General features: G+C 43.1%; 1 protein-coding gene across 1 annotated transcript; it reads left to right on the top strand.

Moving 5' to 3' along the window:
* The first annotated feature begins 3,359 nt into the window (after positions 1–3,359).
* Positions 3,360–106,240, top strand: LOC139311778 (alpha-2-macroglobulin-like). The gene is made up of 36 exons (XM_070936286.1): positions 3,360–3,471; positions 10,683–10,869; positions 12,173–12,368; positions 14,892–14,944; positions 16,064–16,084; positions 31,897–32,065; positions 33,775–33,859; positions 41,979–42,096; positions 43,344–43,458; positions 45,349–45,458; positions 46,547–46,708; positions 47,492–47,707; positions 48,203–48,263; positions 50,388–50,533; positions 54,176–54,325; positions 55,120–55,284; positions 56,280–56,370; positions 59,389–59,551; positions 62,421–62,649; positions 63,952–64,078; positions 66,606–66,727; positions 67,897–67,948; positions 69,432–69,515; positions 70,827–71,003; positions 72,736–72,820; positions 81,133–81,289; positions 84,084–84,158; positions 88,157–88,322; positions 97,670–97,899; positions 98,084–98,296; positions 99,424–99,551; positions 99,848–99,938; positions 100,453–100,521; positions 102,891–102,993; positions 103,292–103,333; positions 105,950–106,240. The coding sequence occupies exons 1-36, from the start codon at positions 3,377–3,379 to the stop codon at positions 105,970–105,972; spliced, it is 4,476 nt and encodes a 1,491-aa protein (XP_070792387.1). The 5' UTR covers positions 3,360–3,376; the 3' UTR covers positions 105,973–106,240.
* The last annotated feature ends 2,369 nt before the right edge of the window (positions 106,241–108,609 follow it).

The raw sequence follows: 108,609 nt of genomic DNA, 5'->3' as shown, positions 1-108,609 counted from the left end.
TTTGCACAGCCTTTCCTGTGCCAGTTGCACCCTTTCTTGCTTCGCAATTTCCTGCACTCAGTCACTCAAGCCCTAGTCATCTCTCATTTGGACTACTGCAATGCACTCTACATGGGGCTTGAAGAGTATTTGGAAGGTAGAGTTGGCCTAGAATGTGGCTGCATGGACAATTCTGGGAGCCCTAGGGTGGCCTATGTAACATCTCTTACAGAAGCTGCTTTGGCTGCTAGTTTGCTTCCTAGTGCAATTCAAGGTGTTGGTTATTACTTATAAAGCTCTTTATGGCATGTGGATGGAGGTTATCTGAGGAACTGTCTCATCCCAATACTATTGGCTCACCTTATTCACATTGACAGAAGGAGAATGCTATGGACCATGTGGGCCAAGGAATTTCAGCTGATGGGGCCCAGGAAACCACAGTCCATAGACCACAGCCATCAGGGTGCTGGAGCTACCAAAAGAGCTAATGCCCTTTTAGGTTGCGTCCATAGAAATACAGTATCAACAAGTGATACTATATTAGATTACAGGAAGTGATCATTCTGTTCTCTCTGAACTTGTCAGACTGTACCTGCAACCCTATGTCTGGATCTGGTTGTCACAATAGAAAAAAGGTGTGGAGGAACTGGAAAGAGTTTAGAAAAGATGGGTGAAGATGATGTTGAGGGGGATGTTTGGAGGCTGAATCCTATGAAGAGCAGTTAAAGGAACAGGATTCCAACAGTGGAGGTTTTTAAGAAGAGATTGGACAATCATATGTCTGAAATGGTTAGGGTTGCCTGGCTGGACTAGAAGAACTTCAAGGTCCCTTCCAACTGCTGGAAGAAAAATCTGGTCTGATTCCAAGCCAGGAGAAAAGAAGAAAGACGCTGAAAATAAAATGGAGGCAGGTCTCATTTTGGAAAGGAGGTCTATAACTAACTAACTAACTAACTAACTAACTAACTAACTAACTAAATAAATAAATAAATAAATAAATAAATAACTTTATTGTCATTGTACATGTATACACAGTATACCCAAACTTAACACCCAAAGACCAGGTCCAACACACATAACAATCCTCAAACACACTCCCACCCACCGCAATTCTCCACCCCTAAACCACCCAAACATCCACACAACAGACCAAGTAATACTGTCCAACAGCTCACTGACGGTGGCCCTTTAGTTCATTGTTGAGTGCAATTATAGCTCTGGGATAAAAACTATTCAGAAAACGTGTGGTCCGACTTTTAATTGTTCTGTATCTTCTGCCAGAAGGCAACAGTCCAAAAAGATTGTAAGCAGGATGGGAAGAGTCTCGGAGAAAGTTATGCAACTTTCCCAAACAGCGAGATTTGAAGATGTCGTCCAGGGCTGGTATCTGGAGTCTGATGATATTCTGGGCAGTTTTAATGATTCTCTGTAGAGCTTTTTTGTCCGCTACAGAGCTGCTCCCATACCATGCAAGAATGCCATATGTCAGGACACTCTCAATGGTGCTGTGATAGTAGGATAGAAGTAGATGCTGAGATAGATTTAGTAGCTTGCCAAATTGTGTTGTTTATTTGGATTTTCTTTGCTTATGAATAGATTGGCCCAGTCTTTCTGAATCGGTACAAAATCTCCATTCCAAAAGACCAGCCACTTCAAGCTTCTGCTTGAGGCTGTTTTCCTATGGCAAGAAGATTGGGGCTGCTTTTTGCAGATTTTCCTCCATCTCTTCTTTGATGGAAATATTCTATCCTGCTTCTTTTTAATATTCAGAATAAAGAATATTTTAATCTGGGGAGGTCCTGTTTCCTACACAAGTCTGTTATTTTGTTATTCTGACATGCTTAACCCAAAGAAGAGCTGGTGTGAGGAGAAATATGGTAGCAACTTCCAGTCTTTGAAGGGTTGGGTTTATCCTCCCCAAGTTGCTGAGAGCAGCACAGAGAACCACTCCTTTCTCTGTGGGACCTCCAGATGCTTGCTACCATGTTTCCTTTACTTTTCTTCTAATCTTCCCTCTTGCACGCTAAGCATGCCCAGGCCCTTTCACTATTCCTCATATTTTTCCTCTCATGGGCTTGTTTAATGAACATGTTTATTGTTTTAAACTGGTTTTGTAAAATATTTTAATTGTAAGTTCTATATGCTTCCCAAAATCACTTTGTGTGAGATGGATGGCCATATAAATTTGATGAACAAACACATAAATAAATAAAGGCTTGATTTCCAGACTCTTCACCATCTTGATGATCCTCTTGAGCTTCCTCCAATTTTCCAGCTTCCCTTTTCAACTATGGCACTCAGAATCTTCGTAGTAAAATGGATTTTTTAAAAGCATTGTTGGAAGAAAAATCCAGTAATGGAGGCTGATTGGAAAGAAGGACTCTGTTTATTGATGAGCAGAACCAACCACAGCATGTTCTGGGACAGCTGACAAATTGGTTGAATGAGTGGTTGGATCTTTATAGGTTTCTATGACTTTGACGTTTGAGCTATTCTTGAGATTATGCAATGAAGGGGCTTTTGTGTCTCTTGCTATTTCAATGGTGGTGGGTTAATTCTATTATGTCCTAAATGTCATGTCCTGTTCTTGTTTGTGGGATGTAAATTTTAATCCCAGCCTGGGAGAGGTGTGGCTGAAGATCTTTTGTTTGTGAATAGACTGGCCTGGATTTCTTAATGGGCACAAAATACCCATCTCTACAGATTTTAGGCATCTGCTGGAGGCTGTTTTACTATGCAGGAAATTGGGGCTGCTTTCTGCCTTTAAGAGCATGTTTCTCCATTTTTCCTTTGGGGAAATATAATATTCTGCCTCTTAATATTCCCCAAAGTATTTCATTCTCTGGGGTGGGCGGGGTTTCCCACAGCACCCAAGGAAATACTGGGGACTTTTTGGCATGGTGCACTAATGCTAATTAAGCACACAAGACATGTAAATCTTTTTGAAATCTTTACTTTGCAAAAGTACTCTGCAGAAAAAGGGCAGTTGTGATTAAAGTTTCCAAAGCAAGCACAGAGATCAGTTCTAAGGCTGTGGGTTTCAAAGGGTTACAGTCGGAAAATCATGACGTCAGCTAGTCAGGTGGGCACAGTAGGTGGGCAGTGTTGCTGCTAGACAAATATGAGCTGGTTGGAAGGTAACTTACTCAGCCAATTTCTCTAACTTTCTCTGATAAGGCAGAGCAGCTGCTGGAAAAGAATTTGGCAATTTAGTTATCTCAATTTAATTCTTTTTTCCTCAGCAACCGGAAAGATCAAGTAATGCAAACAGAATTGGCTGTTGCAATCTGTTCCAACCCATTTCTTATCTTCTCTGTTTGCAGATAGTCAGTATAAGTAGCAGTGGGAGGAATGCTCAGAGGCCTTTGCTTTGCACACCACCAGCCATCCAACCACCATGGGGAAGGGATGGATCTGGAGGGTACCCAGCCTCTCCCTGCTGCTGCTATTGACTCTTCTTCCTTCGACTTCCTTGGCCGATAACCCTGAACCGTAAGATGCTTCTTGTCTTCCTTCTTTCTTCACTGAATCTCCACTTGTGGCTTTGTCCTTTCTTTTTCTTCTTTGCAGGTTTGCAAGTAGGGAATTGACACAATCAACACTGGAGTCATTGTATAACCGCTGCCCCAGCATGGCAACAGCTCATTTTGTACAGCACAGAGGATTAGAGAAATTAATTGGAGATCCATCCACAAACTCTGGGGCCAGAGGGAGCAGGCTAGAGTTCTCATGAGCTGCCCAAAAGACATTTAAGTTGCTCTTTGTAGGCCATCAAAAACTAGTTAGAGGGACCAGTGGTTTTTTTCATTAGGTGAAACAAACATTCTTAATGGGTTTGCTATGGCTATGCAATGCTCAGCATTCAAAGGCAAAAAGCTGGGAGTGATTGGGTATTAATGCAAGTCTTATCTGCAACTCTTATCTGTCTCTTTGGTGGATTCTGTTGATGCAGATAGTATATTTCAAAGCCTGTTTGGGCATTTCAATCCCAAATGCTTCACAGCTGCCTTACCTGATAGGAATTTATTCCAGAGCCCAATGCAAGGAGGGAAATTCAGATTATGAACCATCACTATCTCGTATTTCAGAAAATGTTGCTGGTGCCTATTTTTGAGACATAGCCAATCAAGTGCACAAACAGCTCCATAAAGATGATTTAATTAGGGCTCAGAAATAATACTTTCCTGGGTTTCCAAAATTTATTGAACTACCGCTAATCAGGTAGGCTGGGTTCATAGAACCTGGGAAGAACCAAAATAACAAATTAAGGCGACAACATACTTTGGTTATCCTAATGCAGGTCCAAAATCCTGTTTAGTTACAGTTTACAAAGAGTTAATGATTCAAAAGAGGCTTGATGGCCTTTTGCCCAGAGCCGAAAGCAGAATGTAGTTTTTTAAAAAAAGATTTCAGGGGTGGTGGTGGTTGTTCATGAAAAACATCTGGACCTACAGTATGTGACTAGCGAGTTTGGCTCTCTGGATTATACAGGCACTTTAAATTAGGTTTTTATAGAATTGTGGGGGATCATAATTTATATGAAAGTTTTTTTTCCTCCCTAGCAACTATCCTTTCTACTTATGTGCATCCAATAAACTTGGTCTTTTTTCCAATTATTCGTTTAGATGTTGGTGTTCATGCTTATTCGGCTTTGCTCTGGATCACTTCTGGAAGCAAAGAATTGAAGCATAATATTGCAAAGGCTCTATGGCTTTTTCATTTATTGATCACACAGCCTGTGATTTCTGGCATTCATTTTATTTTCAAATAAAAATCAATTCTGGCAAAAATCAATTATACCTTCGTCTTGGGAGAGATAAATCTACAGGTCATTTTTTTAAAAAAAAAAAAATCCACAAATGATGACTGATTGTAATAGAGTAATATCTCACTTTAATCCTGTTCTCGATGCAACAGACATCTACTTCTTCTGGTTTCCATGGATATCATTTATATTGATTGATGTAATGTATAAAATTGTATCAATGTGCAAAACAGCAACATAGGTTACATTAGTATATTTATTTATTTATTTGTTTGTTTATTAATTTATTTATTGGGACTATTTATAGTCACTCATCTTATATCAAATTCTGAGTGGCTCCCATTCAACAATACGATGAGGTGGTTTAGTTTTGTAATAGCCCCCTCTAATTCAGTGTTAGCATTGCTCTAATTGGCTGGGGAATTCTGGGAGTTGAATTTCACACGTATGAAGTCCACACACAGGTTGGGAAACACAGCTGTAATCCAATAGATGTTCCTGCAAAATGGAGATTTCCCTCCTCTCAATTGGTGTAATAAAATGAGGTCTCATTCTGTGGGCAGTTATGCATTCCCCTGTCTCACTCATCATGCATACATTACATCTTCCCATTGAGATCACGGAGGAATTAACAAGATAGCTGGGATTTCACAACCTCTATTTGGTTACTGTTTTCTGGATTTGCTCAATATGCCCAAAAACCAACAAGAATGGGTTTGAACTTTGACAGCAGTCTAAGTCACAAAGGCACCTAACCAATATTAAACCTATGTTTAGCAGGTTGTGTGAGCTCACTGACCTAGTTAAAGAAGTTAAGCAGCTGTCCAGCCAATTTAGGTCAGCCTACTTGATTATGGAATTTAGGACCCTATGAAGTCATTTGCCTAGTTCAGTTAATCAACTGATTTTCCTTAGCAAAATGTATACTTTCAGAAGTGCTTTCATTTCCTAGAAGCTGAAGCTAAACAATAAATCTGTGCCCAGAGTATTTTATCTGCTAATTCTTTGGGTTGATAGAAACTGGCAAGTTTCTGCTAGGAATAAGCAGTTTGGTTCCATTGATTTCCATTCCAAATTTTTTTTGCACTGCCAATTTACAAAGCAGCATAGTTATACAGTTTTCTTGCAAAAATCAATTTACAAGTCCGTGGCAAAAATTTAATCAAAGATCCAATCCAACGGTCTATGGAGATTTTCAGTAATCCAGATCATGGTTATCCCAAAGGTGCTTTTTTCAAGAGGCTACTGTACTTTCGGGTTTTTCTTTGAAGACATTTCATTTCTCATCCAAGAAGCTTCTTCAGCTCTGACTGGATGGTGGGAAATGGAAAGATTTATATTCCTTGCAGACAGCTGATCATTTGCATTCTTTTAGAAAACCGTTGAGGCCACTTGGAGGTTTTTCTGTGTCCTCAGGGTCATCCGAGTAGTTCAAGAGATTGACAGCCATTTATCCAGAATGGTATAGGGTCTCCTATAGGGGGTTTGACTAGAAGACCTCCAAGGTCCCTTCCAACTCTATTATTCTATTTAAGCAGGGATTCCAGCTTCTGCTTCAGGACAGTAAGCTTCCATGATATTTAATTCTCCTGCCCAGTTCCTTTAGTCTTCATGCTATGTTCTCATGGTAGAGCCCATTCCATCCCATGGTATTTCAATCACAACATTAGTCGTTTAACTGGAGATACATTCTCCTGGCTAGTTGTTTCAAACTAAGCAAGGTGAGTGCCTACTTTGACAAGAAACAAAGAATTATTCCATTTAGATAAGAGAACAGAAATAACTTTTAGAATCGAAGGGAAGTCATTTTGAGACAGGTATTGTGCACCGACTGGCAAAATATTCATATTCCATCTGGCCTGACATCGTGAGAGGATGTCTGGGAGGAACATCCCCTAGATTTATCGGAATGGCATGGGACTCCTCCCACTGTCGTGAGAGGACAGTGGAGTCGTTACCCACGTTTTTTTGTTGCTGCCTTTTGTCCTCAGGACCCTTAGACTTATGGAACCCTGGCCAGACGCCATTTTCACCCTTTCCCATTCTGTGGATGTATTCAACCATTGAGCTTCTTGCGCTGCGAGACTCCCCCCTCTCGCAGGTCTGGCCCTCCACATTATCGAGGGCCTACCTCAATGACGGGCTTTGGAACCCAGAGAGGTGGCATGCCGCGAAGAGGGGGTTGAGGGGTTTTTTAAGTAAATTGGGTAAATTTTTAAGGGGTCCCGGGGGGGGGGAGGGAAAAATTGGAACTAGGGTTGTGGGTTTGGGGGAAGACCCACCAAGGGGAGGGTCAGGCCTGGCCACTATGCGCGGCGGAGGGGATGGGGGATCCGGAGGTGATGGGGGGGTCGAGCTTGTCCAGATTGTGTTTCTATCATCGGTACTGTGAGTGGGAGGGGTAGATATGGCGGGAGCAGGGGGCCATATCATGTTAAGGGAGCGCGTACCCGCTGTCTCCGAGCGGTAGCGTGCTCCGGCCCCCAAGGCTCCACTCGTTCTCCAGGTTGTACAGACCCTCAGAGCCCGGGCCTTCGACTGATGTTGTGCAACGCCAGGTCCGTAATACATAAAGCCCCCCTCATTTGTGATCTGGTTCAGGAGGGGGGAGCGGACCTGGCGGGTATTACGGAGACCTGGTTGGGCCCGGAGGGAGGGGCCCCTCTGGTAGAAATGTGCCCACCAGGCTTCCTGGCATTCCATCAGCCGAGGTCACAGGGGAGGGGCGGGGGAGTAGCGGTTATTATTAGAGAAGGCCTTAGGCCGAGGGAGGCCACTGTTCCTCAGACGGCCGATTGTGAGACCCTCCTTGTGAAGTGGGGTCATGGGGTTCAGAGGGGTTTGCTGATCACGTACCTGGCTCCCTGCCACATGGCAGCAGCCCTGCCCGAGCTACTCAACGTTATCGCCGCGGTGGCGGTTGATACCCCCAGACTAATGGTCATGGGGGATTTCAACCTGCCGTCTGTGGGTGAGATGTCTGAGGTGGCTCGGGAGTTCATGGCTTCCATGACGGCTATGGATCTGACCCAACTAATTCATGGCCCTACACACATGGGGGGAAACACACTGGACCTGATTTTTGTCTCTGGACAGTGGCTGAGTGATCTCGAGATAGGGGACATAGTCATCGAGCCCTTGTCATGGTCAGATCACTCTCTCCTTCGCCTTGACCTTCGAACCGCTGCACCCCGCCGCAGGGAGGCGGAACCGATGAGATGGTACCGCCCCAGGCGCCTGATGGAACCTGATAGGTTCCAGACGGAGCGTGGGCCAATTCCTGAGGTTCTGGCTCATGCCTCGACTGGAGACCTAGTGGCCGCCTGGGATAGGGCGGCCGCTGGAGCTCTGGATCGAGTCGTGCCTTTGCGGCCTCTGACCCGGCGTCGATCTCACCTGGCTCCTTGGTTCACTGAGGAGCTGAGGGAGATGAAGCGCCGGAAAAGACGCCTAGAGAGTAGTTGGAGGGCCAGTCGTACTGAATCTGACCGGACACTGGTAAGATCTCATATTAAGAATTACCTAGTGGCAATAAAAGCAGCAAAATGTACTTATCTTGCTGCTCTTATTGCGTCATCAGATAACCGCCTGGCCGCCCTGTTTAGGGTGACCCGCTCCCTGCTCCACCAGGAAGCGAGGGAGGACCCCTTGGAGGGAAGAGCCGAGGATTTTGTTCAGTATCTGTATGACAAAATCACTCAGATTCGGGAAGATCTGGACTCTGACTGGGTAGATCCAGCGGGGATGACGGGGGCAGGTCCTGAGAATGTTATCTGGGATGAGTTTGATTCTGTGACCCCTGAGGACGTGGACAGGATTCTGGGTAGACTGAATGCGACCACATGTTTGTTGGGCCCGTGCCCCTCCTGGTTAGTGCTGGCTTCCCGGGAGGTGACGCGAGGCTGGCTCCAGGGGATTATAAATGCTTCATTGGGTGAGGGTGTCTTTCCCGCCGCCTTGAAAGAGGCGGTGGTGAGACCTCTCCTCAAGAAGCCTTCCCTGGACCCGGCAACATTGGCTAACTATCGTCCAGTCTCCAACCTTCGCTTTGTGGCGAAGGTTGTTGAGAGTGTGGTTGCACGACAGCTTCCCCAGTACCTGGATGAATCGACATATCTAGATCCGTTCCAGTCGGGTTTCAGGCCTGGGTACAGCACGGAAACGGCATTGGTCGCGTTGGTGGATGATCTCTGGAGGGCTAGGGACAGAGGTTGTTCCTCTGTCCTGGTCCTATTAGATCTCTCAGCGGCTTTTGATACCATCGACCATGGTATCATGCTGCACCGGTTGGAAGGGTTGGGGGTGGGAGGCACCGTATTACGATGGTTCTCCTCCTTTCTCTCCGACCGGTCGCAGTCTGTGTTGACAGGGGGGCAGAGGTCGACCCCGAGGCCCCTTATATGTGGGGTGCCACAAGGATCGGTCCTCTCGCCCCTTCTGTTCAACATTTATGTGAAGCCGCTGGGCGAGATCATCCGTGGTTTCGGGGTGGAGTACCATCAGTACGCTGATGACACCCAGCTGTACATCTCCACCCCAGACCACCCCAACGATGCCCTTGAAGTGATGTCCCGGTGCCTGGAGGCCGTACGGATCTGGATGGGGAGAAACAGGCTCAGGCTCAACCCATCCAAGACCGAGTGGCTGTGGTTTCCGACGTCCCGATATAGTCAGCTGGTGCCATCGCTGACTATTGGGGGCGAAGCATTGGCCCCCACGGAGAGGGTTCGCAACTTGGGTGTCCTCCTGGATTCACGGCTGTCTTTAGAAGAGCACTTGACGGCCGTGACCGGGAGGATTTTTCATCAGGTCCGCCTGATTCGCCAGTTGCGTCCCTTTCTGGATCGGGACTCGTTACGCACGGTCACTCATGCCCTCGTCACCTCCCGTCTGGACTATTGTAACGCTCTCTACATGGGGCTCCCCTTGAGGAGCACTTGGAGGCTCCAACTGGCGCAGAGTGCGGCCGCGCGGGTGATGATGGGAGCAACGTGGCGCTCCCATGTAACGCCTCTCCTGCGCGAGCTGCACTGGCTCCCGGTGGTCTTCCGAGTGCGCTTCAAGGTCTTGGTTATCACCTTCAAAGCGCTCCATGGCTTAGGACCTGGCTATTTACGGGACCGCCTGCTGCCACCAATAGCCTCCCACCGACCAGTACGCTCCCATAGAGAGGGGCTCCTCCGGGTGCCGTCGGCCAAACAATGTCGACTGGCGGCCCCCAGGGGGAGAGCCTTCTCTGTGGGGGCACCTACGATCTGGAACGAGCTCCCCCCGGAGATACGGAGTATTCCGGATCTGCGTACCTTCCGTCGCGCGCTTAAGACGTTTTTATTCCATCAAGCTGGCCTGACCTAAACTTTTTTCCTCTTTTAAATGGAATTTTAAATTTGGTTTTAATTTATTGGGGTTTTAAAATGTTTCAGCCAAATTTATTTAATTAGTTTTATCTCTATTTTAAATTTTGTATCTACATGTTTTATTTTATGGCTGTTCACCGCCCTGAGTCCTTTGGGAGTAGGGCGGTATACAAATCTAATAAAATGAAAAAAAAAATGAAAATATCTTCTGCTCTATCATTTAAACAAGTTTAGCTGGTTTGGGGCAAAACAGCCCACCAAATCTATTTGCCCAGGTGCAATAGTATTGAGAGAAGGAACAGTGATTTTTCTTGCAAACTGCCGACACCTCTCAAGAGACAGAAAATGTTAATGTACATAGCCATTAAAAGCCTTCCTTCCTTCCTTCCTTCCCTCCTTCCTTCCTTCCTTCCTTCCTTCCTTCCTTCCTTCCTTCCTCCTAGCAACAAAATTGATAATTAATCCATCAAGAAAATTATTTTAGATGCATGGGTGGTAACTTTCTGTAGTGAAACCTGCCCCAGTTACAGGGCATCCATGTCACTCACTTGATAAATCCTTTTCACTTTCCCGCTTTCCAGGCAATACTTGATCCTGGTCCCCTCTGTGATCCACACAAAAACCTCTGAGAATGTTTGTATCCAGATGATCCATTTAAATGAGACCGTGACTTTGAGTATCACCATAGAATTTGAGGACAAGAACATAAGCTTGACTGAAGTGGACATGGTGGCTGGGGAGGACATCTTCCGATGTGTTTCCTTCCAGGTAGGAGCTCCTTACTTGTATGTGTCATATAAAAATGATGTATGTATTCTACTTTTCTTCCCAAAGTGGCTAAATAGGAGCCAGCAGTTTGATATGGTTGCAAAACCAAACACATTCAATCTTAGGGTGCAACTACATTTCAGAATCATTTCAGAAATGCTATTTGGTCAATGCCAAACCAAATTTGGAAAAAATACAAAGTATAATTAAGTAGATGTGAGAAAATACTAGCACAACAAAAATAAAGCAACAGATTAAAAAAGTCAGATTATCTGCACAAGATGTACTGATTGTGCAAGGCTAAATCTAAGTTATTACAATCTATTGTAGAGAATATTCGTAGCTCGGGTTGTAGTTTGCTGCTTAGATCCTGGACATTTCATTTCTGAACTAGATAACATCTTCAGCAGGGTTTTTGGGGAAGTGTCTTGTTCATTTATATAGGTCCCGGATGGTTAGTTGGTCTTGTGACTGGTTGAATCATAAGACTGATTCTGGTCTTGTGACTTCTGAGTGGCACAAAATCCAACTAGTGAGGAGATGGTCAGTTCTGTCATCAATTTGGATGGTCTGTTTTTTTATTGGTCCGTATCCTGGTTCTAAGTCAATGTGTTTGTTGATGGACCCGTTGGTGGAATGCCAGGCTTCGATAAACTCGTGTGCCTGACAGGTTTTGGCATGGCCGATGACTTCAGCTTTGTCCCAGTCAAATCAGAGTTGTTTGTTGACTGTGTGACCGGCAATTAGGGACTTCCGGTCATGCCATTTGACATTACAATCTATGAAATAAAATATATGTCACCTAAAATGAGATCGCTATCATGTATTAAACCTGAAAAGATAAATAAAGTAAAAGAGGTCATTTCTGTGATCAGCTGTACCTAATTTTCCCCTTACAGTACATGTTAACAGTTCATAACAACTTGTTAGCACAGTGGTTAGAATGCAGTATTGCAAGCTAATTCTGCTGATTACCAACTGCCAGTAGAGTCTCACCAGCTTAAGGTTGGTTTACCATCCTTCCGAGGTTGGTAAATTGAGGACCCAGATTGTTGGGGGCAACATGCTGATTCTGTAAACTGCTTAGGGAGGGCTTTAAAAGCACTGTGAGGTGGTACATAAGTCGAAGTGCTGTTGCTATTGCTATTCATATAAAAAAGGGCAGGGCTTCAATGGCATTGTTGTAGCCTCCATCTTGACTTTTTTGCCCTCCATGATTATTGACAAGGGTCCAGGAAGTGAAGCAAGAGGTTCTAGATCCCTGTGAAAAATCCTCATGCTGCTACTTTTGTTTCTTTTCCAGCTTCCCAAGTTGAATCGTTCCTCAAGCCATTTGCCAAGGTTTTTCCACTATTCAGGCCGTCCCAATGTTCTTCTCAGGGTGGTACTAAAGGGACAAACGTTGAACGTGATGCAACAAGAACGGGTCACAATCAGAAACCCAAGTGACCTACTTTTTGTTCAGACAGACAAGCCCATCTACAAGGCAGGACAGGAAGGTAAGTGAGGTCCTTCCAGTGGAGAAATTGTAGAGATAGAGGTATGATCACAACTGGGATCAGAATTTCCATTGCTAAGCAAGTTAAGTGAGTCGTGCTTGATTTTACTTTTTTTTTTTTTTTGCCATGGTTCTTAAGTTAATCACTGCAGCTAGAGGTAATTATCGAGTTACGAATGTAGTAGAGCCTGCCAATTATATTCATAACCTGAGAATTCATTTGATTGAATTATGTTAAATGAATGTGATCATTCCCTGCTTTTCCCAATGCAGCCGCTAATCGAATGCGCTGGTTGTTAAATGCACAGGAGGTATCTCAGGGTGGGGAAGACCATGCAGGACCTGGTGCTGGAGTAGGCCACCCAAGGCTTCCTCTAATCCACTGAGATTACCTTACGCTCCCCTGGGCCCCCCACAATACTTTCCTGCCCCATCCTACCCCACCAGGTCTCCACAAACTGAGCCTGCTTTGCCAAAGTCCCGGATTCCACTTACTCCTCCCCACCCATTTCTCATGGCTTTACTGAAATAGGCAGGGGGCATGTTGCAGCATCTCTGCAGTTGGTCATAAGGGTGAATGACTGTGGTGCTACAACATGCATGACTTCGGAATCAGGAGTTTGGCTTTCCTCCTCCTTGACTTTGCTTGCTGGAAGCTAGCTGGGAAGGTCACAAATGTCTATATGCAATCCTGGGATGCTGCAACCATCATAAACAACTTGACGGTTGTCAGGTGCTGAAATTGCAATCATGTGACCATGGGGATGCTGTGATGCTTGTGTGAGGAATGGTTGCAAGACACTTTTTTCAGCACTGTTGCAATTTGGAATGGTTGTTAAAAGTTATACGTCAAGGACTACCTGTAGTCCCTTGCCAAGATAGCGTCTCTTCCAAACCACTGGAAATTTCTTATTTCTGTGATAAATCTTTTACAGATGAGCTTTCTCTTCCTAAGGCAGGTTGTTCTGTGGTATTTTACATGTGCTAGAGGCAGTTTGGTGCAGTGAGGTTAAGGCACCAGGCTAGAGCCTTGGGGGGAACCATGAATTTTAGTCCTGCCTTATGGATGGCCTCGGGACAGTCATTCTTTCTCAGCCCTGGGAAGCAGGCATTGGCAAATCCTTTCTGAAATCTTGGCAAAAAACTGCAGGGACTAATTTAGGCAGGCTTCAGAAGAAAATGCTGAGTCAGCATAACAGAGGTGGTAGGGACCGTGGAGGTCTTCTACTCCAAACCCTGCTCAAGCAGGAAACCCTAAACCAGGGATGTCAAACTGGCGGGCTGCGGGCCAGATCCATCATGCGCAGGCCACCCCCACCAAAGCTCCACGAAGGGGGAAAATGTCGCGAAACATCACGTGAAGGCAACGTGATGCGGCAAGTTTGACACCCGTGCCCTAATTAAACCATTTCAGTCAAATGGTTGTTCAATTAGACATCCAGAGTCAAAGGCACACACATTCACACACACAGGGTCTAACAGGTGGCTACATTTGGTCAACTTGATCAAAGTGGCCTTGGCCCCCAGTTACTTGGAGAACTGCCTCTCTGAACAAATCCGTCTGTGAGAGATGGTTTAAAAAGGAATGACAGAGAAGGTACTCATAAAGAATCACTAAGAGCATGGAAACAGGCTTTTTCTACGGATTCCCCTCATGTAGGAATTACTTCCCACTGGAGGACCAGATCACTTTCAATTAATTTTTGGTCACATGTTGAAGATTATTTATTTATTTTATTCCATTTTAGGGGGATCTGTGCAGATTTTTAAAATCTGAATGCTTTGATAGATTGTCACACCAAGTTTCACAAAGGAACACCGGATAGACATTCTGCAATGAATGAGTTGTTGGAATTCACTGTTGGAAATTCTATGCAACAACTACAGTAGTATTCAGTCAGTAGATGGCAGTATTTGCAAGTTTGGATCTCTATGCTTTCTGGTTCTGAGTAGAGTTTCCTGTTTCCTGTCACAGAATATAGTTGAGCAGTAAAGCACATGGTGACTGTACTCTTTATTTGCTGTGTGGTGCTTTATATATACAGAATTTCTAATATGAGTCAATAAATCAAATAAGCCCTTCCCTTGATGTCAATTACCCTGCAGATTCCATTCTGGCTTGATCTTGTACCCATTAGAGGTCAGAATAGATGACTTCTCCCTTCACTCCAAATCTATGAATGGGTGATAGAAATTCCTGGGAGGAATCTGGGGCTACTATCCTTATAAAGCCCAAGCTGGGTTCCAGATCAGTGGTGGGTTGCCCCCGGTTCGCACTGGTTCTATAGAATCAGTAGTAAAACCAGCGGGAGGCTTTGCCCACTGACCCCGACCTCACCAAAATGCTTCTGCACATGTGCAGAAGCTTCTGCGCTTGTGCAGAAGAGCGCGTGCGTGCATGTGCAAGTAAAGCAAGCATGCGCGTGTGGCCCCGTTGCGAACTGGTAGTAAAGGTAAGTAGAACCCACCCCTGATCCAGATGTATGTGGCCACAAAGCCAATACTGTCCTTCTTCCTTTCACAGTGAAGATTCGCATTGTCTGTCTGCATGAAGACTTCCGTCCCGCAAATAAGAAGGTAGACTGTGACCGAGTACAATGGCTACTCATTCCCTTCCCTGGAAGGCTGAAGCCTTCTCTGAGGTTTCACCTTGGCATAATTTTAAAAAAATCTTTTCTATGTTCATGTAATTCCTGCAGTAATAGTTAAAAATGTCAAGATGGCTATGCCCATGAGCATATCCTGGTTTACAACTATATCATAAATTTGCATCTCATCATACACACACATAAGCACAATGATCTTCCATATCTAAGAAAGCCAAAATGGGCATCAAAATGACATCTGTTGCAAAGATGCAAGTAATACATGTAATACAAACTGAGTCCTTCAGTTTGTAACTGTGTTCCCTCTTCCATTAATTACTTGTTAGCTTTGTACACTACCTTTTGTCCAGGAACTCAAGGTGGCTCTCTCTCCTCCCATTTTCCCCTCAATGACAATCCTGTAACGATAGTAGAATACCAGAGTTGGAAGGGACCTTGGAGGTCTTCTAGTCCAACCCCCTGTTGTAACAGGAAACCCTATATCATTTTAAACAAATGGCTGTCCATCTCTTCTTAACAATCTCCAGTGATGGAGCATCCACAACTTCTGAAGGCAAGCCGTTCCAACTGACTGTTCTCGCTGTCAGTAAATTTCTCAGTTCTAGGTTGCTTCTCTCTTTGATTAGTTTCCATCCATTACTTGTTGTTCTGCCTTCAGGTGCTTTGGAGAAGAGGTTGACAGTTGACGACTTCTTCTTAGTGGCAGCCCCTTAGATATTGGAACACTGCTGCCATGTTACCCCTGGTCTAAACTAGTTTAATGAAAAGAAGTTTCATTAAACTAGACATACCCAATCCTGCAACTGTTCTTCATTTGTTTGATTCTCCAGTTCCCTAACCATCTTCGGATAGTTGGGATGAGACAGGAACTGACCCAAAATCTCCCAGAACTTTCTATGTCTGAGGAGGATCAGGATTTGACTTCCCTGTTCCTACTGCAGCATATTCCCCACTGCCCCACAAACAGAAGAGATTACCTATAATATCATACATTCACATTTCCTCTTTGTGTGTACATGTGTATAAGATTATAATTCATTGTCTTGTAGTTTCTGATTTCTCTCTCTCTCTTGTTTTTTATTTCTGTCAGATTCCTTTAATTTACATTGAGGTAAGTATTCTTTTTCTCTTACCACAATAAAAAGATGTTGCTACACCCCAGGGGTGAAATCTAAAATTTACTACTACTGGTTCTGTGGGCGTGGCTTGGGGGGGATAATGTGACTGAGTGGGCGTGGCCAACATTTTTTTTTTTTAACTTTTAAAAGCATTTCTTTTTTGGGTTTGATTTATATGCCGCCCTTCTCCGGAGACTCAGGGCGGCTTACACTGCGTTAAGCAAGAGCCTTCATACATTTGTATATTTATACAAAGTCAGCTTATTGCCCCCACAGTCTGGGTCCTCATTTTACCTACCTTAGAAAGGATGGAAGGCTGAGTCAACCTTGAGCCTGGTGAGATTTGAACTTGCAGTAATTGCAGGCAGCTGATGTTAATAACAGTGCTTTAGTCTGCTGCGCCACTAGGGCTCTTAAGAGGTTGCAGAAAAAAATGCTTTTAGAAGCCTCTCACGATCAGGCAACTCAGCTGGGATCGCCAGAGGCTTTTAAAGGCATTTTTTGGGCATGATAGAATTATAATTAGTGTACCTATTAGTTGGAAGAAATTAATATATCTAGAGCTAGTTGGACTGTGCCCTGTGTACTCTATACTTTCTTTTAAGAAATTCTGGAAAATGAGTAAATTGCCAAAAATTGGAAGAAGAGGTGATTGCACACGAAGCGCATGCACAAAGAGAACTGGTAGTAAAGCTGGTTAGAACCCACCACTGGCTGGATTGCTGGGCAGGCTAGCAAGCCTGCGTTCGAGACCCAAGAGCTGCCATGGGGCAGGGTTGAGCTCGTCCTTCACTCCAGCTCCTGCTAGGGACATAAAAGGAGATCCCAACTGGGTGTCTCCAGGGCAATGGTGCTATCACCGGCTAATCCTTTCAATCTGGAAGTGCCTCAGTGTTTCTGACTCTGTGCAAAAAAATTAGAAATAGATCTTCCCGGAATATACAGTAATTCTGTCATGCTCATCATCCTGGAATCCCATTCCTTCAAAGTGTTCTACAATACTTTCTGGAGGTTAGTCATAATGCGAAAATGATCCCTTGAAGTCACCATTACGATGGGCTTAATGTTCAATTTGGGAATTCTCCTGCACTAGGCCTATCATTAGAAATGTATCTGCTGGCTATGATGTTATGTGAATAGGGATAACGGATGGTATTTTGTCATATCTTCCGGGACATCTAAGTATTTTGGCTGGCCTTGATTTTTTTCCCCCATCATGTTATCGTATCAGAGCATGAACTCTAAGTCATTGGGACTTAAACATTGACCGTAAATCAATGGAACAAAACTTGCATTATCCTATGGAAATGAAGAAAGTTGAGGAGGGCAATGGATAACCAGGGATGGACTTTTATCTGGAAGGGCTGTGAACTCAGCTCAGTTCCAAGAAGTTTTGTTTTTGTTTTTAAGACATTGAATTTATATTTTTATGATTTAAATAAACGTTTAATTTTTAGTTGATTGTACAAGTATATTTTTAGGGATGCTTCAGAATTTGATTTTCTTCTCCAGAATGAGTAGTTCTTATGTGATACAATCTACTCAAATTGTAGGCACCATTGTTCCCTTAGATCAGTGGTGGTGAACCTTTTACTTACCAAGTGCCGAACAGGAACACGCTTTGCGTGTGTTTGTGTGCCATTGCGTGCCTGCGCATGCTTGTGTGCCATCCGTGGTAATGCGCGGCTCCTCTCCACGTGCTGCGTGCGCAACTGCACCATCTGTGCATGCGCACAACTTTTGCACATGCAATGCACACATACAAATGCTGTGTGAACATGCGCCCACAATCTCACGCACATGTGCAAACACACGTGAATGCACAGGAGAGCTCAGAAGATCAGCTGGGTCCCCTGAATGGCGCGCATGCACACCAGAGGCCTGAACACTAGCTGGGCTGCATGCGCATGTGCAGTTTCAGGGGAGCTTGGCGACAGCTCACGTGCCCAGAAAAATGGTTCTGCGTGCCACTTCTGGCACGCGTGCCATAGGTTCAACAGCACGGCCTTAGGTTATTTAGAACAAATAGATTTTTTATATGATGTACTACAGGGGCGGAAGTGGGGAGAAAAAGGTTTTAAATATTAACCACCATTGCAATTTTTTTAACCAAGAGATATAGTCTGAAGTACTTTGGGGGGAATAGGATTTCCAAATCCACCCACATCAGTTAATGATTGAGTGATAGGGTTTCAAAAGAAAGAATTCAAATTTGAATTAGGTTCTGGGAACTTGGCAACCCCAGTTCATTGCTTTTGGTTCCAACTGGTTAGAAAAGAGAAGAGCAAGGAGATTTGTTTCTTTCATCCTCTGGTCCTCAATAGTTTCAATCAGAATACAGCTGGAAGCAACCTTCCATTAGTCGTTCCATTAGTTAATTGTTCTAACTGTTAGGAAGTTTCTCCTTAATTCTAGGTTGCTTCTCTCCTTGATTAGTTTCCATCCATTGCTTCATCTTGCCTTCTGGTGCTTTGGAAAATAAGTGGACCCCCTCCTCTTTATGGCAACCTCTCTGTTGCAATATTTTCAGGATCAGACTCAATAATGATAATAAGAGTTAGAGGTTTAAATATATTTCTCTTTAATTATAACAGGCATTCTATATTCACTGAATATTCACAGATAGAAGCGAGGAAAATGGTGAAGGTGGCTCCTTATATATACAAGGGGTGGAGCCAAGAATGGGAGTGGTGAATTATGAATACATTAGGAACCAAAGAATAAGTTAACCCCCGATGTCCCATATATACATTATTTACACATTAGGGAATAAGGCATTTACATCTCACAAATCCCCCTCTAAATGCCGGTTCGCTATACAACACCAATTACATTCAGATTCAGGACAATATAAGACATATAATTTTGATGTTAAATATTTGTGCTGTTTAGAAGGTAAAGGCTTCGTCAATATGTCAGCTAATTGTTCAGAGGTATCACAATGCACCGCTTTGATAAATCCATCTTGAGACAATTGTCTCACATGCTTAAATTTTATATCTATATGCCTGGACCTTTGTCCAATGGCATCGGATCTGGATATTTCAATGGCTGCTTTATTATCTTCATGCATAACAAAAGGCAAAGCAGGTTTTTTCCAAACATCTGAAATCAAATCATTAAACCATACAAGGTTATTTGCAGCTTTGGACAAACAAACATATTCCGCTTCTGTGGTCGAAGTGGCTACCAGTTCTTGTTTACCAGTGTACCAGTAAACTGGACAGTCATTTAATAGAAAAATATAACCAGAAGTGCTCTTTCTGCATGATATATCTCCAGCCCAATCCGCATCTGCGTAACATGTAAGTTTTGGTTCTTTACCATTACTAGGTTCTAATACTAAGCAAAAGTCTAATGTACTTTTCAGATATCTTAGAATTCTTTTGACTGCTTCCCAATGATACATTGTTGGTTTGCTAACATATCTTGACAATAAGTTGAGTGGTAATGCAATATCTGGCCTGGTCCAATTAGATATATAAAGAAGTGAACCTATGACTGATCTATAAAATGTATTATCCTTGAATTCAGGGGAAGATTCATCAGTGTTTCTAAGGAAATCAGTTTGCATAGGAGTGTCACAGGGTTTGGCATTGTTTAAATTGCATTTGTTCAGAAGTTCAATGATTTTATCTTTCTGAGTAAGTTTGAATCCCCTTCTAGTTTTGTTAATTTGTACACCAAGGTATTTGTTTACTTTACCTAGAGATTTCAACGAGAAATGTTCGTTTAGCTTATTTACAAAGGTTTCTCTTCTCTCCTTGTGTCTTCCTATATATAAAATATCATCTACATAAATTAATACAAATTCAATATGATCATCACTCTTTTTTACAAAGAAACAGTTATCAGCAGTGGTAGCGTTGAAATCCATGGTCTTAAGTACTTTTACCAAGCAATCGTACCATCTTTTGCCAGATTGCTTTAATCCGTATAGACTCTTGTTCAATAGCCAAATTTCATTCTTATTAGTGTATTGACTGTGTGGTGCTCTTACATATATTTCCTTATCTAGTTTTGCGTGTAAATACTCAGTCTGTATGTCATATTGAAATACATCAAGATTGAGTGCAGATGCCACTACTAGAGCTGTTTTAACACTCTCTGTTCTCACTGTGGGGGAGTATGTGTCAGTGTAGTCCTCCGGATATTTTTGTGCATAACCTTGTGCAACCAATCTAGCTTTGTATAGAGTATTGCCTCCTTCTAGATTCTTAATTTTATAAATCCACCTGGTACCTATAATCGTTTTATCTTTAGGTGCAATCGCAGGTGTAAACACATTTAATCCTTGCAAACTTTCCATCTCTTTTTTCATAGCTAGTTCCCATTTTTCCTTTTCTTCACGAGGGAGTTTTAATACTTCCTCATATGTATTAGGTGTCATTTGTTCACCATCCATATGCATTATGTAATCTCTGTATTTATTTGGTACTTGATTTCTATTGTTTCTAATAGCTCTTTCGGGTTTGCTATGGTTATCATGCAAATATCTTGCTTCCTTTTTTGTTAATGTGTCTGTCTTTATTTTGTGCCGACTATTTGTCCAAGTTTTGGTTTTGTTTTTATTTTTGTTGATATTTTGATTTTCTATTGTCCCTTCCTCACAAGATTTTGTATCTTTGCATTTATTTGGAAATATTTCATTAAGATGTAATTTAGACCAATTGGCCTGTTCATGGAACACAGCTGTTCTGGAGACTATAAATTTGTTATTATTATCAATGAATCTGTACCCTTTGGTGCCAGTTTCATATCCCATAAATCTTAATCTTCTGGATACGTTTTCTCCCTTTCTTCTCAACTGCTTAGGTATGTGTACGTCTGCAGTGACTCCAAATATGTGCATGTGTGCTAATTTGGGTTTCCTATTATACATCACCTCATATGGTGTTTTATTCACAATACTGGACCAGGTTCTATTTTGAGTGTAATTTGAATAATGTAAGGCCTCTGACCAAAATTGTTTGCCTAAACCAGCATCCTCTAATGTGCACCTAATCATGGTTTGTAGTGTGGAATTCTTTCTCTCTGCAATCCCGTTTTGGAACGCAGAAAATGGACTAGACGTGAAATGTAGCATTCCTCTATCCTTTAACCATTGGGAGAATTCTTTAGACATGAATTCACATCCCCTATCTGTCATAATTTGTTTTATTCTGATATTATGTTGTGTTTCTATGCGTTTGTAGAATTCCTTAAATTTCTGAAAGGTTTCATCCTTGTGTTTTAATGTGTAAACAAAACCATAGCGACTGTAATCGTCTACTATTGTTAGGAAGTAACGTTTTCTATAAGTGATTGATGGAGTTAATGGACCAACTAGGTCCATATGTATTAAGTCAAAAATTTTGTTAGTTGATCTGTTGGATTTTTTTGGTCTGGGGCTAGTTTTTAGTTTAGTGGATTTACATACTGAGCATTCCAAATAATTTTCACAATTTTTTATTTTGACACCTTCTGCGTGTTCAGTCATTTTTTGTACTACGGGAAAACTTGCATGTCCTAACTTCCTATGCAAGATGTGAGCACACTCATCATGAATTGGTTTACCTATTCTTGGTTTCTTCTCATTGTGTGTATTTGCGTGATCATGAGATATTTTACATTCATCATTGTCACTGTTACTAACATTTTCATCATCTGCCTCAATACAATCTTCCATATTTGAATCAATGTTATGTAACCATCTTTCTTTTGTTATTAGATAGGGTAGGCCTCCTTTAATCATCACAGTGCCTACATTTGTTTTGTCCTTCTCTAAAGTTGCTTTCCCCTTTGAGAAAACTATATTGATGTCAGAATCTCTGCTTAGTTTTATGGCACTTAGTATGTTATGAGGTATTTCTGGAATTAACAATACCCCCTCTATTTTTCCTAGGCCAGGCAAGGTCACATTTCCTCTGCCTAATACTTGAACCTTTTCTTGATTAGCTACCTTTATTACAAATTTATCTTCTGTAAATGAAGACAATATATTTTTGTTATTAGTGGTGTGGTTGGTTGCCCCAGAATCAATAAGCCAATTATTGTTCTCATTTTGTTGTGTTTTAGTGCTGTCTTGTTTATTTAGTCCATTCAGTGAACCAGATTTTCTCTCTTTTGAATTTTCTCTACCCCCTCTACTATCTCTGTAATTTGGTGGGCTTCTATATTTATGTCTATCTGTGGAAGACTGTCTATAATTGTATTTGCTCCTATACTCTGACCTATGTCTCTCCTTTGAGATTTTGGGACAGTCTCTTCTATTGTGTTCCCTGGATCCACAATTATGGCATTTAAAAGCTTCATTGTATTTTTCCTGGAAAGCTACCTTCCTAAAAGATTTGTGTTCTGTGTGATTGCTGGAACGATTTTTTCTTGAATTGTCTTCTGCTATCAATTTGTTAGATAGACTTTCTATGGATAAATATCCTAGATTGATGGTGTCTAAGTGTGACATAAAACTATCCCATGATGAATCAAGTGAATTGATAATAACACTTTTCATTGTTTGATCTGAAATCACTTCCCCCCTCAAATGCAGCTCAGCTCTTATTTTGTTTAGAGATATCAAATGTTCACTTATGGAAACCCCTGGTTTTACTCTGGAAGAAAAGAAATCCTTAGACATTCTTGTAGTGGTAGCTACACTATCGCTGTGAAACAGATTAAACATGCATTGAATTATTTCTGAAACAGTTAGGTTTGGTTTGATGCTATGATACATTGCAGGAGACACGCTAGATATTATTAAGAAAAATGCTCTATGATGTAAACAATCTATTTTTAAAGTCCAAGGTCTTCTTGGAGGACTAGTGATAAAGAATAGTAAATTTTCTTTCATAAAGACAACCTGGAGCTGTTGATACCATTCTTGCAAATTAATGCCATCAACTCTAAGTTTTGGGAAGTCACTGGGTAAGTTTCCCACATTATTTTGTCCATTACTTACAACCTGAGGTAGTCCGTGGTCTCGCAAGTGCAGGAAATTGCAAAACGGCATGGGGATGCTCGCAACGAGTCTGCGCGGTTCTCTGGCCAGTTCAAGTCTTTCCGGACCGTCTACGTAGTTTCGCACATGCGCGTTGCTCATTTCTTCTTTGGCGTCGTCGTGGAAGGTTCTCTCCATTGCAGCTCGCTCACTCCGCTCCTCTTCAGACGAGTCGGTTTCTGGCTCGGTTTTAGGAGTTTTGATGGCGGCGACTGCTCTTTTCTTTCTTTTGTGTGCGTTGGTACTTGATCCGGTCTGCGGTGTAGGGCGGAATCGACATGGCTCTCTGGGCTCGGGCGTCGTCGCTCTCGAAGTCAGGATGGGAGCGTGCAGGTCTTGAGGTATCGGCTTGTTCTCTAGCTTCTTCGTTGTCGCTTTGGAAATTTTTAATTTTGGCCCAAATGCAGCAAAAAGCGTCTTCATTGCTGACTTTACTTGGGATTTCGTTAAGTCGTCTTCGCTTTCTGATTCTGGTTCTTCTGAAGAGTTTGAATCTTCCTTTTCGCTTTCGTTGTCTGATAACGTTTTTCGCGCCAGAAATTTTGAACTGAGCATTTTGATTGGCTCTGCTTCGCTCACTTTGGAGGCTTGTTGGAACCAAGATGGCTGCCATTCAAAATTTCGCGCAGGATCACATCTTTTCTTTTTCATAACGACTTTCTCTGTAGTCATATCACTCACAGTTTTTTGGTCTTTGGGTTTCTCTTTAGCAATGTTTTTCTCTCTCGCTGCTCCGCTGTTTTTCAGCATTTCTTGGAGATTCGCGATGAGGCTTTCATCATTCTTCTGGCTTTTTAATAGTTTTAATATCTCTGACCTGAGTTCGTTATTTTCTATTTCGATTTCCTCCTGGTCATTATTTTCATTTATTAGTTCTTCTTCTTCAGTGGTGTATTCTTCGGATTCTCTCGAAATCGCGTTTGTGGATTCGTTGATTATTTCTTGTTCAGTTTCTATTTCTTTGCTGTAGGCCCTGGTGTTGGGCCTATCTTTCTTAGACATCTTTAAGTATTTATTGAGTCAATTAACCATCCTCTGCTACCAGCTTGTTGCAATATTTTCAGGATCAGACTCAATAATGATAATAAGAGTTAGAGGTTTAAATATATTTCTCTTTAATTATAACAGGCATTCTATATTCACTGAATATTCACAGATAGAAGCGAGGAAAATGGTGAAGGTGGCTCCTTATATATACAAGGGGTGGAGCCAAGAATGGGAGTGGTGAATTATGAATACATTAGGAACCAAAGAATAAGTTAACCCCCGATGTCCCATATATACATTATTTACACATTAGGGAATAAGGCATTTACATCTCACACTCTCAAAATACTGGAATAAATATTTTTATTATTTAAATGTTTCCACAAATTAAGAGTAGAACTGAATTAAATCTGCCAGTGACTCTTGGTGTTCACCTGGACTCATTGCCCAGGTAACGTTCTTAGTGATCATACTTAAGTAAATTGCCATGGTCAGATTTTTTTTAAAAAAATTCCTTGTCCATTTTAAGCTCAATGATTGGACCAGAAACTAATCTGGTACAACCCTGGACGGGTCCAGGTAGTTTTCTTGGCGGCTGTATGCACATGATTTCCTGGGATCTTTTTTCAGACATTTTAATCTAATTTATAGCCCTAAAATTCCCTAGGCATTTTTTATCAAGATAATAGCCATCTCCAACTCGGCTAACAATACAAAAGTGGTTTGACATTCCTTTGCTCTAGGTGCTTTTTTGACTTTTTAATCCAGTGGGATTTCCTGGGGGTCTCCCATTCAAGTATTTCTTCTTGAATGGATTGGGTGGCTATGTAAATTTGATAAGTACTGTATGTACGTACATAACCAATCGACCAACCAACCAACTAGTCCTAATATTCCATAGCTCAGTATTTCTCAATCTTAACAATGTTAAGATATGTGAACTTCAACTCCCAGAGGTGGCTGGCTGGGGGAATTCTGGGAGTTGAAGTCCATAAATCTTAAAGTTGCTAAACACAGTCTTGCCTTACCTCTTGTCTGTGTGATGACTGCCCCGCTCATCTATACTTCTGAAGACTGCAAAACCTATTATTGCCTCTTCCCTAACTGGTCTTAAGCTGTTTCTTTTCCCCTAGAAGCCTCAAAGGCCTAATAAGTTTCCTTTTACAACTGTAATACTCTGTTTTTTCTATCTCTGTTGTGAAATGAAGAGAGAATGTCATTGACCAGGTAAAGTTCTCTGATAAGAATGGTTGCAAATAGACTTGAAAACTGGGGAAAGTGCCAAGAGGGCTTCCAGAGGGAAAAGATGCTCTCTGTTTCCCTGGTAGAGAAGTGCAGATAACAAAAGTGTCAGATGTAAATGCCTTATTCTCTAATGTGTAAATAATGTATATATGGAACATCAGGGGTTAACTTATTACTTGAGCTTTAATGTATTCATATTTTACCACTCCCATTCCTGGCTCCGCCCCTTGTATATAAAAAGGAGCCATCCTCCCCATTTTCCTTGCTTCTATCTTGAATATTCAGCGAATATAGAATGCCTATTATGATTAAAGAGAATTATATTTAAACCTATAACTTCTATTATCTTTATTGAGTCTGATCCTGAAAATATTGCAACAAGCTGGTAGCAGAGGATGGTTAATTGACTCAATAAGTAATTAAAAATGTTCAAGAAAGATAGGCCCAACACCAGGGCCTACAGCAAAGAAATAGAAACTGATCAAGAGATGATCAACGAATCCACTAATGCAATTTCGAGAGAATCCGAAGAATACACCACTGAAGAAGAAGAACTGATGAGTGAAAATAACGACCAGGAAGAAATCGAGATAGAAAATAACGAACTCAGGTCAGAAATATTAAAAATACTAAAAAGCCAAAAGAATGATGAAAGCCTCATCGCGGACCTCCAGGAGATGCTGAGGAACAGCGGAGCAGCGAGAGAGAAAAACGTCATTAAAGAAAAACCCAAAGATCAAAAAACTGTGAGTGAAATGACTACTGAGAAAATAGTTGTAAAAAAGAAAAGATGTGACCCCGCGCGAAATTTTGAACGGCAGCCATCTTGGTTTCAACGAACTTCAAAAGAGAGTGAAGCAGAGCCAATCAAAACGCTCAGTTCAAAATTTCTGGCGCGAAAAACACTATCAGACGAAGAAAGTGAAAAAGAAGTCTCAAACTCTTCAGATGAACCAAAATCAGAAAGTGAAGACGATTTAACAAAGTCTCAAGTAAAGTCAGCAATGAAAACGCTTTTTGCTGCTTTTGGGCCAAGATTGAAAATCTCCAAGACATCGACGAAGAAGCAAGAAATCAAACCGACAACTCAAGACCTGCACGCTCACATCCTGACTTCGAAAACGACGACACCCGAGCCCAGAGAGCCATGCCGATTCCGCCCTACACCGCAGACAGAATCGAGTGCCAGCACACACAAGAGAAAGAGAAGAACCGCCGCCATCACCAAAGCCCCAAAAACCGAGCCAGAGACCGACTCATCTGAAGAGGAGCGGATCGAGAGAGCTGAAATGGAGAGAACCTTCCACAACGGCGCCAAAGAAGAAATGAGCAACGCGCATGTGCAAAACTACGTAGACGGCCCCGAAAGACTTGAACTGGCCAGAGAACCGCGCAGACTCGTTACAAGCATCCCAATGCCGTTCTGTAATTTCCTGCACTTGAGAGACCACGGACTGCCTCAGGTTGTAAGTAATGGACAAAATAATGTGGGGAACTTACCCAGTGACTTCCCAAAACTTAGAGTTGATGGCATTAATTTACAAGAGTGGTACCAACAGCTTCAGGTTATTTTTATGAAAGAAAATTTACTATTCTTTATAACTAGTCCTCCAAGAAGACCTTGGACTTTAAAAATAGACTGTTTACATCATAGAGCATTTTTCATAATAATTTCTAGCGTGTCTCCTGCAATGTATCATAGCATCAAACCAAACCTAACTGTATCAGAAATAATTCAATGCATGTTTAATCTATTTCACAGCGATAGCGTAGCCACAACCACAAGAATGTCTAAGGATTTCTTTTCTTCTAGAGTGAAACCAGGGGTTTCTATAAGTGAACATTTGATAAATCTAAACAAAATAAGAGCTGAGCTGCAATTGAGGGGGGAAGTGATTTCAGATCAAACTATGAAAAGTGTTATTATCAATTCACTTGATCCATCATGGGATAGCTTTATGTCACACTTAGATACCATTAATTTGGGATATTTATCAATAGAAAGTCTATCTAACAAATTGATAGCAGAAGACAATTCAAGAAAAAATCGTTCCAGTAACCAAACAGAACACAAATCTTTTAGGAAAGTAGTCTTTCAAGATAAATATAATGAAGCCTTTAGATGCCACAATTGTGGATCCAGGGAACACAGTAGAAGAGACTGTCCCAAAGTCCCAAGGGAGAGACATAGGCCAGAATATAGGAGCAAATACAATTACAGACAATCTTCCACAGATAGACACAAATATAGAAGTCCACCAAACTACAGAGAAAGTAGAGGGGGTAGAGAAAATTCAAAAGAGAGAAAATCTGGGTCACTAAATGGGCTAAATAAACAAGACAGCACCAAAACACAACAAGATGAGAACAATAATTGGCTTATTGATTCTGGTGCAACAAATCACACCACTAATAACAAAAGTATATTATCTTCATTTACAGAAGATAAGTTTGTGATAAAGGTAGCTAATCAAGAAAAGGTTCAAGTATTAGGCAGAGGAAATGTGACCTTGCCTGGTTTAGGGAAAATAGAGGGGGTATTATTAATCCCAGAAATACCTCACAACATACTAAGTGCTATAAAACTAAGCAGAGAATCTGACATCAATATAGTTTTCTCAAAGGGGAAAGCAACTATAGAAAAGAACAAAACAAATGTAGGCACTGTGATGATAAAAGGGGGTCTACCCTATCTGATAACCAAAGAAAGATGGTTACATAACATTGATTCAAATATGGAAGATTGTATTGAAGCAGATGATGAAAATGTCAGTAACAGTGACAATGATGAATGTAAATTAACTCATGATAACAAAAATACACACAATGAGAAGAAACCAAAAATAGGTAAACCAATTCATGATGAGTGTGCTCATATCTTACATAGGAAGTTAGGACATGCTAGCTTTCCTGTAGTACAAAAAATGACTGAACACGCAGAAGGTGTAAAAATAAAAAATTGTGAAAATTATTTAGAATGCTCAGTATGTAAATCCACCAAACTAAAAACCAGTCCTAGACCAAAAAAATCTAACAGATCAACTAACAATATTTTTGATTTGGTACATATGGACTTAGTTGGTCCATTAACTCCATCAATTACCTATAGAAAACGTTACTTCCTAACAATAGTGGATGATTACAGTCGCTATGGTTTTGTTTACACATTAAAGCACAAGGATGAAACTTTTCAGAAATTTAAGGAATTCTACAAACGCATAGAAACACAACATAATATCAGAATAAAACAAATTATGACAGATAGGGGATGTGAATTCATGTCTAAAGAATTCTCCCAATGGTTAAAGGATAGAGGGATGCTACATTTCACGTCCAATCCATTTTCTGCCTTTCAAAATGGGATTGCAGAGAGAAAGAACTCCACACTACAAACCATGATTAGATGCACATTAGAGGATGCTGGTTTAGGCAAACAATTTTGGTCAGAAGCCTTACATTATTCAAATTACACTCAAAATAGAACATGGTCCAGTATTGTGAATAAGACACCATATGAGGTGATGTACAATAGAAAACCTAAATTAGCACACATGCACATATTTGGAGTTACTGCAGACGTGCACATACCTAAACAATTGAGGAGAAAGGGAGAAAACGTATCCAGGAGATTAAGATTCATGGGATACGAAACTGGAACCAAAGGGTACAGATTCATCGATAATAATAACAAATTTATAGTATCCAGAACAGCTGTGTTTCATGAGCAGGCCAATTGGTCTAAGTTGCACCTTAATGAAATTTTTCCTAATAAAAGCAAAGATAATATATCTTGCGAGGAAGGAACAACAGAAAATCAAAATATTAACAAAAGTAAGAACAAAACCAAAACTTGGACAAATAGTCAGCATAAAATAAAGACAGACACATTAACAAAAAAGGAAGCCAGATATTTGCATGACAACCATAGCAAACCTGAAAGAAATATTAGAAATAATAGAAACCAAATACCAAATAAATACAAAGATTATATTATGCATATGGATGGAGAACAAATAACACCTAATACATATGAGGAAGTATTGAAACTTCCCCGTGAAGAAAGAGAAAAATGGGAACTAGCTATGGAAAAAGAAATGAAAAGTTTACAAGGATTAAATGTATTCACACCTGCGATCGCACCTAAGGATAAAACAATTATAGGTACCAGGTGGATTTATAAAATTAAGAATTTAGAAGGAGGTAATACCTTATACAAGGCCAGACTAGTTGCACAAGGTTATGCACAAAAATATCCAGAAGACTATACTGACACATATTCACCCACAGTGAGAACAGAGAGTGTCAAAACAGCTCTTGTAGTAGCATCTGCACTCAATCTAGACGTGTTTCAATATGACATACAGACTGCATACTTACATGCAAAATTAGATAAGGAAATATATGTAAGAGCACCACACAGTCAATACACTAATAAGAACGAAATTTGGTTACTAAATAAGAGTCTGTACGGATTGAAGCAATCTGGCAAAAGATGGTACGATTGTTTGGTAAAAGTACTAAAGACCATGGATTTCAACGCCACCACTGCTGATAACTGTTTCTTTGTAAAAAAGAGTAATGATCATATTGAATTTGTATTAATTTATGTGGATGATATTTTATATATTGGAAAGCATAAAGAGAGCAGGGAAATCTTTGTAAATAAGTTAAACGAACACTTCTCATTGAAATCACTAGGTAGAGTGAATAAATACCTTGGTGTACAAATTAACAAAACAAAAAGGGGATTCAAACTTACTCAAAAAGATAAAATCATTGAACTCCTAAACAAATGTAACTTAAATAATGCCAAAACATGTGACACACCTATGCAAACTGATTTTCTTAGAAACAATGATGAATCTTCCCCTGAGTTTAAAGACAACACATTTTACAGATCAGTTATAGGTTCACTCCTTTATATATCTAATTGGACTAGGCCAGATATTGCATTACCTCTCAATTTATTGTCAAGATATGTTAGCAAACCAACCTTGTATCATTGGGAAGCTGTCAAAAGAATTTTAAGATATCTGAAAAGTACATTAGATTTTTGTTTAATATTGGAACCCAATAATGACAAAGAACCAAAAATTACTTGTTATGCTGATGCAGATTGGGCTGGTGATACATCATGCAGAAAGAGTACCTCTGGTTATGTTTTTCTATTGAACGATTGTCCAGTTTACTGGTATACTGGTAAACAAGAACTGGTAGCCACCTCTACCACAGAAGCAGAATATGTTTGCTTGTCTAAAGCTGCAAATAACCTTGTATGGTTCAATGATTTGATCACAGATGTTTGGAAGAAACCTACTTTACCATTTATTATGCATGAAGATAATAAAGCGGCCATTGAAATTTCTAGATCCGATGCAATTGGACAAAGGTCCAGGCATATTGATATAAAATTTAAGCACGTGAGACAACTATCTCAAGACGGATTCATCAAAGCAATACATTGTGATACTTCTGAACAATTAGCTGACATATTAACAAAACCCTTACCTTCTAAACAACACAAATATTTAACTTCTAAATTATATGTATTATATTGTCCTGAATCTGAATGTAACTGGTGTTGTATAACGAACCGGCATTTAGAGGGGGATTTGTCAGATGTAAATGCCTTATTCTCTAATGTGTAAATAATGTATATATGGAACATCAGGGGTTAACTTATTACTTGAGCTTTAATGTATTCATATTTTACCACTCCCATTCCTGGCTCCGCCCCTTGTATATAAAAAGGAGCCATCCTCCCCATTTTCCTTGCTTCTATCTTGAATATTCAGCGAATATAGAATGCCTATTATGATTAAAGAGAATTATATTTAAACCTATAACTTCTATTATCTTTATTGAGTCTGATCCTGAAAATATTGCAACAAAAAGTTTGTGTGTGGTATTTCTTTTTGAATGAGTCAATTGGTTCCGACTGAGCCAATTTTTTTACTTTTTTTTTTAAGATCCCCCCCCCCAATTCTTTGCCTGCTGTTTGAAATCTGATTTTTATTTATACACATCTACCCCCCAATATACACCAACTGCCTTGCAGCTGGTCTGGTTCCTAAGGCTTTAGAAAGGATTCATTTTTCCAACCATTTGACTTTATGAGATCTTGTGTGAGGATTCCCAACATTTTCAGCCCATGTTTTTGGAGGACATCTGACGAGGATGTTGTTCTAAATCGACTATAATTTCAAGGCCTTCCATTTGTGTCATGGCTTATCTAGCCACAAAGCCAAAACTAGGAGTTTTCCCTTTTATCTCTGCAAGACATCTGTCAGCTTTGGTTCTCCACTCCTATCAAGTTCCCTTCTCTGAGTACAGTACAATCCAAGTGAATCATCAGCTTTTCAATTGTCCCACAGCAAATTTAAGACAAAGCAGCTTGAAAGCAGCTGAACAAAATTTGGAAATATATTTGTGCAGCCAACAGAATAACAGAACAATCTGCATGTGAATTGATTTCCCAGAATTATAATTCCCTGAATCTGAAAAATTGGGGGGAGATTGACCAGAAGATGGGATGGGGCATTAAGTGTTCTATCAACACCAAAAACTCTCATGTTTGCATTTTTTTGTGACTGACAGGACTCCAAGAAAAACCGTCTGTTCCAATGGAATGATGTTAAGCTTAGCATGGGCCTCACCCAGCTGTCTTTCCCTCTGTCTTCTGAGCCTGCCTTAGGCACCTACAAATTGGTGGTAGAAAAATCCTCCGGGAACAGTGATGAGCACACATTTCATGTGGAAGAATATGGTAAGAAGGATCAAGCCTACTTTTGTGAACCCTAAGTAGAATTGGGTACTGATTGTATTCCTATCAATCTCTTTTGTATGAATGAAGATTCTCTAGACAACATCTGGCTCACTGGGTCATTGTTTCAGAGATATTTCCTTATCTCAACTGAGTAACAGAATGATCAAGGGGAGGGGGCAAAAAAGCAGTAGGATTGGGAGTGACTTCTAAAACCCCAGCAGAACGCCTCAGTGGCCAATCAGGTACACAGATATGGTCACATGTCATGGACTACATTTCCCATAATGCAATCTCTCACTACATCTCCCACAATGCAATCTCTTAAGGAGACAGCTCTTAATCCTTAAGGTAACTATCTCACCACAACTCACTATCTGTAACAGCACAAGGAGGGATGTAATGGAAATAACGAACATATGATTGCAACTGACTGTGATGGTCTTGAATATGTTGTTATTTTGCCAAATTTCAATCCCACAGGAATAATAGATCCTGGATTTTGGACACATTCTTTAAGTTAGTCCATTTGAAGTAGGTTGATTCAATTTTTTTTTCTCAATTAAAGATTATAAACGGACAAAGAAACCGGAGGGTTTTTGTAATATATAGATGGGCTTAACTTATTTATTTTACTTATTTATTTGTCAAGCATGTATAAGATAACAGGTATAAGTATTAACATGATTATGAATACAGGAAATGGATACGAATAAATGGGGACAGTAGGACAGGGACGGTAGGCACTTTGCTGCGCTTATGCACGCCCCTTACAGACCTCTTAGGAATGGGATGAGGTGAACAGCAGACAGTCTAAGATTAAAGTTATGGGGGATTTGGGATGAAACCACAGAGACAGGTAGTGCATTCCAGGCATTGACCACTCTGTTGCTGAAGTCGTATTTTCTGCAATTCGAGTTTGGAACAGTTTACCTTAAGTTTGTATCTATTGTGTGCTCGTGTATTGTTGTGGTTGAAGCTGAAGTAGTCATTGACAGGTAGGACATTGTAGCAGATAATTTTGTGTACTACGCTTAGGTCAGACCAAAGGCGGCATTGTTCTAAATTGTCTAAGCCCAAAATTTCAAGCCTGGTGGCATAAGGTATTCTGCTGTGAGCAGAGGAGTGGAGGACTCTTCTTGTGAAATATCTCGGACTCGCTTAATTGTATTAATGTCCGATATGCAGTGCAGGTTCCAGACAGATGAGCCGTATTCAAGAATTGGTCTAGCAAAGGTTTTGTATGCCCTAGTTTGCAGTACAATATTACCGGAGAAGAAGCTTCGCAAGATTAGGTTAACAACTCTTAATGCTCTTTTGGCAATGCTGTTACAGTGAGCTCTGGCACTTAGAACTCCCAGACTTCCCTAGCCAGCACTTTAATATGTGTGGAGTGGGGAATTCTGGGAGTTGAAGTCCACACATCTTAACGTTGCTGAAATGGAGAAATATTACCTTAGCATCTGTATCTCCATTTTGCCTAGGAAGAGAACCCAAAGCTAGGCTTGCAACCAGCCATGGTAGAAAAGACTCAATAGGTTTATAGGATGTATGCTTAATTCTCACACTGGGTTAGCTTTTAGAGATGCTCAGTATTTTCAGCTGGGGTTCAACACCATTTTAATATTATAAGATAGTAAAACAGGACTTTGCGTGGCTTGAAGAGTATACAAAGTTCTCCTTTAGAGTTGACATTTCTCTCCTCTTTTTAGTATTACCCAAATTTGAAGTTTTGGTGACGGTACCAAAGCAAATCTCAGTTCTAGCCACAAAATTTGAAGCGACCGTTTGTGGGAGGTGAGTTCTAATAAGGTTACTGTCAGGTTTCGATGCTATCTTAAATAAGTTTCATTTTCAAGCGCAATCTCTCTAATGAATCATTTTTATTTAAGAACATAAAAAGCCGACATTCCTGATTTCATTTTTGCAGCCAAACTGGCCCCTCCTTCCAACCCCCTCCTCTTCCGCTCTCCAACCCCAATGTCCCATTGGCCATCATGCAGATCCATCTCTACCTCCCGGCACGTTCTTTTCACAGGAATGTAGCCCCCACCCTCGTCTCCCAGGAAACACTATCTGTATATACAAAACTAGGTAAAAGTTCATCTTGTTATGTCAGCGCTGGAAGAGAGCCTAATTTGGAACGCTGACATCCGGCCCCTCTCCCTTCACTTCTGCGACATCACCTATCCCATAGGGAAACACAACAAGATTAGTCTCATCAGCCCGTCCCCGGCTGTGCACCCCCCCCCCGGCTTTCCCGGGTAGTCTGCATGGAATTTTGCTATAAGGCGATCAGCTTGGATGTTTGCGCTCTTCACCCAAGAAGCCTCTGACAATGGGTAACCCTTCCATTTAATTAAGTACTGGAGGCGCCCCCTGTGCCATCTTGAATCAAGAATCCGCTGCACCTCGTAGTGCGTTTAGCCCCCAAAACAGGGGCCCAAGAGACTTTCCAAGCCCTAATAGACTCGGGTAGCACACGGTGCCTAATCAACCTACCCACAGTTCTAAAATTGGGAATCCGAGCTAAACAGCTCAAACAACCAATTCGCTTCGAGCAAGTTGATGGGTCCCTAGTGGGAGGAACGTACGCCACACACTTGACTGAACCCGTGAGACTAGAACTCGCAGATCACTGGGAGACGATCCGCTTCATAATAGCCCCCAAGATGACAGAACCAGTCATATTGGGACTCTCATGGCTCGACAAATGGGGCCCAATCATTTGGTGGCAAGAGGGAACCCGCAGGCTGAGAATAGCAAAGGGGCCCCAACCCCTGCTGCCCCGACCAGAAGAATTCCCTCCCACACTGAAACCCCAAAGCAGCCCTCCACTACAGAAGAAAACACCACCAACACAGGGGTCCCTCCCAGAAGGTGCAGCAAAGCAATTGGCAGCCGCACCCACCACCGCTTGTAACGCAAACCAGATCCCAAGGGAGTACCAAGACCTTGCGGGGGTATTCAGCGAGGCCGAGTGTGACAGTTACTTTTCTTTATTTTGGGGGGAAAGGAAGAATGGAGGACTTCTCCCTGGATCTCTGTCTTATCACAGGCATCTTCCTTTGGGGTGGGAACATGGGGAGGGTATCAAAAGGTCAAGATGGTGACAAGAACGACATAACTTTTTAGAAGCCATGTGTTGGAAAATTATGTATATGGGTAATTTCCATTTTTGCCCACAGCACTTCCTAGTCACTCCCAATATCCAGTTCAGAGTAAACCCTTGCAATTCTATACAGCATTTCTATACTAGAAAATTCTATATGGCAATTCTATTCTAGCAAAAATATGTATCTTGGCATTCATTGATTTAACAAATCAGCAAACATCAGAAACAGTTAATAGGCAAAATTGCGATAAATACCAAGTAAAAACATGGAGAAACGTGAACAGCAGGTAAGAACTAAAATTATCTGCATATCTCTGGCTGTATATTGAAAGGCACAAAACTTTCCAAAGTCACTCAAAGCAACACTGCACATAATTTGTATAAAGAGTTCCAAAAGCAGTAGCCTTTACTTATTCTAATTTTAAATCTTTTGACATACACCGCAGTAGCAGAATAGAGATGAGATGGAGAGGAAGAGACCACGTAATTCCTCCTCTGTTCTTGTTACGTCCTTATAAGGACATCCGCCTGGATTGGCTGCCAGCCACCGGGCGGGAAAGTTTGAATCTCTGTCAGGGGCGGTGCGACTGCCGGAGCGAATATAAGGAGAGCTCCGGCAGCATGCAGCCAGTCTTGTCCGTCTTTTTATTGTAGCTAATAAAGTTACTTAATGTATCGAGCTGGTCACATCTTCATTTCCTGCGCCTGATCTAACACTGGCGACGAAGGACTAGAGAAGAGAACCTGAGCAAGACTCGTGGCACGATCGCCCAACCGAGCTGAAGTCACTCGACCGCAGCTGCCTTCAGAATGGCAAACCCGCAAGCACCGATTGCCTCGCTGAACCCATTCGACCCGGCACGAGAGAAATGGAGGTCGTACATGGTCAGATTCCGGCAATTCCTTCGAGGGAATGGATACCAGAACCTCGACGAAGAGCGAAAGAGAGCCCTATTCCTGGCTCACTGCGGGTCCGACGTCCTGGAAATGGCCATTGACCTCGTGGCGCCCAGGGACATTGAGGAGATGTCCTGGAATGACCTGCAGGAAGTCCTACAGGAGCACTATGCACCCGCAGGCACCCCAATCGCCAACAGATTCACCTTCCAACAGAGGAATCAACGGGAAGGTGAATCCATCAAAGAATTCGTAGCAGCTCTTCGCCAAATCGCTGCCAATTGCGAATTCGATAACGTGGACAATGCCATCCGGGACCGCATCGTTTTCGGAATGCGGGATGTGGGTCTCCAGAAGAAGTTCCTGAGCCGCAAGAGGATTCCACTCAAGGAAGTCCTCGAAGAAGCCACAGCCGCCGAGACGTCCGAAAGAGCAGCCGCCGCGATGGTAAAGGCCAGAGGGATCCACAAGATCCACAAGTCCAGCCCGAACTCATCAGACGAATCGACCACGCCATCAGAGTCCGATGAGGAAATGGCCATCCACAAGGTTTCCCGCCCCCCCAGGCGGGAAAACCCCCAACATGGCGACCGGGGGGAACGCTGTGGCAGCTGCAAAGGCGACCACCCCAGGGCAATCTGCAGATGGAGGGACGCAACCTGCCGCCGCTGTCTGAAAAGGGGACACATCACCGAGGCATGCAGAGCAGCAGATCCAGCCCCGGGACCACCCAGGCCAAGATTCCGCGAAAACCGCAGAGAAACCCAGAGGACATCCAAACGGTCCTCGAACCAGTCCAGGCGCGGAGATGAGGAATATCCCCACAGCAGAGCAGTGCACCAGACTACCATAGCCCACACAAACGACGAGGGCGCCATGAAGTTCCACGTGACACTGCTGGCAGAGGGGTCACCGTGCAAGATGGAAGTAGACTCTGGGTCCGCCTACTCCATCATGGACTGGCAGCAGCTAAAGCGCCTAAAGCCATCCTGCGAGAAGACCCAGCTGAAACCCCTGAAGTCGAGGCTCGTGGACTTCAGCGGAAACCCCATCGGAGTTCTGGGCAGAACCACCATCCACATCACCTTCAAGGAATTCCAAGGCAAGCTTCCCATCACAGTTGTGGAGAACAGCCGACCGAACCTGTTAGGAGTGGAGTGGTTTAAGCCGCTGGGGCTATCCATCGGAGGCATCCACCAAATCCGCAGGGATGAACTCGACAACCTCATCGAAGAGTTTAAAGAAGTCTTCGATGGTAAGCTGGGGAAATTTGTGGGAAGGCCAATCTCATTTAATCTGGACAAGGGAATCACCCCAATTAGGCTAAAGCCCCGCCGGGTTCCATTTGCTCTGCGGCCAAAAGTAGACGAGCAGCTGGATAAGCTGATCGCCCAGGGCGTCCTGGAACCGATCGATCATGCTTCATGGGAGACTCCCATTGTGACCCCACTGAAGCATGATGGGTCTGTGCGCATCTGCGCCGACTACCGTTGTACCATCAACAAGGCGTTGGCACAGAGCGCATACCCAGTCCCAGTAGTGCAACATCTGCTGCATTCCCTGGGCTCAATTTTTGCGAAACTGGACCTGGCCCAGGCTTACCAGCAACTGCCAGTGGACGAAAAAATGGCGGAGGCACAAACAATTGTCACGCACAGGGGGGCATTCAAATACAACCGCCTCCAATTTGGAGTCAGCGCTGCCCCCGGCATTTTCCAATCTATGATGGAACGCCTACTCCAAGGCGTTCCAGGGGTGGTGCCTTACTTTGAGGATGTACTAATCTCCGGAGAGTCACAGGCACAACTCCTTGAAAGGCTCAGGCTTGTCCTGCAGCGATTCAAGGCCAAGGGCTTGAGAGTCAGGCGAGATAAGTGCATCCCAGGAGTACAGGAAGTCGAGTTCCTGGGCTATCTCATAGATAGCACGGGCATCCACCCCACCAAATCAAAAGTGAAAGCAATCCATGAAGCTCCGAGCCCAAAAAACAAAACGGAACTTCAGGCATTCCTTGGGTTGCTTAACTTCTATGCCATATTTCTCAAACAGAAAGCCACAGTTGCTGAGCCACTCCACCGCCTGCTGGGGAAAGCGGCTTCCTGGAAGTGGGGCCAAGAAGAGGAAGCAGCATTCCGAGCCATAAAAGGACTTTTAACTTCCAAAAGCGTCCTCATCCAGTACAATGAGACGCTCCCCATCAAGCTAACCTGCGATGCGTCGCCCTACGGGGTGGGGGCAGTCCTCAGCCACGAACTGCCCAACGGCTCAGAAGCCCCCATAGCATACTTCTCGAAGACCATGTCCGGCGCAGAATGCAACTACAGCCAGCTGGACAAAGAAGCTCTGGCCTTCGTGGCAGGGGTGAAACGCTTCCATGAATACCTCTACGGGAGACGTTTCACCATAGTAACCGACCACAAGCCACTCCTGGGGCTCCTCGCAGGTGACCAACCTACCCTGACCTTCATGTCCCCGCGGATGACAAGATGGGCCATCTTCCTAGCCGGCTACTCCTACAGGCTCGTGCACCAGCCAGGCACAGCCATAGGAAACGCCGACGCGCTGAGCAGATGCCCATTGGAGGATCCAGTAGAAAACCCAGCCCCCACGCTCCACCTCTTCCACATAGATGACGACGCCAGCTGTCCAGTCTCGTCCGCAGATGTGGCCGTCCACACCCAAAAGGACCCCACACTCCGCCAAGTGAAGTCCTGGATCCTCAGGGGGTGGCCATCCGAGAAGACGGAGGAGAAGTTCAGCCCGTTCGCCAGGAAGCAGAAGGAGCTGTCCACCATGAAGGGCTGTTTGCTATGGGGAGACAGGGTGCTGATCCCAAACACTCTGCAACGGCGGACGCTAGAGACTTTACATAAGGGGCACCCGGGCATCGTCCGCATGAAGGCCCTGGCACGGAGTTACGTCTGGTGGCCCTCACTGGACAGAGACATCGAAGAGTGGGTCTCCAGATGTGACCCGTGCCAAGAAGTACGCCCAGCGCCGCCACAAACCGAAACAGCGAAGTGGGAGACCCCCAGCAACCCCTGGTCACGGATCCATATCGACTTCGCGGGTCCGATGCAAGGGCGACACCTCCTCATCGTGGTAGATGCCTTCTCCAAGTGGCTCGAGGTGGTACCCATGGCATCTACCACAACGGAAGCAACGATCCGGGCCCTGCGCCGCCTTTTCGCCACCCATGGACTACCGGATGTGCTGGTCTCCGACAACGGCCCCCAACTCACATCCCTGGCCATGGAAGCATTCCTGGCAGGACTGGGCATCCGCCATGCCCTGTCCGCCCCGTACAGGCCGGCTGGGAACGGACAAGCGGAACGAATGGTGAGACTCACCAAGGAGGCGCTCACCAAGATGGGCACGGGAGACTGGCAGGAAAGGATAGACAACTTCCTCCTCACCCAGCACATCACGCCGCATGCCACCACCCACAAGAGCCCGGCTGAACTGTTGATGGGCAAAAGGTTGAGGTCATCCTTGGACCGGCTGCACCCCCAATACAGCCCAGAAGTGACCGCAACGGCCAGCTGCCTGCTTCGTGCCTTCAGCAAGGGAGATTCAGTTTTCGCGCTCAACGTCAACGGCTCTCCTAAGTGGCTGAAGGGGAAGATAGACAGCACAACCGGCCCGAAGTCCTACACCGTGGAGCTGGAAGATGGACAGGTCTGTAGATGTCACATCGACCAGCTCCGGAAAAGGTGGGGGGAGCGTGCGAAAACCAGCCTGACGAGGGAGGCCTACAACACCCCGACGAGGTAGGCCTGTGACACCCCGACGAGGTAGGCCTGCAACACCCCGGCGAGGTAGGCCTGCGACACCCCAACAAGGTAGGCCTACCACACCCCTGCGAGGCAGACCACCGCCACCCCGACGAGGCCGCCCAAGCACACTACCAGGCACTAGCACAGCGACAGTCCAGAGCGGTAGACCGGGGCCAGCCGCATGGGGGATGGCAACACCAACCCAGCGAGGTGGGCACCCGGCACTACAGGGCAAGGGACTACCAAAACAGCCCCCGAGTAGACCGGGACCTGCCCAGAGTGGAAGCATCGCACCCCACCAGTGACGGCAACCTACGCCAACCCTGCCAGGGAGACCTGCACTCCAGGCGAGTAGACCGGGGACCATCCGAGATGGGCACACCACAGCCCATGGGTGAGGGTGGCACACGACTCCCCGGCGAGAGGGACCCTCACCCAGCACAGAAGACAACCCAGCAACAACAACCCGACCCAGATGACCCCAGTCACCAACCGGCGGTAGACCAGGGACTAGGGTGAAGGGAAAGCCGACAACAACCCGGCCAGGGAGACCTGCACCACCCCGGCAGGGGAGACCTCCGCCGACCAGCAGAGGTAGCCCCTCAACGACATCCCGACCAGGTCGACCACCACCGACCCGACGGGGTAGGCCAACGCCAGCCCGACCAAGGGGACCTGTGCCACCCCTGCGAGGTCAGACAGCACGACACGAGCCAACACCACCCACCGCTGGCAGACCAGACCCGAGGGCACCGATCCGAACCACCCCCCAGACGACAACGAACAGAACCGCAGCCGAACTGCAGCGCCCGGGAGACCGGGGAGGAGCAAGTGACAGCCTGGGACTTACCGAGACTCAGACGCTCTTCCCGGGTCGGAACCGAGCAACCGCGACAAGACGACAGATCCACAGGCCAGGAGGAAGACCACCAGAACCAGCCATCCAAGGTTTGCGATCCGGCCGGAGGCGCTGAGGGTGACCCCGCACACTCGCCAGTCGAACCGAGCCCGGTTCCGGGGAGGGAACCAGGAGACACAGGAGCCCCGTCCGTCCAGGTCGGGGACGAGGAAGAAGTGAGACTGCGCAGGTCAACTAGGGTGCCGAGGCGTCCTACGTACCTGTGTGATTACGTGACATTTATTAACGAGAATTGACTGTTCCCGGACTAAGAGGGGAGGAGTGTTACGTCCTTATAAGGACATCCGCCCGGATTGGCTGCCAGCCACCGGGCGGGAAAGTTTGAATCTCTGTCAGGGGCGGTGAGACTGCCGGAGCGAATATAAGGAGAGCTCCGGCAGCACGCAGCCAGTCTTGTCCGTCTTGTTACTGTAGCTAATAAAGTTACTTAATGTATCGAGCTGGTCACGTCTTCATTTCCTGCGCCTGATCTAACAGTTCTACACCATGTAGGAAAATGTGGGATGCATATGTCCAACTCCACAGATTTCCCCATTCCCTCCTCTTCCAAACTGAGCTCTTTCACATCAACCAGGGGTGAAATTCAGCTGGTTCTATCCGGATCACGTAATATGGTACGGCCAACTGCGTGAAGCCCCGCCGACCCGTTCGGACATCATGACGTCCCCTTTTTGTGATGATTTTTGGCCTCTACGCATGCGCAGAAGGCTTTGTGCATGCATGGACGGACATTTGCAAATCGGTAGGGAAGGTAATTGTATTTCACCCATGACATCAACAATATGCAATATTCCAGTCCCCTTTCCAGTTATTAATTTATGCACAGTACAGGGATGAGATGCATTGTCAGCCTCAAGCCTTCCTTGAAACACCATTCACAAGATAGGTGCGATCACTGTGTCATGAGTCTCATGGCTTTCCAGCCCAAGGCATTAGTCAGAGAAGGAGAGCATTGCTACCAGCGTCCATAATCAATCAAGCTGATGAAACAATGGAGTCCCATCTTTGGGGAATGGCTTCACAACATCACTGGCAAGAGGATTTCTCATATTGATAAAATAAGTTGCAATGTTCAAAAGAACGAGCAGATGCAGACTACCTTGTTTTCACGAGAGGCAAGCCTTCACCCTTCTATATCATAAAAGCATACAAAAAATTACCGCTGTAGATTGTTTTTTAACTCTTTAATCAATTTGGTTCTGGATGCAGGTATACCTATGGGAAACCTGTCCCTGGCCTGGTGAAAATGACCATCTGCCGTAGTTATGTGCACTACAATCAGTGTCCAGGGATAGACCCTAATCTGTGTGAAGAGTACAGTGGAGAGGTAAGTTCCAGATCAAGGAAAATATTCTAGATGGGATGTGGAATGTGTAGTTCATCAAAAATTCTTTAGTTCCGATTCCTGCTAGTTTGAGCCAGCATGGACAATTGGAAGATAGGAATGTAAGTCCAGCTACTCAAGAGGTTGACCATCTTTGCTCTAGGGGAACTAAGGCTACCGTCAAGACCTCAAGTGAAGTAAGCGAGATTCACACTGTCTTATTAATCAGCTTTAATGACAGGGAAAGGGGGTTAAATGACACAAAACATGGCTATTCCAGAAATTTCTGGCAGTTTCTCTGAGAGCTGTCTGATTTTCTTATGGATTACATAACAGGTGTTCATGTGCCATGTTTCGAAAATATTCTCCCCGCCCTTGCATATTCCTATGCCCCAATTTTGAGCTTGCATTAATAGCCTCCTCTTGATTCCAGAGTTGGATGAGTACCAGTGGGTGTGTATGAGTGCGTAGCTAATTCAAGAGAATGAGGAATCTGAGATGCCTTTTCCAACTAACACATTTTATTTAAAAATTATAATTTTTGTGAGCTGCAGTTTATGAAAGCTTATACCATTTAACAAAATATATAAGTCGGGATAGGGGTTATTAGACTCCTGATTTTTTTTGCCACTCTAAACTAAGAGTTCTCCTCCAACAATGCCTACAAGGAAAGGTGATTATAAAGATCCCTGCAGAACTCTTGGGGTCACATACCTTCTCCCTCCTCCCTCTTTCATATACACATATACAACCACTCGCCCACACAAACACAACATTCCAGTATTCTTTTCCATTCTCCTTCTGAGGATCCCACTTCTCTGCTCCTGTTAGCTCTGGAAAGAGAATTTTGTTCTTTTTCTGTTGCCGAGGGCTGATGGAGCAATTGGGACAGAGTCGGATATGTTCCAATGAAAGCCACTGTAGGTAGGGGATCAATTGAGTGAAATTCCTGAGCAGGGGAATTGGCTTCAAGATTCTCCAAATCTTGGAGAAAACTTGGCAAGGTTGAGCTGAAGCAGGCAAGTAGTTTCCCAAGAGATCTGGTTGGATTTCAACTGTTGAATATTCTTTTCAGTAATCTGTAAAGTATCCTTTGCTGATTTGATGACCTCTAGCTGCAGAGTTCAGGCTGGCTGTGACTTATGGACTTTCAATTCCAATTAATACAGCCAGTTGAAGACCACAAGTTAGGAAACACGGTCCTTAAAATCACTGGCTTCTTGGTTAGTATTTTTTGTTTTCCCTTACAGGCGAACGCGCATGGGTGTTTCTCTCAGGTGGTAGAAACCAAGATGTTTCATCTGAAGCAAAATGGTTTGGAAATGCACATTAAGGCAGAAGGCAAGATCACCGAGGAAGGCACAGGTATCTTTCAGGAAGCAGCAGGGAAAGGGGGTTGGGCTAGATCTCAGGAGGAACTTCCCAACTGGATGACCGGTGAACCGATGGAACGGGCTACCACATGAAACAGTGAACTTTCCTTTGCTGAAGAGCTTCAGGCAGATTATGAATGGCCAGTGCAATGATTCTCAAAGTGTGATCTCCTGAAGACCCTTTCAGAGGGTCTGGAGAGTCAAATAAATGAATGCTTTAACACTTCTCAGTTTTAATTTTTAATACAGTATATATTTATAGATATAATCTCAATCATTTTTAAGATTGTAAAGGGTTCCCGAGACCAACATGTTTGAGAACTGCTGCTCTGTGGAGGTTCTAACTCTAAGACATCTGAACAAGGGGGGAGGGGGTTTCAATAGATCAACATCTTTTGATCTATGATGAGAGTGGAAGATCACTGTATTACTCTCAGACCAGATGTGATCTAATTCATTTGTAATCTGACCCGGTCCTAGATTTTAGACAGTTTAGAAGATTGTACAATACAATGATATCATTTATATTGCAATGATATCATTTCAACTGAATGTTATCAACGTCGGTAACACAAACACAAAAGCAACCGCTCTTAGTAGATATTGCTATGCAGCAGTGCCTCAGATAGAAGGTCCGTACAGAGAGAGGTAAGGACAGCCAAGGAGATCATAGGAAGATTGCTTCTTGCTGTTTAGGATACTGCTTATAAGCACCATGTGTTTAGAGCTCAAAGCATTGTTAGAGACTCCACACACCCACTTTACATCTGTTTTTGGTGCTCCCCTCTGGGAGGAGTTTCGAAGTATTTCTAGCAGGACTACCCAATTCCGTAACAGCTGTTTCCTATGCCATCCATCTAGTAAATTCACAAGATTACTTTTTCTCACCATGTACTTGTATACATCTAAACTGGACTGTGTTTTTCTATGTCATATAATATATTTAGGTATATGCATAATTCTGTATTTATTTATTTTATCCTATTTATATAGTGTGTATTGGAGGTGGTGACCCTTTAAGAGCTTTATGCAACAAAATTTTATTTTAATGTATGCCAATTTGTGTACCTACAAAGTTGCACAAAGCATTCAGTCTAGTAGAAATTGCTAGGCAAACAACCAACACACACAGACACACGCACGTCTCAGAGAAAACATTGCCATTATTGCAAGGTCTAATCTGGGTCAGTCACTGGGACCAAAGGTTTATTCTTCTAAGCTTTCAGGGTCATGCTGGAGCCCACCATCAGAGAACTTTTCTCTCTCCAGAATATTGTTAGTCAGTAGGAGTGCTGATTTACCACCAGCCTATCAGGTACTTAGAAGCCACACTGTGACACAAAACAAAATTAGTGACTTAATAGTCAGTCATTAATGCCCTAATAACTAAAATCTACACACAACTGGGAACTGTATAAATACAACCATTGAACAGGCCGATGCACATATTCTGGAGAGAGAGAAGTACTCTGATGATAGGTTCCAGCATGAGCCAGAAAACTTGGAAGAATAAACCTTTGGTCCTAGTGGCCAACCCAGACTGGATCCTGCAATATTATCCTGAGACATGCATATTTACTTTTATTTGCATTAGCATTATTCCCGCAAATTTTAGCCTCTTGAGTTCAATACTAATTGGAAGAGTCCATGCTAATGTCTGGAGAGCAGTTCCAAAAGAGGTGGGGGCATAATAGATAAGGCTGGTTTCTGGGTCCCAATTGCACCCATCTCCTGAAGGGGGAGCTCATTGTATACCCCTGTTGCTAATTCAGAGTCTCTGGACTTGAAGTGCATGGCAATAGCCTCTAAACCCCACATTGCCCGTGCTGCCTTGGCAGTCTCAGCCTGTCTCGTCTCCTTCAATGCTTCCTCTCTTTGACAGGGGTGGAAATGACAACGGAGAGCAGGATAAGCATCACTACGACAGTCAGCATACTGAGCTTTGAAAACGCAGAGCCTTATTATAAGCCTGGGATCCCCCTTTTCCTGCAGGTAAGGCAGCAGGAAAGAGATTACTGGTGGGGAAGAGCTGAACATTGATTTTCAACCAGTTGCTCTTTGCCCAAGCCCAAGGAGATGGCATTTGAGGGGTCCTTGATGCTCTCTGAGCTTGGTTGTTTTCTTGCAGATGTTTCATTATCCAAACCAGGTAACACCATCAATGCTAACAGATGGTATTTCTCAACAACCTCAGCTGCTATCTGTCTTCCCCACCCACCGCACAGAAGAGCCCCTAAATTCTCTAGTCAATATGGTAGGGGTGAAAAAAGGATAGACCAAAGATCACATATAGTCTGCCACAATTCCTTTAGTGGCCTTCCCCAAGGGAGTTTAGGACAATAATTTTAGCCTTTAAAAATTTTTTGGGGGGCGTGGGTTAGGCGATGCAGTGACTCAGTGGCTAAGATGCTGAGCTTGTTGTTCAGAAGGTCAGCAGTTCAATGGTTCGAATCCTTAGCGCCGCATAATGGAGTGAGCTCCTGTTACATGTCCCAGCTTCTGCCAACCTAGCAGTTCGAAAGCATGTAAAAAATGCAAGTAGACAAATAGGGACCACTTTGGTGGGAAGGTAACAGCGCTCCATGCACCTTTGGCATTTAATCATGCCGGCCACATGACCATGGAGACATCTTTGGACATCACTGGCTCTTCGGCTTAGAAACGGAGATGAGCACTGCCCCTAGAGCCGGAAACAATTAGCACACATGTGCGGGGGAACCTTAACCTTTACCTTGGGGGGTTATTTTTATAAATATTCCACCTATGTCAGCAGCTCCCCCCTCAGGGATCCTGGCCCTGCTCAGCTTGGGAGTGGGGCCCTTAAGAAGACCCACAAAGCCGTTAAGTCCCTTGAACAATGAATTCATGGGTAAGTCAAAAAAGTCAAGAGGGTGGCCAGGCATCAAAGCCCTTGCCCTTTTAAACAAATGTCACATGTGCAACACACATAAAAGCCAGGCAAGGCTTTGATGGCATGATTACAGCCCACCATCTTGATTTTTGACCCTCCAGGTATGCCCCTAATAAGAGTTCAAATCTAAAATAATTGGATGTGGGTTGATTTTTTTTTCCATATGTAGATGAAACTGGTGGATGATATGAATGAGCCAATGGCTAATAAGAGCATTGAGATTACAGGACCTTCTGTGAAATACAGCGCCAGGTACACAACCAATGAGGAAGGACGAATACAGTTTTCCATAGATACATCAAACTTCACAGAGGATTCCATCAATTTGCAGGTGAGTGTTTTGGAGTGAAAACACCCCTTTCAATCCAAATTCTGCTAAGCACCAACTTTGGGAAAATTCACAATCGTATCCCCCTGTGGTTTTTGCATTCACTCTTGTTATCCCTCCCTTTGTAATGGGGAACAATAGCAATGTTCTTCCAATTGTTTGACACAGATGCTGTCTTCACATACATTCAGTGAATTCCATAGCTATTCCATAAGCAAATTGCCTGTTTCATCCCGGAACATTTCTTCCGCTATACCATCTACGCCTGCAACCTTATCATTTTCCAATTTTCTCACAGCTTTAAGAACTTCCTTTTTTTTTTTTTTTTGTAGGACACTCACATTCGTAGCATGTGTTTTGAGTTCTGCTTTTCATCACATAACAATCATTTTGCTGGATGTGTCCTTCAGATGCACTTAACATACAAAGGTGTCACTCTTGTATACCTTGGAGCTCTGCTGCAGCGTAAAGAAACCCAGCAAAATGTATTTTTGGTTCCCTGCAGCAATGTCATAATGAAGGTGTCGAAAGGAGGGACCTGCCCTGCTGTCTCATACTTAGCTGTAAACATCCCTGCAATACTACTGATCTGAATTATCAAGTCTGTCTATAGGGGTCTCCAACCTTGGCACTTTTATGGCCTTTACGGCCTTTAACTCCCAGAATTCCTCAGCCAGCATGGCACTGGTTTAGCTCTTTCCTTCATTCAGTAATTATATTTTGAGAAAATATGTACATATATTTTGCTCTTTAAGCAGAGTGGTTTCTTTGCCTTTCTATAAACAGGGAGTTTACAAAGAAAATGAATGGTGTGACAATTCGGTCACCATTTATCACCAACGTGCCTCGCACTTAGTGAACCGATTTTACTCACCAAGTCAAAGTTACCTCCACATTGATCCTCTGCCAAAAACTTTGAGCTGTGGCGACACAGAGCATATTCAAGTGCATTTTATCCTGGATCCAAATGCTGTGAAGAAGGAAGTGATCTTTTATTATTTGGTGAGTTAGAAAAGAAATATATTTGCTTTTTTCTGGTGTGAGGATACACTATAGGAGTACATAAAGTGAACATAGATTGATGAAGGTTCAGTCTTAGGTAGAATAGTAACAGATTTTAGATTTCACCAATGGCATAAACCACAACTGGGAAACCTTTTAGAAGCAGGGATTTGCAGTTATATCAATTTTAGGAAGCCATGGGCCCTAGTGAGTAGGATGTCCCTATGCCCCAGATATTCAGCTTCTTCCCTTGTGAATTTCAGAGGGATAATTGCTTTTTAAAAAAAACTAAGTTCAAAGGCTGTTTTGGCTGAATTGCTTGCTGCTTAATGACTGGAAAACCTGTTGCCCAACTTCAGGGAGCTATTGAAAGTATTTTGATCAAGGGTATCGACAGAAGGCGGTCAAACAAGATAAGATGATGGCTGCCACCATTCCATCAATCCCCTGCCAGTTTTTGACCCGCATTGCAAGAATTGCTGTTTTGTTTTCTAGGTGATGGCTAAGGGAGGCATTATACGAGCTGGGACACACACACAGCCAATGCAGGGAAAAGGTAAATGCTCCCACCAGTTTGCATTCCCCTCCATGCTTGGCAAAAAGCTTCCCTGGAATGTCCATCACTCCCATTTCAAGTGCTATCTTGAAGTGGGTCAATCTGTAGGTAATCCAGCCCTCCCTTGCTGAATGCCCGTTGCTGATCTGCAAAATGTTGCCACTTGCAATTGGTTGCTATATCCTATTTCAGACTGGCAGAGAAAGGGATGTGGGTACATACAGTCAACCTTGCCGGTGAGCAGAGGAAAGGATGGGGACAGGGGGGAGAATGAAAAGGCCATGCCTCACAAATCTCTGCAGCCACTTCCTTCATCCTGAGTTTTGATTGCGTGTCACAGTCAATCTTTTTACAGCCACCATGCTGCCCATTTGCTACTACCATTTCTTCTAGGACAAGCCCTGCTTAAAGATCCAGAGAGGCTCAGGGGTTCAGCCTCTCAGAGCTGCAGCCTAGCATGCTAGATGTGACTTCGCTTTTGAGGAAAGCAAATGCATGCAAGGCAGAAGAATGAAAGAGAGGGAAGAGGGTGGAGCTCCCAACTTCCTGGCATACAAAAGGCTCCAAGTTCAACCCTTAGTAATGCCTCTCCAGGGGGCAGAAACCCTGGAGAGGCACTATTACCATGCTTCCCTGAAAATAAGCCCTATTCTGAAAATAAAACCAAGCCTGTTTTTGCGTGTGCGCCTAATATAAGCCCTATCCCCAAAATAAATCCTACCTAAGTGCCTGCGCAACTGGCTGCATGCCCATTCCGTCTGCTTACTCGCAGTTCTGCCAACACAAGGTGACACAAGAAGGGTGGGGGGTGCCATGGCCATGAGGCGGGGTGGAGTTTTCCCCCATGCACCACAGACTGTCTTACCGTATCTCAGGGCCCTCACAGCCAGGCCATCCACACTCAAAAAATTGTCTCGCCTCACGGTAGTGGCTCCAGCAGCCAGGCGCAGCAGATGCAGCAGTTGCTAATGTGACTGCTGGCCTACTTCTTCTGCTTGCTTGTGGCTGCAATGGAGCAGGAGGCCGAGCGATGTGCTGGAGCTGCCACCCCAAGGCAAGACAGTTTTGAGGGCATGGATGGCCTGGGTGTGGGGCCCTGAGGTACTGTAAGCTGGTGCGGGGCATGTGGGATAGCTCCATCTTCTCACTGCAGTGGTCCTGCCCCACTGAAAGCAAACCAAAGAAGTGGACCTCCCGTACATGGAAAAAATTAAGAGACATCCCCTAGAAATAAGCCCTAGTGCTTATTTTGGAGCCCAAAAGAAAATAAGACCGGGTCTTACTTTCAGGGAAATACAATAACAGCACTAACTCACGGGTCTGAGGTAACATCCTTACTTTCTAAGATAGCAGAGGGTTGAAAAGCTCCATGCAGGGGTGAAATGCTCCCTGGTTTGCTGAACTGGTAGTAAAAAATGTAAAAAAGAAGTTCCTACGATCACGTGAGCGGCACATGATTGTCGGAACTTTTTTTAAAAAACTTTTTTAGCATTTTTTTACTACCAGTTCCCTGGAACCGGTAGTAAAAATGCTTTTAAAAAGTAAAAAAAAAAGGCTCCAACGATCACAGCTGTGGCACGCGATCGTCAGAGCCTTTTTTTTTTACTTTTAAAAGCATTTTTTTACAACCTATTCACCCAAATAGGTTGTAAAAAAATGCTTTTAAAAGGTTAAAAAAAGGCTTTGACCATCACAGCCGAGCACGCCCACCTTGCATTTGGTGTGTGGTGTGCACTGCGCATGCATGCACGCAGCACACATTTGGTGCACAGCGCGCATGCGCAACCAGCAAACCAGTAGTAAACTGGTTCATATTTCACCACTGGCTCCATGGCATGTGCCACGTGGCGTGTTTTATGTCCGTTGCCCTCCTTTGCGGTAGAAGATGTTATTGGAGGGAGATTCACCTGCTGATTCATGGATAAGGTGAGCCCATACAACTATGAAGGAAAAGAGAGCAGCTGAAGCCCTCCAGCTCCTGATATTTCAATGATCCACTTCTATCCCACATTTCTCAGCCCGTTGTGGTTGTCTGATGTATTCCAACTGGAATTAATTCCTTCTAACTTTCCCCTTTTCAATCTCTCTCTCTCTCTCTTTCCTCCTGGGATTTTCTTGCTTTAGAACCCAAAGGGGACTTTCTTTTGAATCTCTTGGTGGATGTTGACACTGCTCCTATAACCCGCTTGCTTCTCTACACCATTTTGCCCAGCGGAGAACTTGTTGCGCACTCAAGAGATTTCACTGTAGAAAAGTGCTTCTCCAACAAGGTAAGTGAAGAAACAAAATGTCCACTTTTAACCGTGTTTCGGAAATAGCATACAGATCATGTAGTTAATGTGAGATGGGTATCCCTTCTGACCTGAACTGGACTGAACACACAGAAAAGACAGTATAGATTTACAACATTACAGAGTAAGAAAGGACCTTGAAACAGGGGGTTGAACTAGAAGGCCTCCAGGTTTAATGGCCACTTACTAGGAATTGGTTGGAAAAATGTGTAGATTGGACAAATCAGGCAGAAGAGAAGCCTAAAAGAAGACATTTGCAAATGAAATGCAAATGAGAAGAACGACCAGAGGAGACATAATAGCAGTGTTCCAATATTTGAGGGGCTGCCAAAGAAAGGAAGGGGTCAAGTTATTTTCCAAGGCACCTGAAGGCCAGACAAGGAATAACGGATGGAAACTGATTAAGGAGAAATTAGAAATAAGGAGAAATTTTCTGACAGTGAGAACAATCAACCAATGGAACAGCTTGCCTTCAGAAGTTGTGGGAGCTTCATTACTGGAGGCTTTCAAGCAGAAATTGGACTGCCATTTGTCAGAAATGTTGTAAAGCTGTGATGGCGAACCTATGGCACGTGTGACACAGGTGGCACGCATAGCCATATCAGTGGGCACGCAAGCTCAGCTGATTTTCAGGCCTTCTGGGCCCACCAGAAGTAGGGAAACAGGCTGTTTCCTGCCTCTGGAGGGCCTGGGGGGTGGTAGGGAAGGCCCATTTTTCTCTCTCAGCTGGCTCCAGAGCTTCTCTATGAGTCTGGGGAGGGCGAAAACAGCCTTCCCAACCCCTCGGCCCATTTGCCAACTTCCAGTTGGACAGGAAATGACTGGAAGTTGGCAAATGGGCTGAGGGGTGGGGAAGGCTGTTTTCGCCCTCCCAGACTTATAGAGAGGCTCTGGAGCCAGGTGAGAGAGAAAAACGGGCCTACCGGGCCATCATGTGCCAGGAGCGGGGGCCGCAGGGGCGTGGGGGTATCATGCCCACATGTGCGGGGGTAGGTAGCATAGAATTATAGGTGTGGGCATGTGCACGCGCAACCCGCCACCCCCTCCTGGCACGCAATGGCAAAAAGGTTGCCCATTATTGGTGTAAAGTCTCCTGCTTGAGCAGGGGGTTGGACTAGATGACCTACAAGATCCCTTCCAAGTCTGTTAATCTGTAATCTGAAATAGAATATACCAATATAGTTAAATTGATAATTTTAAAGAAATTTGAAACTCAAATAGAGCCTTGATAGTACAGTGGTCTACGCACCCTGTTATTAACACAGCTGCCTGCAATTTACTGCTGGTTCGAATCTCGCCAAGGCTCAAGGTTGACTCAGCCTTCCATCCTTTCTAAGGTAGGTGAGATGAGGACCCAGTTTGTGGGGGCAATAAGCTGACTTTGTATAAAATATACAAAAGTATGAAGGCTATTGCTTAACACATTGTAAGCCGCCCTGAGTCTCCGGAGAAGGGCGGCATATAAATCAAATAAATAAATAAAAAAAAAAATTGAAAGCCAAACATAGACTAGATAGCCACCTCTCATTAAAAATTCTTCCTGACAATCCAGAATACAAATGTATGCATATAGAAAATAAAATATCTGCACATCTGTAGAATTGGACTTGTTGATCCTGAGCTAGATTCAATCAGTCCTGATTCATCTGATGTCACAGTGCAGGGTTAGGGCAGAAATTGCAAGGATGATGAATGTTTCCAGTGCTTTCTACCCTATATAAATAACTCAGTTTTGTTTTTTACTACTGCTCCTTAAACAGTCTACATTTACATCCTTGCTTACATCTAATGACTTGGTTTCATTTGAATATAAGAAAAAAAAAACACCAATGGAACTGTCTACCTATGGATTTTCCATCTCTGAATATTTTTAAGAAAGGGCTGGACAGTCGCTTCTCAAAATGGTTGAACTTACAGGCTGCAGAAGGATGAGCTGGATCAGTGGTCCCCAATCTTTGTGGCTTGGCGGGTGGTGGAGGAAGGGAATCGGGCTGCACAAGTGGCGGGCATGCAGCTCAACATCCCTGAGCAGTGGGGCGGCATGCACATGGGTGCACGAACTTGCGCAAGTTGAGCTGCACGCGTGTGCACATATGCCAGCCTGCTGCTTGTGCAAGTTGAGCTATGCGTACTTGTGCATACACTGGCCAAGGTGTCTTCAACCTTGGCAACTTTAAGACTTGTGGACTTCAACTCCCAGAATTCTTCAGCCAGCAAAGTTGGCTGAGGAATTCTGGGAATTGAAGTCCACAAGTCTTAAAGTTGCCGAGGTTAGAGACCTCTGCACTGGCCCACTGCTTGTGCAGCCCGGTTGCAAATAGGCCACGGCCTGGTAGTGGGCTGTGGCCCAGGGGGGTTGGTGACCGCTGAGATACATGATTTTTGGGCTCAAAACACTGGAAACTTGGGATAGTGGATTGGGTTCTTTGTATCACTCCTCAGTGGCTGAGGAAAGACTTTTATTTTTAAAACGGAAATTTACAAATTGGGGGGGGGAGGGGGGAAGGAACGGTGAATTATGAATGTCTTCCACCAGTGCAGAAATTAATCTTAATACTAGAACTATTTTCTATTATAATTATTTTCCCTCAGCTCTTTATCTACATTCTATTCTTTAAAAGTCCAATGTCACTACATCTGTCCATCTTTCTTTTCTTTTATCTTCTTTATCTCCTCTCCATTTCTCTATTGTCCCTTTCTAGAGCTGTATCTTTTTCTCAGAACTTGATCTTTTAATTATTATTATTATTTTTAGTTTGTGTTTCTGCTTGTGTCGAAGCCCTGACTTTTTCTTCCGCTTTTCTGCTGGTTGGATCCTGGCTGGGTTTCTGGCCTCTTTTCTTCTTTCCTATCTTGCCTCGGTCTGAGGGAAATGGCTTGGAACAACTTTTCCCTCATGCAGCTCTGAGGGAAGGAAAAAGATGTCTTTCTCTCCTTCCCCCGCCCCCAGTTTTCTCACCTGGTGCCTCTTTTTCCGTTGCTTTGTCTCCACAGGACTGTATTTTTTTTTAAAAAAAAAAATACTCCTTATTTTTACTCCAGAGGTTGGCTGCTTATTCTGCCTTTTCCTCACCAAGACTGGTAATGGCGGAACTTCCCGGCAGCCATTTTGTCTTCCCTTCCTTTTGTCTCTTAGCAAACAATGCTTATTTGCATTGTTTGCGAACAATGAGCCTTGGTACTACAGTGGTTTAAAGCACCCTGTTATTAACACAGCTGCCTGCAATTTACTGCTGGTTCGAATCTCTCCAAGGCTCAAGGTTGACTCAGCCTTCCATCCTTTCTAAGGTAGGTTAAATGAGGACCCAGTTTGTGGGGGCAATAAGCTGACTTTGTATAAATATACAAAAGGATGAAGGCTATTGCTTAACGCACTGTAAGCCGCCCTGAGTCTCCGGAGAAGGGCGGCATATAAATCAAATTAAAAAAAAAAAAAAAAAAAAAAATTTGATTGGCAGCTAGGTTGTCATGACAATGAGGGTGGCGGGCCAAGAAGCTTTGAATCTTGCCAGCACAGTCTGGCCTTCTGCAGCTTCAGAGAAGGATGGCTCCGTTGGGCTCATTTCTTATACTATTTAGCAGAAGAAATGCCCTTTTCAAAGATCTGGTTTATGTTCGCAGGCCAGACTGTGGTTCTCTAATCAACAAGGCCTGCCTGGCCAGAAAACCCAACTCCATCTTGCTGCTTCCTCCGGCTCCCTTTGTGCTTTCCATGCAGTTGACCAGAGTATCTTTCTCTTGAAACCTGAAGCCGAGCTTTCCACTGAGAAGGTGAGTCCTATGGAGAACCTATGAAGTCATATGTTCAGATCAGGGGTGAGTTCTAAAATTTTTCCTACCGGTTCTGTGGGCGTGGCTTATTTTGTGGGCGTGGCTTGTTGGTGGGATATGTGACGGTGGGCGTGGTCAACTTTTTTTTTTTTTTACTTTTAAAAGCATTTTTTCTACAACCTTAAGAGGTAGGGGGTAAAAATCTAAGGTTTACAACCTTAAGAGGTAGGGGGTAAAAGGGGGTAAAAGTTTTGGTGTGTCTTATACACCAAATGTAGCCCTGCTCACCCACTGGCTCCCACCCTCTGCCTCACAGCAGTTACCTCCTTGCAAGCAAACAGCAAGAAAAAACAGCTCCTTTCAGCTTCAGCACAGCCTAATTAGCACAAGTTGATTGGATCGGCCTCCCTACTCTCAGCTGATTTGCTTTCAGCTGTTTTGCGCAGGGCTCTGCTACTTGCTGCAAAGAGGTGAATTGCTGGAGCAGATTTTTTTTCCTTGTGCTAATCAAGCTATACTGAAAATGAAAGTAAAGCAGGCTGTTGGCTGTTTGCTGCAATGAGGCAAATTTGCTCAGAGGCAGAGGGAGATTTCTTTTTCTTCTTTTCCTCACCAAAAAAGGTAGGTGTGTCATACTCTGGTACGTCTTATACTCCGAAAAATATGGTAATCGGGTATCCCATCTTAGCAAACACAAAAATGAAAAGATTCCCCTCCTCTACTGTTGCGCGAACTGAATTGGGGATCCGCATGAGATGGGTAGCTTTACTGAATTGCAACGTCTCTCTTTTCAGATCTATAAATTGCTCCCAGACTATTCACCTGACCGATACTTTGAGTATGGATGGAACGAATGGGAGAAGCCATGCATCAAAATGAAAAATATTAAAGTGGATGGTATCCGTTATCACCCTGTTCCTTTTTCTTATGGGGAAGCCGATGTTTCCAAAATTCTTAAGGTGAGCTTCTCTGCTGCTTCTGGAAGGTGAAATTTCCAGTTTATTCTATTGGGCACAGGTGGGTCACTCCCCCTTCAAGATCATTTTAGTCTTGAGATTTTTTGAGATTTAGACAGAAACCCTTAGCTCAGTTTCCTGATTTGAATAGAGACAGGCTAGCAATCAATAAGAACGAAACTGCTTAGCTGATCTCAAAAAGTGAAGTGAGTTTGGACAGGCTTAATAGGAGGCTAGAAACCTTCTGGAGATTTAGGATTATAATTCGGGCTGAAAAATCTACCTTGATACAGGTGAGGATAAACTCCTTCCATTTGTTGTTGTTCTTAGTTGTGAAGTCGTGTCCGACCCATCGCAACCCCATGGACAACATTCCTCCAGGCCTTCCTGTCCTCTACCATCTTCTGGAGTCCATTTAAGTGCACCCCAACTGCTTCAGGGACTCCATCCAGCCACCTCATTCTCGTTCTTCTTTTGCCCTTAATCTTTCCCAGCATCAGGCTCTTCTCCAGTGAGTCCTTCCTTCTCATTAGGTGGCCAAAGTATTTGAGTTTCATCGTCAGAATCTGGCCTTCTAAAGAGCAGTCAGGGTTGATCTTCTCTAGGACTGGATCGGTTTGATCGCCTCGCAGTCCAAGGGACTCGCAGGAGTCTTCTCCTTACATACTGTTTCCAAAACCACTTGTTAGATATCTCCCCTCCAAAAAAACCCCTCCAAGAATTAAATTTGACTTGAGTCATTACCTTTGATTGGTTAGATAACAGCATTTAGGAGACCACCAGGAAATCCCAGGGTTGTAGACTAGTTGATTTACAGAGGTAAATGATTTCCAGGCAGTTGATGGAAAAGTCACAAGATTTGAGTTCAGCTGTGAGAGAATTGGATTTTTACCCCTAGCATTCACCTTGGATTTAAAATATATATATATATATATCCCATTTGGGTCTGTTCATGCTTTCTGAAATGTTTCACTGTGACTTCTTTATTCCTTTGACAGGACTTGGGTTTGAATGTTTTTACTAGCACTAAAATAGACAAGCCAAACATATGTCGGGTCTTTAACCCCCCGTCTTTCAGAGGCTACTACGGTAAGCATTTGATCCACTGAGGGCTGAATTTATAGGATATGCACTTTGGAAATATAAAATAAAATGCTCTTGTGGCTTTGCTACAAAGGGAAACTTTGTGCATGTGTGTGTGTGTTTCTGCATGTGCTTATGTCTATGCTGACTAAAGAGCATGCAATACCTACTGGTATTCCTCGACTTACAACCACAAATTTCCATTGCTAAGTGAAACCTTTGTTAAGTGGTCGTAAGACGAGGATCACCTGTTTCCCTACGATCTCTACAGCAATCATGGCTGTTTGCAATGGAGAAGATCTGCCAATCATCAAGGTTTTCCTTTGTATTTCTCAGGGTTTGCCGCAGAAACGGAATTTAAGTTTTCAGCCTCCTGAGGAAGCTGTTTAAGAGCACCCAGATCAGGGAACTCGTCCTTTCTGCTTTGCAGAATTGAAACTGAGTTTCTTGTTTGGAACCCCACCCCCTCTTCAATTCTTATTATGACTCAGTTAAACAAGTGGGGTGTGGATTGGACATTGGTTGATAGGGTAAAATTGTAGGAAGGAATAATATGTACATTGTTCTGAACTTCTTCAGTGATAAACCCTTCATTGCTGGAGGTTTTTAAGAAGAGATTGGACAGCTACTTGTCTGAAATGGTATAGGCCAATGATGGGGAACCTATGGCCACAGGTGGCACGCGTAGCCATATGAATGGGCACGCCAGCTCAGCTCTGGCGTGTATGTGTGCACTGGCCAGCTGATTTTTGGGCCTACCAGAAGTAGGGAAACAGGCTGTTTCCTGCCTTCGAAGGACCTGGTGGGGGGAGGCCCATTTTTCTTTCTCACCTGGCTCCAGATCCTCTCTATGCATCTGGGGAGGGCGAAAACAGCCTTTCCCATTCCCTCGGAGGACCTCCGAAGGCCTGAAATGGCCCATTTCCCATCTCCCGGTGGGACAGGAAGTGACTTTTTTGCTGTCCCCAGCCACCAGAGACTCCTAGAGAGGCTATGGAGGTTGGGGACAGCAAAAACTTCACTTCCTGTCCCACCGGGAGTTGAGAAACGGGCCGTTTCAGGCCTTCGGAGGGCCTCCGAGGGAGTGGAAAAGACTGTTTTCGCCCTTCACAGATGCATAGAGAGAGATCTGGAGCCAGGTGAGAAAGAAAAACTGGCCTACTGGGCCATCACATTCCAGGAGCGAAGGGGGAGTGGGGGTTGCATGCGCGTGCACAGGGCAGGGCACATAGAATAATGAGTGTGGGCACACACGTGTGCGAACCTCCCCCACCTCCAACCCCTTCCTGGCATGTGATGGCAAAAAGGTTAGCCATCACTGGTATAAGGTCTATTGCTTGAGCAGGGGGCTGGACTAGAAGACCTCCAAGGTCCCTTCCAGCTTCTCTCCTCTCCTCTCCTCTCCCCTCCCCCAGTCCTCCCCTCCCCTTCCACTCCACTCCACTCCATTCCATTCTAGAAAAAAGGTAACCTGTAACTCTAGTAGCAGTGATAAACACAGCTAGTCCTTGATTTACAATCTGAATTGAGCCCAAAATTTCAATTTCTAAGCAAGACAGTTGTTAATTAAGTTTTGCCCCACTTTACGACCTTTCTTGTTGCAGTTGTTAAGTGAATCTCTGCAGTTGTTAAGTTAGTAAAACAGTTGTAAAGCCAGTCTGGCTTTCCAATTGACTTTGTTTGTCAGAAGGTCGCAAAAAGTGATCGCATAGCCCTGGGACATGGGTGTGGAGCCTTCCTGGAACTATTGAAAGGACTGTGTTGTAGATTGGAGATAGATGATGTCGTATTCCAATCTACAACACAGCCCTTTCAACAGTTCCAAGAAGGCTCCACACTATTATGCACCACTCAGATGGCAAGGCCTCCCTCTCCAGGACCCTCCTCTCTGGCAATGCCTCCGGAGGACACCGAAGGCCAAAAGATAGGCTCAGAGCCAAGCACGTCCCCGCAGCCACAGGTGGACAGTGACGAAGGAGATAAGTGCTGGCTGGACCCTCGCCAGAGGCGCAGGGAGAAGCGTGCGCAGCAGAGGGGAAGGCGTGCCAGAGATTAGCTGAGTCACTGGACCACACCCCACAGGGTATAAATGTGGGTGTGGTGGCCGGTTCAGTTTGTGACGAGCAAAAACTAGAACTAATCCATGATCTCTGCATTACTCAACTTTGCCTGCTTTATCGGACTGCATTTGGATTAATCCTTGTATTGTTGAAAACTCTGCCTTTTTTATCAGAATGCTGGCAGGCTAATCTTTGTTTTGTGTGAGTAAAGTCTGAATTGGCAGCTAGCCACTGGGTTGCTGCCGGCTTTATTTTCAAAGAATTTTGTCGTGTGGCTTATTAACTCCGGGCCGTCTGTGGGGGTGCATGAATGGAACGGGACAGAACACAGGTGACCTTAACGACCTGCTAAAAAAATACAAATGACCAGCTGTATAAATCCTTCCATTCCCCTCCATCCAGTCAGAGCTAAAGAAGCTTCTTGGATGAGAAGCAAAATGTCTTCAAAAAAACCCCAGAAAGTCCAGTTGCCTCTTGAAAAAAGCACCTTTGGGACAACAAACAGTTGTGTGTCATGCCAACATCCTTTGTCGCCCACATTTCTCATATTGGACAACCAGAATTGTGGGAGTTTGGAATCAGGAGAGGGGATCTACCCTTCTCCTATCAGTGACATTTGGAGGTCATATTGTTCCAAACCAGAGGGATGGTGATGGTGATGGTGATGGTGATGGTGATGGTGATGATGATGATGATGATGATGATGTGCACTGGGGAGGGCGCTAGGCTAGGGTGGCGGGGGCCAGTCCTTCACCATCTCTGGTACCATGTTTCCCTGAAAATAAGCCCTAATGTGTCTTTTAGAGGCAAATAATAATAAATAATGTAAGACTGGGTCTTATTTTTGGGAAAACACAATATGGCTTTCAAAGAGATGAGATGAGTTCCTGCAGATCAGGTCTATCAAGGGTCTTTACAAATAAGGTGGAATACATGTAAATTCTCTCGTATTCTTTTCCTCTAGGTCCTCATAGCTATATACAATTGGGAGGTGCCCCAGCACCGATTGGTATGTCACTTGGTTTCCTCGAAAATAGTCCTCCTACTTTCACTACTGAAACAATGCCTGTTGAGACTGTCAGAATGCAGTTCCCTGAAACGTGGTTGTGGGATTTGGTGATAATAGAGTAAGTGGTGGTGTCAGGCTGCAAAAGTACAGGCCATTCATTGATTAAAGCTTCTCAGAAAATATTCCCATATCTGCTGCTGCCCACATGTTTATGCTATATCACCCCAACCTGTAGGTTCTTTGCAGCATTGTGGTGGTGTGATATAAGCCACACCCTTTTCTTAGGTGTGTTGTGACAACCTTCGAGATGTCAACCAGAAGTCCTTAAGATCCTTATGTTGAACTCAGGGAGGTGGAAAATATTAGAAAGAAACTCAAGTGCCAGCTGATCGGGAGGAAATGGGGATTTTGCAGTATCCTTCCCCTGCCACGCCCACCAAGCCACGCTCATCAAGCCATGCCATGCCCACTAAGCCACACCCAGAGAACCGGTAGTAAAAAATTTTGAAACCCAACACTGGTATGGTAACACAGTGGCTCAGTGGCTAAGACACTGAGTTTGTCAATCCAAAGGTCAGCAGCTCAGCGGTTCGAATCCTTAGTGCCGCATAACGGGAGGAGCTCCCGTGACTTGCCCCAGCTTCTGCCAACCTAGTAGTTCGAAAGCACGTAAAAAATGCAAGTACAAAAATAGGGACCACCTTTGGTGGGAAGATAATGGCGTTCCGTGTGCCTTTGGCGTTTAGTCATGCCGGCCACATGACCACGGAGACGTCTTCAGATAGTGCTGGCTCTTTGGCTTTGAAACGGAGATGAGCACCACCCCTTAGAGTCGGGAATTACTAGCACATATGTGTGAGGGGAACCTTTACCTTTATGGTAACAGAACCTTGCAAGTCTCCTGTGTTTTCCCTTCCCTACCTTTTTATATTCCAGGGGAGTTAAGGGAAGATAGTCTAATACTTTTGTAGCTACTTAATGGCTTCTTCCAAGATCATCTTCATGGTTCTCTAAAGACTTCAAGGATGCTCTTGTCATTTTGGGAAGAGCAGTGCCACTAACAAGAGCCACAGACACTGATGATCCTGAGATGTGATGCCTTCTCCTTAATGGGATTTCTTTTAAGAAAGATGTCAGAGAAGCTTTAATCTGAAGTCCTGCATTTTGCAGAGAAATGCCTAACAACAGCCAAATAGGGCATTTTATAAATCTGCAACGCTTTTGAACTGACTTTTCGTTACTTTACATTGTTTTTGTGGTTGGAAAACCACACTGCAAACGTCAGAGAACTGACGATTTGAAATGGTAACAAACGTTTGGGTTGTGTTTTGCACTAAAAATGCAGAGTTAAATGCTATCATATTCAAGTCCTAACCGCTCTAAATTAATTTATCTCCTTTGCATCGTCTCTTACTTTCCGCATGAGTGCCAGATGCAATCATGAAAACACTGTCCCTCTTAAAACATGCAATGAATGGGTGATGATTTGACCCACCCCTAATCTTAGTTATTATCTTGACCTTTTTTCATTCCCTCATCAAGGTTCTGAGGGTCACATGACATGGATTTTGTAATTTGTTAACTAACACAGTTATTTTGTATTTTAATTTGACTTATTTTCTCCCTTTTAAAATAATGTTCAGGTTCATTAGAGATTGGAATCTAGGAAAACTTCTATCCTATGATTGTATGGATTAATTAGATTGCTTCTAACATCCTTAAACTGAAAAGATAAGTTACAGAAGGATGGCTGGATACTATCTCCTGATAAGAAAAAGTTTCTTAGTGTCAACTGGCATCGGGTTATCTAACTTCGACAACCTTTGTGGTTGATTTACAGTGCAAGGAGGGATTACTCCTACTGCATCTTTCCTCTTTCATTTTTCTTTGTTGTGTTAACTATAAAAAGGAATGTAAGATGAGCCTCGAGGTTCTCCCTTTTCATAGGGAGATCCTTCTTTATCAGGGTTACCCTAATTAATTGCTTTTAAATGATCTTCCGACTTGGTTGCTTATTGGGAAGGTAAACCAAGGCAGAACCTAGGGCCAGATTTGGCTCTCAATTCCTTCTGAGTGCAGTTCTCTCAACACGAACAATTCCATCAATCCCATTTGTTTCAGTTCTTAAAATTTATCCTTTTGGGGAGGCCAAAGGAATAGGAGTTGCTTTAGAAAAAAAAAATCCCCAAAAGATTTCGGAAACTGATTTGAAAGTACAATACAAATGCATTGGTTCTTGTTTAATGATCACACATTCAGTGATTGCTTAAACTTAGGACTTTGCTGAATGAGTGCTACATATGACATCCTCAAAGTAACCAAGTTATATCACACTTAACAATGGCATGGGATTCACTTAATGGTGGCAACCAGAACTGCTGTCACCGAATGGTGCAGTGCAGGGGTGGGTTCTAAATTTTTTTACTACCGGTTCTGTGAGTGTGGCTTATTTTGTGGGTGTGGCTTGGAGGTCATGTGACTAGGTGGGCGTGGCTAGCTGGTCAGTCATTTCTGGAAGGTCCTCACACTTACGACCAGTCCTCGCACTTACGACGCGACTAATTTGTTTGCTTTTAACATTGATCAGCTGTAGGACGGCCATTTGAAGCCCCACGGCAAGAGTTTAAACAGTTTTTTTCCCTCTAGTCATCAGCTGGGACTCAGGAGGCAGCAATAGATTGGGGGTGGGACCAAATAAAAGGTAAGAATAATGTGGGTGGGGGTGGGAGGGCGGGGGGGGAGAACCGGTTCGGTGACGTCATATCGTCACCGCTATCGGCTCGGCCGAACCGGACCGAACCGGGAGGAACCCACCACTGGTGCAGTGACATGACATTGTGCTTGAAAACCATGTTGCTTAGTTGTTGCTGTTGTTAATTATAGATTATCTGTAATTGAGATGCTGTGTATTGACCCTGCATAGGTTTTCTCACTGCAAGGATTTTGGTATCCCTTCTCCTCACTTGCTGATCTCTTCTTTCTTTCAGAGATTCTAAAACCTTGTCTGTTCCCGTGACCATCCCGGACACCATCACCGAATGGAAAGCCGGAGCTTTCTGCCTTTCAGCAGACACAGGCTTTGGCCTGGCCCAGCCCACCGTTCTGAAGGCCTTTCAGCCATTCTTCGTTGAACTCACCTTGCCATATTCCGTGGTGCGAGGAGAAGCCTTCCTGCTCAAAGCCACCGTCTTCTCCTACCAGACTCACTGCATCCGGGTAAGGAGTCCTTAACAGTTGTGGATTGCAACGTTGTGGGTGCTCCATCACTGGAGGTTCCTAAGAAGAGCTTGGACAACCACTTGTCTGAAATTGTGGGTGCTCCATCATTGGAGGTTTTTAAGAAGAAATTGGACAGCTGTTTGTCTAGAATGATATAGGGTCTCCTGCTTGAGTAAGGGATTGTAATAGAAGACCTCCAAGCTCCCTTCCAACTCTGTTATTCTGTTCTGCTATTATTTCAATGACTAGAAATGGTCCCAGACTCCACATGCTGTTTTTAGGCTATTATAATTAGCAATAGCACTTATATACCGCTTCATAGTGCTTTACAGCCCTCTCTAAGCTGTTTACAGAGTCAGCCTATTGCCCCCAACAATCTGGGTCCTCATTTTACCAACCTTGGAAAGATGGAAGGCTGAGTCAACCTTGAGCCAGGTGAGATTCGATCTGCCAAACTGCTGGCAGCTGGTGATCAGCAGAAGTAGCCTGCTGTACTGCACTCTAACCACTGCGCCACCGCGGCTCATAATTATTCAACCCTCCAGAACAAGGGTCTCCAACCCCCAGTCCGTGGACCGGCACTTGGCTGCAGCATGAAGCATTAAGTTTTTAGGATCCAGCAAGCAATTCGGACTTGCTGTTTTTAAGGTACAGCAAGCAATTAATCCCAAAGTCTGTTGGGAGTAATTACACTTGTTTTTTGTTTATCGACATGAATAAAAGACTGTTCCTATCCTGTTTGAAAAGGGGTTTGTTTTTGCTCTCAAGTAAGCAGCTTAACATTACTTGCTAAGGCTGGGTCAGAACAAAAAGAGAGAAAATAAGTCAAATTAAAATACAAAATAACTGTGTTAGTTAACAAATTACAAAATCCATGTCATGTGCCCCTCAGAACCTCGATGCAGGAATAAGGAAACCGGGCTGCGCAAACAAGCGAAGCCCCATCTGCAGTTTGCAGGCAGCACGTGAAACCATGCCCCCTCTGGGCCACAGAAAAACCTCTCTCCATGGAACCAGTCCGTGGAGCCCAAAAGATTGCGGGCCATTGCTCCAGAAGTTGTAGACGCTCCAATACTGGAGTTCTTTTAAAAGGAGATTGGACAAACATTTGTCTAAAGCTCAGCAAGGCTAATCTACCCTTTCTCTGTCTGAAACCTTCTGTGTCTCTTAATCTTTACTTCTTATCTACTGAAGCCCACCTTGTTCTTTCTCCTCCTTTTTGGAATTCCTTCCCTGGAGGGGTGCCACTCAAGGGGTACCACCAAGCTTTCTCATTGTCGTCTTATTCTTTATCACCAGGTCACAATATCTCTGGCTCCTTCTGCTGACTTTGAGGCGACCCCTGTGAAAAAGGAGGAAGAATCTTACTGTATTTGTGCAAATGGAAGGAGAACGGTGTCTTGGATGGTGACTCCCAAATCACTTGGTATGTAATATACGTCCATTGCCTTGAATTATTTATAAAAATAATAAAAGTGAGATATAAATAAAGTTGGAATAGTCAGTTAGGGTTGGGGGCTGAGAGGAAGAGGAGCCATTTTCATAGAAGATGATTTCCAACTTACTGGACCAAGATAAGTTTTAAGAGATGAGTTATGTTTTCATCATCTGATCTCATGTTGTAAAACTGAAAAAGAGGGTGAGGATGATGGGTGGGGATGATTGTAGTTTAAACTTGCATGCCACAGAACAACAATTTTAATGTTTTATGTGAAATAAAATTGGGGTTGAGCAGGTTTTCTTGGATACTACTTGTTCCAGATAACAACAAAATTAAGGTAACACATTTAACAAAGTCAGAGAAGGTTCAAGGTTGTTATAGGAATTCAACAACCCAACAATTCAACCCAATAATTCAAGTAGATGACATTAAGCAGGCAAGGATAGCCAACACCCCAGACGACAAGCTTAGGATACAAAAATATCTTGACAGACTTGAACAATGGGCCCTATCCAACAAAATGAAATTTAATGTGGAGAAAAGCAAGCTTTTACACTTAGGCAGGTACAAGTACAGATTAGGTGAAACTTGGCTCAAAAACAGTAACTGTGAGAGGGACCTTGGAGTCCTAGTGGATGATCATTTAAACATGAATCAGCAGTGTGCGGCGGCAGCCAAAAAAGCTAATACAATCCTTGATTGTATAAACGGAGGTATAGAATCAAAATCACATGAAGTCTTAGTACCACTTTACAAAGCCTTAGTAGGGCCACACCTGGTATACTGCATCCAGTTTTGGTCACCACGTTACAAAAACGATGTTGAGACTGTAGAAAAAGTGCAAAGAAGAGCAACTAATATGATTATCAAGGCCTGGAATCTAAAAAATATGAAGAACGGTTGTATTATTTGGGTATGGCTAGTCTAGAAAAAAGAAGGACGAGAGGTGGCATGATAGCAGTATTCCAGTATTTGAAAGGCAGCTACAAAGAGGAGGAGATCAACTTATTTTCTAAAGCACCAGTGGGCAGGACAAGAAGCAATGCATGGAAACTAATCCAGGAGAGAAGCAACCTGGAATTAAGGAATTAAGGAAAAGCTTCCCAACAATGAGGACAATTAATCAGTGGAACAGATTGCCTTCAGACGTTGTGGGTGCTTCATCGCTGGAGGTTTTTAAGAAGAGACTGGACAGCCACTTGTCTGGAATGCTGTATAGTCTCCTGCTTGAGCAGGGGGTTGGAGTAGAAGACCTCCAAGGTCCCTTCTAGCTCTGTTTTGATTGATTGATTGATTGATTGATTGATTGATTGAACCAGTAATTCTTCCCTGCTCACTTAATCCTCCAAAGAACAGATGTGGAAATGAAGAACAGTCGAAAAACGCAACGTGCTCTGGAATAAAAATGGCTACCAAGATATGGTAGTACACGTAATTGCTCTCAAATACAAATTGGCTAGGGTACTCAATGGGTACCCATGGGTGCTGCCTGACCAATAGGAAAAGAGCTTTGATGACCCAAAAGCTCATGCAATATCAAGTAGGATTGGAAGAAGTGGATCAGCTAAAAACTCGATAGTCCCTTAAAATGATCCATAGTCATTTCTCTCGACCAATGGTTGTATTGTCAGTTGCCAGTTCTGCCTGGATTATCAGATGACTGGGTGAAGAAAGGTCTTTGGGTAAGAAAGTTGTGTGAAAATTTGTTCTAAAACTATCCGGGAATTGCACAGCAGGTGTCTAAATGGCATCAAGACACCCTGACACGAACTTGCAGTTTTATATAAATAAATATATTTAACATCTATATTGACAGCAAACAAGATAGTCAGGCACATCAATACATTGTGAGGTAAATCATCCAGGCACCCAGGGCACAGAAGAAAAAATGGCGGGAAAAAAGGGAAACTCCCCCTCCACACCCACAGCAACCAATCACAGTGGAGATTGCCTCATACAGGAGCCGGCACCCTCCAAACAATCAACTATAACTGTATGCTCTGGCTCATTGTACAACCTCACTGTTTTCAGCTACTAAATTTTAAATACCTTAACAAACTGCCCAAAGAAGAGATCTACCAAGAGACAATATTCAAAAGGCTAGACATAACCCTATCAGGCTTTTTGGTAATTTCCTATCTACAATGGGCAATTACTTAAGGTGGAAAATTACTGTAATTTATAGGTAGACCCTGGGTTCCATTTTGTAAATCAGTATCTGACGGAAATTCGTGTTTAAGTTGGAAATAGGTTGTCTGTTCCAAAATTCTTCCACTTCTTTCCACTTCCAATTCTTCCAAAGTGGTGAAATGCTGAAGATCCACAATGCTTTCAGGATCTCCTATATATTAAAGCTGCATAGCTTCAGTGCTTAATCAGCTCCAGAAAGGAGAATACAGTCCACCATTTTTAATAATTGGGAGACTGTTCAGATCTAGTGATGGTCCTTAAGTTGGACATCCTTAACTGCTTGTATATCATAGTTGTGACCAGGTGTTTTTTTTTGTCCTAGGTGAAGTGAATTTCACAGCCAGTGCCGAAGCCCTGAGCTCAGATCAGCTCTGTGGGAATGAAATAGTGGAGATGCCCAGCATACAGCAAAAAGATGTTGTGATCAAAACGCTTTTAGTTGAGGTACGTGGGATGGTTTAATTGTGGACCGGATGTGGTGAAGTACATGTAAAAAATGCACAAAAGCAATATTCTTGCTTTCAAATGCATTAATCCAATTTTTAGCTGGTCTATTCCTGAAAATTAATTTGGTCACCAATCCATTTTTCCATTCAATGATTTTCATTTTGCTAGAGTTATCACTCTCTGTTTCTTCTCAACCCCTAATAATAATTAACCTACTTGGTGTTTCTCAACCTTGGCAACTTTAAGATGGGTGAACCCTCCCAGAATTCCCCAGCCATCATGCAGCATAGAGACTCTGGCTGGGGAATTCTGGGACTTGAAGTCCACCCGATGTAAAGTTGAGAAACACTAGCTTACAGAATAAAAAGTCAAATCAATAGCACATCTAGCCTGCCAGTCCCTAGATTGTTATATAACTTACTCAGAGTTCATCAACTGTGTTTCCTTTCTTGCTTAGCTCTCAGGCCATGGAAAGAGATGGAAACAAAGAAGAAACTTAATCTTTAGCAATAGCAATGGCACTTAGCTTCATAGTGCTTTACAGCCATCTTTAAACAGTTTACAATGTCTGCCTATTCCCCCAGGCTGAAGTTTTACCCAGAGGTCAGTAAAATGAGTATCGAGGTTCTCATTTTAACGACCTCAGAAGGATGGAAGATTGAGTCAACCTTGACCCAGTAAGAATTGAACTGCTGGCAGTTGGCAGAACTAGCCTGTAATACTGCATTGTAACCACTGCGCCACCATGGCTCTATTTTAACTGACCTGACAAAGGGAATCTTCCAGCTCTTGACTGATACCTCAGAATTTGATTTTCATAAACTTCAGATATTTCTGCATATTTTTTTGGACCAACAGCAGGTGTTTGGCAGTCAAGTCAGATACTCCTTTAATTATTTTGGGGCCTGAGCTCTATTCACTATAAGAGAAGTTCAAGAAATACTGTTATGTGTTTAGAAGGTCCTCCTGTGTTCCTGATACAGAGAAATCACAAGTCATTAGCAAACTACCATAGTTTGCCATATAAGGTTGTCTAGATTCTAATTTCTCCTCACCTCCCTTTGTTGTCCTTTGCATGTATTTCTGCAGCTTTTTTTTTTTTTAGAGTTTCCAGTACTCATCCCTAACTTTCCCTTTTTCCTTCTTTTCTGTCTGTTCCGGTGAAGCCTGAAGGGATCGAGAAAGAGGTGGTCTTCAACTCTCTTCTCTGTTCACATGGTATGACTGCTTCTTCACAGTGCTTCTTCTCCATCCCAGCATTAAATGAATGAGGACGATTTGCTTTAGAGCAGAAGGGCCCAAAATTTAGCCCCCTTTCTGGTAACGTGGAGGAATTTTAAAGTTTTTTTAACCGAGCTGTAAACCTTAGAAATAGTTAATATTTGCTACATAGCTAATAATTACCGTATTCTTTGGAGTATAAGAAGTACTTCCCCCCCACACCCTAAAAAGAGGGTGAAAATTTGGGTGCATCTTATACACCAAATGTAGTCCCACCCACCCACCGCCCCCCACCCTTTGGCCTCTGCCTACAAGCAATTTGCCTCCTTGCAGCAAACAGCCCATTTCAGCTTCAGCACAGCCTGATTAGCACAAGCGGCTGATTGTCAGTTGGATCGGCCTCCTGACCATCAGCTGTTTCAGGTTGCAGGGATTGCCTTTGCCTATTGCCTCCTCCGCCCGCTCCATTTTCGGCCTCAGCTGTTTGCTGTTTGCTGCAAGGAGGCAAATTGCTGGGAGGCAGAGGCAGATTTTTTTTCTTGTTTTCCTCCCCCCAAAAAGTAAGACGATCCTCCGGGTGTCTTATAGTCTGGAGGGTCTTATACTCCGAAAAATATGGTAAATGCTTAAAGAAACTTGCTTTCCTAACTGGAATCTAAAAAGTGAGAATAATTAACCAGTGAAACAAGTTGCCTTCAGTGTTTCTCGCGTTTCTTTTCAGATTATTGCAACAAGGAATAAGCCTCGATTCATCTCCTCTAATCTAAACCAGGGTAATTAGTCCCAGAGCCAAACATGGGATTAATAAATGCCCTGACACAGTGCTGTATCACTGGAGGTTTTTAAGATGAGCTCGGACAGCCATTTCTCCAGAATGGCATAGGGTCTCCTGCTTGAGCAAGAGGTTGAACTAGAACAGGAGTCCCCAACCCCCAGGCTGCAGCCCAGTACGGGGCCATGACCCATTTGGAACCTGGCCGTGGAAACGGCGGCCAAACATGCATGTATGCGCAGTTTCATTTGTGCGAGCTGTGGACACATGCTCGCCGCTTGCGGAAATGGATTTGTGCGTGCACACACTCAACCACCGCTCACACTGAACCATCCTCTCTCCTCCCTCCCCCTCCAGTCCTCAAAGCCAGAAAGGTTGGGGAACACTGGACTTAGAAGACTTCCATGGTCCCTCCCAACTCTGGTATTCTGCATTCTAAGGAATTTGCTGTACGTTGGGGAGGCATTTGTGGAACACACCCAAAATTTGATATATTTGACAACAGGAGGAAATGCTTGAGATTGAAATCAGAGGACCCAATAATGGAAAATCCACTTTTAATTTAGGGGGTTTCGAGGGTTTGGGATTTTTTTTTTTTACTCTGGAGTTTCTAAATGTAGGATTTGATCTCATATTGTTCTGGTTACCCCAGTTTATATAAAAACCCTGTAGGGCAGCCAGCACCATTTAAGTTCTGTTTTCTTCCAGGAGATGTACAGTCAGCACCTCTTTCTTTGAAGGTGCCAGAAAATGTTGTGGAAGGCTCTGCCAGAGCGACTTTTTGTGTGCTTGGTAAGTATAGGAACCCTCCTCCAGTGGTGAAATGTAAAATTTGTTACTACCGGTTCTGTGGGCATGGCTTGGGGGGGTTAATGTGACTGGGTGGGCGTGGCCATTTTTTAAAAAAAAAAACTTTTAAAAGCATTTTTTTCTACAACTTTGGCCAAAGAGGTTGTAGAAAAAATGCTTTTAAAAGGCTCTGACGATCCCACCTGAGTTGCCTGATCATCAGAGGCGCTTTTTTTAACTTTTAAAAGCATTTTTTCGGCTGAAGAAAAAATGCTTTTAAAAGTAAAAAAAAAAAAAGCCCCTGATAATCATGCGGCTCAGCTGGGCATGGGGGGGGGGGCAGGGATTTTTGCTACCAGTTCTCTGAACCACCCGCTGCCATCGCTACTGGATCGGGCGAACCGGGAGCATTTCACCCCTGCCCTCCTCCTAGCTCTTCAAACCCCCTTCCCTTCTCTTTTCTGTCATCTACTTTTTTGTGTTCCAGATGCTATCCTCCTACTTCTGCCTCACCTGCCTTATCAAATCATAAAATCGAAAGTGATCTTATAGATCATTTATTGCAACTCAGTGCAGGTTGCAGTCCAGCATTTCTGACAGCGTCCGTCTAAAGACCTTCCCCGGTCAAGGAGAACTTGCCACTTCATACGGCAGCCTGTTCCGCTGGCTGGCAGCTGATAGAGGAAGGATGTTCTGAAGTCAAAGCTGAACCTTCTTCTATGTAGTTTACCAGTGGGATGGTTTACTTCCAGAGGTTGTGGGTGCTCCATCACTGGGGATTTTAAAGATAAGATTGGACAGCCAACTGTCTGAAATGGTATAGGATTGCCTGCATGGGCAGGGGGTTGGACTTTGAGCCCTCTGAGGTCCCTTCCAACTCTGTCATTCTGTTATTCTACAGAGTGAAACTTTGCTGATTAAAATATCAGAGGTTGTCAGACTCCACTTCTTTGGCCACTGTTGGACAGATTGCTGAACTGGATGATCCTGGGCTTGATGTCTTAGAAACATACTACCTGGGATTCTCAGTTTTTGTAATTTAGAGATGAGCAACACAAGCTTTCATAGGGTCAGGCTTAGATCTCTTTTGCCAGCTCTCCACAAGCAATGTCAGCAATGTCATTTAAACTATTTCTGCCTTGGGAATAGCCAGAAGCACACAGAGGCATCCTCCTAAATGTCCGTTTTTCTACAGCTTCTTCCAGAATTACCTGGCCTCTTCTTCAGAGGTTCTGGACTTGAGCTTCCCAACCTGCAACACACACAAATCTTATAATGACCCCTATTTTCCATCCACCTCTTTCTCTATTGCAGGAGACATTCTAGGGGGAGCGATACAGAACATCCATCAGCTTCTCAAGATGCCCTATGGCTGTGGGGAGCAGAATATGGCCCTCTTTGCCCCCAATATCTACATTCTGAACTATCTCAATAAGACTGGACAACTGACCGAGGAGATCAAATCCAAGGCCATTGGATACTTAGTGACAGGTGAGAAGCATCCCAGGGCAGTCCCATATGAATTCTCCCCTCTTTATTTTCTTACTGAGGTTAAGAACTTTCAAAGACTTGATCCACAGATTGGCCACTAGTACTGATTAAGGAAGGGGCACAGTGGCCTAGTGGTTAAGCCTCTGGGCTTAGAAGCAGGGGTGAAATCTACTTCCCTTCCCTACCGGTTCGGAAGTGCGCATGCACGTCACATGCGATTTTGGACCGTCTGCGCATGCACAAAGCCTTTTGCGCATGCACAGAGGGTCAACAACAGGTTACTTCCTGGTTAAAACCAAGAAGTAACAATATCCAGGTGGGTGGACGGAGCCTTGCACTGCCATCACTACCAGTTCTCCAAACCTCCCGCTGCTATGGGTTCATCTGAACTGGTAACATTTCACCCCTGCTTGGAAGGCTGGCAGTTCAAGACCCAAGTACCATGTGACGGAATGAGCTCCCATTCCTGCTCCAGATCCTGCTGATTTAGCAGTTTGAAAGCATGCAACTGTGAGTAGATAAATAGGCAGCACTTCAGTGGGAAAATAACAGCTTTCGATGCCCCTCAACATATAGCCATGCTGGCCACATGACCACGGGAAATATCTTCAGACAATGAGGGTGTCAACGTCCCAACTGACGATCCCAACTAAAGCAAGCACATTTGAGACTTGCCAATGTCTCAGTGCAAAACTTTATTGAGTACATTATTTTGGCACCACTGAAGGCAAAACCAGTTCTACCTAATTCCTGCACAAACCCACATAGTTCAATATGAAATTCCCCCTCCCTACTATTTGTGCAGTTCACATTGTCCAATTGAGTGTTTTTGTATTGTTATGAGAAAGAGTCTTTGGTTTGGCTAACACCTGCAAGTGCGCCCTTGAGTCTCATGCCTCTCCTCTTCGAAGTTTGGAGTCTTTTCTCACCTGTCCTTCCCCGCTTGTTTGTTGGCAAGCTGACAAACAGCATATTGCAACAGCATAATAGCAATAGCATTTAGACTTATATACCGCTTCACAGTGCTTTACAGCCCTCCAGATCCTCATTTTACCCACCTCGGAAGGATGGAAGGCTGAGTCAAACTTGAGCCTGGTGAGAATTGAACTGCCAAGCTGCTGGCAGCCAGCAGTCAGCAGAAGTAGCCCACAGTACTGCATTCTAACCACTGCGCCACTGCGTGCTTTGAGCTTGACGGCTGGATTTCTTGGCCAGGAAAAAGAGATCAGCACCATCCCCTAGAATCAGACATGGCTGGGCAGGGGAACCTTTATCTTAATTGATTAAGGAGATTGTAAATTAGGTTAGATTTGATTGGATGAGTCAATCGTGGAACCCTTCAACCGTTGGAAAGAAGAGGGCAGGAACACTGCAAAAAGGAGCAATCAAAAATCTTTCCTTTGTATTATCCTGGAGTAGCTGAGAAATGCCAGGGAAGAAATTGGGAATATAAGGTAAAATGGAGCCAGTTGGAAAGGAATGCATCCCGCAGATACTAAAAAATTTGTACAATCTCATAGGGAAGTGCTGTTTGTTGGGAAAAGAAGCTGTAGCCAAGCACAGTAGCTAATGCTTAACCTGTAGTTTGGGTGGGTTCTGGCCATCAATCAGCCCTAACTGGTTTCATCCCATTTCAGAATCAAATTGACTTGAGCAAGCTCATTGAATTGGATTTGAAAGGGGTTTTGCGCATTTTTCTCTGCCTGCCACTCATGTTCTTTTTCCGCTTCAGGCTATCAGAGGCAACTAAATTACAAGCATCATGACGGTTCCTACAGCACCTTTGGAGAAAGCAGCTCAATGATAGGAAATACCTGGTGAGATTTCTTTGTTCTATGGAAAAATAATGCTCAACGTGGCTGCTCCTCTCCCCTTCCCACTAACAGCAAGAAGCTAAAAGTGTTGAATCTTGGTAGCACTTAGAATAGGAGGCCACCAGAAAATCAGAAGGCCTAGAGCTAAAGTAGGAAGTTAGAAAAAAACTTTGCGGAATAAGGCAATGGTCAAACAGGAGTGGGACAACTCGCCACAGCCAACTTGCAGTGGGCGAACTCACCACGACCAACTCGCTGAAAGACAACTTGTTGTGGGACAATTTAACAATCTATTTAAAATAAATACAACTAAAAATGATTTTAATTTTTGCCATTCACATTTCGTTCTGTCCCTCCTTTAGCATCCTTTCTTCAATGATTCTATTCCACCATATCTTTGATATTAGTGTAACTCATGTTCCGCAGCGAATTGTCCTGTGGTGAGATGGCCGTGGCGAGTTGGCTGTGGTAGGTTGGTGATGGCAAGCTGGCTGCGGCAAATTGTCATAGACCCGGGTCAAATCGCCTCCATATTGTCAGGTTCCGGATTTCCGCGGTGAAATAAGACTCCAAACCAGAAGTTATCTGTGTTTTAGCAAACATTCTCCTCGGCTCCGGCACGAATCAACAAACACCCGTGGAGAATGGTTTATTGTCAGCGCTACCACGCAGTGCTTCCCATCACCTTTTATCCGTGACTCCACCCCATACTCCCTCCCCCGATGCTAGTTACATTCCGTCATCGTGGGTATGATACACAAAGCTCCGCCCCTCCAGCTCGTCGAAACACTAAGGAATAGTCTTTGTTGCAATATTTTCAGGATCAGACTCAATAATGATAATAAGAGTTAGAGGTTTAAATATATTTCTCTTTAATTATAACAGGCATTCTATATTCACTGAATATTCACAGATAGAAGCAAGGAAAATGGTGAAGGTGGCTCCTTATATATACAAGGGGTGGAGTCAAGAATGGGAGTAATGAATTATGAATACATTAGGAACCAAAGAATAAGTTAACCCCCGATGTCCCATATATACATTATTTACACATTAGGGAATAAGGCATTTACATCTCACAAATCCCCCTCTAAATGCCGGTTCGCTATACAACACCAATTACATTCAGATTCAGGACAATATAAGACATATAATTTTGATGTTAAATATTTGTGCTGTTTAGAAGGTAAAGGCTTCGTCAATATGTCAGCTAATTGTTCAGAGGTATCACAATGCACTGCTTTGATAAATCCATCTTGAGACAATTGTCTCACATGCTTAAATTTTATATCTATATGCCTGGACCTTTGTCCAATGGCATCGGATCTGGATATTTCAATGGCTGCTTTATTATCTTCATGCATAACAAAAGGCAAAGCAGGTTTTTTCCAAACATCTGAAATCAAATCATTAAACCATACAAGGTTATTTGCAGCTTTGGACAAACAAACATATTCCGCTTCTGTGGTCGAAGTGGCTACCAGTTCTTGTTTACCAGTGTACCAGTAAACTGGACAGTCATTTAATAGAAAAATATAACCAGAAGTGCTCTTTCTGCATGATATATCTCCAGCCCAATCCGCATCTGCGTAACATGTAAGTTTTGGTTCTTTATCATTACTAGGTTCTAATACTAAGCAAAAGTCCAATGTACTTTTCAGATATCTTAGAATTCTTTTGACTGCTTCCCAATGATACATTGTTGGTTTGCTAACATATCTTGACAATAAGTTGAGTGGTAATGCAATATCTGGCCTGGTCCAATTAGATATATAAAGAAGTGAACCTATGACTGATCTATAAAATGTATTATCCTTGAATTCAGGGGAAGATTCATCAGTGTTTCTAAGGAAATCAGTTTGCATAGGAGTGTCACAGGGTTTGGCATTGTTTAAATTGCATTTGTTCAGAAGTTCAATGATTTTATCTTTCTGAGTAAGTTTGAATCCCCTTCTAGTTTTGTTAATTTGTACACCAAGGTATTTGTTTACTTTACCTAGAGATTTCAACGAGAAATGTTCGTTTAGCTTATTTACAAAGGTTTCTCTTCTCTCCTTGTGTTTTCCTATATATAAAATATCATCTACATAAATTAATACAAATTCAATATGATCATCACTCTTTTTTACAAAGAAACAGTTATCAGCAGTGGTAGCGTTGAAATCCATGGTCTTAAGTACTTTTACCAAGCAATCGTACCATCTTTTGCCAGATTGCTTTAATCCGTATAGACTCTTGTTCAATAGCCAAATTTCATTCTTATTAGTGTATTGACTGTGTGGTGCTCTTACATATATTTCCTTATCTAGTTTTGCGTGTAAATACGCAGTCTGTATGTCATATTGAAATACATCAAGATTGAGTGCAGATGCCACTACTAGAGCTGTTTTAACACTCTCTGTTCTCACTGTGGGGGAGTATGTGTCAGTGTAGTCCTCCGGATATTTTTGTGCATAACCTTGTGCAACCAATCTAGCTTTGTATAGAGTATTGCCTCCTTCTAGATTCTTAATTTTATAAATCCACCTGGTACCTATAATCGTTTTATCTTTAGGTGCAATCGCAGGTGTAAACACATTTAATCCTTGCAAACTTTCCATCTCTTTTTTCATAGCTAGTTCCCATTTTTCCTTTTCTTCACGAGGGAGTTTTAATACTTCCTCATATGTATTAGGTGTCATTTGTTCACCATCCATATGCATTATGTAATCTCTGTATTTATTTGGTACTTGATTTCTATTGTTTCTAATAGCTCTTTCGGGTTTGCTATGGTTATCATGCAAATATCTTGCTTCCTTTTTTGTTAATGTGTCTGTCTTTATTTTGTGCTGACTATTTGTCCAAGTTTTGGTTTTGTTTTTATTTTTGTTGATATTTTGATTTTCTATTGTCCCTTCCTCACAAGATTTTGTATCTTTGCATTTATTTGGAAATATTTCATTAAGATGTAATTTAGACCAATTGGCCTGTTCATGGAACACAGCTGTTCTGGAGACTATAAATTTGTTATTATTATCAATGAATCTGTACCCTTTGGTGCCAGTTTCATATCCCATAAATCTTAATCTTCTGGATACGTTTTCTCCCTTTCTTCTCAACTGCTTAGGTATGTGTACGTCTGCAGTGACTCCAAATATGTGCATGTGTGCTAATTTGGGTTTCCTATTATACATCACCTCATATGGTGTTTTATTCACAATACTGGACCAGGTTCTATTTTGAGTGTAATTTGAATAATGTAAGGCCTCTGACCAAAATTGTTTGCCTAAACCAGCATCCTCTAATGTGCACCTAATCATGGTTTGTAGTGTGGAATTCTTTCTCTCTGCAATCCCGTTTTGGAACGCAGAAAATGGACTAGACGTGAAATGTAGCATTCCTCTATCCTTTAACCATTGGGAGAATTCTTTAGACATGAATTCACATCCCCTATCTGTCATAATTTGTTTTATTCTGATATTATGTTGTGTTTCTATGCGTTTGTAGAATTCCTTAAATTTCTGAAAGGTTTCATCCTTGTGTTTTAATGTGTAAACAAAACCATAGCGACTGTAATCGTCTACTATTGTTAGGAAGTAACGTTTTCTATAAGTGATTGATGGAGTTAATGGACCAACTAGGTCCATATGTACTAAGTCAAAAATTTTGTTAGTTGATCTGTTGGATTTTTTTGGTCTGGGACTAGTTTTTAGTTTAGTGGATTTACATACTGAGCATTCCAAATAATTTTCACAATTTTTTATTTTGACACCTTCTGCGTGTTCAGTCATTTTTTGTACTACAGGAAAACTTGCATGTCCTAACTTCCTATGCAAGATGTGAGCACACTCATCATGAATTGGTTTACCTATTCTTGGTTTCTTCTCATTGTGTGTATTTGCGTGATCATGAGATATTTTACATTCATCATTGTCACTGTTACTAACATTTTCATCATTTGCCTCAATACAATCTTCCATATTTGAATCAATGTTATGTAACCATCTTTCTTTTGTTATTAGATAGGGTAGGCCTCCTTTAATCATCACAGTGCCTACATTTGTTTTGTCCTTCTCTAAAGTTGCTTTCCCCTTTGAGAAAACTATATTGATGTCAGAATCTCTGCTTAGTTTTATGGCACTTAGTATGTTATGAGGTATTTCTGGAATTAACAATACCCCCTCTATTTTTCCTAGGCCAGGCAAGGTCACATTTCCTCTGCCTAATACTTGAACCTTTTCTTGATTAGCTACCTTTATTACAAATTTATCTTCTGTAAATGAAGACAATATATTTTTGTTATTAGTGGTGTGGTTGGTTGCCCCAGAATCAATAAGCCAATTATTGTTCTCATTTTGTTGTGTTTTAGTGCTGTCTTGTTTATTTAGTCCATTCAGTGAACCAGATTTTCTCTCTTTTGAATTTTCTCTACCCCCTCTACTATCTCTGTAATTTGGTGGGCTTCTATATTTATGTCTATCTGTGGAAGACTGTCTATAATTGTATTTGCTCCTATACTCTGACCTATGTCTCTCCTTTGAGATTTTGGGACAGTCTCTTCTATTGTGTTCCCTGGACCCACAATTATGGCATTTAAAAGCTTCATTGTATTTTTCCTGGAAAGCTACCTTCCTAAAAGATTTGTGTTCTGTGTGATTGCTGGAACGATTTTTTCTTGAATTGTCTTCTGCTATCAATTTGTTAGATAGACTTTCTATGGATAAATATCCTAGATTGATGGTGTCTAAGTGTGACATAAAACTATCCCATGATGAATCAAGTGAATTGATAATAACACTTTTCATTGTTTGATCTGAAATCACTTCCCCCCTCAAATGCAGCTCAGCTCTTATTTTGTTTAGAGATATCAAATGCTCACTTATGGAAACCCCTGGTTTTACTCTGGAAGAAAAGAAATCCTTAGACATTCTTGTAGTGGTAGCTACACTATCGCTGTGAAACAGATTAAACATGCATTGAATTATTTCTGAAACAGTTAGGTTTGGTTTGATGCTATGATACATTGTAGGAGACACGCTAGATATTATTAAGAAAAATGCTCTATGATGTAAACAATCTATTTTTAAAGTCCAAGGTCTTCTTGGAGGACTAGTGATAAAGAATAGCAAATTTTCTTTCATAAAGACAACCTGGAGCTGTTGATACCATTCTTGCAAATTAATGCCATCAACTCTAAGTTTTGGGAAGTCACTGGGTAAGTTTCCCACATTATTTTGTTCATTACTTACAACCTGAGGTAGTCCGTGGTCTCGCAAGTGCAGGAAATTGCAAAACGGCATGGGGATGCTCGCAACGAGTCTGCGCGGTTCTCTGGCCAGTTCAAGTCTTTCCGGACCGTCTACGTAGTTTCGCACATGCGCGTTGCTCATTTCTTCTTTGGCGTCGTCGTGGAAGGTTCTCTCCATTGCAGCTCGCTCGCTCCGCTCCTCTTCAGACGAGTCGGTTTCTGGCTCGGTTTTAGGAGTTTTGATGGCGGCGACTGCTCTTTTCTTTCTTTTGTGTGCGTTGGTACTTGATCCGGTCTGCGGTGTAGGGCGGAATCGACATGGCTCTCTGGGCTCGGGCGTCGTCGCTCTCGAAGTCAGGATGGGAGCGTGCAGGTCTTGAGGTATCGGCTTGTTCTCTAGCTTCTTCGTTGTCGCTTTGGAAATTTTTAATTTTGGCCCAAATGCAGCAAAAAGCGTCTTCATTGCTGACTTTACTTGGGATTTCGTTAAGTCGTCTTCGCTTTCTGATTCTGGTTCTTCTGAAGAGTTTGAATCTTCCTTTTCGCTTTCGTTGTCTGATAACGTTTTTCGCGCCAGAAATTTTGAACTGAGCATTTTGATTGGCTCTGCTTCGCTCACTTTGGAGGCTTGTTGGAACCAAGATGGCTGCCATTCAAAATTTCGCGCGGGATCACATCTTTTCTTTTTCATAACGACTTTCTCTGTAGTCATATCACTCACAGTTTTTTGGTCTTTGGGTTTCTCTTTAGCAATGTTTTTCTCTCTCGCTGCTCCGCTGTTTTTCAGCATTTCTCGGAGATTCGCGATGAGGCTTTCATCATTCTTCTGGCTTTTTAATATTTTTAATATCTCTGACCTGAGTTCGTTATTTTCTATTTCGATTTCCTCCTGGTCATTATTTTCATTTATTGGTTCTTCTTCTTCAGTGGTATATTCTTCGGATTCTCTCGAAATCGCGTTTGTGGATTCGTTGATTATTTCTTGTTCAGTTTCTATTTCTTTGCTGTAGGCCCTGTTGTTGAGCCTATCTTTCTTAGACATCTTTAAGTATTTATTGAGTCAATTAACCATCCTCTGCTACCAGCTTGTTGCAATATTTTCAGGATCAGACTCAATAATGATAATAAGAGTTAGAGGTTTAAATATATTTCTCTTTAATTATAACAGGCATTCTATATTCACTGAATATTCACAGATAGAAGCAAGGAAAATGGTGAAGGTGGCTCCTTATATATACAAGGGGTGGAGTCAAGAATGGGAGTAATGAATTATGAATACATTAGGAACCAAAGAATAAGTTAACCCCCGATGTCCCATATATACATTATTTACACATTAGGGAATAAGGCATTTACATCTCACAGTCTTTAATATTAGAAGCCGTGTAGTCACTTCTAGGTTCGCCTCTCAGCTGTGCAGCAGCGATAGCATTGCAGCTGCTATAATGGAGGCCCCCTCAACGGCACCAATCCTATCCAAGGCTTTCACGTCCCGGCGGCTACTGCGGAAATGGCGAGCAGGGTGGAATCAGCAATGGTACTCAGTCTGGATATGACAACTGGTAAGCGGGGTTTTCCCTCCCCCCGCCCACCACAGGAATTCTGTGATGACCACAACTTTGAGGTCATAAGTCTCATTCGGCACTGTAGTAACTTCAAAAAGTTGCTGAATCAGTGGTCGTTAAGTGAAGAGCACCTGTATTGTTGCCAAGATAATTACATGGGACACATAAGTGAAATCACCAGGCGCTGAATGCAGCTCAAGGAGCTTTTAATTTTATTTTATTTTTAGAGAAAATGAAACATTCTAAATAGGAGGGATAATAACTCTGTGAATGGGAAAGATGCTAGCAGCTCTATTTGGGGATGAGGGTGTGGGATATCCTATCCCTCCCTGCCAAGGCACATAAAGAAAACTTTTGACAACATAAGATGTATGTTCAAAAAATGCAGGGAACCTTACAGTCCATAATCCTGATCTCTGGGCATGTTACTGGTAGTCCTCGACTTACAACCATAATTGAGCCCTAAATTTAGGTTGCTAAATGAAACTTCTGTTAAGTGAATTTTGCCCCATCTGGCGACCTTTCTTGTCGCAGTTGTTAAGTCAATTACTGCAGTTGTTAATTTAGTAACACGGTTGTTCAGTGAATCTGGTTTCCTCATGGACTTTGCTGGTGAGAAGGTCACAAAAGAGGATCACATCACCCCGGAACACTGTAACCGTCATAATTGTGAAGCAGTAGTCAAGCCTCTGAATTTTGATCATGTGACTACAGGGATGCTACAATGTTGTAAGTGTGAAAAACGGTCATAAGTCCCTTTTTCCAGCATTTTTTAAACCCTGATTATAATTGTTTTAAGTGTCAGTCAGGGTACCAGTCCAAGGAACCCCTTCTAAGGACTGAAGGATTGTTGATTTCATCCCCTTATATTAATCCAAGGCAAGGGAGGCCATTTCTAACGCTCATGAAAAAGATTTGTATCGGAAATTCAGTTTCCATCAATAATTGGTCAGATCTTCCAAGATGGTCCCCCAGGGATCATTTTCCTTATTTGTGTCAGAGTATGAATATTCATGGACTGGAATAGATCAGCCAATGGGGACTGAATGGAGACAAGGTCAGCCAATGAATAGGCATGGTAACAGGCTCAGCCAATGAGGCTTATTTTGGAAACAGAAACTTAAGTCTGAACATGGCTTAGGCAACTGAGTCTGTGCAAGAAGCTTAACTGCCCTTTATAGAGGAGGTTCTCTTTGTATTAAGCTCTGGGCTCCACTCTGAAATGAAACAAGCCTGGGCTTGTCTGCTCTGCCGAACTGAAAACTGATCTCTCTACTTGTTACTAGTTGAAAGAACTCTGCTATTGGTATTGTAAATTTTACTTCATCTGTTATTATGTATATAAAGAAGTTTATGAACCCTGCTGAATCAGTTTATCTGCATGTGCTTCTGGATTTGATTTTTGCAAAAAACTCTAATACTCTTGTGTGAAGGAGACAATTCTTTGTGGACCAAGAAGGCCCCATTCTGAAGAAGATATAAGGAAAAATGAAAGCTCTCCTATATTCTGGGTTATCTTGTAGGTTGACCGCTTTTGTGCTGAAGAGTTTCACTCAGGCGGCGGCCTTCATCTCCGTGGACCAAAAACATATCACTGATGCTCAGAATTCATTGGCACTCTGGCAGTTGGGAGATGGTTCCTTCCTGGTAACAGGGTCTCTGCTGAACAACGCACTAAAGGTACAAAGGGGGGGATATTTTGTTGGATGATAGTTTTAATTATGGTTTTGGTGGAAGTAAGGTCAGGTTCAAGCTTCTTTCAGATCAGAAACAATTAATGGACAATGACCTGGGAACTTTTAAGAAATGCTTTTCTTGTAGAAAAGTTAAGAAGCCATTATGGAAGAATTCTAGCGATTACAATGCATCAAACCTAAGCCTAGTGAAATCAATGTTAGTTTAGTTTAGTTTAGTTTAGTTTAGTTTAGTTTAGTTTAGTTTAGTTTAGTTTAGTTTAGTTTAGTTTAGTTTAGTTTAGTTTAGTTTAGTTTATTTGATTTGTATACCGCCCTACTCCCGAAGGACTCAGGGCGGTGAACAGCCAACAATAAAATACATAAATACACAAAATTTAAAAACCCGATAAAATCAAATTAAATTATTTGGCCCAGACAAATTAAAATACCCCAATAATTTAAAAACAGATTAAAATTTACATATTTAAAAAGGGAAGAGATTAGGCCAAGCCCGCTTGATGGAATAAAAAGGTCTTCACAGCACGGCGGAAGGAGCGCAGATCCGGGATCCTCCGTATCTCCGGGGGGAGCTCATTCCAGATGGTAGGTGACCCCACAGAGAAGGCTCTCCCCCTAGGGGCCGCCAGTCGACACTGTTTGGCTGACGGCACCCGGAGGAGTCCCTCTCTATGAGAGCGTACTGGCCGGTGGGAGGCTATTGGTGGTAGTAGGCGGTCCCATAAATAACCAGGCCCTATGTTCAGATTCATGGGTCAGAATTGTGCAATGAAATGTGAACCAGGATTCGCAGTTGGGATGGAAGACCTGGTTTCCATCTGTTTCTTGTTTTGGTATTTGATAGAACTGATTGTCAACTCGCAAAAGCATTTCTAGTCTGCTCTCGAGTTGCCACTAGAAGCAAGGGGGGAGCACATTTCTCAGATTACCAAAAACGGGGTGTGAGGCCATTGGAGAATGTGATTTATGACACAGACTGAAAGGAAGTGGGGAACAGGGCCAAAAATGACCCATAACTTACGGTGCGGCAGAGCAAACTTCACTTGAGTAGATGCCGGCATGTTGCTCCTAATAAATCATTGGATTCAGAGGTTCTGACCAGTTCTGGAGAACCGGTAGCGGAAATTTTGAGTCGTTTGGAGAACCGGTAAATACCACCTCTGATGGCCCCGCCCCCATCTATTCTCTGCCTCCCGAGTCCCAGCTGATCGGGAGGAAATGGGGATTTTGCAGTATCCTTCCCCTGAAGTGGGGAGGGAATGGAGATTTTACAGTATCCTTCCCCTGAAGTGGGGAGGGAATGGAGATTTTACAGTATCCTTCCCCTGCCACGCCCACCAAGCCACACCCACCAAGCCATACCACGCCCACCACGCCCACAGAAGCGGTAGTAAAAATTTTTGAAACCCACCACTGATTGGATTCCTTTTGAAACTTGGCTCAAGACTCATGATTTAATTAGGGCATCTGTCGGAACCTTTACACTGATATTTTATTTTATTATTATTTTATTTATTTTATTTTATTTATTAAAGAAACTTATATGGCTGCCCAACTCATGGCAATGCCTCCCTCCCTCCTTCCTTCCTTCCTTCCTTCCTCCCTTCCTATCTATCTTCCTCCCTCCCTCCCTTCCTTCTTTCCCCAAATTTGCTTCCATTCTGTTCAGTTTTCTATCATACTGATCAATATAGTCCTGACTACCTTTTGATAATTTCTGTCTGACCTTCCCCTGGGTTGGAAAAACAATTAAAATATAGAGTGGCAGTTTGTTGGGAAAGCTATTGACGAGATTGGGGTTTGCAATCAAGGGCTGGAAATGATAACATTCTCACATTGGGGATAAAGATTGCCTAGTCTAATGATCTATATAGCAGGGGTCTCCAAACTTGACAACTTTAAGACTTGTGGACTTCAACTCCCAGAATTTTCCAACCACCCATATTGACTAGGCAATTCTGGGAGTTGAAGTCCACAAGTTTTAAAGTTGCCAAGTTTGGAGACCCCTGATAGCATGATTGTGCAAAATACATCATTTGCATAGAGCAGGATTTTCTTTTCTAAGTATTTTTTTTAATGCAGTGAATGGGCTGGTCTTCTCCTACCCCAAGACTATTAGGCCACCATATAGAGGCTGAAAAATTCCCAATGACCACTAGGTGACAGCAGACGGCATGGAATTCTGCACCCCTTTGCTGTCCCCTTATGGGCTTAGCAAATGGCCTTAAGTCACTAAGCTATGTTGCTTCTTCTTTAAGCACCAAGGTTTTGATTATGTGGAATTGGGGAAGTTGTAGGAGCTGTACCAGAAGGCAGAAATGGGGATTTATACTGCCTAAAATAAGATGAAGCTTCAGCAAAGGGCAAAGGAGACATGGGAGGAGTAGTAACAGCATAGCACTTAGACGTATATACTGTTTCATAGTGCCTTACAGCCCTCTCTAAGTGGTTTTACAGAGTCAGCATCTTGCCCCCAACAATCTGGGTCCTCATTTTACCGACTTTGGAAGGATGGAAGGCTGAGTAAATCTTGAGCTGGTCAGGATTGAACTCCTGACAGTGGGCAGAGTCAGCCTGCAATACTGCATTCTAACCACTGCACCACCATGGCTTAGGGAAGTTGGAGATTGGAAATGTCCTTAGATGCAAGCATCCCACATTATGCATAGGCCAGGGAGAAAAAATCTTGCTTTTGTGTGAGTGTGATGGGATACTGATCTTAGAAAGAGGACTAGAAAGATGGCAAAAGGCCTGATATCTGCCTGTCTCCCTTCTTCCAGGGTGGAGTTGATGACAGGATTTCTCTTACGGCCTATATCACCATAGCTTTGCTGGAAATGCCTCTGCCTCACACGGTAAGTAAACATCCTGTAAATTAGTTTCAGGTAAACCACTACGATCTTGTGGCCAAGGAAATTATTATTATTTGTTGCTGGAAGAAATCTCCTTCTGGGTTCTGCTCCAAGTGGGGAAACAGACACTGGAAACATGGAGACTGCTTGGAAAGATGGTTTAATGGTGGACAGGATCACATGGCTTGAGTTCCTGAACAGAAAAGGGCAGATACAGTAAATCCTCGGGTTTTTATGCTCTCTCTGGCTTTGCATTTCTTGGGGCCCCATAAGAGTATCCTGATTGGTTGTCAGACTCCGGGGGGGGGGGGGGGGTCTTAGCTAGCCTTGCTGGCTGATGGTCACATGTGCTTCCCAGGTCAATGTGGTGAGTTTCTGCTGCTATTGTGTAGAGGGCTAATCCTATCTTAGTTGGATCTTTGGCAATTCCTACTATGGCTCTGCCTGAAGGAGGTAGATCTTTGTTATGTAGAATAGACTGGCCCAGGCCTTAATGGCCCATTGACAAAGGGTGGGGGCAGGAAGATGGGAGCTGCTTCAAAACATGCTTATCCATTTCTCATCCAGGGAAATATAATATTCTGCCTTTTTCATATTTCATAAAATATTTCACTCTTCCAGGAAAGGGGTGGGTGCTAACTTCCTACATTGTTAAATTTATTAGATTAGAATTCTTTATTAGCCAAATGTGATTGGACACACAAGGAATTTGTCTTTGGTGTATATGCTCTCAGTGTACATAAAAAGAAAAGATACATTCGTTAAGAATCATAAGGCACAACACTTAACACCAGGGGGGCATTCCCCCAGGTTCGCCTGGTATGCCAGTTGCGCCCCTATTTGGACCTAGATGCCCTATGCACGGTTACTCACGCGCTTATCACCTCCCGTATTGACTACTACAATGCCCTCTACATGGGGCTGCCCTTGAAGACCACTCGGAGGCTTCAGCTGGTGCAGAATGCGGCCACGCAGATTGTGATGGGAGTATCTCGACACTCCCATGTTACACCTCTCCTACGCGACTTGCATTGGTTGCCGGTTGCCCTCCGAGAGAGATTCAAGGTGCTGGTGATTACCTATAAGGCCCTATATGGCTTAGGCCCGGGATATTGGGGGGGGACATCTGCAGCCAGCAACAGCTGCCCATCGCCCAGTGCGTTCCCACAGAGAGGGCCTCCTCAGGATGCTGTCGGTCAGACAGTGTCGGCTGGCGACCCCCAGGGGGAGAGCTTTCTCTATGGGGGCACCTACCCTTTGGAATCAACTGCCCCTGGAGCTCCGGGTGGCCCCCGACCTCCGCTCTTTCCGTCGTGACCTGAAAACGTGGCTGTTTCGTTTGGCTGGCCTGGACTGATGGGGTTTTAATTTTTAACTTGTTAGTCTTAATTGCACTGTTAATTGTTAAATTATGAGATTTGGATTTAATTTCTTTTTAACTTTTTCATTAGATGTTTTTTACTATTGTGAGCCTCCCTGAATCCAGTTGGAGATAGGGCGGCATATAAATCTCATAAATAAATAAATAAATAAATAATGATAGCCATAGGGTACAAATAAGCAATCAAATCATAGTAGGAAACAATCAATATAAATTGTGAGGATACGGCAACAGTCCTACAGTCATAAGTGGGAGGAGATGGGTGATAGGAACGATTATTTGCCACGTGTCTCTCTGGGGGTCTACTCTGGACAGCTTCCAACAATAAAAAGGAAGACTTTTTAAGAGACTTTAAAAGAGTATGAACAGAACAGAAGTAAGGTATAAGAGGTCCTTGGTGCACTCTGAGCTTGCTTGTTTTCTTCCAGATCTTTCATTAGCCAACCTAGGTAACATCATCAGTGCTACTAAGGAGTGCAGTTTGCTGCCTGTTTATATTCTAGTGGCTTGCCTGTCTGGGGGGGCGGGGGAGGGCGGTCTTAAAGATATTTTTGTTGGGCTGTTTGCTGTTGGCTTCTTTGTCAGTTTTGTGATTGGGGTATTGTTTACGTAATTGTTGGACTGCAGAAAACAAGCAAGCTCAGAGAGCATGGAGGACCCCTCATGTCAACCCTGAGCTACAAATATTCTCCTTTATTAGAAGTAAGATCATTGAACAATAAAATAAACCAGGGGTCTCTAAACTTGGCAACTTCAAGATTTGTGGGCTTCAACTCCCAGAATTCCTCAGCCAGCCAATGCTGACTGAGGAATTCTGAGAGTTGAAGTCCACAAGTCTTGAACTTGCCAAGTTTGGAGACTTCTGAAATAAACTCTGAAATGCTCCGACTGAACTTCATTCCTGCAGAAAAATCACTTAAACATGAGCCAGTATTGAGCAGCAGCAGCCAAAAAAAGCTAACACCATCCTTGGTTGTATAAACAGAGGCATAGAATCAAAATCACGTGACGTATTAGAACTGCTTTATAAACCTTAGTAAGACCACACCTGGTGTACTGCATCCAATTTTGGTCATCGCATTAAAAAAAAAAGATGTGGAGACTTTTGGAAAAGGGCAAAGAAGAGCAACTAACATGATTAAAGGCCTGGATATTAAAACATAGGAAGAACCGTTGCAGGATTTGGGTTTGGCTAGTTTAGAGAAAAGAATGACTAGAGGAGACATGATAGCAGGTTTGCAGTATTTGAGAGGCTGCCACGAACAGGAGGTAGTCAATTTATTTTCCAAAGCACCTGAAGCAGTGGTGGGTTGCTCCTGGTTCGCATCGGTTCGCAAGAACCAGTAGTAAAAATTTGCAGTAGTTCGGAGAACTGGTAATAACATTGGCTGGCCACGCCCCCGGCCCGGTCACCGCTCGCTTACCCCACCTCATCAGAGGCTTTTTTTTTTTTTTACTTTTAAAAGCATTTTCTCTGTCAGGGCATTTATTAATCCCATGTTTGGCTCTGGGACTAATCACCCTGGTTTAATTAGAGGAGATGGATCGAGGCTCCTCCTTGTTTGCAATATTCCAAAAAAGAAACGCGAAGAAAAGTTCTCTAATAAAACTCATTTATTTGTTATAAAGAAAATAAAACACCTCACTAACTAAGAAAGATAAATTGTTACATTTTGGCAAGCGAGATCTCCTGCCGGTCCAGCCGGACCTCTGGCAAGAGAACAAAGGAAGAAATGTGTGAAGCAAGTGAAGGAATGCGGACATGCGTAGTAGACTACTGATAACAATTCTTGGCAAGGTACGGAAAGTCAGATAGTCCAGAAATAATGAGTTCAGCTGGCAAATAAAAAAAAAACGCAGTGACATTCTCTACAACCTCTTCGGCCAAAAAAATGCTTTTAAAAGTAAAAAAAAAACAAAAAACAAACCCTGATGATCCCGCGGCTCAGCTGGGATCGACAGAGGCTTTTCAAAGCATTGTTTTCTGTAACCTCTTCAGCGGAAAAGGTGGTAAAAAAAAATGCTTTGAAAAGCCTCTCACGATCCCAGTTGAGTTGCCTGATCGGCAGAGGCTTTTCAAAGCATTGTTTTCTGCAACCTCTTAAGGTTGTAGAAAAAATGCTTTTAAAAGTAAAAAAAAAAAAAAAAAGTTGGCCATGCCCACCCAGTCACATTACCTCCCCACCAAGCCATGCCCACAAAATAAGCCACGCCCACAGAACCGGTAGTAAAAAAAATTTAGAACCCACCCCTGATCTGAAGGCAGGAGAAAGAAACAATGGATGGAGACTAATCAAGGAGAGAAGCAACCTGGAATGAAGGAGAAACGTCCTAACAGTGAGGACAATTAACCAGTGGAACAGTTTGCCTCCAGAAGTTTTGGGTGCTTCATCACTGGAGGTTTTAAGAAGAGATTGAGCAACCATTTGTTTGAAATGGTAAGAGGGTTTCCTGCTTGAGCAGAGGGTTGGACTAAAAGACCTCTAAGGTCCTTTTCAAGCTCTATTGTGATTGAATTACGGGCGAGGAGTGAGAAAGTTCTGGATCCAAAACAAACCAACTTTTGTGAATCGATCTGGTTTCTGTAAATTACCTGCCTCATGGTTCTCCCCCTCGGCAGCACATTTTGGTACGAAATGCCTTGCACTTCTTGGAGATGGAGGCCCAGACGGAAGAGATCCACGTTTACCTTCAGGCTCTGTTGGCGTACGCCTTTACTCTGGCAGGGAACGAGGAGAAGAGACAAGAAATGTTGGACTCCCTTCAGGAACTAGCCGTGAAAGAAGGTAAGAAGTACCGTATTTTCTGGAATACAAGACACACTTTTTCCCTCCTAAAAGAGGCTGAAAATTTGGGTGCATCTTATACTCTGAATGTAGCTTTTTCGAAGCTTTTTTTTTCAGCTGCTAGCGAGTGAAGCGATCTCTGTGCTTTGCCTGCTCCCTCCGACTCTCAGCTGTGAAGCTTTTTTTCAGCCCTAAGGAGGAGCTAGCACAGAGGTGTGCAACCCGCGGCTCTGGAGGGGCCTGCAACCTGCGCATGTGGCTCTTTCATCCCTCTGCTGCGTGTACCTGTCGCTCAAAATATGCATCACAACTGCCAATTTGCGATACCCAGCGGCATGTGATTTATTGAGCTTTTCGGCCCATCTTTTTTTTCAGAGTTCAAAATTTTTTTGTTGCAGGCAGAAATAAAAATGTGTTTTATCTGTAGCGGGTCGTTGATTTAATAAATACAACACGCTATAGCTTTTTTATACATAGCATAAAGATAAAAAACAATATATGCAGTCTTATCTTTATTTTAGATGTCAAAAGCGTTTTGTGACTCCCGGTCGCTCTTTCAGTGTTTAAGGTTGCCGATCCCTGAGCTACCGAGTGAAGCGATCTCCGTGGATTGGCTGCTTTTCTCATTGCTGCTCTCTCCAAAAGATCAGTTGTGCTTTAGAAGCTGTTTTTTATCCCCAAGCAGGGGGTAAAAACCAGCAAACTAACCGGTTGGTGACCCGCGGCGATATGGCGTTGAGTGAGTGACTGCTGCTCCTCAATACCATCAGTCACCGTGTTTTGGGGACCCCCTGAGGGGCGTGGAGCCCGGAGAGCCCCACGGACGAGAGAGCGAGCCGGGTGAGCGTGAAAGCGGGCGCAAAACGCTGATCGCAAGACCGGGCGGCTCTGTCAAACCCAGCACGCGTGAGTCGGTCAAACTAATGGCTGACGCGAAGCTGTGGTAACCAGCAATCAGATGGAAGCAAGGGAGATCGGATGTTGCAGTGTGGATCGATACACACCTTTCCTGCATTGAGGAGAGAGGACATCAGGAAAGGGGTCGGCGAAATCGGGCAGGAGAGCCTTACAGATGAGAGAAGCGGCGATTGAAAGTTTCCTGTGTATTCCAGCAGAGAGAGAGCCCGACAAGCCGGCATCGAAATAAGAAAGAAAATTGTATTGACAGTGTCCGTGCCAGAGAGGATCGGTGAGAAAATTTAAGACCAGCACTTATTTCCCTTTTTACTGTGAACACAAGTAGACCCAGCGGAGGCTGAAATTGGGTGGATCGAGTTTGGCTTTCTTTTTTGCACTGAACAGGAAGCTCAGCCATTAGAGTGACTTGACGGAGGAATAGCCTGCCTAGCGGTGGACAGTCTGGCAGCAAGAATATGATAGAGTGCTGAACTTGGAGGACTCATAGAAGATCAGAGACTGGGCAAAAAAGAATAGACTATTTCCCAAAAAGGAATAATAAGTATATATATATATACATAAAAAAAAAAAAAAAAATTTAACAACAACACTTGAACCTTTAGATAATTTGTCTTTAGCATCCTGATTATTAGATCTGTATATATCTTGATAAATTGACTTCCTTTTCTTTTTGACTAGATAATATAATATAATACACTCCTAAGTTTTAATATTCTAAATCTTTCTATATATATATATTTAACTGTTTAGCATTTATAGTATTTATCAGTATTTTTATAGTATTTAAAATTATAATTATACAATTATAATTGTATTTAAACTTAAGTATTCAAATTTTCTATTTATAGTACTTACAGTATTTTAAGCATTTAAAGAGTATAATATTGAGTCAAATTAATTTGCTTAATTGATATATTGATTGTGAACTGCTGATTAATTGATATTTTGATTTGTATAGTATTGAACTGTCTAACTTATATTTACCAAGCCAATTTAACATCAAATATATTTAAATAACATTTTGAGTATAAGATACTGTGAGGAAGAGGTTAGAACCATCGTATAGACATTGATATTGATTGCCCACCGGAAAACTAGCCATACTTGTTTACGAATTTAGAAGGAAAATTTAGATATAGTAATATAGATATATAAATATATATTTATATATATATATATATATATATATATATATATATATATATATATATATATATAAAAAGAAAATAGAGGCGCTAAGTGGCGAATGAGAATTTGGAGTAACATCGACAGGATAACTAAAGAGCAAAAGAAAATCTTAAAAGAAATGACAAGCATGGCATCCACTGTGGGGAAAACAGGAAAAAAGACTCCCTCTAACCCCACCATAGCGACAACCTCTCCGGCGACACAAAAATCTACAGAAAGTCTGGCAATGCAAACTCTGCAAGCATCATTAACCCTGATCCAAGAAACGATGATGGCAATGCAGGAAAAATTATTAAATAACCATGTCGAATTAAAATCAGATATACATGCATTGGACCAGAAAATGAATGATATCCAAACATCAATAGTCAATAATGAACTACGAATTCAAAAAGCCGAAATAAGAATAGACCAAACTGAAAAGAAATTAGACATTGTGGATCAAGCACTAACGAGTCAAAATAAAGAGATAGAAGATACATTAGTCCAATTGGAGATGGACCGGGCTTCCTTTTATTTGCGATTCCAGAATGTTGTCGAGGACAAAGAGGAAGACTTAGGAGAAAAAATGGCGGAGCTGATAGCCGATGCACTCCATCAAGACAAACAGGCAATAATTAGGGAGCTGGATGACGTATATAGGGTCCAGACTAACTATGCAAGAAGGAACAAGCTTCCTAGAGAAGTTCATATCCGCTTTGCACGGAAAAAAGTTAAAGATACTCTTTATAATATGGCAAGAGACGAACAGATTACGTATCGAGGAAAAGAAATAATAATCCTAAAACAGATACCAAGAAGAGTCCGGGAGATGAGGAAGGGATATAGATTTTTGGCGATACAGTTGAACAAAAGAAAGATACTATTCAGGTGGCTTCTCCCAGAAGGGATGCTAATAACCTGGCAAGGAAGAAAAATTAAAATAGAAAATCTGAGTACAGCACAGGACTTCCTTGACCAGCTAAGAGGCGCGGAAGAAGAGCAGGGGAGTAAGGAAGATCTAGAAATAGCAGCAGTGGAGGAGGAAGCCCTACATCAACAGAACACGAACGAGGCAACTGTCGAGGAGAAGACAGAAGAAGAAGGAGAAGCCAAAGAGAAGAAAGCGAGACCAGTAAGGGCCGTAAGAAATAAACAAGAACCAATAATCAGATAGGGGCTTAGAGATGAATGGCTTGAAGTTAATATCCGTAAATGTCAATGGACTAAATGATTACAAAAAGAGGAAAAGAATATTAACAAAACTAGGTAAACAAAATGTTGATATAATGTGTTTACAAGAGGTGCACATAAAAAAAGAAGAAAGTAAATGTTTAGAATATAAAAAATTTGGTCAAACATTTGATTCGCTGGCAGAGAAAAAGAAGAGGGGGGTGGCTATCTACGTAAAAAAAGGAATTGAAGCAGAATTGAAATTTAAAGATACAAAGGGTAGGATCCTTATGATTGAAATTAAGATAGGGAACTCCAAGGTATTATTAGTGGGCATTTATGCCCCGAATAAAAAACAGGGAGAATTTTTTAAGAAATTGCATGAACAATTAGTGAAAATGGCATATACTGAAATCTGTATGATAGGGGATTTTAACGGCATTGTAGACCCGGAGAAGGACCATAAGAGCAATAAAGTTAAAAAAAATAAAAGGACAAACTTACCGAGAGCATTCTTTGAGTTAGTCGATGAATTAGATCTAATTGATATTTGGCGTATCCTGCACCCAAATGACAGGCAATATACCTTCTTCTCAAATGCACAAAAGTCGTGGTCCAGAATTGATATGGCATGGGCCAGTAGAAATTTGGGGTTGGAAATTGAAACCGCAGTAATTAACCCAAACGATTGGGCAGATCATAATCCATTAGAAATCAGATGGAAATCTCTCCAGAGAAAACACCAACGGAGGTGGAGGTTTAATGCCAAATTACTGGGCGACAAAGACTGTATACAAAAATTCAAAGAAGAAATAAATTTTTTTTTCAAGGAAAATGAAAACAAAGGCACATCCCGCGCAATAGTTTGGGACACAATGAAGGCCTATCTGAGAGGAGTCGTGATTTCATATATTGCACATAAAAATAAAGAAGAAAGGAAGACCCTGGAAGAGTACTTAAATCATATAGGAGAATCAGAAAGAAAACTCCAAGACAATCCAGAAGATGAAGCAGCCAAAGAAAATTGGATGATGTGGAAGCATAAAGTAAACATCATGGAGCAAGAAGAATTGGCACAAAGAATGAAAAGAACGAAACAATATCTTTTTGAGAATACCAACAAATCGGGGAGGTGGCTGGCCTATAAATTAAAAAAGGAAAATGAAAGGGGAATAATCCATACTTTAGTAGATTCTAAGGGCAAATTATTGATTAACGAGGAAGAAAAACGGGATGGAGTGAGAGAATATTACGAATCTTTATATAAAGAAGAGGAGATATCGGATGATAAAATAGAACAATACTTGATAAAAGCAGAGCTCCCACAAATAACTGATGATGAGAAAGAAATGCTTAACAGAAAGATTACAATTGAAGAATTAAAAATAGCCCTTTCCAAATTGAAAAATAATAAAGCGCCAGGACCTGACGGATTTCCAGGGGAAATATATAAAAAATTAGAAGAAATACTCCAACCGAAATTAGTAGAAATTTTTAATGATGCACTGTTAGACCACAAAATTCCAGAGTCATGGAAAGAGGCGCATGTCACACTTGTGCCGAAAGAAGGTGCCGACTCAAAACAAATTCAAAATTACAGACCAATTTCGCTCCTAAATACGGACTACAAATTATTCATGGGCATAATGGCAGAAAGAATGAAAAAGATTTTAAACAATTGGATATATAAAGACCAGAATGGATTCTTACCGGGGAGACAAATTAGGGATAATATGAGAATTGTACTAGACACGCTAGAGTATTATGAGGAACACCCTGGAAAACAGATGGCTTTGATTTTTGTCGATGCTCAAAAGGCATTTGACAATCTAAATTGGAAATTCATGATTAAACAAATTGAGATGATGAAATTTGGAACAAATTTTGAAATGATGATTAAATCTATTTATAATAACCAAAAGGCGAGTATCCTGGTGAATGGGGATAGGACTAAAACATTTCAAATTAGTAAGGGAGTAAGGCAAGGTTGTCCCCTATCCCCTTTATTGTTCATTATGGCCCTAGAAGTCCTTTTAAGGAAAATTAGATTTAACGATGAAATAAAAGGACTGCAGATCAGGAAGGAGATTTACAAGACGCAAGCGTTCGCGGATGATGTAGCCCTAATCCTTGAAGACCCTATAGAGTCGGGACCTAAAGTATTGGAGGAATTACGTAAATATGGAGAAGTGGCAGGCTTCATACTGAACAAAACCAAAACCAAAGTATTGATCAAGAACACAACTGAAAGCCAGAAAAACGAGATAGAAGAAGTACTAGGATTACAGGTTGCCAAAAAAATTAAATACCTAGGAATTTGGATTACATCAAGATGTTCAACCTTGAAGGAAGACAATTATATCCCCCTAATCAGGAAAATAAAACAAGACCTAGATTGCTGGAAAAAAATAAGACTATCACTTTTGGGCAAGATAGCCACAATTAAGATGAACATCCTCCCCAGAATATTATTTCTATTTCAAAATATACCCATAAATTTAGATAAAAAATTCTTTTTAGAACTAGACAAAATTATTAGAGAATTCATATGGGAGGGGAAAAAACCGAGATTTTCCATTAAAATTTTAAAGGGCAAAAGAGACATAGGTGGATTTGGACTCCCGGACTGGGAAACATACTATAGGTCAGCCAAGCTAGTATGGATAAAAGATTGGATCACCCTGGAAAATAAGAGAATTCTTACCTTAGAAGGCCATGACTTGCAAAAAGGCTGGCACGCCCACATCTGGGAAACGGAGAAGAAAAGGAAGACACATTTTCATAGACACAAAATTAGAGACTCCCTGATACAAACATGGACCCAGATTAGGCAAAAATATTACAAAAAAATCCCAAATTGGCTCTCAACGATGGAGGCCCTGACCCACCCAAATAGGTGGGAGAGGGAGAAAATGGGCAGATATAAAGATATTCTAGATGAAAGAGGGTGGCTTAAACCAAATGATATCTTACGAGAGCAAGGAATAACTTTAGATTGGTGGACTTATGCACAAGTAAAATCCAGATATCAGAAAGACAAAGAACAATATGGTTTAGAACTGGGATCAAACGGACTAGATAAAGTCTTGATGGGAACAAACAAAAAGATTCTGGCAAAACTATACAATTATATATTAAACGAGGATAAGTTCGAAGAGGTCACGAAGAATCAAATAATTGCATGGGAGAAGAATACAGGGCGCAATATAAATTTTGGGGAATGGGAGGAGGCATGGAACAGAAATCTTAAATTGACCAGAGCGGTGACATATAAGGAAAACCATTACAAAATGTTTCATAGATGGTACTTAGCCCCGGCCAGACTAGCGAAGATATATCCCAATATACATCCCAATTGCTGGAAATGTGGCCACGGTCAAGGCACCTTCTTTCACATGTGGTGGACATGCCCGGAAGCAAAAGGATATTGGAATAAAATTAGGAGATGGCTATATGAAATAACCGATGAAGATATTGCATTAACACCAGAGATTTTCCTCCTGGGAATAATAAAGAAGCCATATAGAAAGGAAATGATGCATTTAATGATCCATATAATTACAGCCGCTAGATTGGCATACGCACAGTATTGGAAAGAGAAAATTCAACCACCAGAAGAGCTTACAATTAAGAAAATACTCGAGTGCGCAGAGATGTCTAAATTAACCTATGAATTAAATGATGAAAAGTCAGTTTACTATATGGTGTGGGAAAGGTGGTACAAGTGGTCGCATGATAGAATGAAAGAAAGATCTAAAGGTGTATTAAATAATGGATAAAAGTGAGTTAAAATGTCACCAAGTATTATCTATGGAAATAGTTAAAACACTGCACATCCGATACAAATTGAAAAGCTATATTATGTATATGTTGTTTTATGTTATTGTTTGAATGTTTGTTTGTTTTTTCTTCTTATTTCTCTTTTGTTTTTATCATTTGTCTTTTGTTTGTTTGTTTGTTTTTTAAAAGAAAACCTCAATAAAGTTTAATTAAAAAAAAAAAAAAAAACCAGCAAACTAATGTGCTGAAGCTGACCAGATCAAGGACGCTAGCCAGATGACTACCTGGTAGGCAGATTTCATCCCCCCCCCCCTATTTTCCTCCCCAAAAACTAAGCTGTGTCTTATACTCCGGTGCATCTTATACTCTGAAAAATACAGTAGATGCATGATGCAAGTTGGATGTGTGATGCTCAGGCTGATGTGCGGAATACTTGATGAGCGATGGACCTTTGTCAGCCCTCTTGCATCCTCTGGTGGATGTTTGTGGAGTTTAGCTTCTTCTGATGCTGTGCTGCTTATTTATTCAATTTATATAGCGGCCCATTTCACATACAAGTAGTCCTCGACTTACAACCATTCGTTTAGCGACCGTTCGAAGTTACAACGGGGCTGAAAAAAGTGATTTGCGACCGTTTTTCACACTTATGACTGTTGCAGCTTCCCCATGGTCACATGATCAAAATTTGGACACTTGGCCACCGGCTCATATTTATGACGGTTGCAGTGTCGCCGGAGTCATGGGATCCCCTTTTGCGACCGTCTGACAAGCAAAGTCAATGGGGAAGGCAGATTCACTTAACAACCGTGTGAGTAACTTGACAACTGCAGGGATTCACTTAATAATTGTGGCAAGAAAGATCGTAAAATGAGGCAGAACTCACTTAACAACAGTCTCACTTAGCAACAATTATGGTCGTAAAACGAGGACTACTAGGAAAAGGTCAAAAAAGAATGAACTCATGGAATTTACACATGAAATACATAACATGCCCCCCTGCATGTTATGTGTTGTTGTTATTTATCCATAACCATTTTAATCTGCTTTTCACTAAAAGTATCCTCACATTCCTGGCATTACAACAAGACCCTCTGATCCTCCATTAAGAGATTGCAGATTTGGGGAAAAGGAGTGGATAATGCAGAGAGTAAGAAGGATAATCTTGATGGAAATATGCAAGTATCATTACTCAAGTAAAAGGGATTGAAATCTTTTCAAAGTCCAGAGCAATGAGACAACATTTGGAAGCAGTTTGGACAGACACTGTCCTGATTCACTGGATGTAAGAAGAGGAGAAACACAATTAGACTTGAAAGATGATGAGAGTTCTTGGTGCTCTATGTTCTCTTGCAGAGGTTTCATTATCAAACTAGTAGCATCAGCAGATTATGTATCGTATTTTTCGGATTATAAAACGCACCGGAGTATAAGACGCACCTTAGTTTTTGGGGAGGAAAATAAGAAAAAAGCTGATTGGGGGTGGCTCGACCTCCTGAAATATCCCCAATCAGCTGTTCCCAGAGGTGAACTTTAGCAACAGATTTGTTGGTTGTGAGCTCTGTGCCTTGCTTTTTTTTCAGCCTCTGAAACCTCCTTTTCAGAGGCTTTTTTTTTCAGCCTCTCAAATGTAGGTTTCAGAGGCTTTTTCCAGCCTCTCAAACAGAGGTTTCAGAGGCTTTTTTCAGCATCTGAACCCTCTGTTTCAGAGGCTGGGTGGGGCTACATTCGGTGTATAAAACGCACCCAAATTTTCACCCTCTTTTGGAGGGGGAAAGGTGAGTTTTATATTCCTAAAATACGGTAATTGGAGCCAACTTTAATATAGGTACTTTTAGCTTTCCTGTGGAGTTGATTTCCTGGTCTGATTTACATGCTGGGCTAACAGATACTAAAATATTTGGAGGGCTGGGCAATTAATGGTATGCCAAGCTTCAGTATGGTACTTAAGGGTTGTGGAATAGCACAAAAGAAGAAGCAATGGTTGGAAACTAACCAAAGAGAAAGGCAACCTACAACTAAGGAGAAATTTCCTAACAAGTGAGAACAATAAACTAGTGGAACAGCTGATGGGTGCTCCATCACTGGAGGTTTTTAAGAGATTGGAGAGCCATTTGTTTAAAATGGTATAGGAGTTCCTACTTGAGCAAGGGGTGAGACTAGAAGACCTCCAAGGTCCCTTCACTCTGTTATTCTGTTAAGTGCAATAAAATGTCCTTGAGAAGCCAAAGATACTTGACCAATGTTGGAGGCCTCTGGTGCTGCCTGAATGGGGCCACCCAACGCTAAAACCCTTCATTCTCCTTCTCAAGAGGATGGCTCCATCCACTGGGAGAGACCTGAGAAGGAAAAGAAGACACTCGATCTTCCATACTACTACCCCCGGGCGCCCTCTGCCGAGGTAGAGATGACCTCCTATGTTCTCCTTGCTTATGTGGCCAAAGAACCATTCCCGTCCCAGGAAGAATTAACGACGGCAACTGCCATTGTCAAATGGTTGACCAACCAACAGAATCCCAACGGAGGATTCTCTTCTACGCAGGTACGTTGTCTCGCCACAAATTCTCAGAGGATGCTTGGAAGATGCCCTAATACTCCCTGCACCAACTTGGTGGACCTGATGTTTTCCCTGTCGTGTCCTCCAGTTATGCTGAGTCTTAGTTCCCAGGATTCCAGCTGTGGGGTGTCATCCAAGAAAGATGTCCTAGCTTTACCTTCTTTTATAGGATACAGTGGTGGCTCTCCAGGCCCTCTGCCAGTACAGGACAATTACTTATTCCAAGGATGGAGTTGACGCTGCAGTGACCTTGAGTTCTGGAGATGTTGCCCTGAGAAAATTCCATGTAGACAGCACCAACTCTCTGCTGCTCCAGTGCCAAGATCTGCCCTCGGTGCCAGGGGACTACACGGCTGAGGTGACCGGTTGCATCTTTATGCAGGTGAGTGTCCTGAGCCAGTTGCTGAAGAAGAAAATTACTTTCCATCGCCTGTAAAGATTGCTTGGACAGATTGAAATGCTATACAGGTGGTCCTCGACTTACAAGCATTCATTTAGTAACCATTTGAAGTTATAGCGGCACTGAAAAATGTACTTATGACCGTTTTTCCACACTTGTGATCATTGCAGCATCCCTGCAGTCACATGATCAAAATTTGGCTGCTTGGCAACTGGCTCATAGTTATGTCAGTTGCGGTGTCCCAGGGGTCACATGATCACCTTTTGCGACCTTTTGACAAGCAAAGTCAATGGGGAAGCCAGATTCGCTTCACGGCCATGTTGCTAATTTAACAACTGCACTGATTCGCTTAATAACTGTGCCAAGAAAGGTCATGAAATGAGGCAAAATTCACTTAACAACTGTCTTGGTTATCAACAGAAATTTTGGCTCAATTGTGGTTGTAAGTCAAGGACTATCTGTATGAATAACCTGAATAAGGTATCAATACAGAAGATTTTCGACTGGAAGGAGATATAGCAATAGCACTTAGACTTACAGTATATACCACTTCACAGTTCTTTACAGCTCTCTCTCTAAGTGATTTACAGAGTCAGCATATTGTCCTCAACAATCTCATTTTACCGACCTTGAAAGGATGGAAGGCTGAGTCAACCTTGAGCCAATGAGAATCGAACTGCTGGCAGTCGGCAGAGTTAGCCTCCAAGACTGCATTCTAACCACTGTGCCACCATGGCTCTGATATGAATGTTCTTTGATAGCCTTCAGGTTCCCCACAATCCTACTTGGAGACTGGAGCTTGAAGCCCTTTGGTGGGACATCTCCAAGTCCTCTGTTTTCACCCTTGTGAGCACCACACTTGTGGTCACAAGCTGTATCACCCGATGCCCTTGAGAGTAAAGAACATCTGTCTCTCGGCGATCCAATTTAGAGGCTTAACTTCCAGTGGTGCTTGCTGTAGGTTGAATAGTTCCTGGACTCTGTTCCCTGCCTCTGGAAGTGATGGGTTCTCCCCCTCTACGGGCCCTTCTGCATTCACATCTTATCCACGTGTCTCACCCACAGCAGCCGTTCGGAGATAAGACACGAGTGTGCTACTTCCTTTTCAGACCAGCTTGAGGTACAACATCCAACCACCCCAGGAGGAGGCACCATTCAAGTTGCAGGTGCAGACGGTTCCCCATAATTGCCCAGGACCTAAAGCCCACCAGACCTTTGACATTGCTATCAACGTCAGGTAATGGGTCAGCGCTGAGTATGTGGGCATCTGCATGGGGGAAAGAGAACCTCTTCTTGCTATCTAGTCAGTACTTCTCCTTCAAGGATGGGCAACTTCTAAGGGTTCAAGGGCCACAACTCGGCTCCTCCGCCTTCTGAAAAGCCAATGTTCTGCACTCCAGAAGTTCCATTCAATGGCTGCATGGGATGGATGGACACTCCCAAGCCTGTATGAACCCGTCACATTTTCCCTTAAGTTGTGCACTTTTGCTTTAAAAAATGTGACATGTCATCTTTCTTTTCCTGATTTCCTAGTTACACTGGCCAACGTGTGATTTCCAACATGGCAATTGTCCAGATTAAGATGCTATCCGGATACATCCCGGTGAAATCAACCGTAAAGTTGGTAATGTCCTTTTTCATTCCTCCAAAGAATTTTTTGTTCTTGGCCACAAAACTGGGCATGAAGAGGTTTAGAATTACCCTTTAATATTCAATAAAAGTAGTTGCCATTGCTATAGCTTGAAGCATCAAATCAGCACGTGGGATGCACGAACCCTGGCACTCAGACTAACCACAATTTTGATCCAGCTTTGCACAGACAGAGCAGGAAGACTAATCGGCCTCGTTCAGCATGGCCCACAGCAATATATACTATAGTTTTTGGAGTGTCAGTAAAAATGTAGAACTTAATGAAGTTCAGGATTTTGATCCTGGCAGTGGGCAGAATTAGCCTACAATGCTGCATTCCAAACACTGCGTCACCACGACTCTTAAGTTCTCCATTTTGAGAGAAAGTCCCTTCCACATGGATAATGCCAGGTGTGGTTTAGTAGTCCTCCATGAGGTCTCCCCTTCCTTTTCTTCATTCTAAGCCAAAGAGTTTGAATTATGACACAGCTTCTCCCTTTCTTCGCCAGCTGGAAATACATGGTTTCGTCAAGCGTACAGAAATTGCAACCACCCAGGTCCTCCTGTATTTGGAAGCGGTGAGTGGGGGGCTGGTGAACAAGAGCTGGGGTGGGGGAACCCTTCCTCCCTGCAAGAAGGAAGGGCTCGTGTGACAAAATTAGCTTTGGTTGCCACGATATAAAAAAGATGACGAGACTCTTGAGAGAAGAGCAGCAAAGATGATTAGGGGACTGGAGGCTAAAACATATGAAGAACGGTTGCAGGAACTGGGTATGTCTAGTTTAATGAAAAGAAGGATTAGGGGAGACATGATAGCAGTGTTCCAATATCTGAGGGGCTGCCACAAAGAAGAGGGAGTCAAGCTATTCTCCAAAGCACCTGAGGGTAGGACAAGAAGCAAAGGGTGGAAACTAATCAAGGAGAGAAGCAACCTGGAATTAAGGGGAAACTTCCTAGTAGTTAGAAGAATTAATCAGTGGAACGACTTGCCTCCAGAAGTTGTACTCCATTACTGATGGTTTTTAGGAAGAGATTTGACAAAAATTTGTCTGAAACAGTATAGGACTAGGATGGCGAACCTATGACACATGTGCTGGAAGTGGCACGCAGAGCCGTCGCTTGTTGCTCTTCCGGGTTCTGGTGCGCCTGCCAGCTGGTCTTCACATGAACAGGAGCACCAGAAACCAGAAGAGCAGCCACCTGGTGTGCTTCTTAGGGGAGCAGAGCTGTCAGCCAGGACAGATGGGCCGGGCTTCCCTCCCTCCTCACCTGAGCGGGCTATTTGCAGGGCCCCAGTCCTCCAGCCTGTGGTACTGACACGCATCTGCGGTCCGGAGCTCCTGGCCGGCTCAGGGGCAGCAGGGCAGCATTTGCTGGCTGGGTGGCTGGCCGCCCTGCCACCGCCAGGATGCTGGAGCAGTCAGGAGGAGGAGCCGCTGTCAAGGAGGTGAGCTGCCCCAAGAGGGTCAGAGGAGAGAGCAGCTCCTCATGCATGGAGAGGCCGCTGAGGGCCTGGCTTGCCAGCGGAGGAGCAGCTGCGGGGGCTGGCCAGTCATTCCTGTCCCTTGCCCTACGGCTGCTGCTGCTGCTATTCAGGGGCAGCGGGCCTGCGCATGAACTGAGTCCACATGGGAGGAACATCTGGCCAGCACCCGGGTAAGAGGAGCACCAGCCGGGAAGTGCCGCGCTCCCTTGGCCAAAGTGGTGGGAGTGTGTGCGTGTGCACTGGCTTGTTCTCAGTGGTGGGTGGGGGTTGACACTCTTCTGGTTTCCGGCCCGCGCATGCACACTGGCCAGGTTTTCTTCGCGCGCACACGCACGCCAGAAACTAGAAGATCAGGTGGTGCGGCAGAAGTCGGAAAATTATCTTCCTGGCGTGCACATGCACGCCAGGCAGCTGCTCTTCCAGTTTCCGGCACATGAGTTTGTGCACATGTGTGGGTGCTCCCGTTTTGGCACTCGGTGCCAAAAAGGTTCGCCAACGCTGGTATAGGATCTCTTGCTTGAGCAGTTGGTAAAATAGAGAACCCGTTCTTTGGGCCTTCCCTTTCAGCCTAAGAGGTCTGTGGCCTCTCAGAGGGACATCCCCAGGAGAGAGCTGAGGCTGGTCCCTTTGTTCAGGAATGTCCCTAGACTGTGTCCCGTAGTGGGGTGCTCAATTTTTCTCTAGTTGGGAGGGAGTCAGCTAATCAGAGCTCCTCTATGGACATGGGCAAAGTATGTCCTTGGTCTTGCGTGATCTGTCCCCGTCCACACACACACACAAACACAGCCAGCCGAGGGTTAAGAAAGTACTTGGCATGCACACAGGTCGTTATCTCAAACTTGGCAGCAATATAATCACCGTCTGCCAAGAGTTTTTACTGCAACAGGTAACATAAATTACATACGCATTGCAAATAGTCCAGCAAAAACAATATCCCTTTCGGCAGCTTCAGACGTTGTTCAAGTGACTAGCCAAAGTTCGTTTTTGTTCGTCACGGAGTTTTACCAGCCACCACCCTCTCTTATATAGTCTCTGGGGTGTGGTCCAGTGACTCAGTTCTAATCCCTAGCACGCCTCCTTAACTGCTGCAACCGTTTATCACGCCTTCGTTGGCGTGCATCCAGGAATGACGGCTCTCCTTCGCTCTCATCCGAGACACCTGGCTCCTGGCTAATCTCCTCTCCCTTGGCCGGCACCTGAGACAGTTCCAGAGGGGAGGGGCCTGGAGAGGGAGGCCTGGCTGACTCCTCTTCCTCATGTTCGGAGCTTTCTTCCTCCGATGAGATAGGCTCAGAGGGCGGGGCCACAACATTGCGAGATCAGGTGACCAGGGAACTTAGAAATAGCCCTGGAAATGGAAGGTCCCCATTAATTCCCTATGCATGGTGGCACGCTTCAGAGAAGACATATCTCTAGCCTGGCCACCTCTAGAATAACCCCATAATCTCTCTTGGTCTGCAGGTCAGCAGTCTAAGCCAGAGTTACTCCTTCAAAGTGGAGCGGGAGACTCCAGTCCAGGGCCTGAAGCCTGCCATGGTGAAAGTCTACGATTATTATGAAACAGGTGAGGAAGGGATCCCAGTGGGGAAAGGCCTGATTAGTACAGTTAATTCTATTGTTTTTCAAAATCCATCTCCATCTTCCAAGTTTATCCCAAACTTCCCTTCCAAAGCCCCTTCCAACTCTGTTAATCTAATGTAACCTAAAAATTTATCCCAAACTTCAAAGGTGTTCTTAAAGGGATAAGGGTCCTGACACCAGTTCTTGAAAACAATCTAATGCAGCATGAGGACTAATGAGCCTGGTGTCCTTTGGCCAAATTAAGGGAAGCAGTCTGACAGTTCCTCCTCTTGTGTTTTCAGATGATTTTGCCATCTCGGAGTACATCGCCCCCTGCAGCAAAGGTGGAGTATAAACAGCAATAGATTCTTGCCAAAATTCCCAATTTTAGGCATGTCTTTTCTCCTCCTCCTCAGAGATCATCACAGGGTTTTTTTTATTTTAACAAGAATTTCTAAATAATTCAATTTCATCCTGTTTTTGCAAAGCTAAAAACAAACCCTTCAAAAGGGTAGTTAGATCACTATGGAGCCCTTTTTTAAAAGTGAATTTTGTTATAATGGCGTGGAACCCCACTTTGCAATCTGTATATGGACAAAATCTGGCTGAAGCCCATTTGGGATCCTGCACTACAGAAAACAGCCTTTCTTGTGGCTGGGATAACCTCATAGAATAGTCTGGGTTTCTATGAAAAGGCTATATTGACACCAGTGGTGAAATCCAAATTTCTTTACTACCGGTTCTATGGGTGTGGCTTGGTGGGCGTGGCTTGGTGGGCATGGCAGGGGAAGGATATTGCAAAATCTCCATTCCCACCCCACTCTGGGGCCAGCCAGATGTGGTATTGGCCAGTTCTCCGAACTACTCTCCAGAACCAGTTCTCCAGAACCTGTCAGAACTTCCTGGATTTCACCTCTGATTGACACCTTCCCCAAATGCCTTGGTAAGACCATGCTTTCATCTAGTTTTGCATCCAATTTTGGTTGCCACAATATAAAAAAGATGTTGAGACTCTAGAAAGAATGCAGAGAAGAGCAACAAAGATGATTAGGGGGCTGGAGGCTAAAACATAATGAAGAACAGTTGCTGGAATTAGATATGCCTAATTCAATGAAAAGAAGGACTGTTTGTGAACAGACCGGGTGACATGAGAGCAGTCTTCCAATATTTGAGGGGCTGCTACAAAGAAGAGGGGGGTCAGCCTATTGTCTAAAACAACTTAAGGCATGACAAGAAGCAATGGATGTAAACTAATTAAGGAGAGAAGGAACCTAGAACTAAGGAGAAGTTTCTTGATAGGGAGAACAATTAATCAGTGGAATGGATTGTCTTCAGAAGATGTGGGTGCTCCAATACTGGAGGTTTTTAAAAAGAGATTGGACAACCATTTGTTTAGAATGGTATAGGGTTTCCTACCTGAGGAGGGGGTTGGACTAGAAGACCTCCAAAGCCCCTTCCAACTCTGTTATTCTGTATCTTGCCATTGTCAGAGCCAGAGAGAGCAACTTCTGTCAAGATCACATGTGCTCATTGTCTTGTTCTCTATAAGAAGAACAGTTGTGCTGAATCCAAGCAAAACCCACTTTATTCCAACATTTTGCTTCTTATGGGACCAACCAGTTGCTTCTGCTTCCAGATGACCAGCTTCTTCTGCTTGTGCCTGGAAATCTGGAACCCAGATACACGTTCAAGACAGATTTTTTAGGCTCAGTTAGACCTGATCTTTTCCTGCATTTTTCCACTCTAAGAAAACCACAATTTTAACAAAGACATATGCAACCAAATCAAGTGTGAAATGAAAACACCATATAAACTAGACAGAGGCATAGTGGCCATTCAAAATCTAAAATAATCTGAGTTAAAGCCAGTTTAAAACATTGGGAACATGGGAAAGGTCTTCACCTGATGCCAAAGTGAGAGTCATGTGAGCATCAGTGAAGCCTCTTTAGGGAATAATTACAAAGATTGGGTGCTGCTACCATAGAAAAATTACTCCCTCCCCCCTGTAAAAGCCATCTCACCTTTCTTCATTTTTGGGTGGAAAACAATATAAAACTAAAATCCTCCCACACAGCCATTCAACATCCTCCTTCAGAACCAGAGGTGGGCTGCTGGAGGTTCGCAGGGGTTCAGGAGAACCTCTAGCTAAGATTCTGTGCAGTTCAGAGAACCCCCAAATCCTACTGGGCCAAGCAGCCCATTTGGGATGCAGGTAAGTGCAGGGTGCACGCAGAGGCTCGGGGAGGGTGAAAAACAGGCTTACCGGAAGTAAGCCTGGAAGTTCTGGAAGCCCGTTTCTGGCCTCCAGAGGGCCTCCAGAGCCTGGGGAGGCCGTTTTCGCCCTCACAGAGGCTCAAGGAAAGCCTCCGGAGCCAAGGGAGGGCAAAAACTCCCCCAGCGTCATGGTGCAGGAAACTGGCTAGGCCACGCCCACCATGGCCACGCCCACCCAGCAACAGGGCAGAGAACCCCTTGCTAAAATTTTTGAAGCACACCCCTGTTCACAACCCCAAACTTACTAGTACAGGTAGCCCTCGACTTACGATCACAATTGAGCTCAACATTTATGTTGTTAAGTGAGAAATTTGTTAAGTACGTTTTGCTCCGCTTTACGACTTTTCTTGCCACAGTTGTTAAGTGAATCGGTGCAGTTGTTAAACGTTAGTCACACAGTTGTTAGAAGGTTGCAAAAGGGGATCACATGACCCTGGGACCCTGCCACCGTCATAAATGTGAACCAGTTGTCAAGCATCCGAATGTAAATCGCGTGATCAGTGGGATGCTGCAATGGTCATAAGTCTGAAAAATGGTCATAAATCACTTTTTTCAGCGCCTTTGTAACTTTGAACAGTCACTAAATGAACAGTTATAAGTTGAGGACTACCTGTACAGACAATCCTCGGCTGAAGCGTATTGGCTGAATCTTGCTTCTAACGATTTTCATGCTTTTTCTTCGACAGACAAAGATATCAAAAAACATTAAAGAAGAAAATCTCCGGCCGAACCAAAACTATTGAGCAAGGAAGAGAATCAAGGAAGAATCAATGAAGTGTGCTGTCCCCCCCTTTTTTGTCTATACAAAAACCCACTAAATGTGGGTTACGCTGTCTTCCAGGAGACTGGCTATTTACGTTTTCACCAGTGATGGTAACAGAAGACTGGGGTGCAGATCGCCACCGGAGATCTAGAGCAGAAATATTTTTTTCTTTCTCCAATCGTTGGATGAAATAAAACAAGGTTTTTCTATTCCATCAGGGTTTCTCAAGTGAATCTTTTAACTTGAGGGTGTGATGAGCGGTGTTTGTAGGGCGAGTCGGAGTACGGGAGACAGGTTTGCTAAGAGCTGCTCTCAACTTTGGAGAGAACCAGGAAAATCATTGGGGTGGGATGGGGCACCAAGGTGGGGATTGAAGGAAGCCAAAGCAAATTAAGAGTGGGAAAAAATCAGATACGGATTAATATTTTGTAGGGAGAATTCTCCCCTTTTTTAATATAAGAAAGCCCCCATATTAGCAAAGAAATGCCCCCCAACTTTGAACAATTCAATGCCGTAAATGGATCCATGTATAAAATTAATATTTGGCTGGTGAAGGTATGGAACAGCAGAGCATCTTTTCATATGTACATTTACACCAGGGGTGGGTTCTACTTACCTTTACTATCGGTGCGCAGCCTCGCACGCGCTCTTCTGTGCATGCGCAGAAGCGTTTTGATGATGTCGGGGTCAGTGGGCGGAGCTTCCCGCCGGTTTTACTACCGGTTCTATAGAACCGGTGTGAACAGGGGGCAACCCACCACTGATTTACACTGGTATTGACATAGATATTCAAGATCAGTCATTCTCAAGCATATAGAACAGCGGTTCTCAACCTGGGGGTTGTGACCCCTTTGGGGGTCAAACGGCCATTTCACAGGGATCGGCAAAGCCCTCTCTCGCCCCCCCCCACGCCTTCACTCACCCTCTGCCTCTGTTGGATTGCTGGTCGCCGTTCGCTTACCCTGCCCACTCCCAATCTATTGCTGCCTCCTGAGTCCCAGCTGATGGCTAGAGGGAAACAAACCGTTTAAATTCTTGCCGCGGGGCTTCAAAGGGCCGTCCTACAGCTGATCAGTGTTAAAAGAAAACAAATGAGAAGCCTGCAAAAATAGAAAAAAACAGCCCCTTTCAGCTTCAGCATAGGTTAATTACCATAAGTTGATTTGATCAGCCTCTGGACTCTCAGCTGATTTGCTCTCAGCTGTTTTGCGGAGGGCTCTGTTGCTAGCTGCAAAGAGAGGAGCAGATTTTTTTTCCCCTAGCTATGCTGAAAAAACGAAACTGAAAGTAAAGCAGGATCTTTGCTGCAACGTGACAAAATGAGGCAGAGAGAGATTTCTTTTTCTTTTTCTTTTTCCTCACCAAAAAAGGTAGGTGCAAAACTGCAAACAATGGGAAATTTAGGGCAAAAGAGGAGGTTCAAGATTTTAAAACACAAAAGAAAAAAAGCTCTATTTAACTAGGGAATTGTAATAATTGAGATACTATTAATTGTATATTGTGTTGAAAGCAGAAATGGTTAAGTTGTGGTTTGGAGGAATATAAGCCCACAAAATAAGCCACGCCCACAAAATAAGCCACGCCCACAGAACCGATAGTAAAAAAATTTAGAACCCACCCCTGGTTGGGGGTCACCACAACATGAGGAACTGTATTAATGGGTTGCGGCATTAGGAAGGTTGAGAACCACTGATATAGAAGAAGCATTGAAAATTATGATTCGAAAAGTCAACAGGCAAGCTCCATATTTCTTTGAAATTTAACTTTAATGTTTGAGACACTGTTTCTCAATTTTGGCCACTTGAAGATATGTGGACTTCAACTCCCAGAATTCCCCAGCCAACATGGGGAAACTAAAAATGAAACTGTTATGAGACTGTTTCTTAAGGTAGCCATTTTTACAAATTCAATACCCCATTCTTTAGAATCTCTTGTAATGAAAAGAATCTTTTCCTTTCCTTTCCTTTCCTTTCCTTTCCTTTCCTTTCCTTTCCTTTCCTTTCCTTTCCGTCCCGTCCCGTCCCGTCCCGTCCCGTCCCATTCCATCCCATTATGGTTTCTTACAATATTGTTTAAAATATTTTTCCCCCAGAACTCAAATCTTCAGCTCTTTCCTTATATTCTTACCTGTATATCCCTTTATTATTTTTCTCTGATTGTCTTGGCTGGAATAAAAGAACTGATTTGTACAGATTATCCCAGCCAGTGTCACATTTTTCTTGTCTTAAGCTAATTTCTGAAACTGCACAATTCACTATTAATCAGTAGTGGAGAATTCTGGAATTGTTCAGTTTAGAGAAAAAACTGGGAGAGGTCCTGAAATCTGGGTTTAGATACATAAATAGAGCCATGTGGAGGATGCTGAGGAAATACTTTCCATAGGTTGTAGCTATCACAATATGGTTTAACTATCAGGGGAAAAAAATGTCCAGGTGGAAGAACTGAGGTTAGACAAAGAAAGTAGAACAAATTCAGATGCACACAGTGTTCTTCTGTGAAACAAAACAGATTTTTATTGTTAGCAATGAGGAAGAAATATTTCATGCTTCTGTTTCCCACATGCAGGGATCTTCAGTTAACAGC

This window comes from Pituophis catenifer, unplaced genomic scaffold (genome assembly GCF_029215685.1).
Source record: "Pituophis catenifer annectens isolate HBS135680 unplaced genomic scaffold, rPitCat1.0.hap2 SCAF_2, whole genome shotgun sequence".
Lineage (NCBI taxonomy): Eukaryota > Metazoa > Chordata > Lepidosauria > Squamata > Colubridae > Pituophis > Pituophis catenifer.
The sequence above is the reverse complement of the archived record's forward strand: the minus strand, read 5'-3'. Positions and strand labels throughout refer to the sequence as shown.

Coding starts and splice junctions, on each gene's coding strand:
- LOC139311778 (XM_070936286.1), top strand. CDS start 3,377: ATGGGGAAGGGATGGATCTGGAGGGTACCCAGCCTCTCCCTGCTGCTG. Junction 43,459..45,348: donor GATCACCGAGGAAGGCACAG/GTATCTTTCAGG, acceptor TCTCTTTGACAG/GGGTGGAAATGACAACGGAG. Junction 55,285..56,279: donor ATGTTTCCAAAATTCTTAAG/GTGAGCTTCTCT, acceptor TTCCTTTGACAG/GACTTGGGTTTGAATGTTTT.